We start from the raw sequence: 144,179 nt of genomic DNA on the forward strand, positions 1-144,179 counted from the left end.
GCTCCCCCTTCTGGCCTGGAGTGCGAACGTGTTGTGTGTATGTGATTACCTGGTGAAAGATATCCTTCATCGCTTCCAAGCGTGACATCACTCTCCCCGTGAGGAAAGCAAGGCCACTGTGACCACCAGGACCCTGGGGAGTCACAAGGACCTGTCATGTCATGCACTAGATTAACAGCCTATTAATAACAACAAAACGTTATAGTTCTTCAGTTTTCCTGTGGTGGCACTGTAGGAAATTTGAACACTGGCTGCCAGGTTCCACCACCGATCAGAGCTGATCATAGGGGCACACAAATTGCTTTTAGATATCGTATATGTATTTCCTGACTGACTGGCTCCTATGAGGATATCACAAAGCTCAAGGCGCACGTAGCACCTTAGTGTAACTAGAACTGGTCTGTGCTACAAAACCAAAATGGCTTCTTTTAAGGTTTCCTTTAGTATAAAGTGAATCCGCAGCTTTATTGCATCCTGTTGTTCATGTTCTACTTGTCCTTATTCTTCTCGGCTCATTCTTGTATACAGTAAGTGACCCCATTGTCTTCTGCGGCTTGGGCAATAAACCTAAGCATATAATGGTGCTTGCTGTTTTGCTTGACTTCACGTTATTGTTTTTTTGGATGTTTCCGAATGAGTGCTATCCTAAGAAAATAAAGTGACATTCCAGAGATTTATGGTCCATGGAAACCTTACTACTATAAAGAGAAATTGAATGGGAAGGAGGAAATGTTAACAAGGCTTGGTTGATGGCCAACGAAGTGTCAAAATAGGCTGCGACCAATGTCTACTGGACCTTATATCATATGTATGATTCTCAGGATGGATGTAGGACCGCACATGACGACATTTATATATTATAGGGGTCAAAGGTCAGAGCTAAATGTTTCTAAAGCTCCAAATTTACCGCCTCATATCTCTCCTTCTACAGTATCTATCTTATCTCTCTTCTTCCTTCCTTCTGTCATTCCTTCCATCTTTCCTCCCTTCCTCACCCCATCCTTCCTTCCTCCCTTCCTTCCTTCATTCTTTCCCTCCTTCCTTCCTCCCTTGCTCCTTTCTTCCCTCCCTTCCTCCCTCCTTTCCTCTCTTCTTTCCTTCCTTCCTTCCTTCCTTCCTCATTCCCTTCCTTCACTTTCTCCCTCCCTTCCTCCCTTCCTTCCTTCCTTCATTCCTCCCTTCCTCCCTCCTTCCCTTCCTCCTTCACTTTCTCCCTCCCTTCCTTCTTTCCCCATACAAAAATAATAATAATAATAATAATTTTTATTTATATAGCGCCAACATATTCCGCAGCGCTTTACAAATTATAGAGGGGACTTGTACAGACAATAGACATTACAGCATAACAGAAATACAGTTCAAAACAGATACCAGGAGGAATGAGGGTCCTGCTCGCAAGCTTACAAACTATGAGGAAAAGGGGAGACACGAAAGGTGGATAGGTGCAATGACCTCAAGGTTATCACCAAAGCCTCTTGTATACAAATCCACGAAAATATGATATGGTTTGTTACATGTGAAAAATTACCTATATAAACTACAATGAACAAACCAAGGCCTTATTCAGACAACCAATGTTCTCGTACGAGTGCAGCCTATGTTTTTCACGGGTATCACTCATGCCTATAATAGTGAATGGAGTCATTCACATGCCTATGAATTTTCGTGGACCGAGTGAGCTGCACAAAATTGTAGAGACATGTCCGATTTTAATTTGTGTGTTAGGCTTGCATTGCCGATTATAATCTATTGGACTGTGAAAAAAATCGGACTGCGCTCGGATGCCATCTGAGTGTGGTGTGATTTTCACGGACAGTTAGATAGGAGAAGGGGAAAAATTTTCAGCTTCGGTGCCAGTGAGGTGGCAGCAGGAAAGGCGAAACATTGCATGGACTGATTCATTCCATCCATCCATCCATCCATTTTCAGCACATACTTATGAGGATTCTTTCCTGAGTAATATCAGGCTGCGGCTCGTCCTCCTCTCTCAGGAGGTCAGGGTGTCTCACCAGTTGGGTGTCAGTCTTTAGTGATGCAGTAAACTTAGTAAAACATTGACCTAGTGGGACATCCTGCGTGACATTGTCTCAGGCCATCGGTCACACTCCGGCGCTCGCTGCATTTCTGGCTCTTTGCCCATACGGGATTCTGATGATTTCATCTCACGTGGAGTTAATGGGAAGGATTATAATGAGATTCTAAAGTTTACAGACGACCGCAGATCTGCCATTACTGCTGTTTGTTGATGTTGGGACATTCCCCCTAGATGAGTTACATGTATAATGTATAGTCTGGGGGATAACTTACTAATCATTGGGGGGCCGACCACTGGGAACCCCGACAATCTCAAGAATGGGGCTCTACAGGGCTTGTCTTAAGTGGCGAAACCTCTGCTCCATTCATTGTCTGCAGGACTGTTAGCGAAACCCCAGTACAGTGAGCACCTATTCCCGGTTGTGAGGGTCTTATAGGTTGGACCCTCGGAAAAATGAAATGTTGGCATATCCTAACAATGGCAGTACCTCTTTAAGTTGCTATAAAGATGATTTTTTACAGCACGCAGTTCTCAAGAAGTCAGTGTTAAAAAGGAAGCCAAACAAGAGAAGCCCGGGGTGCCCTGATTTGTACCAAGAAAGGTGTCGGAACTGTTAATTTTTCATCAATCTTATTTGTTCTATGAGAAGTGGGGTTTTCGCATTGAACAGCTCTTTTTTTTTCGTTAGAAGTGTTCATTAGTAAAATCCTGCACGCAGAGTGTCCTGCCGCCAGGAGCATATCAGTAATATAGGAAGACCACTTAGCAGAGTGTTCAATTCCCCTACAGCGCTCCCAGAGGACACATTGGGTATCACAAAGTGGTTATTAAAATTAATTCATTGTCCATATTTTGCATGGACATACTGAGACCTCCCGAGAAAGACACTTGTTATTCTCCGGCCTGGTGAGGATCCTGGATGAGGTGGTAAACCTTTAGTAGAATTTACTTTTAGTATCATGGGAACCCCATAGGCCCAGTTTAGACACATGGTAATGTCACCTACCAGCCAGTGTGTAATGGAAGTGTGCTAAACTATTCCAAAGGATGTGAACTGAAATCCTGTAATGAGGTGTCACTTTGGTGCAGGGTGTCGGTGGAGGGGTGTGTAGGATGGGGTGTGGGATTTCGGCATGTGGCAGCTGCTGGTAATGAAGAAGACACTTGACTAAACAAGTGTGTCAGGCTCCTTATGTCTCCCCTCATACTCACACCCTGGTGTCAATGTCCCTCCACTCAATAAGTCTCACCTTGATGCCCTGGTGTGAGGGTCTCCTGCAGGGGGTCCTCACATGAAGTGTGCCTCCCCAGCCCCAGAGCAGAAACCAGGCACCAGGTGCTAATTTCCCATATTCTCACCATGAGGAGACCACTTTAGACTTCAGGCGTTGTCCACCTTTGTTGACAATTTTGATTTTCTCACTTATATGCTTGGTGATTTTGGGGGACTAAAAATAATTTAAAAAAAAATAATAATAAAATAAAAATAATTTTTGTAATTAAGTTTCATTAAACATTTTCCACCATTTTCCTTCTACAGCCTCTGCGTTTCGCTGTCTATTGCTGGCTGGAGAATGGGTTTGCTGAGAACCTGTCAGTGAGCTCATTCTGAAGATCCAATGGGAGAGTAACTAACTCTTTAATCTTACCTCTCATCTTAATGAAACCAAATTGCAAGTATCATTTTTAACCAGAAATACATACAAGTAAGGGAAAAAGATGTTCTCAGATTTGGACAACCCATCACAGAAGGAGCTAAAGGGCACAAAGATGCCAGTCCTGTTAAATAGTCTCTATCGCCCCCCCCCCAGTTTCTGGTGCCTGGATCAGATTCAAGACCACCAATCCCAATGTTGCTGCCATCACATTTGCATTGCGGACTGGTGCCCTAGGGATCTCGTTATAAGTACAGGATTTAAGGCGCTGGTATTATGTGAGCACTGTATGACGGCATTATGTGGCACTGCTGCTTATGCACTGCACAATATTTTAGTGCAGTGTGAGAAGGGATCCAAAATTAGTTACTCCATGGGGTGCCATTCACCATCAGACCAGCCCTGATTACACAGCACCCTTACAAATATCACCTTCACTATAGGAAGCCGTGCGTGCATTAATAAACCGCTATCTAATAAAATAGTCGTCAGCTGTATAGTGAGATTTCACTTTCATTGCATATTATTCAAATGAGAAATTCACTCCGGTTTCCTCCGACATTCCAAAGACATACTGATAGGGAACCTAGATTGTGCGCCCCAATGGGGACAGCGACGATAATGTGTGCAACCTGTAAAGCGCTGCGGAATATGTTAGCGCTATATAAAAATAAAGATTATTATTATTATTATTAAAATTCACCCATTATAACAAGGTTACAAGTTTGGTTTACAAATAGTTCTAAGTAAAAAAACAAAAAACAAATTTAGAACAATTTATATTAAGTCACAACCTCTGCCATTCAGCTTATTCCCGTATTATAAAGCAGTAACTATGTCTAGATGGCGCACAGGAAACGGCATCAGCAAGTAAGGAAAAGCCGAGCCACGATTAAAAAAGCACCCTACCATGTTTCGCTGTATACTGGCATATTCAGGGGATGATGGCCCCTTGAAAAAGCCTGTACATGGCGAAACTGTAGAAAAAGACATAGACTACACATTCCAATATTCATACTTTGATCTAATATCGCTAGGCACAAAATTACAAACTGAACAGGAGGCTCTCAGTTTATCATTCTGATCAGACTGTATGAAGTCCACTACCACGTCACGGTGAACATCTTACTGGATCCCTAGCCTGAAAGATGCAGCTCCATGCGCAAACCACCATCACAGTGACAATGTCTATATGGTGCGCTTGCAACCGCACTAGCAAGTAAGGAAAAGTGGAGCCACTATTAAAAAGCACCCTACCATGTTTCGCCATACTGCCATATTCTAGGGTCAATGGCTCTCTGAAAATGCCTGTTTATGGTGAAACTTGTCAGGGGCTTTAGATCTTAATTTTAAAAAGTGGTTCTGCTGTTGGTGAATAGCAGATTATTCTCATATTATAAAGCAGTAGTTATGTCTAGATTGCATGCTCGCAATGACATTAGAAAATCAGGAAACGTTGAGCCACCGTTAAAAAGCACCCTAGCATGTTTCACTGTATATGTCCTTATTCAGGGAATAATGGCCCTTTAAAATACCTTTATGTTGGAAAACTTGTCAAGGGCGATATATATTAATTTTAAAAAGTGGTTCTGCTGTAGCTGAATAGCAGATTATTCTCATATTAAAAAGCAGTATGTATGTCTGGATGGTGTGCTCACAATGGCTGAGCCACTGTTAAAAAAAAGCACCCTACCATGTTTCGCTGTATACTGGCATATTCAGGGGATAATGGCCCTTTGAAAATGCCTGTATTCGGCGAAACTTGACAAGGGCTTTAAATCTTAATTTTTTTTTTCAAATTGTTCTGCTGTTCTTGAATAGCTAGTGCTGGTGGGCACTGCGGGCACATCACCTAAACATACCTACTACCATATAATATGGGACAAAGTAAATGAGCTGATTAGCAGCCTTAGTGACTTAATATTAATGGTCATGAATTTGTTTTTTTTGCTATAGTGGGGTGTATTAATAATAATAAAAATATAATAAGAGTGAAGCTTTATCTGTAAATTTTGTGGATGGTGAAACTTTGGCAATTGCGTTCCTCTGGACTGGGAGCCACTCTTGTTCTATGGATGCCGTGTCATCATCTTTAGGTCCATTCTTTGTTTCTTTTTGTATAGTGAGAGCTCCACATAGCCTGATGGCGCCATTGGGCAATCATGGCTCCTGCATGAGGCCTGTATAACAAGCTCTGTTCATCTACTGTATGTAGCGTCAATGCTTTCTCCCCACCTTTTATTATTACTCCACTGGGTAGATTTAAAGCGACATGGCTAAATTATTTCATATATAGTTTATTAAACATCTCTTTTTCTAAAAATCTGTAACTTAATAACTTAGAAAAAACGCACATCAGAGTCAATATGCATTTCCTTGGGACATGCTGTTACTTAAGGCACCAGTAGGTGGCAGTGTTCAACATATTAAATACAACTGATCAGAAGAGCTGTTTCCTATAGACAGTTGTAAACTAGCACCCCCTAGAGGACAATATTAATTGGCACAGCAATTTAAAAAAAAATACAAAAACTCTCATGTCGATAGTGTTGTCGCCAATCAACAACGAAATGGTGAGGACTCTCAAGCACCTCACTTTCCATCAATATGTAATTTTATTTTTCTTACCTGGCGTAAATGCCGCTGTTCTCCTGAATCCGGCAATGTTTTTCTTTTGTCTCTGTGCCTCTCCGTTCCTGAGATATGGCCCCGTCTTCCCTGTCTATAAAGCCAGTCTTTTTTTGGCAATTGGGTGTGGTCACCAAAAAGAATTGTTTGGGTCCACGCCCACTTGGCTAACAAAGAACATAGTAACATAGTAACATAGTAACATAGTTAGTAAGGCCGAAAAAAGACATTTGTCCATCCAGTTCAGCCTATATTCCATCATAATAAATCCCCAGATCTACGTCCTTCTACAGAACCTAATTGTATGATACAATATTGTTCTGCTCCAGGAAGACATCCAGGCCTCTCTTGAACCCCTCGACTGAGTTCGCCATCACCACCTCCTCAGGCAAGCAATTCCAGATTCTCACTGCCCTAACAGTAAAGAATCCTCTTCTATGTTGGTGGAAAAACCTTCTCTCCTCCAGACGCAAAGAATGCCCCCTTGTGCCCGTCACCTTCCTTGGTATAAACAGATCCTCAGCGAGATATTTGTATTGTCCCCTTATATACTTATACATGGTTATTAGATCGCCCCTCAGTCGTCTTTTTTCTAGACTAAATAATCCTAATATCGCTAATCTATCTGGGTATTGTAGTTCTCCCATCCCCTTTATTAATTTTGTTGCCCTCCTTTGTACTCTCTCTAGTTCCATTATATCCTTCCTGAGCACCGGTGCCCAAAACTGGACACAGTACTCCATGTGCGGTCTAACTAGGGATTTGTACAGAGGCAGTATAATGCTCTCATCATGTGTATCCAGACCTCTTTTAATGCACCCCATGATCCTGTTTGCCTTGGCAGCTGCTGCCTGGCACTGGCTGCTCCAGGTAAGTTTATCATTAACTAGGATCCCCAAGTCCTTCTCCCTGTCAGATTTACCCAGTGGTTTCCCATTCAGTGTGTAATGGTGACATTGATTCCTTCTTCCCATGTGTATAACCTTACATTTATCATTGTTAAACCTCATCTGCCACCTTTCATTGGTGACCCTTAATATAGGGTTTTCATTGTTTCTTGGGATTTCACCTAGCATTTCATTTTCCGCCGTGAATACCGTGGAGAAGAAGGTGTTTAATATGTTAGCTTTTTCCTCGTCATCTACAACCATTCTTTCCTCACTATTTTTTAAGGGGCCTACATTTTCAGTTTTTATTCTTTTACTATTGATATAGTTGAGGAACAGTTTGGGAGAAGAAGGGGCTGTATCTCAGGAACGGAGAGGCGCAGAGACAAAAGGAAAACATCACCAGATTCAGGAGAACAGCGGCATTTACACCGGGTAGGAATAATTACATATTTATTTATAGTGTGTTCTATAATCCTAATAGGGGACATGGATTTGGGGCAGTGTCTCAGCCTGGGTGGGATCTAGAGTCAACCAATCAAATTTATTCAGGGGTATTAAGGGTAAAGATTTATTGTTCCTCGGTCCACATGGGCCTTATGGAGAGGTGAGGAGAGAGGGGACTCTCGGGTGCGAGACCCCTTTAAACCTTAACCCCCTATTGTCAGCCAGTGAAAAATGTAACCTAATTCTCAGCGAGCAGAAACCTGAACATTTCAGGATCCGGATGAAATTTGCTCCAATCTACTTAACCCTTTCCTCCCTGGATTACGAGGTCGGCCACACTAACATGTGCCTGTAGAACGTGTCGTAACAACGTAGAGGAAAGATCATCTCATGTCACAGATGAACATGTCAGCAAATTTCCCATGCAGAACGGTAAAAAAGTAAAAATAAATAAATAGCTACACTTCCTGAGACATCTGTGAAGCGGTGGCTTACTTTGGCTGTGTTCTCATGTACTATTTATTGCTACCACACACATAAAGTCATTCTGACCTTTACAGACATTATATATTAAAGAGGTACTGTATCTTTAAGCCTTAAAGGGATATATAACAAAAAAAAATGCCTTTGTTGTTCTATAAGTTCCAAGGAGCTTTGAGTGGCGGGCTTAGGAGAAGTGAATTTTTTTTATTGTATCTCATCATCCCGTTTGCGTGTCCGGCATTTTAAGATACTTTTTTTGAGACTTTCGCAAGGATTTGGGGCTAAGAAATGTTTTTGCAATTGGGTTTCATTGAAAAACTTTCACCATTTGGCTTTTACGGCCCCTTTGTTTCCTCGCACGTAGAACTTTGTTACAGTCTATGGTCCTAAATGTCTCCTTACATACTGATGGCTACAGAATTTTCCAAAATCGTGAAGAAAAAATATTGTGGTTCTTCTAAAGCAAGCGCAAAAAAAGCAACGCTGAGGCAATGTATGAACGCAGTCAAACTCTTATCTGTCCTTTTCTGATCTCTCAGCTAATTTATGACCACGGACCACATCAAAGTTGATTTACAGGAAACAAAAAAACTGAAACAATTTTAAAGAAACTCAATTAAAAAGAAAAAGGTAGACAACTCGTGTTGCAAGACTAGTTAAAAGGTTGGACATTGAATTCCACAAGGTAGAGACAGTTTTCTTTCATTCTGGGAGAGAGCTAATTTGCATGGTTTACCCATGAACCATTGCTAATAAGACTTTATACTAATCTGGTCAGCTTAAAGGGGTTGTCCAAGTTTGGCGCTCAAGTCTGCAGTCACTCTATGTGACTGTAGACTTGTGAATCCTCACAGCGCTGTTACGATTCTCCAGTGCTGAGAGAAGGTGAATGACTACAAGTATGAGATTTGTATGCTTCCAGCCACACTCTGACTAGACGTGTCTCTTACTTATATCGAGTGAGGCTATGCACATCTAGTCGGCATATGCGTCCAGACACATTCTAACTAGACGTGTCACTTATATCGAGTGAGGCTGTGCACGTCTAGTTAGCATATGCTTCCAGCCATACTCCGACTAGACATGTCACTTACTTATATCGAGTGAGGCTGTGCACATCTAGTCGGCATATGCTTCCAGACACATTCTGGCTAGACGTGTCACTTGTATTGAGTGAGGCTGTGCACGTCTAGTCGGTATATGCTTCCGGCCACATTCTAACTAGATGTGTCACTTGTATTGAGTGAGGCTGTGCACGTCTAGTCGGTATATGCTTCCGGCCACATTCTAACTAGATGTGTCACTTGTATTGAGTGAGGCTGTGCACGTCCAGTCAGGATATGCTTCCAGCCACATTCCGACTAGACGTGTCACTTCTATTGAGTGAGCCTGTGCACGTCTAGTCAGGATATCCTTCCAGCCACATTCCGACTAGATGTGTCACTTGTATTGAGTGAGGCTGTGCGCGTCTAGTCGGTATATGCTTCCGGCCACATTCTAACTAGATGTGTCACTTGTATTGAGTGAGGCTGTGCACATCTAGTCGGCATATGCTTCCAGCCACATTCTGATTAGACGTGTCATTTGTATTGAGTGAGGCTGTGCGCGTCTAGTCAGCATATGCTTCCAGCCACATTCCGACTAGACGTGTCACTTGTATTGAGTGAGGCTGTGCACGTCTAGTAGGATATGCTTCCAGCCACATTCCGACTAGACGTGTCACTTGTATTGAGTGAGGCTGTGCACGTCTAGTCGGTATATGCTTCCGGCCACATTCTAACTAGATGTGTCACTTGTATTGAGAGAGGCTGTGCACGTCTAGTCGGCATATGCTTCCAGCCACACTGACTAGACGTGTCACTTGTATTGAGTGAGGCTGTGCACGTCCAGTCAGGATATGCTTCCAGCCACATTCCGACTAGACGTGTCACTTCTATTGAGTGAGCCTGTGCACGTCTAGTCAGGATATCCTTCCAGCCACATTCCGACTAGATGTGTCACTTGTATTGAGTGAGGCTGTGCGCGTCTAGTCGGTATATGCTTCCGGCCACATTCTAACTAGATGTGTCACTTGTATTGAGTGAGGCTGTGCACATCTAGTCGGCATATGCTTCCAGCCACATTCTGATTAGACGTGTCATTTGTATTGAGTGAGGCTGTGCGCGTCTAGTCAGCATATGCTTCCAGCCACATTCCGACTAGACGTGTCACTTGTATTGAGTGAGGCTGTGCACGTCTAGTAGGATATGCTTCCAGCCACATTCCGACTAGACGTGTCACTTGTATTGAGTGAGGCTGTGCACGTCTAGTCGGTATATGCTTCCAGACACATTCCGACTAGATGTGTCACTTGTATTGAGTGAGGCTGTGCGCGTCTAGTCGGTATATGCTTCCAGCCACACTCCAACTAGATGTGTCACTTGTATTGAGTGAGGTTTTGCACGTCTAGTCGGTATGTGCTTCTGGCCATGTTCCGACTAGACGTGTCACTTGTATTGAGTGAGGCTGTGCTTGTCTAGTTGGCATGTGACCGCATATATACAAATATGCTCCAGGCACTGGAAAAATCCTGACAGCACAGACACTGTAAGGATTCACAAGTCTGCAGTCACAGAACCCCAAGCCTGGACAACCCCTTTAAGAAGAGAAGGTCTTTCTCCCTAGAAGCCCGCTTTAATAACACTACATTTACCTTTTCGATACGTCTGTCCCTGACTTTTCTGCAGTGTTCTATCCATGGGGTCATAGGCCACTGTCAGGAGCTCTGATAGAGGGATGACGAATCCCACCAACTGCCACGAGGAGCAGGGAATCCGGGCCCCACCATCGCCCTGCGGCTGGCACAGCTCTGACTTGCAGGCGGCTTAATCTCTACTAATGGAAATACATTTTTGGTATTCCGCTTTTTTCCCTCCATTCCTGATTTTAATAGAAGGAGAGTCGGCGTGCCAGGACAGACTGATAATTACGCCCTGTTCATACTTGTCTTACATTACCATACAATGGGAGCGCGGACCCACGACTCACACCCTCTAAAATTAGCAGTAACGGATGGAAAGTCTACGTCTAGTACATCCTTAATAGACGGCAACATGGCGCCAAAATGTAATGATTTTTATGCAGACTGATTTTTTTTTTTCCTGAAGAGAGCGCCACGCGTTCAGGTGTTGGAATGTGGAATTACATCCTGATTTACTGTCACCCCCTTTCCGTCTTTCCTCTCCATCTACCCATGGACCACAACTTTATTTTTTATTTTATAGCCATATAAAGGTTTGGATTTTTTTCCCTTGTATTCATCACATTATACGGTAAATTGAATGATGTTGTTCAAAACTACAAGTCACGCAAAAAAAAAGAAAAAGTTTTGGGTCTTGGGGAAAAGACGAAAAATAAAAAAAGTTGCTCAGCGCTTTAGGGGTTGAGTGGGTAAACGGCAGCAATCAGGGCTGGCTCCGGTCACTGCTGTTACCTGTACCTGCCTCTAGGGGGCATTGCTCCTCAGCCGCTCTGTACACCAGCAGACAAAATGTATGTTGCTTGTTAGAAAGAGGTTAATGGAGCTCAGCTGCCATATTGAACGTCAAGTGACCCAAGGCGGCTGTTTTTGGAAGAGATTGGCCATGTTTTTCGAATCCTGGTTAACCCTTTAAAACACGTAAACTGCTTCAATCGTGAAGAATGCATTTATATTTTTGGATGATATGATATTTTTCAGAGTATAAATGAAAGGAACAGACTAAAGTGTTTCTTAAGCCAGTCTCACACGTCCAGATAATTCCGGTACCGGAAAAATCGGTACCAGAATTATCCGTGTCCGTGTGCTCACGTGGCACATCAGTGTGGCACACGTGCGGCATCCGTGTGCCGCCCGTGTCCCGACTGGGTACCACATGCACCATGCAGGAGACAGCACTACAGTTAAGCGCTGTCCCCTGCATCTGGTGCTGAAGCCGCCATTCATTTCTTCTCTCCAGCAGCGTTCGCTGGAGAGAAGGTATGAAAAATCTTTTTTTTTTTTTGGTGTTTAAAAAAAAAAGATCCCTGTCCCCAACTCCCTCCCACCCCCTGTGCGCCCCCCAGCTGTTAATAAAATACTTACCCGGCCCCCTCGCTGCTTCTTCTCCTCGCCGCAGCTTCTCCTGTATGAGCGGTCATGTGGTGCCGCCCATTACAGTGATGAATATGCGGCTCCACCCCTATGGGAGGTGGGTATTTTATTAACAGCGGGGGGGCGCACAGGGGGTGGGAGGGGGTTGGGGACAGGGATCTTTTTTTTAAACACAAAAAAAAAAAAGATTTTTCATATCTTCTCTCCAGCGAATGCTGCTGGAGAGAAGAAATGAATGGCGGCTTCAGCACCACGCTGGGGGGACAGCGCTTACTGTAGCGCTGTCTCCTGCACGGCACACGGACAACATCCGTGTGCGGTACGTGTTTTACACGGACCCATTGACTTTAATGGGTCTGTGTAATCCGTGCGCTCCCACGAACACTGACATGTCTCCGTGTTTTCCAAACGGACACACGGTCCATGAAAACATGCTGACATGTGCAGAGACACATTGATTTTAATGTGTCTACGTGAGTCAGTGTCTCCGGTACATGAGGAAACTGTCACCTCACGTACCGGAGCCACTGACGTGTGAAAGCGGCCTTACCCTGGATCCTGTGTCCGCCCCTGCTGCTTATAATGCATTTTATTTTATTTTTTATCTTGCAAACATTTTATTTTAGTTACTTTTCGAGCCTTTTATACCCACTGCTGAACACCCATTATGGAGACTTTAATGGACCCCTGTCATGATTCCAATGGCAGGGAATCACAAAAAGGACAAGCACCAACGAGCTCTAGGGTGATGGAACCTGAGCTGACCGCGACCCTAAACCTGAACACACAAATAACAATAGCCGGGGAACGTGCCTACGTTGATCCTAGACGTCTCGCACCAGCCGAAGATCTAACTTCCCCTATTAGAAGAAACACAGACCTCTCTTGCCTCCAGAGAAATCCCCCACAGAAATAGCAGCCCCCCACATATAATGACGGTGAAATGAGAGGAAGGCACATACACAGTATGAAATCAGATTCAGCAAAATGAGGCCCGCTAAAACTAGATAGCAGAGGATACAAAAGTAAACTGCGCGGTCAGCAAAAAACCCTTCAAAAAACCATCCTGTAATTACTTGAACTCATGTTCCAACTCATGGAACATGAGGAGCAATTACAGCCCGCTAGAGCAACCAGCAGCAAAGAAACAATTATATGCAAGCTGGACAAGACAAAAATAAATCAAAACGTGGAACAAGAAAATCAAAAACTTAGCTTGTCCTGAAGATTACTGAAGCAGAAGCAGAGGTAACAAAACACTCTGATAACCTTGATAGCCAGCGGGGAAATGACAAGAAAGCCCGGTTAAATAGGAAACTCCCAAATCCTAATAGAACAGGTGGACACCAGAGACAGCAGAACACAAATCACCCAGTACCATCAGTAACCACCAGAGGGAGCCCAAAAACAGAACTCACAACAGTACCCCCCCCTTGAGGAGGGGTCACCGAACCCTCACAAGAACCACCAGGGCGACCAGGATGAGCCCTATGAAAAGCGCGGACCAAATCATCAGCATGAACATCAGAGGCAACCACCCAAGAATTATCCTCCTGACCATAACCCTTCCACTTGACCAAATATTGGAGTTTCCGTCTGGAAACACGAGAATCCAAGATCTTCTCCACAACATACTCCAATTCTCCCTCCACCAGCACCGGAGCAGGAGGCTCAGGCGAAGGAACAACAGGTACCTCATACCTCCGCAACAATGACCGATGGAACACATTATGAATAGCAAACGATGCCGGGAGATCCAAACGAAACGACACAGGGTTAAGAATTTCCAAGATCCTATAAGGACCGATGAACCGAGGCTTGAACTTAGGAGAAGAGACCTTCATAGGAACAAAACGAGAAGACAACCACACCAAGTCCCCAACACGAAGTCGAGGACCCACGCGGCGACGGCGATTAGCAAACTGCTGAGCCTTCTCCTGGGACAACTTCAAATTGTCCACCACATGACTCCAAATCTGATGCAACCTATCCACCACCATGTCCACTCCAGGACAATCAGAAGGCTCCACCTGACCAGAGGAAAAACGAGGATGAAACCCCGAATTACAAAAGAAAGGAGAAACCAAGGTAGCAGAACTAGCCCGATTATTAAGGGCAAACTCGGCCAGCGGCAAAAAGGTAACCCAGTCATCCTGATCAGCAGAAACAAAACACCTCAAATAAGTTTCCAAGGTCTGATTAGTTCGCTCCGTCTGGCCATTCGTCTGAGGGTGGAATGCAGACGAAAAGGACAAATCAATGCCAATCTTAGCACAGAACGTCCGCCAAAATCTAGACACAAACTGGGATCCCCTGTCAGAAACGATGTTCTCCGGAATCCCATGCAAACGAACCACGTTCTGGAAAAACAGAGGGACCAACTCAGAGGAGGAAGGCAACTTAGGCAAGGGTACAAGATGAACCATTTTAGAAAAGCGGTCACACACAACCCAGATGACGGACATTTTTTGAGAGACAGGGAGATCCGAAATAAAGTCCATGGAAATGTGCGTCCAAGGCCTCTTCGGGATAGGCAAAGGTGACAACAATCCACTGGCTCGAGAACAGCAAGGCTTAGCCCGAGCACAAACCTCACAAGACTGCACAAAAGAACGCACATCCCTAGACAAGGAAGGCCACCAAAAAGACCTGGCCACCAAGTCTCTAGTACCAAATATTCCAGGATGACCTGCCAACGCAGAAGAATGGACCTCAGAGATGACTCTACTGGTCCAGCTATCCGGAACAAACAGTCTCTCAGGCGGACAACGATCAGGTTTACCCGCCTGAAACTCCTGCAAAGCACGTCGCAAGTCTGGGAAGACGGCCGACAAAATCACCCCATCCCTAAGGATACCAGTGGGCTCAGAATTTCCAGGGGAGTCAGGCACAAAACTCCTAGAAAGAGCATCCGCCTTCACATTCTTTGAACCTGGCAGGTATGAAACCACAAAATTGAAACGAGAGAAAAACAGTGACCAACGAGCCTGTCTATCAGGATTTTTGTGATCAGTCAAGACCACCACACGATGACTAGCACCCTCAAGCCAATGACGCCACTCCTCAAATGCCCACTTCATGGCCAAAAGTTCCCGATTACCCACATCATAATTCCGCTCAGCGGGTGAAAATTTTCTAGAAAAGAACGCACATGGCTTCATCACCGAGCAATCGGAGCTTCTCTGTGACAAAACCGCCCCCGCTCCAATCTCGGAAGCATCAACCTCAACTTGGAAAGGAAGCGAAACATCAGGCTGACGCAACACAGGAGCAGAAGAAAACCGGCGTTTAAGTTCCTGAAAGGCCTCCACAGCCGCAGGAGACCAATCAGCAACATCAGCACCCTTCTTAGTCAAATCCGTCAAAGGCTTAACAACACTAGAAAAATTAGTTATAAAACGACGATAGAAATTAGCAAAGCCCAAGAACTTCTGCAAACTCTTAAGAGATGCAGGCTGCGTCCAGTCACAAATAGCCCGAACCTTGACGGGATCCATCTCAATAGTAGAAGGGGAAAAAATATACCCCAAGAAAGAAATCTTCTGGACTCCAAAGAGACACTTTGAGCCCTTTACAAACAAGGAATTAGCCCGCAGGACCTGAAACACCTTCCTGACCTGCTGAACATGCGACTCCCAGTCATCAGAAAAAACCAAAATATCTTCCAAATACACAATCATAAATTTATCCAGATATTCACGGAAAATATCGTGCATAAAGGACTGGAAGACTGAAGGAGCATTAGAAAGTCCGAAAGGCATTACCAAATACTCAAAATGGCCCTCAGGCGTATTAAATGCGGTTTTCCACTCATCACCTTGCTTTATTCGTATAAGATTATACGCACCCCGGAGATCAATCTTAGTGAACCATTTAGCCCCCTTAATGCGAGCAAACAAATCAGTCAACAAAGGCAAAGGATACTGATATTTTACGGTAATCTTATTCAAAAGACGATAATCTATACAAGGCCTCAAGGACCCATCTTTCTTGGCCACGAAAAAAAAAACCTGCTCCCAAAGGGGACGAAGATGGACGGATATGTCCCTTTTCCAAGGACTCCTTAACATAATCTCGCATAGCAGTATGCTCTGGCGCTGACAGATTGAACAAACGACCTTTAGGAAATTTACTACCAGGAATTAAATATATAGCACAATCGCAATCCCTGTGAGGAGGAAGCGAACTGAGCTTAGGCTCCTCAAAAACATCCCGATAATCCGACAAAAATACAGGAACCTCAGAAGGAGTAGATGAAGCGATAGAAATCGGAGGTGCATCATCATGAACCCCCTGACATCCCCAGCTTAACACAGACATTGTTTTCCAGTCAAGGACTGGATTATGAGTTTGTAACCATGGCAGACCAAGTACTAGAACATCATGTAAATTATACAACACCAGGAAGCGAATCACCTCCTGATGAACGGGAGTCATACGCATGGTCACTTGTGTCCAGTACTGAGGTTTATTCATAGCTAAAGGTGTAGAGTCAATTCCCTTCAAAGGAATAGGGACTTCCAGAGGCTCAAGACTAAACCCACATCGCTTGGCAAATGACCAATCCATAAGACTCAGGGTAGCGCCTGAATCTACATAGGCATCGATGGAAATGGATGATAATGAGCAAATCAGAGTCACAGACAGAATGAACTTAGACTGTAACGTACTAATGGCAACAGACTTATCAACCATTTTTGTGCGTTTAGAGCATGCTGATATAACATGAGCTGAATCACCACAATAAAAGCACAACCCATTTTTCCGCCTATTGTTTTGCCGTTCACTTCTAGACTGAACTCTATCACATTGCATTGTCTCAAGTGCCTGTTCAGAAGACACCGCCAAATGGTGCACAGGTTTGCGCTCCCGTAAACGCCGATCAATCTGAATAGCCATATTCATAGACTCATTCAGACCCGTAGGCGCAGGGAACCCCACCATAATATCTTTAATGGCCTCAGAAAGGCCATCTCTGAACTTTGCAGCCAGGGCGCACTCATTCCACTGAGTAAGCACTGACCATTTCCGAAATTTTTGACAATATATTTCTGCTTCATCTTGCCCCTGAGAGAGAGCTAATAAAGCTTTTTCAGCCTGAATCTCTTGGTTAGGTTCCTCATAGAGCAAACCCAATGCCAGAAAAAACGCATCCACATTAAGCAACGCAGGATCCCCTGGTGCCAATGCAAATGCCCAATTTTGAGGGTCACCCTGCAGGAAAGATATAATAATCTAAACCTGCTGAGCAGGGTCTCCAGAAGAGCGAGATTTCAAAGAAAGGAACAGCTTGCAATTGTTCCTAAAATTCAGAAAACTAGATCTATCTCCAGCAAAGAACTCTGGAATAGGAATTCTAGGTTCAGACATAGGAGCATGTACAACAAAATCTTGTATATTTTGAACCTTAGCAGCAAGATTATTCAAGCTGGAAGGTAAACTCTGGACGTCCATGATAAACAGCTAAGGTCAGAGCCATTCAAGGATTAAGAGGAGGAAAAAAAAAAATCAGCCAGGCTGCAATTAGGGCTAGGCAGCAACCTCAGAGGAGAAAAAAAAAAAAACTTCCTCAGACTACTTTTCCTCCTACTTCAGCCCAAACATTTTGGGCCGGCTATACTGTCATGATTCCAATGGCAGGGAATCACAAAAGGACAAGCACCAACGAGCTCTAGGGTGATGGAACCTGAGCTGACCGTGACCCTAAACCTGAACACACAAATAACAGTAGCTGGGGAACGTGCCTACGTTGATCCTAGACGTCTCGCACCAGCCGAAGATCTAACTTCCCCTATTAGAAGAAACACAGACCTCTCTTGCCTCCAGAAAAATCCCCCACAGAAATAGCAGCCCCCCACATATAATGACGGTGAAATGAGAGGAAGGCACATACACAGTATGAAATCAGATTCAGCAAAATGAGGCCCGCTAAAACTAGATAGCAGAGGATACAAAAGTAAACTGCGCGGTCAGCAAAAATCCCTTCAAAAAACCATCCTGTAATTACTTGAACTCATGTTCCAACTCATGGAACATGAGGAGCAATTACAGCCCGCTAGAGCAACCAGCAGCAAAGAAACAATTATATGCAAGCTGGACAAGACAAAAATAAATCAAAACGTGGAACAAGAAAATCAAAAACTTAGCTTGTCCTGAAGATTACTGAAGCCAGAAGCTGAGGTAACAAAACACTCTGATAACCTTGATAGCCGGCGGGGAAATGACAAGAAAGCCCGGTTAAATAGGAAACTCCAAAATCCTAATAGAACAGGTGGACACCAGAGACAGCAGAACACAAATCACCCAGTACCATCAGTAACCACCAGAGGGAGCCCAAAAACAGAACTCACAACAGACCCCAATGCAAGTGCACTCATATTTGGGCCCATAAGGGCTATTGTTCCAAAGGCTTTTCTTATCTAAATACCTGACAGGTTGGTTCTTCACCATCAATTGCTCCTATCAGCTAAGGGAATTAACTTTTTGTTTGTTGTTATTGCCATAATAACACTAAAAAGCGAAACCTAATTTTTAAAATTTTTTTACATATGAATTGGTTTGCTTTAATGAAAAAATCTACGACAATATGGCTTGACCAAACAAAGAATAAAAAAAAAACTTGAATCAGAAACATTCTTTGCTAAAGTGATATTCTGCCCAACTGTCATCACTGACTTAGGGTATTGAATTTTTCTATTCCTGTGCTGCCATCTGGTGGCTAGGTAATAGAACAGCATGCACTTTATTTGGACTTTTCCTTTTGAGTTACTGTTTTCTTAGAGTTTTGAGGTCCTTATAGGAGGTCAGCATTACTCAACTGACTGTATATATTTGCAGTCATAGAAGGGATGGATTTTAGGGCTATCTGGTTGTGCTCCACACCCTGATCATGAGGACCTGTGACCGGGACAATCACAAATCTCCACTATTTTATTACAACTGTATACTGTATTAGAAATGTTGTTGCAAATTGAAAATATTAAAATTATTTCTGAATATTTGGATGCAATTGTGATTCCCAATCTGTCATTAAAGCTTATGGTGACAAGTTTTGTGTTCATATATCGCCATCTGCAGGCCACATGAAGAATACCACGCAGGTCGCTTTAGAATAGATGTTTTGTATGCCTGTCATAATGAAGGGATCCCTGGAGTAAGATGCGCTAAATTCAGTAAGAGGCGCGCGCCACATTGCATTATATTTTTGCCAAAGTCACAATAAAACGTCAACATATCTGAAAAAACTGCAGCAAAATATTTTAGCAACCTGTTAGCGCAGCGTCTAAAGCTTCACGACATAGTATAGGGCATCACTACGTTTGTTTTTCTCATCAACAGGCTGAAGGCAGCAAGACTGTGAAAGAACACATGGAGAAAAAAACCAGCAGAGAAACATGTCTGTGTGCATGTATGTATATATATATATATATATATATATATATATATATATATACACACACAGTACAGACTAAAAGTTTGGACACACCTTCTCATTTAAAGATTTTTCTGTATTTTCATGACTATGAACATTGTAAATTCACACTGGAGGCATCAAAACTACCTCTTGAAGCTCATCAAGAGAATGCCAAGAGTGTGCAAAGCAGTCATCAAAGCAAAAGGTGGCTACTTTGAAGTACCTTGAATATAAGACATAATTTCAGTTGTTTCACACTTTTTTGTTAAGTATATAATTCCACATCTGTTAATTCATAGATTTGATGCCTTCATTGTGAATTTACAATTTTCAGTCATGAAAATACAGAAAAATCTTTAAATGTGAATGTGTGTCCTATATATATATATATATATATATATATATATATATATATATATACACACACACACAGTATATACACACACTGCTCAAAAAAATAAAGTTAACACTTAAACAACAGAATATAACTCCAAGTAAATCAAGCTTCTGTGAAATCAAACTGTCCACTTAGGAAGCAACACTGATTGACAATCAATTTCACATGCTGTTCTGCAAATGGAATAGACAACAGATGGAAATTATTGGCAATTATCAAGACACCATCAATAAAGGAGCGGTTCTGCAGGTGGGGACCACAGACCACATCTCAGTACCCAAAAAAAAAGTTTTCCTTTTTATTCACTATTTAGTAGTGGTGTGCGAATATATAGAGTGGTGCTTTTTCTTTATTTTTTGTTGTGCTTTATACCATCTCTTTCGCACCCCTTACACTATTTATATTATTGGTAGTGCGCTGGCACCCTTTTGTAATACTATTGGTTCATTAGGCCTCTGTTTTTGTGGCCGTTCTGGCCAGCAGCACACAGCTTACCAGAGCTTACATTGTTCTATTCTGCCTATATTATTATATACTAGCTGAAGAGCCCGGCGTTGCCTGGGCATAGTAAATATCTGTGGTTAGTTATAGCACGTCACTTCTCTTATTTTCCCATCACGCCTCTCATTTTCCCCCTCACATCTCTCATTTTCTCCCTCACTCCTCTCATTCCCCCCTAACACTTGTCATTTCGACCTCACATCTGTCATTTTCCGATCACTCCACTATTTTCCCTCACTCCTCTCATTTTGCACCCACACCTCTCATTTTCACCTCAGTATATACATGTTTGTCATCTCCCTTATATATAGTATACACCTGTGTGTCATCTCCTGTATATAGTATATACCTGTATGTCATCTCCTCCTATATATAGTATATACCTGTATGTCATCTCCTTTTATATATAGTATATACCTGTATGTCATCTCCTCCTGTATATAGTATATACCTGTGTGTCATCTCCCCTGTATATAGTATATATCTGTGTGTCATCTCCTCCTGTATATAGTATATACCTGTATGTCATCTTCTATATATAGCATATACCTGTATGTCATCTCCTCCTGTATATAGTATATACCTGTAGGTAATCTGCTCCTGTATATAGTATATACCTGTGTGTCATCTCCTCCTCTATTTAGTATATACCTGTATGTCATCTCCTCCTGTATATATATGTACCTGTATGTCATCTCCTCCTCTATATAGTATATACCTGTGTGTTATCTCTTCTGTATATAGTATATATCTGTGTCATATCCCCTGTATATAGTATATACCTGTGTGTCATCTCCTCCTGTATTAGACCTCGTTAACACGTTATTTGCTCAGTATTTTTACCTCAGTATTTGTAAGATAAATTGGCAGCCTGATAAATCCCCAGCCAACAGGAAGCCCTCCCCCTGGCAGTATATATTAGTTCACACATACACATAATAGACAGGTCATGTGACTGACAGCTGCTGTATTTCCTATATGGTACATTTGTTGCTCTTGTAGTTTGTCTGCTTATTAATCAGATTTTTATTTTTGAAGGCTAATACCAGACTTGTGTGTGTTTTAGGGCGAGTTTCGTTTGTCAAGTTGTGTGTGTTGAGTTGTGTGTGGCGACATGCATGTAGCGACTTTTGTGAGATGAGTTTTGTGTGGCAACATGCGTGTAGCAACTTTTTGTGTGTCGAGTTGCATGTGACAGGTTAGTGAAGCAAGTTGTGTGCAGCAAGTTTTGTGCATGGTGAGTTTTGCGCGTGGTGAGTTTTATGTGTGGTGCGTTTTGAGTATGTGCAAGTTTTGTGTGAGGCAACTTTTGCATGTGTTGCAAATTTTGTGCATGTGGCAATTTTTCCGCGTGTGCAAGTTTTGCGTGTGGCGAGTTTTCCATGAGGTGAGTTTTGCACTTGTGGCGAGTTTTGCGTGAGCCTAGTTTTTGCATGTGGCGAGTTTTGCGCGTGGTGAGTTTTGAGCGGCGACTTTTGTGTTTCGACTTTTATGTGGCGAGGTTGGTGTATGTGTGGTGAAATATGTGCTGAGGGTAATATGTGTTCAAGCACGTGGTAGTGTGTGGCGCATTTTGTGTGTGTGTTCATATCCCCGTGTGTGGTGAGTATCCCATGTCGGGGTCCCACCTTAGCAACTGTACAGTATATACTCTTTGGCGCCATCACTCTCATTCTTTAAGTCCCCCTTGTTCACATCTGGCAGCTGTCAATTTGCCTCCAACACTTTTCCTTTCACTTTTCCCCATTATGTAGATAAGGTAAAAATAGTTTGGTGAATTGAAAAGCGCGGGGTTAAAATTTCACCTCACAACATAGCCTATGACGCTCTCAGGGTCCAGACGTGTGGCTGTGCAAAATTTTGTTTCTGTAGCTGCGACGCCTCCAACACTTTTTTCCCCATTATGTAGATAGGGGCAAAATTGTTTGGTGAATTGGAAAGCGCGGGGTTAAAATTTCGCCTCACAACGTAGCCTATAACGCTCTCGGGGTCCAGACGTGTGACTGTACAAAATTTTGTGGCTGTAGCTGCGACGGTGCAGATGCCAATCCCGGACATACATACACACATACACATTCAGCTTTATATAGTAGATTATTTTCTGGTTCAGGTGTTTGTTTGGGTCTCGTCGGGATCCATGGACTGGGAGACGCGGGAGGCGGCATGGAGGGCCACTTCATCTAGCGCCTTCCTGGAGTCCAATCATGTCTCAGGGGATGCAGACTTTTCGAGCCTTACCACTCAGTTGATTGCCTCACAGAAACATGGCATTAGGCTACTCTGGAATATCAGGTGCTTGGAGGAGTACCTTAAGCTCAATATTATCCCTAGGGGATTAAGGGTTTCCATCTTCCCAGCATGGGAACCCTCTCCCACTTTTCGTACGTTGTGGGAACAAGGCCTGATACACTGTTCTAATATTCTGATTAATCTGTTGATCACACATGATAGAGAGCTTTTGACCACTGTTAAAGCTGAGATAAAGGGTCTCCTCCCCACGCTGTGCCCTGCCTCTGGCGCTCAGTCCCCTCTGCTGGGCTTCTCTTATACAGTGCCTGTGGGTCATCTATTTGGCCTGGGACCTGGTTGCGTTCTTTTCTCACGTGGTAACTATTGTACCATATTGGGGCAATTTTGTGGATTTGCATTTATTACCACATCTTATATTTCCACTCCACGTTTGCAGCCGGCCCTGGTGCTTAGCACACCTTTTCTTCTATGTTTTACATAGATTATTTGTGCATGTGGACAAACTGTCTCCACATCAGGCGTTGTTTATTTCTTTCTCTACCCCGGGGGACTTTTGTGCACTATTTGCGCCGTTCTATTTGATGATTACATATGTGTGGCACATTTTTGCATAATATGATTGACCTGGCTATATAGTTAATTTTTACTGTGCATTTCTCTATATATGTGCCTGTATCAATCTGTGTTATTTTTGGCAGGTCAGTGTGGGGACTATGGTATCATGCCATTTTAATAATTGTTTTTATTAGTGTATCAATAAAAGTTTTCCTTTTTATTCACTATTTAGTAGTGGTGTGCAAATATATAGAGTGGTGCTTTTTCTTTATTTTTTGTTGTGCTTTATACCATCTCTTTCGCACCCCTTACACTATATTATTGGTAGTGCGCTGGCACCCTTTTGTAATACTATAAGAAACACAAGGATTGGACATTAGGTCAGTGATGAGGCAAAATCAATATTATACAAAAGGCCCCCCCAAACACACACACCTTCACAGCTCCCCCTCCGTGCCTCATGGTGGGCAGCACACATGTACAAACTGTTCTTATTCTGCCTTTGTCAAAGACATGACGGTTGGTGCAAACATGTTGGCTCATGAGACCACAATATAGATTGCCACTGATTTAATGTCCAATCCTTATGTTGGTTGGACCTGTCTCTTCTTGCTTATGGTTCTCAGAGGTGGTTTCTTTGCAGCAACTTGTCCATAATGGCCAAGTTCTCGCAGTCGCCTCTGGACAGAGGATACTGAGATGTACCTGCTACTTAAAGGGACTCTCTCACCAGAAAAAAAAAAACACTATTAACCTGCAGATATGGGGATACAGGCCGGCAGTCCGTGCTGGGGGTACAGTTGTAGCCGCCGCTCTATATATATATTCATAGCGGTGACTGAAATGGGAACGCTGCCAAGGAAGATGAGGTTCATTTTTTTCCCAGCAGTGTTCTAAGTGCAGGTGCTGCCCAGCATTATAACACTATTAACCTGCAGATTAACCCCATATCTGCAGATAATAGCGTTTTTTTCTGGTGACAGATTCCCTTTAATGAATGTGGATCTTTTATGAGGGCTATGATTTTACGCTAGTAACTGTGATGAACTTATCCTCCGCAGCAATTCTTGGTCTTCCTTTTACTGGAGCATAAGAGCCAATTTCATTATATTGATTGCTGGTTTTCATGACTTCACTTGAGGATACCCTTATGATTCTGGTAATATTCAGGATGGACCTTCATGTCTTGCAAATAATGATGGATTGTCATTTCGCTGTACTTAGTTGAGCGTTCCTTGCCATATTGCAGCCTTTAGTCTGAATCTACAATGTGCACACTCCAATAATAATAAGGAAAACCATTGCATTCATAGTTGATAAGTGGAGGTGGCGGGTGTCACCCCCCCCACCGATCAGAGATTGATGACCTATCCTAAGGATAGGCCATCAATGTTAAAGTCACAGGCAACTCCTTTAAGAATAACTTTCAGTATAAGAATAAATATAAAATAAAAAAAAACAATCCTATTGCATGCTGTGTCAAAATATAAAACTGGACAGTCCCTTTACATAATTTAAAAGGTCACTTTGAGTAAACCATGGCCCTTCCATGTCTTTACAATCTTACACAACGAATAACTGATATAAAGGAAGTGTAATAAATAAGGTAAAATAAGATAAAAAAGTTCAGAAATAAGATTGAAAGCTTTTAACTGTTGAACATTCATGTAAAATGCTTGAAGCAAAAATTCTCCAACATTTGGCTCCTGAGGGGTTGGACCAGAAAACAGACCAATGGAAATCCCAGAAAAAGACCCAAGTGGCATAATGCACCACTAAATCACATAAATGAAGTTCTTTCCAAGATTTCACCTCCCAGTCATTTAAAAAGGATTCATTTTATTAAACATTACAATAAAATTCATACAGAAAATGGAAGTTAATCATGTGATATCTATTTGGACAATAATAATAGTAATAAAAAAAAAATAATATAAATATAAAATTGTTTTCCTCCAATTAAACCGGCTCTAGACCTTACTTCCAGTTAACATACAATCAAAAATGTTATTTAAATTTTTTGGCTAATAGAAACTTATGTATGAGGTGGGCGATTCCAAGAATTGTTTTAAACATCTTACAACAGTAAAAAAAAATAATAATAAAAGTAACAACACTCAACCTCCTAATCTCCTGCCGCACCCTCACTCCCCCGCCAAGTCTCTTTTTCACCTGACCCCATTGATGTGTCGACGTGACACCATTGTTGCCGCCAATCACTGGCCACAGTGGTGACATTGACAAGTGACCACTCTGGCTGTCGTTGGCTGCACCACTCCCATATTATGTGGAGTAAATCGAGTGTGGTATTGCTGGCATGAGGTTACTTCTTTCGTCATTTTTTTTTTTTATTGTAAGTGGTGGATTTAAAAAAATTATGTCACGCGATTCAAATTTAAAGGTGGACACTTTTGCACAGATTTTTTTTTTTATTATTATTCATGTTTCCTAAATACAAAAATTAAGCAACATTAAAAATGTACTACCGTTTTGCTGCTGCAGCTCTGCTCTCCCTTTACCTCTGTTACAGATAGCAGCAAAAAAATGGACTTTGTATACATCACATCAGAGGGTGGAGAGGGGTGAAAGCATCCAAGGATGGCAGCTCACTCAGGCTGTGGATAGGGAGGAAAGCATGTGATCCTTCATGAATTGCAGGAGAAATCAATCAAGGCATGAATGTGTGTGCATACATGTGGTTTTTGTAATTCGCTCCTCAATAAAACTAACAACATTCAACCCACACCTCACCTCTTTTGCTCGCTCTCCCCATACAGTGCTCGGCGCTTCTTCTTACCACCGTAGCACGCTGAATTCCCAGGCATCTTCACGCTAGGCTGGGAATTTCTACCATGACATCCCAGGTCTAGGTAAAGCCATAAATCCTCCACCATAAGACACGGACTCTAGGCCATAATGTCTCCATACATTTGACGGACACGTTTGTGACATTGTCACAACACAGACTCCAGGATGGGACTAAGCCAGAGACATCCTGGGGTCAAGTCACAGCTGAAAGTGTTGGCCCAGCATGAAGATAGAAGTTTCAGTACACGACAGCAGCAAGAAAATGGGCTGAAGACTTTATGGGGGACATTAAGCATCGAATCTGAGCAGGGAGGAGAATATTCAGTTTTTTATTTTTATTATTCCCAGGGGTCTCTAGAGACCCCAGGTCATAATAAGGGACAGTCAATCCACAGAGAATAAGATCAATGCAAATAGAAATTTTCGACTAAAATCTGTGCAATTTGGGAAATTCCAATCCGCTCATCTCTCATTTAGACATATGTACAAGTTTTCACTTTCCGACAACCAACAGGTTGAAATAGATTTATTTCGCAATAGCCAACTTTTTTTTTTTTGCAGGCCGATGATGAATTTTGGGTTGACCATTTACTGTACAAGTTTTTCCTTCTTGAGTATCTTACATGAATCAAAATAGTCTAGGAAAGACTAGACTTAAAGCCCAGATTTCTGAAGACTGGCAAGCAAGTTGAACCTATGAATATCACAAAGAGGACACAAACACAACAGTAATCATCTCAAGATTTGGCGTCGTCTTGAGTCGGCTTCCTTTACAATAACAAGGCAACTCTTTTACAGGGGTGACACAGAGTCAAACATGCTATTTACATTTCACATTTTCAAGATGTTCATTCTACAACAGCCTGATCGGTTTCATCGCGGCTGCAATAGTCAAGAATAGGAATAAAAAAACAAAAATAAAACAAAAAACAAAAACAAATGATGGTTCGAAAACCCAGGCGCCAACAACAGCATTGTGCTTCATAAATGACGTTGACAAAAGTGGGAGAGACTACAAAGTCAATCTCGTCATGGTCTTTTTTGGACCAGCTTGGCTCAGTTTTATATCCTATGGCTCGAGAGATGATTCAAAAATCGTTTAAGACTTGTTAATATTGTATTTATATCCTGAAAAGGAGTCCACTGTGTTTTCTCCAAAATGGCACAAGTTCATGGTAAAAGGTGAGGTGCGCTACATAGAAGACATCCCTTTACAAGGGCTAGGAGATATCTATACCCCCTCCCAGAAAAAAAAATCCCATTAATATTCCACAAAGCTTTCTGGCAGCTGACAGACAGTGGATGATCAAGCTCAACAGCTTTAGCACCAGTGATTGAAGTTGGAATTCTCCAGTTGGTAGACGTCTTGAATGTAGGCATGAGGGTTTTTACGTAGAGATCCAGCCATTACAAGATGTTCTCCTGAATTAAATCTCATGTCCATCCCGGCCACAAGATAAAGAAAGCAAATAAATAATACAATTGTATTTGTAAAAGGAGGACCAAAGATCAAAAAACAAACAAACAAAAAAATTATAAGCAATCAGTCCAAGACTCACATGGCATTCAGAAGGGCATCAGACACTAGCAAGTGGGGGAGAGGAGGCGAGAGCGAAAACGTAGCAAGTGGGGGAGAGGAGGCGAGAGCGAAAACGTAGCAAGTGGGGGAGAGGAGGCGAGAGCGAAAACGTAGCAAGTGGGGGAGAGGAGGCGAGAGCGAAAACGTAGCAAGTGGGGGAGAGGAGGCGAGAGCGAAAACGTAGCAAGTGGGGGAGAGGAGGCGAGAGAGAAAACGTAGCAAGTGGGGGAGAGGAGGCGAGAGAGAAAACGTAGCAAGTGGGGGAGAGGAGGCGAGAGAGAAAAAGTACCAAGTGAGGGAGAGGGGGAAAAAGAGAACGTAGCAAGTGGGGGAGAAGGGGCTAGAGAAAACGTAGCAAGTGGGGTAGAGGGAGCGAGAAAAAACGTAGCAAATGGGAGAGGGGGACAGAAAACGTAGCAAGTGGGGGAAAGGGGGCGAGAGAGAAAACGTATTAAGTGGGGAAGAGGAGGCGAGAGAGAAAACGAAGCAAGTGGGGAAGAGGAGGCGAGAGAGAAAACGTAGCAAGTGGGGGAAAGGGGGGGAGAGAAAACGTAGCAAGTGGGGGAGAGGGGGCGAGAGAAAACGTAGCAAGTGGGGAAGAGGAGGCGAGAGAGAAAACGAAGCAAGTGGGGAAGAGGAGGCGAGAGAGAAAATGTAGCAAGTGGGGGAAAGGGGGGGAGAGAAAACGTAGCAAGTGGGGGAGAGGGGGCGAGAGAAAACGTAGCAAGTGGGGAAGAGGAGGCGAGAGAGAAAACGAAGCAAGTGGGGAAGAGGAGGCGAGAGAGAAAACGTAGCAAGTGGGGGAAAGGGGGGGAGAGAAAACGTAGCAAGTGGGGGAGAGGAGGCGAGAGAAAACATAGCAAGTGGGGAAGAGGAGGCGAGAGAAAACGAAGCAAGTGGGGAAGAGGAGGCGAGAGAGAAAACGTAGCAAGTGGGGGAAAGAAAACGAAGCAAGTGGGGAAGAGGAGGCGAGAGAGAAAATGTAGCAAGTGGTGAAGGAGGCCGCGAGAGAGAAAACGTAGCAAGTGGGGGAGAGGGGGCGAGAGAAAACGTAGCAAATGGGGGCGAAAGAGAAAAAGTAGCAAGTGAGGAGCGAGAGAGAAAATGAAGCAAGTGGGGAAGAGGAGGCGAGAAAACGTAGCAAGTGGGGAAGGAGGCGGGGAGAGAAAACGTAGCAAGCGGGGGAGAGGGGGCGAGAGAAAAAGTAGCAAGTGGGGAAGAGGGGCGAGATAAAATGTAGCAAGTGGGGGAGAGGGGACGAGAGAAAACGTTGCAAGTGGGGGAGAGGGGACGAGAGAAAACGTAGCAAGTGGGGGTGAGGGGGCGAGAGAGAAAACGTAGCAAGTGGGGGAAAGGGGCGAGAGAGAAAACGTAGCAAGTGGGGGAGGGGAAACGAGAGAGAAAATGTAGCAAGTGGGGGAGAGGGGGCGAGAGAAAACGTAGCAAGTGGGGGAAAGGGGCGAGAGAGAAAACGTAGCAAGTGGGGGAGGGGAAACGAGAGAGAAAATGTAGCAAGTGGGGGAGAGGGGGCGAGAGAGAAAACGTAGCAAGTGGGGGAAAGGGGCGAGAGAGAAAACGTAGCAAGTGGGGGAGGGGAAACGAGAGAGAAAATGTAGCAAGTGGGGGAGAGGGAAAACGTAGCAAGTGGGGGAGAGGGGAGAGTGAAAACGTAGCAAGTGGGGGAGAGGGGCGAGAGAGAAAACGTAGCAAGTGAGGAAGAGGGGCGAGAGAAAGTGGCAAGTGGGGGGAAAGGGACGAGAGAAAATATAGCAAGTGGGGAGAGGGGCGAGAGAAAACGTAGCAAGTGGGGGAGAGGGGCGAGAGAGAAAACGTAGTAAGTGGGGGAGAGAGAAAACGGAGCAAGTGGGGGAGAGAGGCGAGAAAAAAAAGCAGCATTTTATACAATGAAACTATAAAGGGGTAAAATTCATTGTCATATGTATGCGTGTGTAGTTGCCCCCCATTTTCCATCAGATCCCACTGCTAAATCACTGTCCAACACAAAATCAAAGATGGTCATGAATCTCACCTCTATCCATTAGTAGCAAAATCACCTGTTAGCAATGCACGAGGGGCTGTTTCCCTTCAGAAACGTAGTGGTTTTTGGTTCGCAAAAAAGTCAAAAGGAAAGACTGTCAATATTGTAGTGGTGTGATTATATATCTAATGGACGTAAATGACAGCAATGACCTGAAAGGTCTTAAAACTCATCATTACTTATTCTACAAGAAGTTTGCAGACCTCGGTATGTAACAAAAATGTCATATTTGTTCCCAAATTTTGTGCAAGTTTTATCCTTCTGAACCTGTCTAAAATTTGTCATCTGTCATTGAGAGTCATGCAATAAGTCTGTGCGGCATGGAGAGGGAGTCTCTTGTATGGCATATGGAACTTAATGTTAAGGTGTGTAGGCAGTGACTGCAGACGAGATGGGGTTTAAGCTAGTAGCAGTTTGTACAAGACCATAAAATCGATGTCCCACCCATAGATCAGATTAGTGGGGGGTTTGAGAGCAGCTTTTGCAGACGCTGGGAATTCAGTATATGGCGAGGCCATAATACACAATAGCGCCGTAAACTGTATGTAGTGGTTGTTTTCTGGTACTGCAGCTCAGCTCTTATTGCAGTGAATGTGAGAGGATGTGCAGTACTCCAAAACAGCCACTACATAGTGTATGGCGCTGTTCTGTCCAGTCTTCGTACACTGTGTACTTTTGGCAGCTGTGGTGGGGGGGTGCAGAGTGTCGGACCCCCACTGATCCATATCGATGACTCATTCTATGGGTTAAATAAGTCTTGAACAACCCCTTTAAAACCAAAATCAGAATAAATTATCACACAGCATGGATCCACAGGCATCGTACAGAGCGACGTGTGATGAGACCAACACGACATGCAATTTACAATTGGGAATGTGCACAGAAAGTCTGGTCATTGCTCAGAAATCCGCTGCCGACCCTGCTAAATAGTTTTAGTGCATTTTTACCCAAAAAAAAATTTAATTTCAATATTTAAAACAAATTAAGTGGTTTCCAAAGTTACAAATAATACTGAAAAGAGAACATTGGCTTTGTATGCATGGAGGAAAAAAAAAAGAAAAAAGTAACATTAAAAACACAGTAAATATTAATGTTGTAAAAAGCATACAAAATAAAGTTACATACGATTTAAATAATGAATTGCACGGAAGCTCAAGAAATTAAAAAAAAAAAAAAAAAAAAAAAATTCCTTGCGAAAAATGCAACAATGAAAAGAAACATGATGAGGACCCCAGAGGGACCGGTAATAGATTCCAGGACTGAAGAGAAGGAGATGAGCTCGTCATGGCGGCCAGCGAGGACCGAGGAACATCTTTTGACTTCACGTTTCCATGCAATGGTTTCCTTTGTTCTTCTCGCAGACAGGAGGCGAGGAGCACAGGTTAAGGAGGTGTCTAGGAACGCCAAACTTTCCCGCGGACAGGAGGCGAGGAACACAGGTTAAGGAGGTGTCTAGGAACGCCAAACTTTCCCGTGGACAGGAGGCGAGGAACACAGGTTAAGGAGGTGTCTAGGAACGCCAACATTTCCCACGGACAGGAGGCGAGGAGCACAGGTTAGGGAGGTGTCTAGGAACGCCAACATTTCCCGCGGACAGGAGGCGAGGAGCACAGGTTAGGGAGGTGTCTAGGAACGCCAACATTTTGTAGACACATTGAACCACACGGCAGGAGGAGGAAGAGGAGGCTATCGCGGGCGGACATCTGCCTGAAGACGTCTAGGACCACCCGCGTGTTAGCGAGCTTCTGACTCTGGCCGGTTAGTAGCCAGATACTTTGCTCTCATGCTTGACGTGTACTAAAGGGGGAAAGGAAAAAAAACAAACAAAAATAGACAAAAAACAAAAATTAGCACAATGTTGTCCCAGAATTGGAATATAAATTTACAAGAACTCACTGGATTCTCATCAGGATCGTCAGCAATGTCGGATGAGCGATTCTACACAACGGTTATTGGGTGATGAGATGAAACTCTGACCGATTAGGCTAAAAACACGACCACTGGGATGAATGGCGGATACATAGAAGTAGCGTTATGTACAACAGAAGACTCAAATGGAGGTCGTACTGTACAGATACAAGACACGTGCTCTATTACCGACCACCAAGGCCCACGGAGGAGACCCTCACTCGCGCCTCAATTTCAAAACGTGGAAAGAAGTCAATCGAGAGAGCTGCGCATGCGAGCCAATGTCTCCCTCCCGGGGGTGTGAGATGGGTACTGATCTCAGAGGTAGCGGGGTCAATGATCCAACCTGCACGGGCCAAGAATGTTTCCGTCCCAGAAATTTCTTTAAAGTCAAGCTCCCACTTTAGTAAGAGCGGGTCCCCCATGCAGACTCTCCTCTCTAGCCCGGGGCAGACTCAACATGTATCCTCGTCAGATACGGCAAGACCCCAGCTGATCAATCCGGAGCAGGCTGTAAACGCCGTGCCAGAAAAAGCCACAAAAAGGCCAGAAATCCCTTCCGGATATATTCAGAAGGCAAAGTGGCTCCTATTTGGAAATCTACGCAACGGGTTAAGATGTCACAAACAGTAATGAGGGGGAAGGAAAAAGTCCATTACTAGTTCTGGCAGCTGCATCTTTCCGCAATTTTCCAATTTTTCTATGCTATAAAAAGCGTAAGACAAAAAATAAAATAATATTAAAAAAAAAGAAGAAAAAAAAAGAAAAAAGTTTTACATCGATGCAAGATTCATATTGGAATGCTTGCACCCTCCCAAAAAAACAAAAAGATGTCAGCGAACCTCCCCACACTACCATCTATAAACACAATCTACGCCAATCACACCACGAAAGGGGATCATCAGGACAAATCACTGCCCCCTCAATACTTATTCTGCCCCCCTCTAGGACTCGACTGATCGGCATTACACCCGGCATGGTCTGAAGAGATAATGATCACGCACACAGACGTCCATGTCCGTGATCATTGACACACGCAGGCAGAATCACACCGTGCCCCGAGAGCGCCACCACATCACGATGGGGATACCGGAGTGTGGGATGTAACAAGAGGTGCCGCACTCCCTGTCTGGATGGGATTAGCAACATTTTTGACTCCCTAGTAAATAATATCCCTTTTATTGGGTGAACCTGTCAAATTGGGCCAATATCTAAGGTGTATGAAAGTGGCGTTGCTACAGTGTATGGGACCGTTCAGACCACCTATTAAACCGCAGCCTATTTGAGTGAATGGGGCAAGGATATTACTGGATCTCACAGGAATACATAAAAGATTTGATATAAACATCTTTGGGGAATGTATTTTTTTCCCTTAAGTTAATGTACCGTATATTTGGCTAAAAGGCTTTTTTCGTAATGGAGTTTTAGTAAGGTTTTGCACTGTTTGGTAAAATATTCTGCTGTGTACAGTCACACATAGATGCTGTAGAATACAGTGAGTCATCCAGGAGCTGGTAACAGTTATCTCTTTTCTGCTGAACGATTCCAAAATGATTCAGGACTACAGCAAAGCCCAACATTCAGTTGGTCATAGATTACATTAGCAAATCGTTCAGGAGACCAGAGATAATGGTTACAAGCTCACTTATGGATCTCAACATTCTGCACTGTCTATGTATCACTGTACATGGCAGAATAAGTTGCCAATCAGAAAGCTTGTAACTATTATCTCTCTTCTCCTGAAACGAGCAAAATGCAGAATAAGTTACCAATCAGGAAACTTGTAACCATTATCTCTCTTCTGAATGATGACTGACAATGTTGGACTTTGTTGTCACAAATGAGCTTGGAATCGTTCAGAAGAAGAGAGATAAGGTTTAATTTGCCTTTACATGGGATGATGATCAGACATTATTCCTGGTCATTGTCCGATGTAAACATGCTCCTGCGTTCATTGTCTGATCAGATCCTTTATGCCGGCATAAAAATCAGTTGTCGGCAGCACATTATGCCATGTAAACATGGGGTGTGCTTCTGATAAGAGTGGGGATCCTATTTACAATTGTTCAACCCTCCATACTTTTTTTCTTTGTTGGCCTATATGAAGGGGCCAGTAAATGAGCGGCGATCATCTTTCAGATAGATGATCTGTGCTTGTCCAGATGTCTAAAAGGACCATAACGATCCTGCTAACGACTGGTTCACTGGTAGCTCATTCTGCGGTTTTCCATGTACTATGATACACACAGGTTGTAGAAGGTAAACAATCCAAAATCTGTTAGAAAAAAAAAAGAAGAAACCCTATTCCAAAATTTAAATTTTAGCCCAAAATGCTGGCATTTAATAAAAGAAAAAAGGCAAGCAAAGGTGTCTAAAGAGACTACTAATTCTCTCTATATACGGTAGTTGTCCGAATTCTACCTGTGACATTAAAGGAATATTCCCATCTCCAAGATCCTATCCCAATATGTAGTAGGTGCAATAATAATAATATTAGCAAATACCTCCAATTAGAAATGTAGAATAGTTCTTCTGATAAGCCCATGTGCAGGGCATTGCAGTAGCTTAGGTATCTATGGTTACGACCGCTCATATAGTAACAGTTATTTGCTACTGGTCACAACCACGGATACCCAAGCTACTGTAATGTTCTGCACATGGGATAAGTGACATAGAGAATCAGAAGAACTAAACTACATTTCTAATTGCAGGTATTTGCTAATATTCTTATTACACCAACTACATATTGTGATAGGACCTTGAAGATGGAATACCCTTTTAATTTACGACGCAAGTTTCCAGTGCAATAACGGCTTCCTGAGTGACTACATTTCCATTTCACCTGAACGCAAGTCTAACACAGTAATAGCCATGAAAACAATGGAGGGAGATGGCAGGAAATCCACGGAATGGCCATTGTTTTCTGCAGGAATGGAGGTCAATGTGTTAACACCTGTGAAGGGGAAGGAAACGAGAGAGAACAAAACACCAACAATTTACAGCCCCAACGTTACTGCAATGACAAACACGGGAGAGCGGTGAGAGGAGGGGGAAGAGGATTGCAAGCTCAGCTAACCCGCGTGCATGCAGCGAGCAAGTATGCAGAGCCACAGCGCTCCCTCCGCCAAGGCGGCACTGCAGGCGATCAGACACAGTGTAAGCACACGCAGCGTCAGGCCACTGGGGGGGATCAGGCAAGGATGAAAAGGACGTGTTCAGAGGAGTGTGGTTCAGAAGGGTCAGGGCGGCTGAAATGTGATCATGGACGGACAGCTACAAAAGCCTGGCTCAGTGGTCATACTGACAAGATGGCGCCTGTGAGCGTCGCGGATCCTTACTACACTCCAATATTACACCAGGTCTACACTCGGGGTACGGCCACACGTAGCCTGTGCAGAACAGCCGACACAAAGCCCAACAATGTGACTACAAGGACTTCTATAGATCAGTAATGGCCAGGCGCTATTATACCGGCCCAGCTGTGTGCCCAGGAAGGAAAACACCCTGAGAGGGGCGGTCCATACGCCACATAAGACAGGTGATGTATCTATAGGGGGTGTATGTACCCCTTAGTGCCAGGTGTGATCACAGCTCCAGTCACTTCTATGGGCAAGGAGCATGTGTGACCATCAATCTATTCACTTCTATGGAATCGGTAAGGATCAAGTGTGAATCCTGCTTCATTCGCCTCTATGGGCATGGTAAATGGCCACCACTTTATTCACTGCTATGGAAATGGTAATGAGCATGTGCGACGTTTGCTAAATTCACTTCTATGAAAATGGTGATGAGCAAGTGTGACTACTGCTCCATGCATTACTGTGGGAATGGTAATCACCATGTGCAACTACTGCTCCATTTACTTCTATGGGAAATGGTAATGAGCATGTGCAACTGCACCTCCATTTATTTATATGGGAATTGTACTGAGCATGTGCAACCACTACTCTATTTACTTCTATGAGAATAGTAATGAGCATGTGTGACTATTTCTCCATTTACTTCTAGGGTAATGGTAATGAGCATGTGCGACTACTCCTCCATTTACATACATCTATGGGAGTAGTAATGAACATGTGCAACTACTGCTCCATTTACTTCCATGGGAAATGGTGATGAGCATGTGCAACTATGCCTCCATTTACTTCTATGGGAATGGTAATGAGCATGTACAACTACTCCTCCATTTACTTCTATGGGAATGGCAATGAGCACATGCGACTATTCCTGCATTTACTTCTATGGGATTGGTAATGAGCATGTACAACTACTCCTCCATTTACTTCTATGGGAATGGTAATGAGCATGTACAACTACTCCTCCATTTACTTCTATGGGAATGGTAATGAGCATGTACAACTACGCCTCCATTTACTTCTATGGGAATGGTAATGAGCATGTACAACTACTCTTCCATTTACTTCTATGGGAATGGTAATGAGCATGTGCAACCACTACTCCATTTACTTCTATGAGAATAGTAATGAGCATGTACAACTACTCCTCCATTTACTTCTATGGGAATGGTAATGAGCATGTGCAACCACTACTCCATTTACTTCTATGAGAATAGTAATGAGCATGTACAACTACGCCTCCATTTACTTCTATGGGAATGGTAATGAGCATGTGCAACCACTACTCTATTTACTTCTATGAGAATAGTAATGAGCATGTGTGACTATTTCTCCATTTACTTCTAGGGTAATGGTAATGAGCATGTGCGACTACTCCTCCATTTACATACATCTATGGGAGTAGTAATGAACATGTGCAACTACTGCTCCATTTACTTCCATGGGAAATGGTGATGAGCATGTGCAACTATGCCTCCATTTACTTCTATGGGAATGGTAATGAGCATGTACAACTACTCCTCCATTTACTTCTATGGGAATGGCAATGAGCACATGCGACTATTCCTGCATTTACTTCTATGGGATTGGTAATGAGCATGTACAACTACTCCTCCATTTACTTCTATGGGAATGGTAATGAGCATGTACAACTACTCTTCCATTTACTTCTATGGGATTGGTAATGAGCATGTACAACTACTCTTCCATTTACTTCTATGGGAATGGTAATGAGCATGTACAACTACTCTTCCATTTACTTCTATGGGAATGGTAATGAGCATGTACAACTACGCCTCCATTTACTTCTATGGGAATGGTAATGAGCATGTGCAACCACTACTCCATTTACTTCTATGAGAATAGTAATGAGCATGTACAACTACTCCTCCATTTACTTCTATGGGAATGGTAATGAGCATGTGCAACCACTACTCCATTTACTTCTATGAGAATAGTAATGAGCATGTACAACTACGCCTCCATTTACTTCTATGGGAATGATAATGAGGATGTGTGGTCATGCATAAGCACCACTTCTCCATTTACACAGGACCTCACATTTATTAACTATTTCCTAATAGGATTAAAAAAAGCTTCTCCACAAAACAACCAATCACATGGTGGCCGAGCAGCAGACATGTGTCTGTACCCTTAAAGGACCTGCAATCCATAAAATAAAGCTGGAGCTCCTTTCTTTAGCACTCTGGGGAAACTTGCTCTCCATATTCGTCTCCTTAGCACTCTGAAATATATGAACAAACTGACAACTGGCCATTAAAGGGGTATTCCCATCAAAATCGTAACCCACTATGTAGTAGGTGTAGCAAAGACCTCCAATTAGAAATGTAGTATAGTTCTTCTGATTTGCCATGTTGCTTACCCCATGTGCAGGGCATTGCTATGACTAATAACTATCTAGCTGTTACTATATTAATGGTTATAACCATGGATACCCAAGCTACTGCAATGCCTGACGCATGGGGTATATGACATAGCTAATCAGAAGAACTAAACTACATATCTTATTGAAGGTATTTGCGAATATTATTACACCTACTCCATATTGGGATAGGATATTGGAGATGCGAGTACCTCTTGAATTGTTCTCTTGTTAATGACCCTGCACGGTCTGGCCATTTCAGACACACCCTAATGACAAAGGAAAGGGAACTCAAGCGATCGTGTCATTTGCTGTATTTCCAGGAGGAGGAACAGAGGCACAGCACTATGCAGAGCTCTAAGGCATTGTCATTTCCTACATCACATACTAGAGGGTGCAGGTAGAAGCGGACGCATCGCCCGGAGGCAAAGAATAGCCTATTACACACTGACGAGTGATGGGACGACAACAGGGGCTCTGCCTATTCTCCAATGAACAGCGCCTCTCTTCCCACAGGCTGCAGATGGTATTGCACCTCAGCCTACTCCTCTTACAGCGCCTTCACTTTGTGCAGGTAACAGGCTCTGGGGAGAAAGCGGTGCTGTCCATAAAGAGGAGCCGCTCGCTCGCTTTTTCCTCCTCATTCTTTGTATAGGGGATTGGGAACGGGCAGTTTTTGGAATCTCACAAGGAATCGCCATCGGGTGGATATAAGACCTTATGATAAAGCCTAATGGTGGGCAGGGTGGCGGCACAGCAACGGAGACTAGACGGCCACGCGGCTCCGGATGAACAGAAGTTTGGGCAGGTGATCATGCGTGAAACGACCACCGCTGCGGAGGAAGAACAGTGGGCGACACGGGGGAAGTACGGGGCAGCGGGATTATACTTTATAGCTTTCTTATATGAGTTTTATGTACTTAGTAGGTTTTTTAAAAAATATTTATTTTTTTTACATTTTTGGTGGAAACAACTTTGAGCCACGTGTTGTATATGAGGACACAAAAAAAATATTGTAATTTCTAAACGCACGACGCCATTTATGGTATATTGCCTCTCGGTCCTGATCATCTACTTTTTAGGGCCGTCTTAAAATACTGGAATGTCTAGGCTTGGGGTAAAATCACCTGTCTGCCCGCAGTGACTGTACATGGCAATGACTGGCCTATTGTTAATGGCGGTACGTTTGTGCTTTCTCTACCTTTTTACTGAAGTGCATGTATTTTTGGCTCAAAATAATTTTCGTAATTGGGTTTCTTGGAAATGTTGCACCGATTGCCTTTTACAGCCGTCGAGTTGCTGCAGAATGAGTCAGCTGAGAATCCATCAGTGAGCTCTTTCCGACAGCCCAATTTTGAACTAACTGCCTTTTTTTTAAGCTCCTCTCAGCTGTTTTATGACAAATGGAAAACAAAACACCTGTAAGAGACACGAGGTGCAACGTTTTTAATTAAACCACATTTCTAAAATCATCTTTAGCTATAATTACATGCACTTAAGAGGAAAACAAAAGAAACAAAAAATTATCATAGCAAACACTGTGGGTATTTCCACCTCCAAGATCTGTATGTGTAATAATATTAGCAAATTCCTCCAATTAGAAATGTATAGTTCTTCTGATTCGCTATGCAGCTTACCCTATGTGTCTGGCACTGCATTAGCTTAGGCATCCATGGTTACAACAATTCATATAGTGACAGTTAGTTGTTAGTGGTCATAACCATGGATACCTAAGCTACAACAATGCCCTGCACATGGGGAATGCAATATAGCTAATCAGAAGAACTATACTACATTTCTAATTGGAGGTATTTGCTATTATTACACCTACTACTACATATTGGGATGCACACCTGCTTCGGTTGAGCCAGCTTTTTCAATTTAGCAACTTATCCTGTAGGAGAAGGATCAAAAGTTGAAATACAACCAGCCAATCCTTCAGTCCTGCAGAATATTGATCTGATGACTGATCCGTCCCGCTGCCCTGCCAGAATAGGTGGGTTTGGCTGACTTGTCAACCAGAAAGCGATCGAACATCTTCGCACCATGCCATCACTCCATAGGATGGGACTATCCCCCTTAACATGGGGAAAGATACACGTGAGCCATAAAAATATCATATTATATATAAAGTACAGAGCAAAAGTTTGCACACACCTACTCATTTAAAGATTTTTCTGTATCTTCATGACTATGAAAATTGTACATTCACACTGAAGGCATCAAAACTATGAATTAACACATGTAGAATTATAGACTTAACAAAAAAGTGTGAAACAACTGAAATTATGTCTTATATTCTAGGTTCTTCAAAGTAGTCACCTTTTGCTTTGATGACTGCTTTGCACACTCTTGGCATTCTCTTGATGAGCTTCAAGAGGTAGTCACCAGGAATGGTTTTCTCTTCACAGGTGTGCCCTGTCAGGTTTAATAAGTGGGATTTCTTGCCTTATAAATGGGGTTGGGACCATCAGTTGTGTTGAGCAGAAGTCTGGTGGATACACAGCTGATAGACCTACTGAATAGACTGTTAGAATTTGTATTATGGCAAGAAAAAAGCAGTTAAGTAAAGAAAAACGAATGACCATCGTTACTTTAAGAAATGAAGGTCAGTCAGTATGAAAAATTGGGAAAACTTTGAAAGTGTCCCCAAGTGCAGTGGAAAAAACCATCAAGCACTACAAAGAAACTGGCTCACATGAGGACAGCCCGAGGAAAGGAAGACCAAGAGTCACCTCTGCTTCTGAGGATAAGTTTATCCGAGTCACCAGCCTCAGAAATCGCAGGTTAACAGCAGCTCAGATTAGAGACCAGGTCAATGCCACACACAGTCCTAGCAGCAGACACATCTCTACAACAACTGTTAAGAGGAGACTTTGTGCAGCCTTCATGGTAAAATAGCTTTGCGTTTAGTTGGACCATCATTTATTTTTCAACAGGACAATGACCCCAAACACACCTCCAGGCTGTGTAAGGGCTATTTGACCAAGAAGGAGAGTGATGGGGTGCTACGCCAGATGACCTGGCCTCCACAGTCACCAGACCTGAACCCAATCGAGATGGTTTGGGGTGAGCTGGACCGCAGAGTGAAGGCAAAAGGGCCAACAAGTGCTAAGCATCTCTGGGAACTCCTTCAAGATTGTTGGAAGACCATTCCCGGTGACTACATCTTGAAGCTCATCAAGAGAATGCCAAGAGTGTGCAAAGCAGTCATCAAAGCAAAAGGTGGCTACTTTGAAGAACCTAGAATATAAGACATAAATTCAGTTGTTTCACACTTTTTTGTTAAGTATATAATTCCACATGTGGTAATTCATAATTTTGATGCCTCAGCGTGAATGTACAATTTTCATAGTCATGAAAATACAGAAAAATCTTTAAATGAGGCGTGTCCAAACTTTTGGTCTCTACTGTACATACACATATATACATACATACATACATACATTATATATACACATACATATATATGTATAGAGATGAGGTCAGGATGAGAAATCACTGACTGATCACTGCCTGCACATGTGACACACAGCATGCTGGGACTTGTAGTCAGTACAGATCTCACTTTTTTTTTTTTTTTTTTCACTTACAAGGCTATTCCCATCTCGCAAGATTCAATCCCAATATGTAGTGGATGTAATAATAAACTAGGACTGTAGTATCGTTCTCCTGATTCACTATGCCGCTTACCCCATAGATATCCATGGTTACGACCACTAACCACCAACTGTCACTGTATGAATGGTTGTAACTATGGATACCTAACCTCCTGGAATGCCCTGCACATGAGGTAAGTGACAGAGCTAATCAGAAAAACTATACTACATTTCTAATTGGACGGATTTGACAATACTATTACGCTTACTACATATTGGGATAGTATTTTGGAGATGGGAATACCAATAAAAAGCAGGATGCGAAGATCTTGAAGTTTCCTACAATCTTGTCACGCAGATGACTATGAAGGTGACCGAGGCGCTTCAGGCTTTGGCTGCAGTGTTGTGGGAGTTGGTGGAGACGTGTAAAGTAAAAGGCATTGGTCTGGGGAAGGAGGAAGAGAAGGAGGAGAAGAGTGCAGGGTAAAGGGGAGGAGAGGGGTGAGTGGGGAGGAGGACCTGGGTTCAGTACCTGTTCCGATAGAGAGCGCTGTTACCAGTACGTCCGTGCACTGTCCGAGGGTTTAAACTGCCAGCTCAAATGGCTGCTACTGTCCATGGCAGCCAAATACAACTGTGAGGTTGCAGGAAAGAAAGAGAAAAAGAAAGTGGAGCCTGAACGTGCATGAAACATGACATAGTGCAGCCGACACACCATGGCCGCTCGTCCATCCATGTGTGCGCAGGAGGGGGCGCTATCACTCTACAGGAATGGCCCTGGATCAAAAAAATGGGAGCACACGGGGAAAGGGAAGAGCGGGAGAAGAGATACCAACAAACACTGGAGTGGGCGAGACGTCTCTATGGAGAGGGGACCCTGACAGTGACCATATGTGTCCATAGTGGGAGAGAGAAGGACCCCCAAATTGTGCTGGAGGTCCCAACACTTGTGACGGGCGCCCCCTGAGCAAAATACCAGCCATTTGCGAGGATGGAGACCCCCAGACCCTCTATACTCTGCTTATCCCACCAACCCCTTCCCATATCGTCCGTCACCTTGCAGAGATCTGCATTTTGCCCGCAAAAATAAATGTATGAGTGGGCGGCTTGTCTCCCTCGAGAACAAAAGAGATGAGGCCTGTTGAAAACCAACATGTCCGACTTGACATCTGCCAGAAGGGGAATAAATGGGAGACCCTCATCGTAAAGGGGTCATGTCATAACAACATATCCGCTATCCACAGGCCTGGAGAAAGCAGTCTTATGACCCTTACTCCATTCACTTCCATGGAGGCCACAAGAGCACATCAGACCCCTGTTCTCTGGGTCGCGGGACCCCCACCATTCATACCCCACATTGGTGGTATGACCCCTTTTATTACACATCAGATAAATGTTGCTGGGTCGTCCACTTAATGTGTATGGGGGTCTCCTAACTCTCTCTCGATGAGGTCAATCATGGGATGGACATGTTGGATTTCAACAACTCCGATCCTTTTGTTCTCGCCACCACACGTGTCTTATTCAGAACACAAGCCCGCTCGGAGGAATAGAGCATGCATGGCATTTGGTCAACAGCTATCTACGGTGTATAGACAGTTTTATTTGGTCTTGTATCCGCCAAGATCCTGAATGTAATGCAGGTAAATATCCCCAGCTACGTCACCCACGGTGTCGACAGATCTCCTGACTGCTTAGATCTAGTATGGAGGAAGAGAGAGCTCTGAACACAATAATTAAATCTTTGCCGTCGCCTTCCCCATTACCGTAGTGCTGCAATGAACCAACACAGTCGGGGATGTCACAGTAATGGGTTTTAATTAGTCAAGCCATGCATGACCATTCAATTTCTCTGTTAATTTTCCCTTTAATGAGCAGCCCCGGGGAGAAGGCAGACGGCGCTGATTACAGAGGCCGCTATGGAGGATCATCTGTCAGCAAACCACTCAAGAAGGTCCTTATGCACTGTACAGCCTTTGATATGTTGTAAATTTTACTATTTCCAATCAGTTAATCCAGAGAAAACGGTTTTCCTTATAAAGAGAGCACCAATCCCTGAATATCTGCAGCCACCACTAGAGGGAGCTACTGCAGACCTTTAACCCAATAATAAAGGAGTACGCTCCCCCTAGTGGTGGCTGCAGGCAGACAGAATTTTACCCAAGTAATGCAGCAGTAGAATAAAAGAAAAAAAGGAACCGCGTCAGCCAGAACTTATAATTAAGAGACACAGAATATTACACCTTGTACGTATGATGGCAGTGGAAATAATTTTTACTGGTACAGAAATTACACCACGAATCTTGAGATCACTGTGATAAATTGGCCATTAAGACCACAGGGACAACCAAACAAAGCAATAAAGCATAAGTGTCAGTGTAATGTATATGTCGGCCCAGCAGTGATGGCTACACAGAGAAGCATTGCTAGATCTGGGGGTCAGCTCGGGTGCCAGGAGGCTATGAAATCCTGCATGCCCCGTGGAGGGAGCTTAACCTCTCGGACGCCACTGATCCTTCAAATTTTCCCTGCAAAGAGGCCCCGGTAAGTGAGCTGCGCAGGGAGTTGCAGTCGGCCCATATCCTCAGCTGGGGCCTCGCTGTTGCTCCCTGTGCAGGACTGGAATAATGGTGGATGGGACAGCACGACCATACTGCCCCCCGAATCTCGAGAACGGCCTGGTGTGTAAGAACATGACTGTCCCCCAAACATAGTTAGTGTACGAAGCCGGCCCGACCATACTGCCCCCCGAATCTCGGGAACGGCCTGGTGTGTAAGAACATGACTGTCCCCCAAACATAGTTAGTGTACGAAGGCGGCCCGACCATACTGCCCCCCGAATCTCGGGAACAGCCTGGTGTGTAAGAACATGACTGTCCCCCAAACATAGTTAGTGTACGAAGGCGGCCCGACCATACTGTCCCCCGAATCTCGGGAACGGCCTGGTGTGTAAGAACATGACTGTCCCCCAAACATAGTTAGTGTACGAAGCTGGCCCGACCATACTGCCCCCCCAAGCCTCGGGAACGGCCTGGTGTGTAAGAACACAACTGTCCCCCAAACATAGTTAGTGTACGAAGCTGGCCCGACCATACTGCCCCCCCAAGCCTCGGGAACGGCCTGGTGTGTAAGAACACAACTGTCCCCCAAACATAGTCAGTGTACGAAGCCGGCGCGACCATACTGCCCCCCGAATCTCGGGAACGGCCTGGTGTGTACGAACATGACTGTCCCACATATCGTCAGTGTATGAAGCCGGCCTGACCATACTGCCCCTCGAGTCTCAGGAACGGCCTGGTGTGTAAGAACATGACTGTCCCACATATCGTCAGTGTATGAAGCCGGCCTGACCATACTGCCCCTCGAGTCTCAGGAACGGCCTGGTGTGTACGAACATGACTGTCCCACATATCGTCAGTGTATGAAGCCGGCCCGACCATACTGTCCCCCGAATCTCGGGAACGGCCTGGTGTGTACGAACATGACTGTCCCACATATCGTCAGTGTATGAAGCCGGCCCGACCATACTGTCCCCCGAATCTCGGGAACGGCCTGGTGTGTACGAACATGACTGTCCCACATATCGTCAGTGTATGAAGCCGGCCTGACCATACTGCCCCCCGAGCCTCAGGAATGGCCTTCTAGTTCTAGGGTCTCTACAGTCAACTTCTAAAATCAAGAAGAAAGTACATCTGAGAAGAGACAGGGGGCGCTATACCAACAAGAGCAAAATCGACTCCATGGAAGTGACTATGGCAGTGGGATGAGATGGGATGGATGGGGAGTTCGGTGGCCACACACTTCCAGCCATGCAGTGTGGAGATATCTCATGCTGCTTCCTATAAAGAGCTGGTGACGTCCTCTCCTCCATCTCCTGCCTTTCCCTTGGCAGGGGAGCACGCTGGAGCTTGGAGGGGTCTGCTCTTAACGTCAGCACATTTGGACGTGAATAGGTAGACGAGGAAACGACTCTCATCCGCCCGCGCCACCCACATTTCACTAAAAGAAGGAACCCATTTGTGCACTAACTTCAAGCACCACAAAGTCCGAGGGACGGCGAGGACACGTTGTGACCAGCGAGCGACGGCTGTAATACACAGCCAAAATCCTGCAGCAACAGCCGGGGTTGGAGAGAACTCAGATCTTGGCCTTTAACTCATTGGTACACATGATAGTGACCAAAAGATTTAAGGAGAAACTGTCAGAGGTTTTTTTTTTTTGCAATCTTAAAGGCAAAAGTATATAGAGGCCGAGAGCCTGATTCCAGCGATGTGTCACTTACTCTGTTGTGTGATGTTTCAATAAAAATCAGTGTTTTATCAGCAGATTATCACTAGAGGACTAGATGTCTTGTGCCTCCTGGTCCTCCTGCTCTGTGTAATCCCGCCCCCACCACCTATTGGCTGTGTACACTGTGCATAGGCAGAAAGATGCCAATCAAAGCTGTGGGTGGAGTTATTTAGAGCATAGAACAGCTAGATCTGCAGCAGATAAAACAGGGATTGTATCAAAATGACAGCAGGCAGCCCACAGTAAGTGACATCATCGCTGGAATCAGGGTCTCTGATCCTACACCGTGATGTTGTCAGATGATATAGCACAATGAAGGTGACAGATTCTACTTAAAGAAGCAAGAGGTAGCTGTCAAGAAACATGGTGCGGTTGGTTGCCAAAGCAGACAGGGGCCTAACATACCCATGATTGCATGTGATGTCCCAAAGTGAGGATAAAAAAAAAAATAATAATAATTGAATACATTTAAAAAAAAAAAAAAATCTTCAAAACTGTTAGGCTACGTTCACATTTGCGTTCTGCCGGGCTGCGTCGGGCGCAGCCGCGGCGACGCATGCGCCCCTATATTTAACATGGGGGCGCATGGACATGCGTTTGCATGCGTTTTGCGATGCATGCGTTTTTTTGCCGCAAGCGTTAGGGCGCAGAGGACGAAGCAAGATGCATTTTTTTTGCGTCCAAAATTCGGCAAAAAAGGACGCATGCGTCGCAAAACTATGCGTTTTAGCATGCGTTTTTGTTTACGCAAATGTGAACGTAGCCTTAGAAAACCAAAACTGCCCCAATTGTAAGTAGCAGAATAATGATATTTAAGCTACAAGGTGTAAATAAAAGTGGAAAAGCATGGCCGATTTACTTTTATAGCCCCCAAAATCATGAACTTAAATTACTTTATAAGTATTGAAATCTCTTAAAAATATGAGTTTTCCCGTAAGAAAAACAAACAAACAAAAAAAACCCAAAACCTCACACGACTATGGCAACAGAAAATTATATTATATATATATATATATACACAGCGCCATCCTAAGGGGTATGTCTGGTCAGGTAATGCAGCTTATCAGGAAGGAGCTGTGATACCAGACAGTCCGTGCACAGTACTGGGGTGGTATTAAGGGGGTTGTCCAGAATTAAAAAAACATGGCTGCTTTCCTTCAGAAACAGCGCCACCCCAGACCATAGGTTCTATCAAGTATTGCAACTTAGTCCCTTTGAATAAGACATGGTCAGGGGTGGTGCTTTTTCCAAAGAAGAAGAGAGAGAGAAAAAAAAAAAAAGGGAAAACAATAGCAGCCCCTCTTTTCTTATCCTGGACAGACCCTTTAAGTATAAATATGCAATATCTCAGCATTTGTGGAAAAGTCTACAGCCTAAACCGCCTCTAATTTAATACCTACTATGTAAAGGGGTATTCCCATCATGTCACCAGGCTGAATGTTCAATGGCGGGGGGAGGGTCGCTGAGGTTGGACCCCCAGGGACTGAGAAGGAGGTGCAGATCGCAGAGCTCCCTTCACAGCCGCGCTCCTGGCCATCTGGCTGTGCAGGGAACTGTGGCGCTTCGCGTTCACATGTAGGGAGCGGCGCTGCAGCAGGTGGCTGGGAACGGCCCTTTGCAGAGGGAAAAGACGTGACATGATCTGTGGGGGTCTCAGAGGTGGGACCCCCAGCGATCATTAAGTGATGGCACATCCTAGCCAGGTGCCATGACCTACGGAGATGGGAATACCGCCTTACGCCACTAGCGCGCAGTTCTTCTAGGACTAGGTGTCGGAAGCGAGCCCCGATGTAGTCAGCTCTGCCTTGATGATGAATGGGGGTGAAGTGGTGACAAAACTTACTGAAGGAGGAGGTGACTCACGGCCAATCAGAGGAGTGTTTTCACAGCGGGGATTTTGGAAGTTTGCATTCTGACTCCTGCAAAAATGGAAATACCGTGATCAAAAAAACGCGACTTCAGAATCCAGGTGCCGAGATAAGAGACTAAACAGATGCTGCTCAAAGAACTTATCAGTCTACAGCCACCTATGGTAAACAATGGGTTAATAAGCGATGCCAACCAGACCTTGCCAACCCTGGCCAGTGTGGAGGACCACCAGGGCTCACCGTTCAGATGATCGGGGGGCTGTACAGTGACACCATTGATCATACAGGATATTTCTGTGACCTAGCTCATCAAGATTGGGGAGGGTCCGACTCTCCCTGTTGTAACCCCCCACCGATCAACTGTTGGACAGTGGCCTTTTCAGATAGGAAAAGGGTGGGGATTCTAGTGCCATTTTCTGGAGTTAACGATTGTAGAAGTCAAGATCTACCCCTTGCCTTATGACTTTGAAGAAGATGCCATACCAAAACCTCCTTTTACTGACATGTTTCAGGGTTTTTGTCTCTCATCAGTGCAATCAGGAGAACAGTTTTTGCTGGGTGGAAGGCATTTGTCAGGGTGTCCAAATGGGGTAGGGTTTCGCCTTTTGGAGAATGACTAGTGGGTGTAAACAAGTTTATGAGCTAAGTAAAGTTTTTCTAGGGAATTAAATATGCAAATAGCCTCTTCACAGAGGAAGAAGAATGCTAGTACCACCTATTTCAAGAAACAATCCAAAAAGTCAGTATCGACCCTTTAAAGAGCCTTATAGCGCTCTCTACAAGCAGAAACTTTACCCCTTAGTCGTCCTGTTGAAGGCCTCTCACCCACCCAAATCAGTTCTCCAGCTTTGCACTAATGAGGAGCAAAAACCACGAAACACGTTTCTGTAAATGGGAGTTTCTGGTTTGGCTGAAGCGCTCCCTATACGCAGCTCTCCTGTGTTCATTTTGAGGCGGCTTATCTTGTGGAGAATAAAAAGGATCGACTGTTGGAAATCCGACACGCCGGCTCCCTCTCTCTCCGACGAGATTTGTCGTGCGAGCTGGGAGGCCTCTGTACACATTATTTTATCAGTCAAGTTTGCTAATAGATCCGTTTACAGCCCCTTTAAGGACTGACCTCCTGTCGGGGGACCCCGATATCTTCTCCATATATTGGTCAGATAAATAAATATATATGTATGGATAACGGAGAGGATAACCTACGTGTGATGTATTTATGGAGCAGCGGTCCGGGGCTGCTATTTAAAGAAATCCAAAAAGTGCACAAGTTGTAGTAATACTCCATCTAATATTACCAGAAGCTGAACAAGCAGCTGACACATCGACGTACACAGGCAAATATCATCGCCATGTGATACGCAATCACACATCAGGACTACTTCTGTTATTGGTGACATCAGGCGCAGTTTTTTTTTTTCTTAAAAATAATTTTTGCAATTGGATTTCATCAAAAATGTTGCGCCGTTTGCCTTCTATAGTCACCAAGTCTGCAGCCAACAATAAAAAGTGCAACAGAGTTAACTGAGAGCCTATCAGTGAGCTCGTTCTGGACAGGGACGTTCGTCTCCTTCATCTGTCCTTTTCTGAACTCCTCTCAGCGGATTTATAACCACATCAAAGTTCAGCTCTCCAGGATAGAACGAGCTCACTGGTGGATCCTCCGGAATCTCATTCCGCAGCCAGCAGTTTATAAAAGCGGCAACATTTGTAATGAAACCCAGTAGCAAAAATTATTTTTGCTTACTTGTATATTGGAATAAAAATATTCATAAAATCGCCCCAGATTGTGCTCAAGTAAAAAAAAAAAAATTATAGTAAATAACATAAAATGCTATATCAATGCTTGTCCAATCCCCCTCTGCGTTGGTGGTCTTCACCCCATACTGATCCTACAGTGATGACGTCAGAAATCCATGTGACAGCTGCAGTCAGTCACTTGTTTCAGTGGTCTTGTGCCATACATGCGAGTGTCGGCGATGACGCTAGTGATTGGCTGCAGCGGTTACATGTGTGTACGGCACATTTTCTCTATCGAACCAGTATACAGATGTTGTCAGGCACCACCAAATGCAATGAGGGGGTTAAAGGAGTATAACAACTATAGTGATTTCCTTTTTTTTTTAAATAACATTTATTCCCTGCACTTATCCAAATTTTCCCCATCCCAGACAACCCCTTTAAAGGGAATCTGCCATTGAAAGCAGCATGATGTAGGGCCCCGATTCCGGTAATGTGTCATTTATTGGGCTGCACAGTTTTGTATAACCCCGCCCACACCACTGATTGGCAGATTTCTGCATATGCACAGGGTACCCAAAAAGCAGCCAATCAGCTTTGGGGGCGGGGTTATAAAGAGCTCATGAATATGAAGGACTACAGGTAGTGATAATCTCCTGATGATAAAACTGATGTTATATGTGAACAGTGATGATAAATGAAGCAGTAGTGCACATGTGCGACCACCATTCCTATCAGCAGAGGGTAGCAGAGGTCGCACATGCTCACTACCACTTTATTCACAGAGGGGACTGCGGGACCCAAATTCTCCTGATCAATGTGTGTCCCTGTGATTATTCACTTATCACCTGTCCCGCAGACAGGCGACATAGAATGTCTTTTGGATCAATGTAACGAGTAGCGAGTGAGCAGAGACCGGACTGAAGGCCTGTTATTATTTCTGCTATTGGGAGGAGGGCTCTGAAGCATGACCTGCTGGCCTATGAGGAGGAAGACCCCCAAGGAGGTGCTGTATGGACACGCTGAGGGCGCTGGGAAGTTTTCGTTTTGCGCTGGAGTTTTGCATTCATATCGTTAGATCTCAGACACGATGATACAGGTATGGGTTAATGATTATGATGAAATGCTAATGTAGCAGCTCATTCAAGTCTGTCCAGGGAAATCTGTTCTGCATCTAAGTCATTGGATGGAATGGAACGTTCCTTATTATCTTCTGGGGTCTGGAGTAATAAAAAAAAAATGTAAAAAAAAAAAAAAACCTCTCCACGCCGCTCACCTCTCCCGCCGCCGCCGCAGCGCCCTCCTCTCTTCTACAGCACAGTGTGCGCAGCGTTCTCTCTGGCTCTTTTAGGCCTCTGATGTCACAAAATTGCCCACGGCCCTGACTAGCCCTCGGGTGACAAGTCGTGACTCCACGGTGTGCGCCCGGATGTCAGAGGCCCGTCGCAGAGTGTACACCGTGCCGAAAGAACAAGCTGAAAGGAGCTGCATGGAGGATGGGAGCAAGATACATAAGTGGCGGCATTATTTTCCCACTCCTTTCACGACCATCTATAAAAACGCGGGCCAGTCCGCCATCATTTTTTTCTTAAGGAAGCATACCCCCCACCCAAATAAATTTGGATTCAGGAGTAATGCAGAATGAGCCCTGTGTCGGATTCGCTTGCCATCCCAATGGCTGAGACTCGTCATTTTAAGGCCAGGTAACCCTTTAACTGCTGCAGGTAAGAGCCAATGGGACAGGATCAAAGGAGTCGCCCCCTTCAGAACTGAAAAGTGGGGGAACCTAAAAAGCACCCTCGGGTACCTATATACTGTGGCCCCAATTCATCAAGCAGCTTCCGCCAGGTTTCTGGCATGCAATGGCTTAGAATGACGCAATTGTTTTGTGCAACTTGTAGTTGCGCACAAACTTAGCCCTTTTTCCACCACTCCCTGCCAACTTTGACAACTTTTTGAAAAGCAGGCAAAGCTTTGTTGGTGAAGAGGGGGGAAGGAGGGAAGGGGCATGGACCAAATTCATAATTTACGCCCCCAAAAAGTAGTAGGGTCAAATATGACAGAAACAGGATTGGAATACAATTATTCCGGTGGTACCCCCCAAAAAAAAGTAATGGGGTATATTACAAAAATTGATAATTTTGCAAAGAGCTGACAATAAAAAGAATTATTTACTCATAAAAGATTCCACTCATTTTGATGGCTTATTGGATGCAAATGTTGATGTAAGATTCAAAAAATAAATAAAATGAGAGAAATGACTGTGAAGTCCACAAAATAGGATGTGAAATTCTGAAGAGGAATGTGCACAGTCACCCAAAGGGCCATGTGCACAGTCACCCAAAGGGCCACAATCTTCTTGCGCTGTGCTATATATTCTACCTTTCTATTTGGGGAGTCGGACTTACATGTACTCTGTGACAGGTGCGTTGCTCACGGTATGGGCAGCCGCTGGGATGCTCGTCTCGCTGCCGTAGCTGCTCCCACAGCTGTACAAACTGGGCATGTGCACCCTGTAGAGGTTGTCATGAGTCTGTCGAGTCCCTGGTGTGGTGGCCTCCTCGTCGCCATCTTCATAAGTACCCCTATCAGAAATAAAAGCGAAAACCGATGCACCGATTACCAATGTGACTTCATAAAAAAAAAATAGCAACCTCAGATATTAAAGCTGTAATAGGTGAAATAGCGGATGTAGAAACGGAAAAGTGGAAATTCAACTTCTATTATTTCCCATAAAGGAAAATAAAGGATCAAATTCCAAATACACGGCCAGAAAGTGTATTAGAGACAAACATGCTATCTGCTGTACAGCCACTAGGGGGCAGAAGAGACATAGGAATCCATAGATATAATGTATAGATCAAGAAAAAAAAGGTTACTTATAGGACCAAGAGGTCAAAAAGAGTGGCAAGAAAACTGCAAAATTGTGGAAAAATCCCAAAATGTCTCTTTTTAGAGCTCATGTTATAAGATAGTATTGGTAGACCACACATTTTGAGCTTAGACAAGCCGTTCCCCAGGTTGACCCTAAACACAGTCTCCAAATAAAGGTTTTATTTACCAAGGCCTAAATTAAAGGCAATCTACAGCCCTATTTGCCTTAAAAAATACATTTTCCGTCATTTTTACTTCCATGTGTGCCTCTTACTGCTAATCTCCTATGTTAGAGATACAATCAGTCTCCATCCCCTTCTGGCAGCTGACAGGAGTCTTCTAAGCTATACGGCCTTGACAATGTAGAAACTGTACTCCTGTCCTGACAAAAAGGTTAGAAAGCCATTTCTATTGGCTGACCTGTAGCAGAAAAAGGGGTCACTGAGCAGAAATCTGGCCAGAGTGACTGATCATGTGCGTCCACCAGTACTCCGAGCCTTCGGTAGACATCCACACTGCTATACGCTTCACACACCAGGTGGCGCCATACTGTACAATTATTGTCCAATTTTGCCCTTTGGTAAAGGAATTTTGGGTAAAACCTCTTATGATAACCAATCCGGTCGCTGACTCACCTCCTCTGCTGCCAGGTATGGGGCACACTGCAAACTATGGAGCTGAACATCAGGGCAGTGACGAAGGAGAACAGTACCAGGTAGATGAGCCCCTCCACGCCATCATAGCAGAAACCAGTGAGAGACTGGACGTAATCCTTACGGGGGGCAACAAATGAGACGTCTTTAACCTTTGCAGATAACCAGCATAAAAGTGGCAGGCACGGCGAGCATGGGCCTTACCAGATGTAACCCGCGGCAGTCCACCAGAGCCGTGAGATGCTGCAGGTTAATCTCCGTAGAGTTGAGGACTCCCTGGATGTTCACCAGTTTATCCTGTGTGCAATGAAAGGTTAACCTGTTACGGCGCCATTGACAAGTCAGACCCAACAGGCGAGACCACCCACGAACTCTGCGCCAAGGACTGATGGAAGGCTGAAGGTGCCGGGTGGGGAGAGACGGCTTACCATGGACTTGGGGTAATCTTTAACGGCGGACCTCAACAGATCCAGGACATCATCCTGCATCTCCACCAGGGCTTTGTGGCCGCTCGACAACATCTAGAAGAGACCCACAAGCACGTTACGGGGCATTTCTACATCAAGGTCCGAGCTTTCCCCAAAATTGTTCTTATTAAGACCCCCATTCTCCAAAAAGCTGGGGTCCAGAGTGCAGGAACTACAACCACAGGTTTGCTAGAGGGCTCTCCAAGCTTCCAGATGCTTACACAGGATAATGACATATTAAAGGGGTATTCCACAGGATTTGCCAGAAATATCTGAAAATTCATGGCAAAAATGGACGTACCCCAGTCTCAACACATCTGGGGGAGGACTGTATAGAGTGCTAGCCTCACTTATCAGCGGAGAGGTCTGCTGTGTGAATCCCATAAAAGTGAATGGAAGAAACAAAACAAACATGAGTGTGCAATCACTCAGCGAACCCGGGCGCTCTACATGGTCACATCCGGTGCGCTGCAGGTATGGGGCAGGCTCAGGAGAGGGGTCATTCATCAGGCGCCTGAGTCTGACCGCTGCAATCAGAGGTAGCTCGGAATACAGCTGTTTGACCTCTTAGATACCGCTGTGCTTCGTGCAAGTGATCGCTGGGTTCAGGTCCCCTATGGGGACCAATAAAAAAGGTGAAAAAAAAATAGGTGAAAAAAACTAAGTGAAAAAATAGGTGAAAAATATAGGTAAATAAAAAAAAAAAAAAAGGTAAAAAAATAATATATAATAAAAATATTTAGTTCATATACTTCAGAGGTTATATCAACCACATTGTGTTGGAAAGTAAATTACATCTAAGGGAAAAAAAATAAAAAAAATAAAAATTTGGTACTGTAGAGTGTTAAAACTAATAAAATAATATAAAAGCAAAAAAAAAAAAAAAAAGAAACAAATGGTGTTTTTTTTTTTTTAAACTTTCTGTGCCATCCGGAAAAACAAACAAACGTTTTTTGGACCACAAAACAGTAATGATAAAAAAATAAGTTATAGATCTTGGAAGGCGAAGAGGAAAAAACAAACAAACAAAAAAAACTCAAAAAAGTAAAGAAGAGCAACAGGGACTTTCTCCCAAGGACTCGTAGAAGCTTTGAGCCGACCCTGGTCACACCTCTTGGGCCTGAATCTAGCAGACAATAATGCGGCGTCCCTCGGGGGGGGGGGGGGGGGGGGGGGGGGGGGAAGGGGAATCATGAGAAATGGAGGGGAGGAAATCATGCGGGATGGAGGGGGAATCATGCAGGATGGGGGGGCGCGGAATCATGCGGGATGAGGGGACGCGGAATCATGCGGGATGAGGGCGCGGAAATCATGCGGGATGAGGGGGGAAATCATGCGGGATGAGGGGGGAAATCATGCGGGATGAGGGGGGAAATCATGCGGGATGAGGGGGGGGGGGGCGGAATCATGCAGGATGAGGGGGGCGGAATCATGCGGGGGGGGGGTGGAATCATGCGGGATAGGGGGGCGGAATCATGCGGAATGGGGGGGAATCATGCGGAATGGGGGGGAATCATGCGGAATGGGGGGGAATCATGCGGAATGGGGGGGAATCATGCGGAATGGGGGGGGGATCATGCGGAATGGGGGGGAATCATGCGGAATGGGGGGGAATCATGCGGAATGGGGGGGAATCATGCGGAATGGGGGGGAATCATGCGGAATGGGGGGGAATCATGCGGAATGGGGGGAATCATGCGGAATGGGGGAGCGGAATCATGCGGGATGGGGGGGCGGAATCGTGCGGCGGGGGACAGGAATCGTGCGGCGGGGGTCGGGAATCGTGCGGCGGGCGCCGGGAATCGTGCGGCGGGGGTCGGGTATCGTGCGGCGGGCGCCGGGAATCGTGCGGCGGGGGTCGGGAATCGTGCGGCGGGGGTCGGGAATCGTGCGGCGGGGGACGGGAATCGTGCGGCGGGGGACGGGAATCGTGCGGCGGGGGTCGGGAATCGTGCGGCGGGGGACGGGAATCGTGCGGCGGGGGTCGGGAATCTTGCAGCGGGGGTCGGGAATCATGCAGCGGGGGTCGGGAATCATGCAGCGGGGGTCGGGAATCATGCAGCCGGGGTCGGGAATCATGCAGCGGGCGCCGGGAATCATGCAGCGGGCGCCGGGAATCATGCAGCGGGCGCCGGGAATCATGCGGCTTCAGCTGCAGACGTACGAGGTAACAGAAGCGGCACGAGGTCAGACCTACCTGCTGGAAAGGATTAGCAGATCCGGGGTTGCAGAACAGATAGTAGTTTAAAATTTCTAAAAAAAAAAAAAAAAGTGATATAAATAAATGTATGTAATCTCTCCGCAGCCGGAGCCGTGACACCGCCGCAGGATTTGGGTCTTATCAGCAGAACGCAGGCGGCAGAGCATTTAGCATAGAGCTGAAGGTCTGCGGGGAATCGCTGGGGATGGAAACCTTTCCCATTAGATATACGCGGCACGCTTCCATCTCTCACTTCTACAAGGGCGATTAGACTCGGCGGGAGCCGTAAATGGCCGCCCGTTCCATCAGCTTCATTTACAGGAACGGTTCGCATTTATGCAATAATAATTAGCCTTCCAATTCAATGATGGCCGGAGCCGGTGTAAAGTGGCCAGATTTACAATATGGCAAAACGAGTGATCAGCCAAGAAAACGTGTCTGCCTGGATGTAGATCTGAGCGAGAGCAGTGGTTGTGCGGCGCCAGTGATGGCAGACTGTGCCAGACTGGCCTCTTGTCACATCTCAGGCTGCTCCCAGTCAGATCTTGGCAAATGCATCCAATTAGAAATATATTATAGTTCTTCTGATTAGCCCATGTGCAGGGCATTGCAGTAGCTCCGATATCCATCATTGTGATCACAAAACAACTAACTGTCACTATATGACCGAACGTAACCATGGATACCTGAGCTCCTGCAATGTCATGCACATGGGTTAATCAGAAGAACTATACTACATTTCTAATTGGAGATATTTGCTAATATATTGAGATAGGATCTCGGAAATGTGAACATCCCTTTAATGCTAAGAAAGTCAACATTTCATTCAGTGTTCAACATACCCCCTGCACCCGAACGCATACACATACATGGCTGGTGGCTGTGACACATAGATTCCTTGTGCTTCTCCCCTATTTACTCTGCGATGGTCATTTTGCAGCATTTTGGAGTATGGCGCTCCCAGGCGCTGGATTACTGGAAGCATTGGTAACTATTTAAGATTTGTTTGGAGCCTACAGTAAAATTCCTCAAAGGCCTCGCTCCGCGTCTCCACAGCTAGAAATGCAAGTCTCCGCTTTGCAGAGTCGGTAGACGGCACAGAGGGGAAGGCCGGAGACATCATGGGATACAGCGGAGCCTGGAAGCATGGCCGCCCCCCACCCCACCGCCGTCTCATTATTGCCTTCTCAATGTTAAGGAGCCGCACTCGTCGGACTCCGCCGCCTCATTTCACACCTTGGATCTGCTAGATGTAAAATATTTCAAAGAAAAAGGAAAAAAAAAAGTATGACCCTGAAAAAAAGGTAACCGTAGGAAGCGAGGGATAAAAATAGAGAGAAGAAGGTAGTGGGAATGGAGGAAAGGGCTTGTCCTGGCTTATGAAAGCGATGAGCTAGTCTTGTTCTAGGTCATCAATATAAGATTGGTGGGGGGTCCAACACCAGGCACCCGCCCCCCCCCCAACTAGTTTCAGCTCTGGCTGGATGTACAAACGTGCAGAGCCGAAACCGCGCAGCTCCGTACACTGCGTAGTGGCCGCTCCCGGTACTGCAGCTCAGGGCCGACTGAAGTGAATGAGAGCAGAGCTGCAGTACCAGGAACAACCACTACATGGTGTACAGAGCTGTGCTGCTCCAGCACCATTAACCCAAGCTGACGAGACCTGATCGGTGCGGGGGTTGGGGGCAATGCACCCCACTATTCTGATATGGATCACACCACTAGTAAGGGAGGGAGGAAAAACAGAGCGGAGAATACGGGGGGGACAGAGGGGAGAGGGGAAAAACAGAGGGGAGGTGGGGAAACAGAGGGGAGGGTAGAAAAACAGAGGGGAGAATACAGGGGGGGGGGACAGAGGGGAGAGGGGAAAAACAGAGGGGAGGTGGGGAAACAGAGGGGAGGGGAGAAAAACAGAGGGGAGAATACAGGGGGGGGACAGAGGGGAGGGGAGAAAAACAGAGGGAGGGAGGAAAACAGAGGGGAGGGGGGAAAAACAGAGGGGAGGGAAGAAAAACAGAGGGGAGGGGGGGAAACAGAGGGGAGGGGAGAAAAACAGAGGGGAGGGGAGAAAAACAGAGGGGAGGGAAGAAAAACAGAGGGGAGGGGGGAAAACAGAGGGGAGGGGGGAAAAACAGAGGGGAGGGGGGGAAACAGAGGGGAGGGGAGAAAAACAGAGGGGAGGGGGAAAAACAGAGGGGAGGGGGGGAAACAGAGGGGAGGGGAGAAAAACAGAGGGGAGGGGGAAAAACAGGGGGGAGGGGAGAAAAACAGGGGAGAGGGGGGAAACAGAGGGGAGGGGAGAAAAACAGAGGGGAGGGGAGAAAAACAGAGGGGAGGGGAGAACAACAGAGGGGAGGGGAGAAAAACAGAGGGGAGGGGAGAAAAACAGAGGGGAGGGGAGAAAAACAGAGGGGAGGGGAGAAAAACAGAGGGGAGGGGAGAACAACAGAGGGGAGGGGAGAAAAACAGAGGGGAGGGGAGAAAAACAGAGGGGAGGGGGGGAAACAGAGGGGAGGGGAGAACAACAGAGGGGAGGGGAGAAAAACAGAGGGGAGGGGGAAAAACATTGGGGAGGGGAGAAAAACAGAGGGGAGGGGAGAACAACAGAGGGGAGGGGAGAAAAACAGAGGGGAGGGGAGAAAAACAGAGGGGAGGGGGGAAAAACAGAGGGGAGGGAAGAAAAACAGAGGGGAGGGGGGGAAACAGAGGGGAGGGGAGAAAAACAGAGAGGAGGGGGAAAACAGAGGGGAGGGGGGAAAACAGAGGGGAGGGGAGAAAAACAGAGAGGAGGGGGAAAACAGAGGGGAGGGGGGAAAACAGAGGGGAGGGGAAAAGGGGGGAGCGGGGAAAAGGGGGGGGGGGGAGGGGGAAAAACAGAGGGGAGGGGAGAAAAACAGAGGGGAGGGGGGAAAACAGAGGGGGGAAATAGAGGGTAAAAAGAAAAGGAATACGGAGATGGGGAAATAAAAAGGGAATAATGAATGTAATCACTGCAGAGGTTCAGAATAAGTATAAACCAATACTGATGCAAATCTCTATGTAATTATGGCATCCATCCTGTGCCGGCCTCTAACATGGAGCCGATATCTGATCACAATCAGCCATTACATCATGTTGACAGTTTGGGCGCAATCATGACATTGGAGACAATACATCAAGTCCATCGCCAGGTAGTGAATGTTCCATCAGACGCCGCCCGCCCGCCTGACATCCAGAGAAATGTCCGTCCTCTCGTTGCTGGTGTGTGAATGAGGAGCATGCTGAATATTTCATGCCTCCTCCCGGGAGACGCGGTGCGTGCGGCCGGTGGACAGATGTGCTGGATAATTCATGGCTCCACTTTGCGGCTGCTTCCACCAGCTGTTCTACTCTTTGCTGTGCGACTCGCCGGCTCGGTCATTACACTGTAATTAGCCGAGGGCAGCACAATTCCAGCTTCCTAACCTGCATTAGATCATGGTTAGCAAACGGTCAAGTGCATTTTTTTTTGCAATAACACATAGTATAACGATGTTAGGAACAGCATCAGATAGGAAAGTGGCTCATGTTGTAGGATCTATACAGCGCTAATGCGCTTCGTGAAATTAGAATCATATGGCTGCTGCCTTCCAGAAAATGCACCACCATTCTTATAAGGTGGGTCATGGTATTGCTGTTCCACTGAATAACTGCAATACCAGATGCTGGTACCTTAGGGCAGTGGTGGCATTCTCTCTGGTCTGTAAAAGTTGTGATTGAAACTGCAGTATGCTGGCGGTCTATGCAGCCGATCACGGACCTCAGGAGTGATGGTAGCATTATATGACCAATGACCAAGTGCTGTGTATATACCATTGTATAGAGGAGGGAGGTGGGGAATGTGGGGGGAAAGCGAGCGACGAGGGAGGAGCAGAACCGAGGGCAAGCGACGAAGGAGGCGCAGAATCGAGGGCGAGCGATGAGGGAGGTGCGGAATCAAGGGCGAACAACGAGGGAGGTGCGGAATCAAGGGCGAACAACGAGGGAGGTGCGGAATCGAGGGCCAACAATGAGTGAGGTGCGGAATCGAGGGCGAACAACGAGGGAGGCGCAGAACGGAGGGTGATAGATGAGGGAGGTGCAGAATCAAGGGCAAGCGACGAGGGAGGGGCGGAATCGAGGGCGAGCGACGTTGGGAGGTGCGGAATCGAGGGCGAGTGACGAGGGAGGTGCGGAATAGAGGGCGAACAATGAGGGAGGTGCGGAATCGAGGGCGAACAATGAGGGAAGTGCGGAATTGAGGGCGAACAATGAGGGAGGCGCAGAATTGAGGGCGGCGCAGAATCAAGGGCAAGCGAGGAGGGAGGTGCAGAATCGAGGGCGAGTGTTGTGGGAGGAGCGTAATCTAGGGCGAGCGACGAGGGAGGTGCGGAATAGAGGGCGAGCGACGAGGGAGGTGCGGAATCGAGGGCGAACAACGAAGGAGGTGCGGAATCGAGGGCGAGCGACGAGGGAGGTGCGGAATTGAGGGCGAACGAGGGAGGTGCGGAATCAAGGGCGAACAACGAGGGAGGTGCGGAATCGAGGGCGAGCGACGAGGGAGGTGCGGAATCGAGGGCGAACAACGAGGGAGGTGCGGAATCGAGGGCGAGTGACGAGGGAGGTGCGGAATCGAGGGTGAGCGACGAGGGAGGTGCGGAATCGAGGGCGAGCAATGAGGTAGGTGCGGAGGGATTTTTGGCCAGCAAGAAGGGAAGGGGGGCGGGGATCTTCGACTAACGAGGAGAGAAAGGGGGACAAAGAGTGAGATGAAGCATCAGAAAGTGGGGAGTGTGTTTGTATGTGGAGGGGGGGGGGGGGAATCTAGCATAAAAGGGGCTTGACTAGAGCAACAAGGAAAGGAGGAGGTAGGATGCCAAGCAGCACATACATATTTGTGATTTGGGGAGATAAATGCTTCAGCTATACATAGAATACCTATGTGTTCTGGAGAAGGAAAGCAGGAGCGAGTTCTGATGCATTATCCGCCACAGTAATTACTGCACTTGAAGGAACGGATCAATCTCACATTAGAGCGCGCTTAGCTCCAATGTCTCGGTGAGCGGCGGCCGCCTGCCCTCCGTCGCCTCCTCCACTGATGTTTTAAATAGGGTTTCATACAAACGCAGAGTGAGAGGCTGCTAAATTAGACATGAGTGAGAGCAGCGGATGAAAGCTTTATCTCCAAAGTGCAAAATCTTGTTACCGGGATGTACCAGAATGTAGATTTCTTGTCCGGTATGGCTTCGTCCCGTATTACTGGAGCTGTATAGAGTCCGTGCACCACGTAAATACGAGAACATTACATTTATCTGCAATAGTGCGGAGTAGCTGGAGATGTATAGAAGATATGGATGTTATAAGAGGCAGACAGCATACAGCTATTTGATGGCGCCTTTTACTCTGTCTCATAGCTATCTCGTCCATGTCCAATTCAATTAACCCATTCTTCGATTTTGTCTGCATGTGCCCAGCTTGTTGGACTTGCTGTCGAATGTGGTGGTGCTATTGTTCTCTTTTGTTTGTCTGCATTTGCTACTAAACAGGCCAGTGTTGTTTTACCCTTTGCTTTCAAGGCAGCCTGCTGGCATTGAGTGCTCCTGAGCAGCTTGCTGGTACACGGTTTGCACTGTGCAGGCGAGTCCCCAAGAATCAGTGGGATCCCAGCAGCTGATCCCTGCGGACCATGGGAGCAATAAGCCATAATGTCACAATGTGACATTTCATAGTAAAATGTATAAAACTGATCAAATGGGGGCCATATATCCAAAATTTGCGTTGTCGCAGCCTGGCGGCATAATCCTAATGAAAAGCTCTCGCTAATAAGCCATTATGCCGATCACCTGCTATAAAGGGTTAAAAAGACGAAAGATCATGACACACAGAAAGAGTATGATCGGCTTAATGCACTAATGGAAGAAGCTGAGCATTAGGGGGGCGAGTGGGGGGGTCTAATCTTTGTTAATGGAGGCTGGGGAGCAGATGTAGTGTGCCAGGGTGAGGCTTAAAAGGTGAGAGGAGAGGAAACAAATAACCAGCAATAAAATGTGACATCTCGGCCCAGGTCATTGGAAAATATGCCAATCCTTTATTTCACTTTTGCCTTTTAGGCATCTATCCCTTTAATCTTTAAACGTCATCTTTATCCTTCGTGCAGAGGGACCACCCCCATCATAAAGGGCATGTGCAGACCTCCATATCACTCGGATGAGTGCTATGAGTAGTTTTGACGGATAGCACTTGTGCCCATGTTATCCTATGGGGCTGTGCACATTTCTGATTTTTTTTTCTTCTCCTAGGACTGACTCGGCCCAAAGAAAAAAAAAATGCAGCATGCATGATTAGCCTCCGAGAATTGGATGGCACCCGGCCATTCATCTCTACGGGTCAATGGAAAAACAAAATCAAACAGCATCAGGATTATATCAGAGTGTGGTCCAATGTTCACGGACTGATATTGTAAAGAAGGTGGAGACTCCGACCACACTCCGACCACACTCCGACCACCATAATTGGACAGATTTTTTCAGATGTGGAAATAGCGGTCGTCTGCACCTGCCCTTATTATAGGATATCCTGCACATACATTGTAGACTTTCACTCCTTATATTTGCTTATGCAACAGCTGCTTGACATTGAGTGATCAGCTGTTAACCTGTAAATTGCCAAGGCTTCATCGATCCACTTACCTGCATTCAGGATAGATTTTTCTTCTACCACTTGGGCGACAAATTTGTCAGGGTCCACGCAAAAGTCACTGGAGCCCTTGATGATAAAGGAGACAAAGGTTAAACCAAGCATTCTATACTACATATCATTGAAGGGGGCCGGTCACCACTCCTGACATGTCAGAGTTAGTAAAGGGTCTAAAGGGGTAAAAGTTGAGCTAAGCTCAAGTTAAACTGCCATAGATACATTTACAGGCCATGTGTACAAATAGCCGCTACATATGCAGAAGAGGGCAGGAACTCTACTGCCTCCTATTGGAGGTTACAATCCTACAAGTCAATATTGGCCCTTTAAAAAGCCTTGTCACGTAGCTTGGGATATAAAAGACAAGCCAAAATCTACTCCGAAGGGGAAAAAAAACTTCAGACAGCTGTTTTGAGATTCTTGCCTCTCATCAGTGCAAAGTAAGAGACCAATTGGCTGGATTTATCCACGAGACCCTCTTTTGAACGCCACTCATCCACATATTTAGCCAGACTCAAATTTTGCACCAAAAAGGAGCAGGAAACCCAAAACAGGAGGCTGTAAATGGAGTCCTTTCCCTTTTGGAGTAGATTATTTTTTGGCTTCATAACCCCCCACCATTGGAAATTGTTCACTCATTTCTAAGAGGAACAACAGGGAAGCAGTGCTACATGGAGCAATAAAAGAGACATGACCCAGATTGTATACTATCGGAAAAAAATAATTTACATGTCAGTGCCCGGTCCTGAAAAGAATAAAGTCTAATCACTATGTAACTACAGACTGCCCAATTGTGACAGACCCTTTCATTTTGAGGTGCGTACCACGGCCACAGCAAGCTCCAGACCCATCGATGCCCAACTAATGATCAGCGCCAGGACGCCAAGGAAGCAGACCCTGGAAATAAAAAAAGACTGCATCAATAAAGGACAGATGAGACTTAAAGGGGTTTAGAAAAACATGGCTGCTTTCTTTCAGAAACAGCGCCCCCTCCCCACCATAGGTTGTGTGTAGTGTTACACCTCGCAGCTGATTGTTGGGGCTCAGTAAGTAAAAGGACTGATCACATTTGACAACATCTTTAGCAACTTTGGAGACAGAAACTACAACTCAGGCCATATGGTGAAACGTAATGGCAGCACATCACCGGGGGCTGGAGGCGAACGAGGGTCGGAGGAGCGAGAGGGTCTTGCGACAACCTCACTGACCCCATCCAGCTGTTCTGCAGCCAGGAGAGTGCAGCTGCGTTTGCTGACTGCTGCAGTTTTCAGGTCCTAAAGTTTCCGTAACAGCTGTATATTTCCACTAATAGATCCAAACTTTACCCACAAAAGTACTAGGGGAGCGAGGTGTCAGGACAGTGATTTTTTCACACTTTCTGGCAGCTTTCAGAAAGAATGGTCCTCTCACAGCAGCATTTTTATTTATGCAGGGTCTCTCTCTAAGTTTCGGTTGTCTCTGAGCTAGTGAGTGGAGACTAGTATAATGTCAGCACACATACACGAGTGACTCCTGCCTCTAAGCCAGGCATGATGATAGTTTGTATGGCAGTGTATTACACCTCCAGGAAAGGCCTAAAGGTGGACCTAGCCGGCCTGCAATAGGCCCCTGGCTGCCTTGGCATCCTGCTGCAAAACTGTGATTGTATCACTAGGACCCCCCAACACATTTACACAGGAGCCCACTGCATATGTAAATCCACTACGGTGCAGCATCTAAAAGGTTAAACAGCAAGGTTCCTTTACCCTTGGTCATTAGAACAGCCAGGCTACAATTCATGTTGCCCGGGGTTCTGGCAGCATGAATCAAGTTACAGATTTTCTTTAATGAGTTTAATTACTTGTTTCCAGTGACATGTCCCTTTAAGGGGTGTATCCACTACACTTTCAAGGGCTTTGAGCTCAAGAAAACATAATGGCTTACAGGGTACAATAATCTGCAAGGAGTTTTAAAAAGGTGTCCACATTACAAAAATATACATTACCCAGCTTTTTATCTTGCAAAGGCATTATATTGCGCATGTTAAAACAACCATGAGTTACACCCAGCGTCGGACTGGAGCACCTTGGGCCCACCAGAGAAAATCATTCTTGGGGCCCACTATGTAGCTACATAGAAATAGATACAAGACCACCAATTGTGCGGTAAAAAGCGCTAATATCAGAGTATAATATAAGGTAGTTCACGTCTTAATTATGTAGCAAGGGTTGGGGTAGCCCCCTCACAGAATATAATTTAGCTCCCTCATAAAATATAATGCAGTCCCCTCTCATAGAATATAATGTAGCACCCCACAAAATATAATGCAACCCACTCAGGTATAACACAGTCCCCACCATAGAATATAATGTAGCACCATCATAGGGTATAATGCAGCCACCACAGAATATAATGTAGTCAACTGAGAGAATGCAGCCCCACCACAGAATATAATGCAGCCCCCCATAGAGTATACTGTAGCCCCCTTACATAGTATGATGTATTGCCTCATAATATAATGTAGTTCCCTGAGAATAATGCAGTCCCCCCACAGAATATAATGTAGCCCCCTCAAAGTATAATGCAGCCCCTCTCCACCCCCATCATTGTCCTCATCACCACCTCCATCATTGCCTTCTCCCCCACCACCTGCATCATTGCCTCCTCCCCCACCATCATTGTCCATTTCATCACCTCCATCATTGCCTTCCCCACCACCATCATTGCCCATCACCTCCATCATTGCCCATTTCATCACCTCCATCATTGCCTCTCATCACCACCATTGCCCATCACATCCATCATTGCCTCCCCCACCACCATCATTGTCCATCACCTCCATCATTGCCTCCCCCACCACCATCATTGCCCATCACCTCCATCATTGCCTCCCCCACCACCATCATTGCCCATCACCTCCATCATTGCCATTTCATCACCTCCATCATTGCCTCTCACCACCACCATTGCCCATCACATCCATCATTGCCTCCCCCACCACCATCATTGCCCATCACCTCCATCATTGCCTCCCACCACCATCATTGCCCATCACCTCCATCATTGCCTACCCCAACATCACTGCCCATCACTTCCATCATTCCCTCCCCTCACCCTCATTGCCCATCACCTCCATCATTCCCTTCCTCACCATGATTGCCCATCACCTCCATCATTGTCTCCCCCACCATCATTGCCCATCACTTCCATCATTGCCTCCCCACCACCACCGATCACCTCCACCATTGTCTTCCCCCCACCATCATTGCTTATCACCTCCATCATTGTCTCCCCCCACCAATATCATTGTCCATCACCACACACAGCTCACCGCAGCAGCAGCTCATCACACAGACACACACACAGCTCACCTCCCGGCAGCAGCAGCTCATCCCAGCAGCCTCTTCCTCACTGGAAGCTTTCTGTCTGAGACAGCACGCTGGATGATGACGTCATCCAGCTGGGCTGTCTCAGACAGGAAGCAGGACACAGGGAGGTGAGCTACTCTGTGAGTCTGTGTGCCTGCGTGTGTGTAAGTGTGCGGTGCTGTGTGCGTGTGTGGCTTTACATGTGGGCAGTGTTAGCTGCTCCCTGCTGCTAACGCTGCCCGCTATTAAAGAAAAATGGTATTCACGCCTCTCCTCGCCCCTCCCCCCCGATGTAACCTGAAAGATAAGGAAAAAAAAAGTTAGATTATACTCACCCAGGGGTGGTCTCAGTGCGTTCTGGTCCGATGGGCGTCGTGGTCCGGGTTCGGTGCCTCCCATCTTCATACGATGACGTTCTGTTCTTTGCTTCCTGTCACGGCTCTGGCGCAGGCGTACTGATTTGCCCTGTTGAGGGCAGTGTAAAGTACTGCAGTGTGCAGGTGCCGGGCCTCTCTAACCTTTCCCGGCGCCTGCACACTGCAGTACTTTGCCCTCAACAGGTCAAATCAGTACGCCTGCACAGGAGCCGCCACAGGAAGCAAAGAAGAGGATGTAATCGCATGAAGATGGGAGGCGCCAGACCCAGACTGCAATGTCCATCGGACCGGACCGCCCCTGGGTGAGTATAATCTAACTTGCTATTCTTATCTTATCCCTGATGCCGGTGGCCGCAGCTTATAGGGCCAAAATTAGGAGACCGATTCCCTTTAATTGACAATTTTTTCCTTTAATTTACATTGATTAAATGAAGAGGACTTTTAGGATTTATATTAAATAAATCCTAAAAGTACTTTTCATTCATTGTTTTGGACTGTAAAACTGTCGATTCAACAAAAGTCTTAGCTGAAGGAGTCAAGAGCCAAATTCCAGGTAATCATTTTCTCTTAACGTCGTTAGAAAACAGAGAAAGTTTCTCGCCATCTGACACCTCTTTGCCTTATGTAACCTGAGCGCAGCGGAGACTTGTATGCAGGCGAAAAAGACGCTACATAAGAGGGTAGACACTTCAAAGTACAGCTACGTAGTCAATGAATTAGTAATGAGGATTAGACATTTTCAAGGGCTTTGAGCTCAAAGTCAAGCATAAAAAAAAAAAAAACTTCCCAAAAGCTGCAAGGCAAAGGTAACGCGGGGCTACAGGGAAATCCTGTGCTACGGAGTCACGCTGTGAACTCTAGATTTAAAGGTACATCCGTAGAGTGAGAAAACTACACAATGAGCCTTGCCACATGACTGAACATGTTTGCAAAAGCCAAAAAACATCGAACAAAAAAAAAAGAAAGAAAAAAGACGCCTGTTTTGGGGTAGGTGCCCCTCATTAGTGCAAAGCAGATTTGGTGGTTGTGCTGTATCTCCTTACAAAGAGCAGTCTCATCTTAAACGGGTAAAAGTGCTTGAAAAAATATGAAACTGTGGAATTTACTTTTAATTAAAAAATACTAGCTGTTCTTAAGAATGTTGCTGCGCATCACAGTCATGCAGGTTTCCTAGGCTAGCAGTGCAGCACTTACAAACTCTTTGCTATAGAGCGTGCAAGCGCTGCCATGAAGCTGGGCAGATTGCTGGACTCAACCAGCTCCTTGTCCCTACGCTTATCCGATGTTGCAGAGGCAAGACTGCCTTTAAAGGAACAGTCAGATCGCCATATGAAATCGGATCACAATGCACGGACTGGCCGGCGGCCCTCCTGACAGCTGCATATATTTCTATGGAATGGTCATGCTTGGTTCGGGAGAGCCGCAGGCAGTCCGAGCATTGCGGTCTGCTTTATATGGCCGTCTGGCTGCGCCCTTACAGAGAGCGCACAGTGCGAACCACCATGGCAGCCATGCCTGTCATTGGTCCAAAATGTCCATCTCCACCTCGATAAGCAGCAAGGTGGAAAGTAAAGGAGCAGTGTGCTACTGAAGACGTGACTATGACTTCAAGGAGTCCTACTGTGTCTGGAATCTTAGCAATAAAGAGGAAACAGTGGAGTTACAGTCCAAAAACAAGTTTTATTCAACAATAGTTGGCAACCATAGCCAGAACAGTATACAAAAAAATCCTAATTTAATTGAACACAACATATAACTGAAAAGGAGAGTGGATGGTAGCAATAGATGGAATTAGACACCACGTAGGTATTCCTGGTACCAATTGAGTATCAATAAAGTGCATAGTGCCATATAGTAATTTGGGAAAAAGGATCAAATGGTATACTGGTACCCCTATAAATCTATACTTCACGGCCAAGTATACATATGATTAGCCCTGCGCACAGGCTGTGTGACCACTATATCAGGTCATTCATCATAGGCCAAAAGGAAGTAAACAAGGAAGACACCATAAAGAGTTATTACTGAACCTTACCCAAAGTCTGGTGGCCAGGATCACCCACGTGGTGGCCCCCACTCCACCACTGTTTCCTCTTTATTGCTATTGATAGGAGTGTCCATTTATACTAGTGGTATCAAACCTCCCCCTGGGTAGCTCCCCCACTTGGGATGTGAGCATGGTGGAGGTTTTGGGTACGGTATCTTCATTTTTGGTCTTTTGTTGCTGTGTCTGGAATCTTAGGCTATGTGCACACGTTGCGGCTTTTACTGCGGATCCGCAGCAGTTTTCCATGTGGTGTACAGTACCATGTTAACCTATGGAAAACAAAAACCGCTGTGCACATGCTGTGGAAAAAAAAATGCGCGGAAACGCAGCGGTTAATTTTCCGCAGCATGTCAATTCTTTATGCGGAATCCGCAGCGGTTTTCCATCTGCTCCAATAGAAAACTGCAGATGGAAAACCGCAGCAGAATCCACATTAAAAACCGCTGTAAATCCGCTGCGTAAAACTCCGCAATGGTATCCTCAACGTGTGCACATAACCTTAGGGTCTGGCACATGTTGCGTTTTTGGAGACTTTTTTTCTAGGCCACTTTGTCACATAACCTGAAGGATTTTCTAGTACAAGCAAAGTGAATGAGATTCTTAGTCTTGTGCACACGTTGCTTATTTTTTACGTGCAAATTTAACCTATTCTAATGAGTCGGGGAAAAAAACAAAAATGTGGCAAAAAAAAAAAAAAAAAAAAGTAATTTATACTGCATTTTTCTTGCCAAGAGATGGTGCAGAAATTTCTGCAGTAAATACTTAAAGTGTGCACAGACCCTTATTCACAATGTTCTATGGAGAAAAAGCAGTGAATCCGATCTCGCCCAGAATGTGGGAAGCTGCCCGATAAGTCAGTGGGGCAGATTTAATATTGTGGCAGAGCGTGGACAGTGAAAATACACCAGATTTAGGTGCAACTTTATGCATCAAGGTTGAGGGGTGCGACTTGAGATGCATCAACATTTGGGTGCTAAAAAAAGTTCGGCCAACGGAAACATGTGCCAGATTCATCGCCCGGCGTGAGCCGCTGTGATAAATCTGGAGCATTTTCAGACGTCTACTCTGCACTGGCTAAATAGGTCTGACCTTTTAACATGTCTTTCAACACAACTAAGAATATCAGTCTCATTAGGAAACCACCCTCTTCCCTCACACTTCTGGCAGACAGCTAATTTGCATAATTGTATCCCAGGAAGATTTGCTTTCACTCCATTCACAGCTCCATTATGATAGTTATTCCACGCTAAAGCTGAAAAAATATAGGATAAATGTCAGACTTCTTGTAGTCGTCTATAAAAAGCTGCGGCTGCTGCATGCACTTGATGGCATCATTGTAATCAGGGGTTTTAGACTTTAAAGTAGATAAAATATATGAATCATAGCATTTAATAAGAGCACATTCATTGGTGAAGTCCGCCTTCCCTCCCAGGGACAAATGCGCCATTTATTAATTTATTCTTTTTTCCTTTTCAAATAAAAGATTAGACAAATATGTGGCACAGTGCCAAACACCAGCCGCTGTGCGTAACCATGGAAATCACTTCGAAATCGTAGCGCCTGTAGAGCTGAGGCAGTTTTGTACAGTTTAATTTTAATATAAAAACTACACAGCAGGCCTAAAATCTGTCAGGAGGTAATACAGGCCTCGTTGTCCATAGCAACCAATCACAGCACAGCTTTCATTTTACCAGAGCAATGCGAGAGATTAAAGCTGAGCTCTGATTGGCTGTTGGGGTTATGTGATAAACTGGCAACAAATACTCGCTTCTTAAAGGGACATTTGAGACTATACAAGTTAGTCACCTATATACTTATGATAGATGTGGGTCCTGTGCTGGGACCCCCACGTATTGTCACAACAAGGGACTTGTGTCCTCTATCCGCAGGCAGGAGGAGTCGACTAGAGGGCCAGGTCGCACATGCATTCTGCTACTTCACTCAGAGAACATGCCCATCCGGCCTCCGGGCTGTAGTCATGGAAACAATGGGGGAAACAAGCACATGACGATCGAAGGGGGCCCAGTAGTCTGATTCTTAAACCACACAGGACTTTAACGTTATTCCCACACGGCCACGTTTAAAGGGGTATTCCAACCTCAGACACTCATGGCCAAAGCATACGGCATTTCTAGATATCCAATTCACGTCTATGGAAGTTACAGAACCGCAGATGACAGAGCGAGGGACTGATTTCATAATCCTCTCCATTTCAGGTTTCCACCAATTTACAATTATTGGTGCCCAGTGTACAATTTTAGGGGTACTCATAATTCATTGGTCGGCCATTATACTTTTTTAGTAGTGGAGAGGACGTAAAATTGTGCAAAACAGAAACGCATTCCTCTTGGTATCTATTTTGAACTGTGATTTTTGTTCAGCTGTAATGTCTATTGTCTGTACAAATCCCCTTTATAATTTGTAAAGCGCTGAAAAATATGTCGGCGCTATATAAATAACATTATTATTATTGTCATTTTTTTTCAAAAAGGAATCACAATATACAAAAACATTTACAGAATAGTGACTATCAATTTGGTATAGAAATGCGAGTGCAGGAACAACTTTTTGCCCCTGTGCACTAATGAATTGAATACACTGGGAGCATTCATTATTCTTGGAGGCTGAGCTGTGAACTATTTTTTTCCCTATTTTTGACCAGTTTAACAATGTGCATATATTTTTTTTTTATTACATTTTAGCACTATTTGGGGATTCTTAATGGATAAATCATATATTCTGAATGAGATATTATACATTTTATTTTTTATTTTCTTCTGATCGCTCACATAATTGTATTTCTGTGTATTATTGTCCACCACCGTTTGACAATCTAAAGCTATTCGTGAAATACGGTACACAAGGCTGACAAGAGCCTGTGTCAGGCCCCCTGGTGCAATGACAACTTATCAATAGCCAGCAAGAGAGTCATGGGAGAGACAGATCTCTTACCACTTGATTGTCTCGGCCACTATTGATCACAACGTCATCTCCAATCCCAGGCACTGGAGTGGGCTTCAGATTTGGGTTACTGCACACAGCCAACGCCGGTGCCACAGGCTAAACTGTCAAGTCCACTTTATGTTAACCTTCAGATGAAAATGCTATATATACATATACGCACCAGGGTTGGAAGGTGTAATACCGCTACGCTGATAAAATACCCAGAGTGACACATTTGGACCAGGACTACTCACCCTGCCAGAATCGCCTTCGAGTTTCGTATCAGGCCGAACAGCACCAAGAGGCATATGAAGACATGAAAAAGGAGCAGGCCCAGGTACCCCAACCACCTGGAAAAAGAAGACACGCATTCAGCCAATGCCCCTGTATAACATATAAGAAGACGAATGGCGGCTGGGGTTGAAAACGAGGGCTACCCCCCGGTCACCAGATGGTGGCCCACCAGATATAAAGGCCGGCCCCAGCTAGTTTGTATAGTCAGGGTTGGGACAATGGGCAAAATAAAATACTCCCAAAAACCAATAAGGAAAATAAAAGTAAAGTATAAAATCTCGTGTTTTATAAAGCGGCCATAATAAGCAGTGCCGGAGCTTGTTAAAATCCACAGAGCACAGATAAAGTGCTCGGCTGTGACTGAAGCGCTTCCAGGGGGCCACGTGTTATCACACACTGCGGAGGATTTACCTAGAGCGACCAAACCTGCTCAGTCCTCGATGGGGATTTGATGGATTAAGAACTAGTCCAAATGTGACTGATAGACCACAGCTTAGTCAGGAGCGAAACGGCTCACTATGCCATGAATGAACAGCAGTGCAAAGTTACATCGAATGTATTCTGCAACTCATCCAAACCTAACCAAGAAAAAGGATCCTGGTATTACTAGCGGAGGAGTTCTCCTAAAAGTGGTGATGGAGGCACAGCCCTGGCTGGAAGGTGGGAAGATAGGAATACGAGAGCGAGCAAAAGAGAGCGAGATCGAGCGAGCAAAAGAGAGTGAGCGAGCAAAAGAGCGAGCGCGAGCGAGCAAAAGAGAGCGAGCGAGCAAAAGAGAGAGAGCGAGCAAAAGAGAGAGAGCGAGCAAAAGAGAGAGAGCGAGCAAAAGAGAGCGAGGGACCAAACCAGGAAAGAATGCAGAAAAAAACAGCATAAAATATATGAGTTTTCTGCGTGCAGTTTTTTTTTTTTTTTTGCGTTTTTTCCTCTTTGAATGAATAAAAAGCATTGCAAAAATGCTGCAGATCCGAAAAATAACGCTTTGACAGTTCAAACGTGCAGAAAACAAGCAGAATGTGTATTTGATTCTAGAATTCCCACTCTCTTTGCTGGTACTGTGAAATGCTTTGTTTTTTCTCTGCAGCAAAAACAAGTGGAAAAAAGCCTGCAGCAAAAATGCAACATCTGAACAAGCCCTAAGGGTATGTGCACACGTTGCAGATTTCCTGCAGATATGCAGCTTTTTTTTCTGCGCAGAAACGCTGCAGGTCTGCAAGTGATTTACAGTACAATGTTAATCAATGGCAAAAAAAAATGCTGTGCTAATGGTGCAGAAAAACCTGCACGGAAAACACAGCAGATTAAAAAAAGGACCATGTCAATTCTTTGTGCAGATCTGCTCGTTTCTGCAACCCATTCCATAATAAAAATCTGCAGGGGTAAAAAAAAAGGAAGAAATCTGCACAAAAATCTGCAACGTGTGCACATACCAAAAAAAGACGCAGATTCTGACCAGCGTTTTCTGCCAAGAAATGCAAAATCTGCACAGAAAATTCCACAGGCAAATCTGCAACGTGTGCATATAGCCTTAAGCTCAGCCATCAGTGGTTTGTTCTGGAGTGTACACTGCTATCACTGTATTTTCACAGCGGTAACCGGGAAGGAAACACGCATACGGCTCTGGAGAGTAAAGGTACCTTCACACTGAGCGACGCTGCAGCGATACCGACAACGATGTCGATCGCTGCAGCGTCGCTGTTTGGTCGCTGGAGAGCTGTCACAGACAGCTCTCCAGCGACCAATGATGCCGGTAACCAGGGTAAACATCAGGTTACTAAGGGCAGGGCCGCGCTTAGTAACCCGATGTTTACCCTGGTTACCAGCATAAAAGTAAAAAAAAACAAACACTACATACTTACCTTCCGCTGTCTGTCCCCCGGCGTTCTGCTTCTCTGCGCTGTGTAAGCACAGCGGCCGGAAAGCACAGCGGTGACGTCACCGCTGTGCTTTCCAGCTGGCCGGCGCTCACAGCCAGTGCAGGAAAGCACAGTGCCGGGGACAGACAGCGGAAGGTGTAGTGTTTGTTTTTTTAACTTTTACGCTGGTAACGGCCCTGCACTTAGTAACCCGATGTTTACCCTGGTTACCAGTGAAGACATCGCTGAATCGGCGTCACACACGCCGATTCAGCGATGTCTGCAGGGAGTCCAGCGACAAAACAAAGTTCTGGACTTGCTGCAGCGACCAACGACATCACAGCAGGATCCTGATCGCTGCTGCCTGTCAAACTGAACGATATCGCTAGCCAGGACGCTGCAACGTCATGGATCGCTAGCGATATCGTTCAGTGTGAAGGTACCTTAAGAGCTGAGTTTAGGAAACCTACTCTAACAGCTAAGGGAATGGTGATTTTGCAAGCTTTATAACAGCAGCTTGTCAGGAGCTGAGTGGTAGGAGGTAAACAGATAACTGATGTATAAGAAATCAATGGGCTGCAGAGAGGTGGCTGGGAGGCTCGGATTAACTCGTCTTCTGGAATGTAACTGCTGTGCACACTCAGTTAAGTGGTTAAGTGCAACGGAAACCAGCTGTACACAGTGAAAGATAAAAGCTCCCATTGCAGGAGAATGACAGCAGATAGAATAAGCAAGTACATCACAGACTTGCTTATTTTCATGGTGTCTAACTAATTAAAGCAATTAAATAACTTAAGAATACCGTCTTTAAGGAACGTTTCATCACATCCTTGTGCGGAGGTGTAATGGGGCTGGCACTGCCTTACCTGTACCAGTCAAACAGATCCACTTGTGCGGCTAAGTCGTCCATTGAGACATCCGTATTCTTCCAGAACGGGATATCGGAGGTTTGTTGCACCAACGTGTACAGGAGACCCTGAAGTTTCTGCACAACGTGAAGGTAATCCGTCTGCTTTGTAAACATGGCTTCCAGTTCTTGGAGGTTTGGTTCCACGGTTTGGTTAAGAGCTATGGTGGTTTCCGAGACCTAGAATAAATGACGACAGAAGTATGTTGGAGGGAACGTACGTCTTTAGTCGCCATTTTGGGCTTTTAATGTTGATGGGTCCTAAATTCCGTCCTAATTAAGGTCCTAAAGTTTCTGCATAGAGATCAGAGTTTAATTTTCTTGACACAGAACACAAAACCACCTGCACACATACAGAATTAACCCCTTCCAGCTCCATTACTACACTATTACATGGTGTAAGTAAATGGAGCAGCAGGTGCCGGCTGTGCTCTACAGCCAGCAGCTACCACTAACAGCAGCAACCAGGGCTAGCTAGCCATCAATGACTGAGGCATTTGAGTGCCCTGATCCTGATTGGGTGTCAGTTTAAGACAAAACTGCAGGTATTCAGTTTCCAAACCTCTACCCCCTCTCCCTCCCCCCCCCTCCAAAAAAAAAAGAAGAAAAAGAATACAAAGCAAAATCTAAATTTAGTGTGTACTTCAAAATGATGGCAATAATAACTACAGCTTCACACATAATGAAAAACCCCTCATACAGCTCTATTACTGGAGAAGTAAAAATATATATAATATATATATATATATATATATATATATATATATAATATATATATATATATATATATATATATATATATATATATATATATATATATATATGACGGGTCTTGGAAAATGTAAAATAAATAAATAAAATACAAATTTGTCGCCCAAGTTAACTTTAATCTTTCTGTGCAGGTGCAGACCCCCAGGTGTTTTTTTCAGGTTTCACCAATTTCAGACGTCACCAGGAAATCCAAAGCGTTTACCTTTAGGGGTCTGAGGGTCTAGTTGTCAGAATCACTTTTACCATAATGTAGAATATAAACTCAGAACTTAGGGTTGTGCTTTATTTAAAAAAACAAAAAAAAAAACAAACAAAACTAAACTAAACTTAAAAACATGCATTTTGGGCAAAAAAACAAACAAACAAAAGACATGCAATTGGCTTTTATTGAAAATGCTTCAGTTTGCCTTTTACAGGTTCTTTGTTTCCGGCTGCAGAATGAGTTCTACTGAGAATCCATCAATACGCTTTCAGCATTCGTGAGCTCTTTACTTGCATTTTTAGAGCTTTTTTTTGCGTCCATTTATGACCACAGCAAAGTTCAGTTCAACTTATATGTAGTCTGTGGTCATAACTCCAATGAGAGCAGCTTAAAAAAAAGTCTTACAAACTCTGGCTTCAGAATGAGTTAACTAAGAACCTGTCAGTGAGCTCAAACAAAGGATTTACTGAAATTTGTAATGACACCCAATTATACATTAAGTAAAAACACCCCCCACAAAAAAAACAAACAAACAAACAAAAAAAATTCTTAAATGGATACATAATCCTAATTTAATTTTAAAGGATTGTTATAGCGGGGTCCTCTTTTAGCGGGCATCCATGTATTACATGGCGGCCAAGTACTATTATATTAGGAGCCAGACCAGAGGGTCTCTGCCCACCCCAATAAAGGGCTACAATGAGACAACCCTATTAAAAGCTGTCCTCCGCTGTGGATCATGAAATATGCCGAACTCGCAAAGTGTCTAACTGCTGCAAATTGCTGGGAATCCTGGCTGCTGCGTTTCCCTACAGCACACCCGCAGGAGAGATGAAGTATTACACCGCGACCATTTCAATTAATGGACTGTGTGTGTGACAGGTCCTAAGCGAGAGACGCTTGTCACTGTCCATAGAAGACACCATAGCGCAAGTAAAAAGTATGGAGAAGGGTTTCCGTATATTGGGTACGGGAGGTGTCGCACGGGTATACAAGAATTTCATGCTCTTCCTGATACGATGAACGACCCTGAATAACAGGAAAGCAATGCATCCCGTCCATTGTGAGGTGCTGCAGTCCGGCTGTCGGGGGCAGATGGTGTATATACGGTATTATATATCCATCGGACATGATCACGTGCATTGTACAACCAGACGACTCGGCAATCATCGCTTATTCCAGAAACACAAATGTCAGAATTGGGGAAGTTGCTTAATATTGGACACACGAGTCTGCTGAAGGGGGAATATTCTGTTCCCTTTTTATTAAAACTGTATCGTCTTGGGTAAGAGGCTGTATTTTGGGAATTATTGCACGCGACAGGTGGGCCGCCGACCTCCCCACGCGACAGGCGGACCGCCGACCTCCCCACGCGACAGGCGGACCGCCGACCTCCCCACGCGACAGGCGGACCGCCGACCTCCCCACGCGACAGGCGGACCGCCGACCTCCCCACGCGACAGGCGGACCGCCGACCTCCCCACGCGACAGGCGGGCCGCCGACCTCCCCACGCGACAGGTAGGCCGCCGACCTCCCCACGCGTGTCGCCGACCTTCCAGCACCAATTGCGGGCAGTAAAATCGGCTGCAGATTGTTGATCCACAGCATAAATCGAATTGCAGATTTCATCATTTTCAGTGTGCAGTGGTGAAATGTGCAGCAGCTCTACAACCCTGACCCCATCTTATAGTCCACAGAAGTGCCGCGCACACGTAACATGGTGGACGCTGTCGATTTGTGGTGCACACAGACATATAGGGCACATTACACACAAAGCTGAGCAGAAGCAAAAAAAAAAGTGACTTATTGCTACTAACCCGATCCTGGATTCCTGCCACGGTGCGGTTGACATGTCTCAGCGAATATGTCACTCGGTGGATGCCATCGCTGGTCTCCCCGTTACCATAGAAACCAACAGCGATGCCAGCGCTGCAAGGGAGAAACGGAGCAGAAATTACTTATTATGTAAAACACATAGAGGAGAAAAAGCTCGGGCGGCCGACAGAAACAAATCCCACCAAGGAAATGGCTGGGGAAAGAAAAAAAAAAAAACAAAAACGTTCTAAAACACTGGGAAATGCAACAAAATGTCTCCGCACAATACAGGATATGATGGGCAACAGCTGCAAGACCATGTCCAATCCAGTGATACATATACTGTACATACATATATATTTATTTTATATACACGCACATGTCTCTTGCACTCTACAGTCATTTTTGTTACAGCAAATCTACTTTTCCTTTTCGTATACAGCTCCCATGCAGACCGATGCATCTCCGTGGTTACCTAGTCTGATCCCGCAGTCGTACGTTGCTTTCATCTAGCAGACCTTTTTTCTTGCTAATCTGGAGAAGTAGAACACATGACTGCGGGATCAGACTACGGAAGGTTTGTTTGTAGTCTGTAACCGTGGAGACACATAGGTCGGCATAGCAGCTGTAAACACAAAACGGTAAAAGTTTTTCTAATCTTTTTTTTCTTCAAACACCCCATTGGCAAAGTTTCTTTGTTTCTTTGGGACGCACTAGAGCAATGTCATCTCATTTTATTCGGCTCACTAAACGTTCTGCGCGACAAGCAAAGGGGAATCACTAGGACGGGTCATCGCTTTATGATCAATGAGGTCCGATCTGTGGATCCTCAACTAATCCTGGGAAGGGGAACAACGGTGGTGGGGCACTATTCTCCCCCGCACATCAGCACCCTGGCCACCCCTTCATGTGAATAGGGCCCCTCCGCAGCTCCCTGCACAGCGGGTGGTCCAGGCATCAGGCTACGGGGGACGCACAAGGGGATGCAGTGTTACACCGGCGCTCGGACCATTCATTATGAGGATCGGTGGGGTCCCAGAAGTCGGACGTCACAGATCGGAAAGTGATTGCATATCCCGCTTGAAGATTTAGGAATCAAAACACCCCATTCATTCCCCAGCAGCTGTGTAACCCTGGTGGCATCCATCCGTTATACATGAGAGGCCGCCCAGGATGCGATAATACTCAGACCACCGCTGACCTAGATGAGGAGCAGCCAGGACGGCCATGATATATGTGCAGAGAAAAGCCAGAGGACAGAAAGCCTCGCTGGCAGCCAGGACGGCCATGATATACCTGCAAGGGACGCACTCAATGTCCTGACTGCAGCCGCAGCCCATAGAAGAGCATCAGACTAAGCATCCGGAAGAATACCGCATGCATCACTGAATACGGGGGAGAAAGTGGGGGAACCGCATGCATCACTGAATACGGGGGAGAAAGTGGGGGAACCGCATGCATCACTGAATACGGGGGAGAAAGTGGGGGAACCGCATGCATCACTGAATACGGGGGAGAAAGTGGGGGAACCACATGCATCACTGAATACGGGGGAGAAAGTGGGGGAACCGCATGCATCACTGAATACGGGGGAGAAAGTGGGGGAACCGCATGCATCACTGAATACGGGGGAGAAAGTGGGGGAACCGCATGCATCACTGAATACGGGGGAGAAAGTGGGGGAACCGCATGCATCACTGAATACGGGGGAGAAAGTGGGGGAACCGCATGCATCACTGAATACGGGGGAGAAAGTGGGGAAACCGCATGCATCACTGAATACGGGGGAGAAAGCGGGGGAACCACATGCATCACTGAATACGGGGGAGAAAGTGGGGAAAATGCATGCATCACTGAATACGGGGGAGAAAGTGGGGAAACCGCATGCATCAGTGAATACGGGGGAGAAAGTGGGGGAACCGCATGCATCACTGAATACGGGAGAGAAAGTGGGGGAACCGCATGCATCACTGAATACGGGGGAGAAAGTGGGGGAACCGCATGCATCACTGAATATGGGGGAGAAAGTGGGGGAACCGCATGCATCACTGAATACGGGGGAGAAAGCGGGGGAACCACATGCATCACTGAATACGGGGGAGAAAGCGGGGGAACCACATGCATCACTGAATACGGGGGAGAAAGTGGGGAAAATGCATGCATCACTGAATACGGGGGAGAAAGTGGGGGAACCGCATGCATCACTGAATACGGGGGAGAAAGTGGGGGAACCGCATGCATCACTGAATACGGGGGAGAAAGTGGGGGAACCGCATGCATCACTGAATACGGGGGAGAAAGTGGGGAAACCGCATGCATCAGTGAATACGGGGGAGAAAGTGGGGGAACCGCATGCATCACTGAATACGGGCACTGAATACGGGGGAGAAAGTGGGGGAACCGCATGCATCAGTGAAGACGGGGGAGAAAGTGGGGGAACCACATGCATCACTGAATACGGGGGAGAAAGTGGGGAAACAGCATGCATCACTGAATACGGGGGAGAAAGTGGGGGAACCGCATGCATCACTGAATACGGGGGAGAAAGTGGGGGAACCGCATGCATCACTGAATACGGGGGAGAAAGCGGGGGAACCGCATGAATCACTGAATACGGGGGAGAAAGCGGGGGAACCGCATGCATCACTGAATACGGGGGAGAAAGCGGGGGAACCGCATGAATCACTGAATACGGGGGAGAAAGCGGGGGAACCGCATGCATCACTGAATACGGGGGAGAAAGTGGGGGAACCGCATGCATCACTGAATACGGGGGAGAAAGTGGGGGAACCGCATGCATCACTTAATACGGGGGAGAAAGTGGGGGAACCGCATGCATCACTGAATACGAGGGAGAAAGTGGGGGAACCGCATGCATCACTGAATACAGGGGAGAAAGTGGGGGAACCGCATGCATCACTGAATACAGAGGAGAAAGTGGGGGAACCGCATGCATCACTGAATACAGAGGAGAAAGTGGGGAAACGGGAGATTCTATCACCAATGGCACAATGCCACCACCATATTAATAAGTCACAGGTACTTATGTGCAAGAGCCAAGGGCCCCCACAGTGCCACAGGAGGGGGTATGCGGCTGTAGGTGAGGCAGGGACAGCATTGTGCAAGGCTAGAAGCGGATATCCCTATAAGGGGTCATCTAAGGTCATAGATCCAACTGCCTCCATCCAGTAACAGCACCACTCCTGTCCTCTGGTCGGGTCTGGTATTACAGCTGTACTGGACAGATTTTATAGCACAATGCGAGTGATAATACATAATCTGACAATCCTCGTTACAGACGGTTACTAGTATGTAATTGATAATCTAAGATGGCCAATATAAGGGATAACGTGCTGACTGCAAAGTGTCCCACTGACCCTGAGACCGAGGCACTGAAACGCCCGATTAGAAAGGAGCAGTGCACGTGCCACAGTTTTATTCATTATCTATGGGACTGTCAGATAAAGAGCATACTTGGCCACCAATTCCTTCATTATCTATAGGACTGTCAGATACAGAGCATACTCGGCCATCAATTCCTTCATTATCTATAGGACTGTCAGATACAGAGCATACTCGGCCACCGATTCCTTCATTATCTATAGGACTGTCAGATAAAGAGCATACTTGGCCACCAATTCCTTCATTATCTATAGGACTGTCAGATACAGAGCATACTCGGCCATCGATTCCTTCATTATCTATAGGACTGTCAGATACAGAGCATACTCGGCCACCGATTCCTTCATTATCTATAGGACTGTCAGATAAAGAGCATACTTGGCCACCAATTCCTTCATTATCTATAGGACTGTCAGATACAGAGCCTGCTCGGCCCTCGATTCTTTCATTATCTATATGACTGTCAGATACAGAGCATGCTCGGCCACTGATTCCCTAATTGTCTATAGGACTGCCAATAACAGGGCATACGCGGCCACCGCTCTATTTCAGGGTCTTGCTCTTGGAATCAGCGGAGGTCCCAGTGATCACCAAGTCATCTATCCTTTAGATGCTTATAAAGTTGGAATTAAGTCTTTAATCTTGGTACTCAACTGTTGCGCGAGATCTCTGCTTGCTGTCATTTCCAGACGCTGCAGATCTTGCTGCGGATTACAGGACAACACACGAGTGTGAGCATCTCCATATAATGGGGAAAAAATCCACAGAGAAATCAGGACATCTTACAGATTAAGCATCGGGGCTTATAGAAAACTGCCCAGACTGGATACAATTGTAACAAAAACTCAGCTCTGAGAAATATTGTCCTGATCACGCGCAAGCAAGAAGACAAGCAATGCTTGAGGAGGAAATGAAAGAAAATGATGAGGAACTAAAACGTAAAAACTTACACGACTGCAAAACGACATTCCTGCTCACGCGGGCGGCCGCGGGCTGATGTGGGGGCCCCGAATAGTAGGTTTCATCAGAAATGATCACCCCAAGGACACATGGACAGAGCATGGGGGAGGGGGCAGGTATACATTGTTGCCTTCAGACTACACCAAGAAAGAAAAGAAACACTTGGCCAAAAGTATGTGAACCCCCAATCTCACGCAAAGCTTCTGCCCCTCCCATAGATCTCTATAGAGAGTCGTACCCATCACTGCCACTCCAGGTTACAGCGCAGGTCAGCTCCCCTGTAATCCCAAATATTTAAGAGGGTTTTCCCGGACTGAGATACTAAGACTAGGAAATGCCATCAATATGAGATCAATACGACTCGGACTTCCATCATCCCCACCGATCAGCTGACTGGGGGGCAAGCTGCTCCCCGGGGCATCACGTTTTCGTCATTGTCTACCAGGCACAGTACGCTTTGTAGTGGCTGCTCCCGGTACTGCAGCTCAATTGTCCCCAAAGTCATTATTGCAATACCGCACACCGCCACTTCAAAATGTACGGCGCTATGCTTGGCAAATAATAATAAAGCGGGTGCAGGGATCATCTGATCGCCCCTCTCAAGGATGTGCCAGCAAATCAACCCTGCACCCCCCACTTGTGGACCGCTAAATGAAAATGTCACGGCAGAGTCCTATGTGGCTTGTCCAACTAGACCGCTAAGGACTCCGCAATGACATTTTAGTTCACAGTTGGGAACGGAGAGGATTTTTAATAAGAAGTGAATTGCAAAGTTACTGGTTTTAACAAACCTTTTGCAATTTGGCCCCTGTAGTAAGTGTAGAAAACCCCTTTAAGTATGTACATTTAAAAGTTGATTTCTATGGCCATTTATTGGGTAAATGAATAATGCCTGCCAATCCGGGTAAACAGGTGGTCTCAGAGATCGCCCCCACTAGGCAGCCATCTATAAAAGTGATCATGCAGAGCGTCTCGCCGCGCACCCCCCCGCACACCCCGCTGCAGTAATCAGATTATTCTGACTTCAGGACTAGATTATATTCCCATCTATGTGGGAATCCTAGAAGAATCGATTGGCTGCAAGTGAGCATTCAATCTGTAACATGGCCAATAACCTGGATGTTGTGGAGCGGTGGGAACCTCCGGTCCTAGACGACCTCTCAGATTACACGATCTTCTGAACGTGATGGGGAGAGCAGAGGACTCGGGTCCAGTGTCCTCCATAGAATTCATAACACCCTGAATCTGAGAGCATCATGATGCAGGGACAGAGACCTCGATTCCAGCAGGGTCCCTTACGGTCAATTTGATAAAATCAGTTTTCTCTGCTGCAGATCTAGCAGAGCTCTGAATGCTGAGCCCTGTATAACCCCACCCACACCCGATTGGCAGCGTTCTATGTATACTGTGCATAGGCAGAAAGCTGACAATCATTGGGGAACGAGATTATACAACGTAGGAGAACTACAAGTCAGGAGTTTAATAGTACAATCTATAGCTGAAAAAAAAAATGTTTTTATTGAAACCATAATAAGAGACACATCGCTAGAATCGGGGTCTCTGCCCCTACATTATGCTGATCTTAGATTTGGTGGCAAAAATCTGGTGACAGATTCCCTAATTCTGGCTGCCACCAGCCACCACTAGAGGGAGCTAATTGCATACAGCTCTATAGTGTTAGTATCCAGCTCATTGTCAGCTGCACAGCGCCTCCTAGTGGTAGGTGGTCTCTAGGACAGCACTAGGAGCAGATCGGTGCCGCATCCTATCCTACAGCCGGCTTCATTTTATCAGATGCATCATAGCATTATGGGAGAATGCAGAGGGTCTTCCCCATCACCCCAGGCCTTCTCCTCCATAGGGGGCCATACACATTAGATTAACTGCTGGATTCAATGATTTCAGAGCAGCTGGCATAATATAGAACACTTATGGGGGGCTCGTATTCTCCCCCAACTGCAGGGAAAATATAGGTTGATCATGTCCGAGCCTGTAGGTTTTCTGCCACCAGATGTCTGGCAATGGCCTGCTCCAGTCACCGACTAATGAGAACATATGCACACTCAGCAGAACTGAGCATGCATTATATATGGGGGTATCAGGAGGGGCAGCTGTCAGCAAAAATGAGCACGTGTGTATATAGGGGGATATAGTGTAGAGAGGAGTAGATGTTGGCCATAATAAGTGTGTGTATTGGGGGTGGGTTAGGAGGAATGGTGGGGGGCAGGAGACGCTGTACTGGCTGAATGAGCATGCATTAGTAAGGGGGCGAGAGGTGGTCTTCAAATCACATATGTCTCCTTTGACCACTACAGCAGAAGCAGAGCCGCAGACAGCGTCGGCCATTGCTATAATGTAGGAACAATCTCTGTTAGGCTTTCTGTTCTCAGGAGTGTTAATTACTTAGTCTCTAATTATTAGGTGCACACTTCAGTATCTGAGGACATTTTCTATTCTGGGTGGAGAGGGCCGCCTATTGTGAGCTGCACCCCCCATCCTGAACGCCCCATGGAAAGTTGTAGCGCCGCTCGTCCCCCCGCACATCCAAACTATAGACAGATGTGAGCAGATATTAGTGGTGATCAGACTGCACTCGCTTCATTACGGGGGAGAAGGGAACCCAAGAGGCAGCCCCCCAGAGACTTTCCACAATCTGTATACCGCACTGCTTAGACTACCCCCCCAGATCAACTAAACAGGGGCTGATCACAGTAATACATTGTATAAGTTTAGTTACTCTTTAGGGTCCGTTCAATCTTATGGGGGTCCAACTTCCAGATAGGAAAAGAATAAAAACCTATAATGAAAAGACGACGTCATCTCTCACCTGCACACGAGGGTGGCGATGATCACGCACCACGCGGTGCAGCAGCAGTCCGCATTCGTGTTCTCCTCGGTCTTACGGTGACGGCAACAGAACCAGAAGGAATAGAAGAGCAGGAACAGGAGGTCGAGAGCGAGACAGGCGAGAGCCACACAGCTCAGGAGCATCAGAGACTGCAGGAGAAGAGACAATGGTTACACAGGGCGGGTTACAGGAGCGTCAGACCCCCCACAATAGAGCGTTACAGACTCACTCCACTCCCACAATAGAGCGTCACAGACCCCCCACAATAGAGCGTCACAGACCCCCCACAATAAATAGAGCGTCACAGACCTCCCACAATAGAGCATCATAGACCCCCCACAATAAATAGAGCGTCACAGACCTCCCACAATAGAGCATCATAGACCCCCCACAATAAATATAGCGTCACAGACCTCCCCCCACAATAGAGCGTCACAGACCCCCCCACAATAGAGCGTCACAGACCTCACAATAGAGCCTCCCAGACCCCCCACAATAGAGCGTCACAGACTCCCCCCACAATAGAGCGTCACAGACCCCCCCACAATAGAGCGTCACAGACTCCCCCCACAATAAAGCGTCACAGACTCTCCCACAATAGAGCGTCACAGACCCCACAATAGAGCATCACAGACCCCCCACAATAGAGCGTCACAGACCCCCCACAATAGAGCATTACAGACCCCCCACAATAGAGCGTTACAGACTCACTCCACTCCCACAATAGAGTGTTACAGACCCCCCACAATATATAGAGCGTCACAGACCCCCCACAATAAAGCATCACAGACCCCACAATAGAACGTTACAGAACCCCACAATAGAGCATCACAGACCCAACAATAGAGAGCTACAGACCCCCCATAATAGAGCGTCACAGACACCCCCCACACACAAGCGTTACAGAACCCCCCCTCACAGAAGCGACACAGACCCCCCACAATAGAGCGTCACAGACTCAGCAGTCTATAGATACACAAACCACCAAACACACGGTTCACACACCCCCCACAACAGAGGATCACAGACCCCCAACACAAGTGTCACAGACCACCCCCCACTCACAGGAGCACCACAGACCCCCCCACTCACAGGAGCGCCACAGACCCCCCCCACTCACAGGAGCGCCACAGACCCTCCCCCACTCACAGGAGCATCACAAACCCCCCCACTCACAGGAGCGCCACAGACGCCCTCACTCACAGGAGCGGCACAGACCACCCCCCCACTCACAGGAGCGGCACAGACCACCCCCCCCCACTCACAGGAGCACCACAAACCCCCCCACTCACAGGAGCGCCACAGACACCCCCTCACTCACAGGAGCGGCACAGACCCCCCCCCCCCACTCACAGGAGCGGCACAGACCACCCCCCCACTCACAGGAACACCACAGACACCCCCTCACTCACAGGAGCGGCACAGACCACCCCACCACTCACAGGAGCATCACAAACCCCCCCCACTCACAGGAGCGGCACAGACCACCCCCTCACTCACAGGAGCACCACAGACACCCCCTCACTCACAGAAGCGGCACAGACCACCCCCCCCCCCCCACTCACAGGAGCATCACAAACCCCCCCACTCACAGGAGCGGCACAGACCACCCCCACTCACAGGAGCGCCACAGACACCCCCTCACTCACAGGAGCGGCACAGACCACCCCCCCACTCACAGGAGCGGCACAGACCACCACCCCCCACTCACAGGAGCACCACAGACACCCCCCCACTCACAGGAGCACCACAGACACCCCCTCACTCACAGGAGCGGCACAGACCACCCCCCCCCCACTCACAGGAGCATCACAAACCCCCCCACTCACAGGAGCGGCACAGACCACCCCCACTCACAGGAGCGCCACAGACACCCCCTCACTCACAGGAGCGGCACAGACCACCCCCCCCACTCACAGGAGCATCACAAACCCCCCCCCCACTCACAGGAGCGGCACAGACCACCCCCACTCACAGGAGCGCCACAGACACCCCCTCACTCACAGGAGCGGCACAGACCACCCCCCCACTCACAGGAGCAGCACAGACCACCCCCCCACTCACAGGAGCGGCACAGACACCCCCTCACTCACAGGAGCGGCACAGACCACCCCCCCACTCACAGGAGCGGCACAGACACCCCCCCACTCACAGGAGCGGCACAGACACCCCTTCCCCCCACTCACAGGAGCGCCACAGACCCCCCCACTCACAGGAGCGCCACAGACCACCTCCCCACTCACAGGAGTGCCACAGACACCCCCTCAGTCACAGGAGCGGTACAGCCCCTCCCCCACTCACAGATCACCCCCCCCCCACTCACAGGAGCGGTACAGACCCCCCCCCCAGGAGCGGCACAGACCCCCCCACTCACAGGAGCGGCACAGACCACCCCCCCCCCCACTCACAGGAGCGGCACAGACACCCCCTCACTCACAGGAGCGGCACAGACCACCCCCCCACTCACAGGAGCGGCACAGACACCCCTTCCCCCCACTCACAGGAGCGCCACAGACCCCCCCCCACTCACAGGAGCGCCACAGGACCCCCCCCCCACTCACAGGAGCGCCACAGACCACCCCCCCACTCACAGGAGCGCCACAGACACCCCCCCACTCACAGGAGCGGTACAGACCCCCCCCACTCACAGGAGCATCACAGACCCCCCCCCCACCCCACTCACAGGAGCATGACAGACCCTCCCTCCACTAGAGCTTCTCTTCCAGGGTGACAACCAACAGGGCCGCCGGTACAGATGATAGGTTACCCAAGCGTTCCTCATTCCAAGGGACCCCCAACCTGTGACACAGCCCCCCCGAGGTCACTGTGCAGGGTAAGGGCAGCACAGCTCCGTCCATGTAATTAGGGGCACCCGTTTCCATCAGAGGCAGCAGGCGGGGAGGATCTGGGCAGCAAAAGAAATAATGGGGCACAGCACTGAACAGGGAATCAGCCCCTATAATCTCAGAGGACGAGCCCCACAATGGTCGATCCTCGTCATGCTACCATGCAGGACAGCAGGCAGCACGGAGAGCTGGGTGACACCTGATGTGGCCCCTCCTGTGCCATGATCCCTGTGCTGAGGCGGCACAGTGTGGGCACAGAGGGGTGGGTGGAATTTATTATCCAGCTCTATTCATCCATTTACAGGGAAGCGAGCGCGAGCACACCTATACGGGCGCGTGGGTCGCGGGGACTCCCACGTACTGATCTACTGTAACACGAAGAGATTAGGACTTGCCAAAAGCACTGAGTCACCGGCCCATTACCGAGCCCTCCTGTCACTCACACCGGAGAGCTATTAATGGGCGCCGCTCCCACGTGGAGCTGCCAACTGTAGACGTACAGAACCACACGAGGGCCATGTGCAAGGAACCCATATAACCGGATTATTAACCCCTATGGGCTCCATATGAGCCGCTATATGTCCCCACATACATGTCTGACATGGGGCTGCTGTCACACAGCTCTGGGCCACCAGGGAAAAAGTAGACACATGTACCATCAAACACCCCTCTATAGATGATGTACCGTCACATACCCCTCTACAGATGATGCACCGCCATATACCCATCTACAGATGATGTACCGTCATATACCCCTCTACAGATGATGCACCGCCATATACCCCTCTACAGATGATGCACCGCCATATACCCCTCTACAGATGATGCACCGCCATATACCCATCTACAGATGATGTACCGTCATATACCCATCTACAGATGATGTACCGTCATATACCCCTCTACAGATGATGCACCGCCATATACCCCTCTACAGATGATGCACCGCCATATACCCCTCTACAGATGATGCACCGCCATATACCCATCTACAGATGATGCACCGCCATATACCCCTCTACAGATGATGCACCGCCATATACCCATCTACAGATGATGTACCGTCATATACCCCTCTACAGATGATGCACCGCTCTAAAGATGTAAAACCTTCTCTGAATCAGAACACGAGTAGGACATGGACACGGGGTTCTTCCCGTACAGCACATCTGGTTAATGGAAAGAGGAAAATGAATTACACAAATATTTAGTTGCTGCGAGGCCTCGTATAAACCAGAGCCGGTAATAAAGCTGTAATGAATTGGATTGTGTTTATACGGAGGAGGGCGAGTAATGGAGAAGAGACCAGAACCAGAGAGAACGGCAAAATCATTCCCAGCTGGATGGAAAAGAAAAAGCTGGTGCAAATGGCTCGCCACCCCACAGAAACAAATGCAATGTGTCGCCAGATCACGGGGGTGTTGTGGTGCGAGTATGAACTGGGACGCACGGACCGGCCGGGGGTCTCCTGTACCAAACTTATACACATCTATGACGCTGCCGAGTTTGGGTCAGGGGTCCAGCGGACAGACCGCGTCACACGCCTGTATGAATGCCGCCATAGGTGAGGTACCTGCTGTCTCGCCCCTTCTAGAATTTGGTATTCTGCCATGCAGTGTGCAAAATATACATACCAAACAGTGCTGAAGCGCCATACTGTGTGGTGTCCAGCCGAGTTATTGCACTGCTACCACCATATACTGAAAATTTACAGAACAGCGTCATGCAATGAGATGACCGCCATACAGTGCAAATATAAACACACATAGCGGCTTAGATAAGTACACTATACCGCAAACTAGTGGACAGTACAATAAGGAGAAGCGTGGTGCAATGTGATTACCGCCATACGCTGCATAAATTATAACAGCTGGCTAAAGAAATGTATTTTCCAGCGCCGTCGCTGCCATATACTACAAAACCAGTGCCCAACTATGGACTCACGTCACACAAAGATAATACGGCCATAAGGAGCACAAATAATGACATACAACTGACTAATTAACAATGCAGCCACCAGCACATACTGCAAAATGAATGGGCCGTACAAAGCGCAAGAAAGCAGTGAGTTTCCAAGAAAATGCCGCCATAGTGTGCTCAAATAATACAGATATACAATGGGTATGTAACTGCTCCAAATGAAGGGCCCCTTTAAAGAAGAGGACCTGTCAGTTGCCATAAATCCGTAATCTATACCCGGTGTAACTGTCGCTGTTCCTCTGAGTCGGCGCAGTTTTTTATTTTATTCCTACGCCTCTCTGTTCTCGAGATATGGCCTCCTTTTCTCCGTATGGAATTCCAGCCTTGTTGGCAAACTGGCCATCTACTATCCTCTGGGAGTCTGCACGAGGGCAACGCCCACTTGGCAAGAAGACTAGATTTACGAGTATACACAACGAAGAAAAGGGTGGTATCTCCGGAATTGAGAGGCGTAGGAACAAAAGGAAAACAACGCCGGTATCAGAAGAACAGCGGCATTTACACTATGGGGGAAAAGTTATTTTTACAGCAAGTGTCAAGTTTTCTTTAAGGCTTAAACTTTAAGCGGTACCGAAAGGCGATCATCTGATCACCCAAGAGGGAGCATCCTGCAAGAGGTTAACGCGAAGCAGAAAACCCCTTTAAAAGGGTTGCACAAGACAATTGTAACTGCCTCCGGTCAGCAACTACCGCAGTAGAGCGGGTTCACTCAAATCAGTGTGACGTCGCCGTACGGAAAGTCGTTTCAGGTCACTGCAGTAAAGCTTTCCCCCACAGACGCCCTGGAGACCACAGCTCTTTCCCTAATTTCATCTTTCCTTGCTGTCACCCGATAACATCGACCATCCTGCGGAGCGCCGGACATTTCTCTTTTCCATTAAATAAAGGCAAACCGCGCCAAGTGGTCTCTTCCATAAAAAATTATCAAAAAGGTACTGCCAGGCTCTCTGGAAACAAAGTCAGGGAGGAGTGTGGGGGGCGACCAACGTGAGGGTCTTGGCTGTTCGGAATGCTCCTTACATCATCCAGAGGACTAATGGGGGAGAAATGCGGAGTGAGAATCCAAACTCAAGTCTCTTTGGTGTCCTACTCAAAGACGGAAGCTGGACAACTTCCAGATCCTTCCTCAAAACTTTTTGGAAACCGTTGCTTTTCAAGACGCCTCCATATGGGATAAACCCCCCCCATTAAGAGAAGTTGGCATCTTATCAAAGTGTCTTAGGAAGGCTCTGCGAGGGGCTTCATGCTCTGCGAGAGGCTTCATGCTCTGCGAGGGGCTTCATGCTCTGGGAGGGGCTTCATGCTCTGCGAGAGGCTTCATGCTCTGTGTTTAAGGGCAAGCTGGCACTAAGGCTGCAGACAATGGCAGACAGAATAAAGGAGAAAGAACAGAGAAGCATTTGGATAGTTATGGCCACTCGTCAGTGCAGACAGGTATCTACATACTTTGGGCAGTAACTCTATAAGTGATACCCAAAGATATAGGAAGCAGTTATACACTGGCTCTCGGGCCTGCGGGAGAACGAAGCCCCTCTGCCTCATTAGCTGTCCCATTTTTTTTTTTTTTTTTGCACTGGGCACCTTTTACCCATCTTTGGATTCCGGCTACTGATATTTTAAATATTTATCCACAGACTGGGTTATAGATGTCTGATTACTGGGGGGGCCGCACCTATCATGCAAATAAGGGTCCTAAGGGTTCCCTCCTTTTAAGTACACAACTGCAATAAGGAGAAGTCTAAGTGATGGTCGATCATGTTCGACGACGCTACTTGCAAACGCCCTCCTGCTGTGGTTGTGCAATGTGTCGAGCACTCAAGACCCCCCAATCAATGGATCATAGGGGTCCTAGGGTTCAGATAGGACCCAAAACATGATTTTCCAATACACATATATTACAAAATTCACATCCGGCCATATAACGGCCGGATTTCTGGAAGGTTAAAAAATGAAAATCTGCCAAGTGCAGACAATGGTGGGAATTACGAGTGGATCGTCATTAGTATCGTGTAAGGCCGCGTGCGCCATCGGCTCCAGTAAATTAGACACTATTCACAATCCTACCGCGGATCGGAGGGGGTGCCTATTTCTGTACGCGGCTCGGCGCTTCCAATGCAAGAGAGGGGAAATTACAAAATAAACCCCACATTGTCCTCACCCCGCTGCTGATGAGAACTTCAAGAACGTTCTTAAATTTAGCCACAAAAGGCACTTGCAAAGCAGAAGAGGGGCCAGCGAGGCACGTACATGATGGGGCGGCCATTAAAAACAATCTCTCGATCCTTCTCTTCCCTGACGCCATCAATTGGAGGAAAGTAGGCTGCTCCTTGAGACTTTACCATCATGCCCTACACCAAACTCTGGGAACCCTTCTCAGGATCGATGGGGGTCCTGGAGGTTGACTGTTCATTGATCATACACAAGATGGGAAGACCCCTTTAGCAGTGACACCACTCATTAGGGGAAGGGAGATGCACCAAGAGGGACAACCAACACCATAAATCTCTGAGGTGGGCACTAGAGCGCCTCTCACTTCCATCATAGAACCTACCAAGATGGCATCTGTCAGCCACTTGCCAGGTCTTTGTGCCACACTGTGGCCCCTATCGGAAGAAGTTGGCTCTGGTGGAATATGAAGGCTGCAGTGGTCCTTATTCCTTGATGGATGTTGAAGCAGCCAAGGCACCGTGGGGACCAAGTATGGAGAAGTTTCTTTGTCTCATCCTTCTATGATTGCCCTGGGCATACTGAGGTCAACTTTTATAGTAGTGGACAACCCCTTTAATTAGAATAGGAAGCACATACGATATATGCAGTTACCTGGAAATCAGCCGATGGCCAGCATGTCGGTAATGCCTCACCGCTGGAGCGGCACACAGCTTCTCATAGCTGGACACCCAGTGATCTGTTGAGGAATCCTTTGGCAGCGCCTCCACAGGGCAAAGGAAGAATGACACCATTCCCATTCAAATCAGTAATGCACATAGGTGGCTGCTCCTCCAGGGATTTGGTCACATTTTGGGTGGAGGGGCCTCTGTAAGAGGACAAGACCAGTCTGGTTGCCGGCTAATTATCACCAGCTCGTCGTTAGTAGTCCGTCCGCCTGTATAACTGGCCACACAGTATCTACAATCCCTCGCCTTAGAACAAGCCTTTCTCTATGTCGCGGTCTCAGACGATCTCATTACTGATCCTCTAATTATCCGATTACCTCACCAGCCTACGGACGAGGCCTGAGCCCTTTTTTATTTTCCATTTTTCTCCATCTAGAAAGGACACAAAGCAGCCGAGTTAATGGCGTAAATGACTTGAATTCTGAGGAAGTGATTCTAAGAAGGAACGTTTCCAGACAATGTGAGAAACCAGAGCCTGTGAATCAAGAAGCCCTGACTTTCCCACTGAGCTGTGAACAGGAAACGGACGGATTAGGAAATTAAAAAAGCGCAGCCAAGATTGACCACCGACCGCTGCCTCATGTCGCCTCTCCGGGAAAACTCCTAGGACGGCTGCGTTCACACACACCGGAATCGCTGTGGATGCTGGAGCTGGATGGATCCATCTTTACAGCAGATACTCGCCATTCAGAAATGGACCTTCAAATCAAATTTTTCATTGGGCGACAGAGCGTCGGTAATAGTTTTTATTTTTATAATGCTGCCACCTTGGCCTCCATTATGGAAAAGTCATAAAATAAGGAGCTAGCAAGGATGCAGCACACGATCACTGGCTCCTGCTTGCAACAATGCAGGAAATTCAGTGTTGATCTGCAAGTAAAATGACAGGTCATATGGTATTCACCAGTCTGGTGGAAGGCCAGGGAAATTCGTGAATGTTTGCTAAGCGAGTCGCTATCTCTCTTTGTCCTTGTGGCGCGCTTCCCACACCGGTCAGCAAACACATTTTATCAAGAGATCAGTGACACTAGAGATACAGAGAAGCGGCGGAGCGGATTAGTAGCAGAAGGTTTTTTTTTTTAACACCAGATTTCTGCCCATAACAAGTGCTGATCGACTTTCTAAGAAGTCCACTAATTGAAAAAAGCCCTTTAACGCTGCCCGATGCAACCAGTATGCGGAGAATGAACAATCAGAGTGGTCTTGTAGCCAGGGCAGTGGAGTCGGAGCCCATTTTGGTGGAATCGGAGTCATGGAAATTAAGTTGTCGGAGCCCTGCTTGTCGCCCTAAGATTAGGTTCAGGAACCCTCACAGGTGTAGCCTCTATTCTTACCACGTAACATAGTAACATAGTTAGTAAGGCCGAAAAAAGACATTTGTCCATCCAGTTCAGCCTATATTCCATCATAATAAATCCCCAGATTTACGTCCTTCTACAGAACCGAATAATTGTATGATACAATATTGTTCTGCTCCATGAAGACATCCAGGCCTCTCTTGAACCCCTCGACTGAGTTCGCCATCACCACCTCCTCAGGCAAGCAATTCCAGATTCTCACTGCCCTAACAGTGAAGAATCCTCTTCTATGTTGGTGGAAAAACCTTTTCTCCTCCAGACGCAAAGAATGCCCCCTTGTGCCCGTCACCTTCCTTGGTATAAACAAATCCTCAGGGAGATATTTGTATTGTCCCCTTATATACTTTATACATGGTTATTAGATCGCCCCTCAGTCGTCTTTTTTCTAGACTAAATACGGTAATCCTAATTTCGCTAATCTATCTAGGTATTGTAGTTCTCCCATCCCCTTTATTAATTTTGTTGCCCTCCTTTGTTCTCTCTCTAGTTCCATTATATCCTTCCTGAGCACCGGTGCCCAAAACTGGACACAGTACTCCATGTGCGGTCTAACTAGGGATTTGTACAGAGGCAGTATAATGCTCTCATCATGTGTACGTAGCCAAGAACCACACAGCATAAGAAAAGTTGTCCTTTACTCACCCTCCCCAGGTCCAGTGCAGAGTCTCTGCCGCTGCTCCAAGTTTCGGTTATTGTGTTGAAGTGACATCAAAAGCAACGGAGGAGACTCGGCACCGGACCCGGGAAGGGTGAGTAAAGGACAATGTGTTTTTATAAAACACAAGCTCGACTTAAGCGCGGGAAATTTCTAAAAGTGCACCAGTAACATGGTGTGAACAGGAAGCACCGTTTGCACGTGCGACCATAAAAACGTAAAAAAAAAACATCCACGAATTATGATTAACTGTAATTTGGAAAGAAAAGGTCACGTCCATAAGGAAGAGCCCGAATAGGAGTAAAATGTCAAACATGCTTTCAATTACTCCGGGAGGGAACGTGAAGAATACATGTGGCGAGCTTCATTTACCAAGTCGTAAAAAATGACAAATTTATATGAAATTTATTTCACTGGAAGTAGAAAAGACGAAGCAAATGACACGCACGAAAACCCGAGCGCAGCCGCCTAATGAATGGTGGATGTCATCATTACCGCCCGGCAGGAAGACGTGTGACGCCGTGGGGCAAGGAGGCAAGAATCGAGCACAGCTCCAGAATCAGAGGTGGCATCTTAAGGCTAGGTTCACATTTGGGTTGTGCAGTCCGTCTAGCGCATACGCTAACGGACTGCGTTAACGCAATGTCTAAAAAGGGATCGCGTTTAGCGATCGCGCTAGTGCAGATGCCCGATCTGCGCTAGCGATAACGGACCCAAAAACGCTGCAGACAGCGTTCGAGGTCCGTCAGAAAATAACGGAACATCGCTAACGAATGCCAAAAATGGCATGCGTTAGGGATGCGTTACATACATTGCGGTCAAAGGGTGCGCTAACGGATCCGTTACATTGCGTTAGTAGCGCTATGTAACGGATTCCGTCAGCGGACACCCACTAACGCAATGTGAAACTAGCCTTAGAGCTCACACGTGCGACACTCAGGGCAATGTCATCCCACAGGGCCCAAGGGAGATCTGGACAGGATGCGCCTCTTACCAGGACGCCAGGGTCGACAATCCAATTTATTTTATTCTTTTTATGCAAAAGCAATTTGTGGACCAGTAGGGGTCCAACTGCTGGGGCCACCATCGATTTTGAGCACATGGCTCTAACAATTGGAATTGAAAGGTTGTCGCGAATGCGCACTATTGCTCCATTAATTCTGTACGGGATTGCAGGTGATAGCCACAGCTCCCTTCTGGCCATCCTGTGGGGGCCCACCTAGCCAGAGCTCCCTTCTGGCCATCCTGTGGGGGCCCACCTAGCCAGAGCTCCTTTCTGGCCATCCTGTGGGGGCCCACCTAGCCAGAGCTCCATTCTGGCCATCCTCCTGGGGGCCCACCTAGCCAGAGCGCCCTTCTGGCCATCCTGTGGGGGTTCCCTTAGCCAGAGCGCCCTTCTGGCCATCCTGTGGGGGCCCACCTAGCCAGAGCTCCCTTCTGGCCATCCTGTGGGGGCCCACCTAGCCAGAGCTCCCTTCTGGCCATCCTGTGGGGGCCCACCTAGCCAGAGCACCCTTCTGGCCATCCTGTGGGGGCCCACCTAGCCAGAGCGCCCTTCTGGCCATCCTGTGGGGTCCCACCTAGCCAGAGCGCCCTTCTGGCCATCCTGTGGGGTCCCACCTAGCCAGAGCGCCCGTCTGGCCATCCTGTGGGGTCCCACCTAGCCAGAGCTCCCTTCTGGCCATCCTGTGGGGTCCCACCTAGCCAGAGCTCCCTTCTGGCCATCCTGTGGGGTCCCACCTAGCCAGAGCTCTCTTCTGGCCATCCTGTGGGGGCCCACCTAGCCAGAGCTCTCTTCTGACCATCCTGTGGGGGCCCACCGAGCCAGAGCTCCCTTCTGGCCATCCTGTGGGGGCCCACCTAGCCAGAGCTCCCTTATGGCAATCCTGTGGGGGTTCCCAAGCCAGAGCTTCCTTCTGGCCATCCTGTGGGGGTTCCCCTAGCCAGAGCTCCCTTCTGGCCATCCTGAGGGGGCCCACCTAGCCAGAGCTCCCTTATGGCAATCCTGTGGGGGTTCCCAAGCCAGAGCTTCCTTCTGGCCATCCTGTGGGGGTCCCCCAGCCAGAGCTCCCTTCTGGTCTTCCTGTTGGGGTCCCCAAGCCACTGCTCCATTCTGGCCATCATGTAGGGGTCCCTCAGTTATAAGACCCCCTCTGTTCTGGCCATCCTGTGGGGGTCCCCAGCCATCCGACCCCTCCGATATCAGGAATAACCCTATAAGCATTTCCTCAGTTAGCTTTGGCAGGTCCATGGAAGGTGAGCCAACATGTCACACAAACAACTAAAAACACCATGAAAACCCTAAAGATCCAAAAAGGAACATGAATAGCGCACAAAGCAGCTTACTGCGTAATCCGCGCTAATCGTGGAAATTACAAAATGGATATTTCTCCTTTCTTCTGAAGTTTCATCATGCCAGGATTTCTACTGAGATCTGAGTGTCTTTTCCCAGAAAATGAATGGAGCGTAAGTGCACACACTCAACCGCCCTTCTAGTCAGACATGGCTCTTCAGGGCCCCATTTTTACAGTTGGTCGTAGTCCTATTGCTATGTCCCCCCGTTTTTCCCAACCCATAGGATACAGAATAACTTACTATGTTGGAAAAAACCCTTTGAAAGTGAGAATTATATGAAGAATGTTTGTCCCAAGTCATCAACCATGTCCATCTCGGCCGCCGATACTGTGATGAATCTGTAACACAACTAACTGCAGCAGGAGCCTCTCCCCACTGGCAATCTGCAGTAGGAGAAAATGACAAAGTTCACCTTTGATTACACAGCGCCCTCCCACAGCCCCCCCCAAAAAGGGGTCGAGTGTGCGATAATCTCACACCCCCAGCAATCATACATTTATCACCTGTCCCGCAGATGATGAATGCGTTTTGTAGGACAACCCCTTAATACTTCTCTATACTCTAGTGAACCCTTGATTTTCATACCGTTCTGCTTCTTATTTATCGCCGTCTCCAGCCGTCCTATTAGCTCGGTATCCAATAGAAAATCCTGTAAAGAGGTGAATGCTAATCAATCATATTCATTACTCCACCGGTAAATGTTTATCTGCTGAATGAGAACCCATAAACACAAGTCAATGATGGGATCGATACCCTCTCCGGGCTTGTCTAGCACAGTTTCTTCAGATAGCAGGACGTGTTTCCTAAAGATTTATCATCTTCATTAAATAATTAACTCTCCTAAAGACTTTCGGATTTGCGGGAGAACATGATCACGGATGAGGGATGGCTGTATGGTTAGGAGGCCAAGGTGATGACCGGCTACGAGATCTCATCCACTCGCGTGGACTTCTTAGCGTGGGCAGCGGAGATGGGATTAGACATCCTATGAACGATGTAAAGTGAGCATGGTATGACGTACAGTCAACCACCTGCCAACGATACTCTGGCAATTAAAGCTGTCTGACTGGTTACTTGATAGTTGGCCATACGCCCTACAAAGCCGAGGGCCAAATGCTCGCTCGGTCGACAGCTTCCTCCCAAACTAACTTGGATGCTCAATTTGAGAAGAGAATGGGAAAATAAAAGTCTATGCCAGACATTTCCGGCACCGGCTTTTCTCCCGTGAGAACAAAAGGAGTGGACATGATGAGATACAACATGCCCAATCCTTATGCAGTAGAAGGAAGAGTATTGGCAACCCATATATATATATATATATGTATATATATATATATATATATATATATATATATATATATATATATATATATATATATATATATATATATATATATATATATATATATATATATATATATACACATATACACAAGTGAATAGTCGGTCCCAGTGAAATTAGTAGGTTCAGAGGATATTAGTCCACCACATATCGGCACCTTTAGGTAACAGTCGACAGATCCCGATATGGTTTCCTGGAATACTAATGTGTATGGACAGATAGTCATGGTGGTTTATCCGTGAATCTTCCACACAGATAGACATAGACAAGTATATCGTCAAAAGGTACATGGACGAACCAGCTATAAAAATCTAAATCCCATCAATACTTGGTGACCACCCTTTGCCTTCAAAATATCATCAATTCTTCAAGCTCCACTTGAACAAAGTCAGGTGAACGAGAAACCAATTATACCAAAACCGGTGAGATGATGATCATTTTCATAAGTAGGATGAAACTCAATCATCAATTGAAACAAACAGTTGTGGCGGAAGCTTGAAACTGGGTGAGGAACAAAAACAGCCACAAAAGGCGAGTTTGTGGAAGATATGTCACAGGCCATGCACCAGCACAAGACTGAGCTCAGCAACAAGACAAGATACAAGGTAGTTATACTGCATCAGCAAGGTCTCTCCCAGGCAAAGATTTCAATGCAGACTAGGGTATCAAGATGAGCTGTTCAGGTTCTTTTGAAGAGCTAAAATGGGCTTAGAAAGACTGTAGACACAGTGGTCAGCCAAGGAAAGTTCATGCAGCAGATGAAAGACACATCTTGCTAACTTCGCTTCTAAATCAGAAGATGTCGGGAGGTGCCATCAGCTCAGAACTGGCAGTAGCCGGAGGGACATAGCTACAGCCATCTACTGTTCTGAGAAGTCTGGCCAGAAGTGATCTTCATGGTAAAATTATGGCCACAAAGCCATACCGTCAGCCTGGAAATATTTGGGTGTAAGAGAAGGCAGTTTCTTCTGTAAAGGTCTGGAAAGTGGTACAATAATGAGGGTCTGCAGGCAGCAGTGAAGCATGGTGGAGGGTCCTTGCAAGTTTGTAGCTACATTTCAACAAATGGAGATGGGGATTTGGTCAAGATTACTGGTGTCCTCGATTCCTGAAAATATAGACCGATACTTAGCCATCCTATCATACCATCGGGGAGGCGTCTGGCTCCAAACTCATTCTGCAGCAGAACAGCGTCCCCAAACATCCCACCAAGGAGTCCTGGGTGTGACGATCTCGACCTTACAAAGCCCTGACCTCACATTATCCAATCTGTCTGGGATTACATGCACAAGCCTCATACACAGACAACCTGTGGTTATTTCTCCTAGATGTTTGGGACAACCTACCTGCCTAGATCCTTAAACTCTGTGCAAGTAACATGTACCTAGAAAAATTGATGAAGGTGTGGGGCGCTCACCAAATACTGATGAAATTTAAATTTCTCTTTTGATAACTTTGTATATTATTGATACAAAATAAACAATCATCACTTCTATTTCTGAAATAAACAATTATCACTTGTATTTCTGAAAGGCGTCACACTCGGGCGCCCGCCCAGATGGAGCGATGGGCATGATATCATTAAACTTGAGAGATGGGGTCACGCTGCCTCCATGATCCTCCACTGACCCGGCCTTAAATCACTCAGACTTTTAATACCTGTTCAGGCTTTATTGATTTCTGTGAAAAATATTCCATTTTCCAAAGAATGGGGGGAGGGGTATTATAGAGCCTGGCCATAAATACAGACACTGACCTTAAAGGGCTTGACCAGGTTATTTTTCACCTCTGTCACACTTGGCTTTCTATTATGCCATTTTTTTTTTAAAGAAGAAGGGTCCTTAGGTAAAGAGCTGAGCAAATACCGTCCGGAATCTGGGACCCCCAGGCTATCAGTTACAGTCCACATGGGGACCAGGCAAGTGGTCATTTCCCCAGCAGCGCCACTACAGAAGGACCGAGGCATCGCATGGTGAGCGAGGCGCTCTCCATGTGCTAGAAGGATCCGGCACAGACTGTGTAGTTGGAGCGTTGCAGCAGAAGACGACCAGCCGGCCCCGCAACATATTGTTTCCAGATTCTCCTGTGAATTCTCAATTTTTCTGCCATGTTAAATACAAACAGATTTTCTCTCCTGGATTCCACTGTGAACAAATGAGCCAAAATACCATCATATGCGTCAGATTACAAAACAGCCAAGAGCCGCACACGACTGGGGGTAGTGGGGCGCGGTTCACGTCTTCCAGGTCACCGTGGTATGGAGCCCCGTGTAAATATTAGATCAACAACGATGGCCAATGGGAAGCCCAGTGTGCCGCCCCCCACCCTTACCCAATGGACTATGTTCGGCCCGGCGTGCCCTCCCAACGGACTATGTTCGGCCCGGCGTGCCCTCCCAACGGACTATGTTCAGCCCGGCGTGCCCTCCCAACGGACTATGTTCGGCCCGGCGTGCCCTCCCAATGGACTATGTTCGGCCCGGTATGCCACCCCCTTACACAATGGACTGTTTAGGCCAGTGTGCTTCCCCACCCAATGGACGATAGGCAGTCCAGTATGGCATCCCCCCCAGATGGACAGCCCAGTATGCCCCGCCACACACTTGACTGGTGATGGGCAGCCTATTATGGCCACCTCTCCTGGATGACCAATGGGAGGCCCAGTATGCCCCGACCCCTGGCCGGTGAGCAGCACAGTAAGGCCCCCTACCCCTTGATGACCGATGGGCGGCCCAGTATAGCCCTCCTTCTCTTGTCCGGATCTATCCAGTGCACTTTTCGCGATGAAAAGAAATCCAGGACTACTCCCGACATGTGGATAAAACAAGATGAAGTGCCCCCGGCTCTATTCACTGATTCACTTTCCCACAGAATACCCCCCATAGTAATGACCTGACACAATGTGTGTGTGTGTGTGTGTGTGTGTGTGTGTGTGTGTGTGTGTGTGTGTGTGTGTGTGTGTGTGGGGGGGGGGGGGGGGGGGAGAAATCACATACCGTAGCACAGCGAGGAATGCCAGCAAGGCCACAGCCATGAGTCACCGACTCCACGGCCCCGGGGTGCTAAACTCTGCGCTCACATGGTATATAACGAGGCCAGAGCTCCCCGCTATCAGGATGGCCGCCATCAGGGCGCCGGCACAACTTCTCTCCTGACGGGCAAATTTGCCAATGATTTTTCTAAGCTTTCTGTGGTAAAATGTGCAAATCTCCCCTGATCGTGTGATCACTGCACGTTCATGAGCGATGAATCTTGACATTTGTGTGAAGGGCCCGTCTGATGTAATCGCTGGGGATGTAATTTTAACACTATACAGGGAGCTGCTGATCCTATGTGCACAGACTGGCGGGAGCACGAGAGAGGATGGAAGACGGGTGACATCAGCGCTGCAAAAGAGCAAATCTCCACATCACAAAGGGAGAAAGAAAAAGGCACTGAATGCAGAAAGCGGCTCCCCGAAGAGATATAGAAGCAGTTCCCAAGGTAACGAAGAAAAGCACAACTGGGCAGCACATTGAGTGCAAGGTGCACGGTCTGGTGCCCCACAAAACGGCACAACGCTGCCACTCATTGAACTGGCATCAATACCTGACGAAATCAAAGCCTTGAGAGAAATATCATTAGGATACAGGTACTGCCTACATAAGCTGTGGCCAGAGGCGCCGCCGAGGCCTGCCCCCCGTCCCAAAGGCTATATTACCAAGACCTCGGCCCTCCCATGCCCCAAAGGCGCCACTGCCGAGGTCCGCCCCCCCTGCCCCAAAGGCACCACTGCCGGGGCCCGCCCTCCCCTTGCCCCAAAGGCTCCACCACCGAGGCCCGCCCCACTTGCCCCAAAGACGCCACCGCCGAGGCCAGCCCCCGTGCCCCCAAAGCCGCCACCGCCGAGCCCCACCTCCTCCTATGCCCCAAAGGCACCACTGCATCAAAATGCCCCACCGCTGAGACCAACCCCCCTTGCCCCAACGGAGCCACCACCGAGGCCCCCATGCCCCAAAGGCGCCACCACCGAGGCCCACCTGCCCCAAAGCCGAGGCCCATCCCCCCATGTTCTAACACCAAGGCCCGCTCCAAAGGCCCAAAATGCCCCAACACCAAGGCCTGCCCCCCTTGCCCCAAAGGCGCCACCGTCAGGCCCCGCTCCAAAAGATCCCACTGCTGAGCCCCGGGCCCAGACCCAAAAGGTGCCACTGCCGAGGCCCGGCTTCTGCCCGCCCCAAAAACGCTACAGCCGAGCCCCGGCCCCAGTCGCAAAAGGTGCCACTGCCAAGGCCCGGCTTCCACCACCCCAAAAGGCACCACCACCGAGCCCTGGCCCCAGCCCCAAACAGCACCACTGCCAAAGCTCGGCTTCCACCACCACCCCCAAAGGCACCACCACTGAGCCCCGGCCCCAAAAGGTGCCATCGCTGAGCTCAGGCCCCAAAAAGGCACCACCGCTGAGCCCCGACCCCAGCCCTAAAAGGCGCCACCACCAAGGCCCAGCTTCCACCCGTCTCAAAGGCGCCACCGCTGAGGCTCGCAAGAAAAAATGCATTACCATCAAGCCAGAATCCCCGGCCAATTCCTTGGATACAATCTTAGAAAGACCAAAGCAGGACTAACAACAGAGTTCTGAAAAGCGTTTTCCCTAAATACTTTATGGTCCTGTGCACAGGCGATAAACCGGGCACATGAGATGGTAGGGATTCCGCTCAAATGTTGCTCCATTCTCACAGTGTCTGGGGACCCCATCCTAATGTCGGGAGGGGGTCCCAGCGATCAGACATGCATTACCTATCCTGGGGCAGAATACATAATGGGTGCATACTAAAACCCTATGTGGCAAATTTACCTATGCCTATGGTAGATATTTTAGTCGTATTCATTTCTGCCTATTTTAGATTTTTTTTTACCGTTTTATTTTCTTAATTTAGTTTTCCTTTCCACTTCACTCCATTTGAAGCAGAGTAACCAATTTATTTACATATGTATTTATTTGACATAAAGTTGCAATACATGAATGTAGGGGTCAAATTTTTTGGAAACGGAAAAACGGTTTTGAGCTCCGTTTTTTTTATTGGAATTAGTTCATATTAGTAGAACAACGTTATCTTCCAAGTTTCATTAGGATCTTTTTAGGGATTCAGTCGTTATGCACCATTTTCTGCCATACCTATGCCTAGTGTGTTATCACGGTTGGAAACGGAAAAACGGTTTTGAGCTCCGTTTTTTTTATTGGAATTAGTTCATATTAGTACAACAACATTATCTTCCAAGTTTCATTAAGATCTTTTTAGGGATTCAGTCGTTAGGCGCCATTTTCTGCCATACCTATGCCTACAGTGTTATCATGGTTGGAAACGGAAAAACGGTTTTGAGCTCCGTTTTTTTTATTGGAATATGTTCATATTAGTACAACAACGTTATCTTCCAAGTTTCATTAAGATCTTTTTAGGGATTCAGTCGTTATGCGCCATTTTCTGCCATACCTATGCCTAGTGTGTTATCATGGTTGGAAACGGAAAAACGGTTTTGAGCTCCGTTTTTTTTTATTGGAATTAGTTCATATTAGTAGAACAACGTTATCTTCCAAGTTTCATTAAGATCTTTTTAGGGATTCAGTCTTTATGCGCCATTTTCTGCCATACCTATGCCAAGTGTGTTATCACGGTTGGAAACGGAAAAAACGGTTTTGAGCTCCGTTTTTTTTATTGGAATTAGTTCATATTAGTACAACAACGTTATCTTCCAAGTTTCATTAAGATCTTTTTAGGGATTCAGTCATTATGCGCCATTTTCTGCCATACCTATGCCTACAGTGTTATGGTTGGAAACGGAAAAAAACAGTTTTGAGCTCCGTTTTTTTTATTGGAATTAGTTCATATTAGTACAACAACGTTATCTTCCAAGTTTCATTAAGATCTTTTTAGGGATTCAGTCGTTATGCACCATTTTCTGCCATACCTATGCCTACAGTGTTATCATGGTTGGAAACGGAAAAACGGTTTTGAGCTCCGTTTTTTTTATTCGAATATGTTCATATTTGTAGAACAACGTTATTTTCCAAGTTTCATTAGGATCTTTTTAGGGATTCAGTCTTTATGCGCCATTTTCTGCCATACCTATGCCTAGTGTGTTATCACGGTTGGAAGCGGAAAAACGGTTTTGAGCTCCGTTTTTTATATTGGAATTAGTTCATATTAGTACAACGACGTTATCTTCCAAGTTTCATTAGGATCTTTTTAGGGATTCCGTCTTTATGCGCCATATTCTGCCATACCTATTCCTATGGTAGTTTTTTTTCTAAAGTTGAATTTTTTGAATCTATTTTTTCTTTCCACTTCACTATTTAAAAATAAATTAGCGGAGGTTAAACTTTAATTGCGTTTTCAACAAGGCAAACCCATACATTTCTATATAGTAACTTTACATTTGAAATAAACACTGAATCCCTAAGAAGATCTTGATGAAACTTTGAAAATAAGTTTGTCATTAATATGAACTTTTTCCAGCAAGAAAAACAAAGCTTACAAATGTAATTCTGCTTTCAACAATGTTAATTCATACATTCCTATATAATAACTTTACATTTCAAATAAACAGTGAATCCCTAAGTATATCTTTATCGAAAATGTTTGCCTTAAGGTACCTTCACACACAACGATATCGTTAAGGATATCGTTGCAACGTCACGCTTTTTGTGACGTAACAACGATCCCGCTAACGATCTCGTTATGTGTGACAGCGACCAACGATCAGGCCCCTGCTGGGAGATCGTTGGTCGTGGGGAATGATCAGGACCTTTTTTTTGGTCGCTGATCACCCGCTGTCATCGCTGGATCGGCATGTGTGACGCCGATCTAGCGATGTGTTCACCTGTAACCAGGGTAAATATCGGGTTACTAAGTGCAGGGCCGCTATGGGGGCCAGAAAAATACGGATTACACACAGACCAGCAGTGTGACTTGCGAGAAATACGCAGCGGTGTTCTATAGAAAAGCCGGCAATTCAGTGCGGTGTACAGTAAAATCACACTGACAGGTTAGAATAGAATAGCTAAGATAAATGTCTACACATAGTATGTGTGTGTATATGTATATATATATATATATATATATATATATATATATATATATATATATATATATATATATATATATATATATATATATATACATACAGTGGGGCAAAAAAGTATTTAGTCAGTCAGCAATAGTGCAAGTTCCACCACTTAAAAAGATGAGAGGCGTCTGTAATTTACATCATAGGTAGACCTCAACTATGGGAGACAAACTGAGAAAAAAAAATCCAGAAAATCACATTGTCTGTTTTTTTATCAATTTTTTTGCATATTATGGTGGAAAATAAGTATTTGGTCAGAAACAAACAATCAAGATTTCTGGCTCTCACAGACCTGTAACTTCTTCTTTAAGAGTCTCCTCTTTCCTCCACTCATTACCTGTAGTAATGGCACCTGTTTAAACTTGTTATCAGTATAAAAAGACACCTGTGCACAAACTCAAACAGTCTGACCCCAAACTCCACTATGGTGAAGACCAAAGAGCTGTCAAAGGACACCAGAAACAAAATTGTAGCCCTGCACCAGGCTGGGAAGACTGAATCTGCAATAGCCAACCAGCTTGGAGTGAAGAAATCAACAGTGGGAGCAATAATTAGAAAATGGAAGACATAGAAGACCACTGATAATCTCCCTCGATCTGGGGCTCCACGCAAAATCCCACCCCGTGGGGTCAGAATGATCACAAGAACGGTGAGCAAAAATCCCAGAACCACGCGGGGGGACCTAGTGAATGAACTGCAGAGAGCTGGGACCAATGTAACAAGGCCTACCATAAGTAACACACTACGCCACCATGGACTCAGATCCTGCAGTGCCAGACGTGTCCCACTGCTTAAGCCAGTACATGTCCGGGCCCGTCTGAAGTTTGCTAGAGAGCATTTGGATGATCCAGAGGAGTTTGGGGAGAATGTCCTATGGTCTGATGAAACCAAACTGGAACTGTTTGGTAGAAACACAACTTGTCGTGTTTGGAGGAAAAAGAATACTGAGTTGCATCCATCAAACACCATACCTACTGTAAAGCATGGTGGTGGAAACATCATGCTTTGGGGCTGTTTCTCTGCAAAGGGGCCAGGACGACTGATCCGGGTACATGAAAGAATGAATGGGGCCATGTATCGTGAGATTTTGAGTGCAAACCTCCTTCCATCAGCAAGGGCATTGAAGATGAAACGTGGCTGGGTCTTTCAACATGACAATGATCCAAAGCACACCGCCAGGGCAACGAAGGAGTGGCTTCGTAAGAAGCATTTCAAGGTCCTGGAGTGGCCTAGCCAGTCTCCAGATCTCAACCCTATAGAAAACCTTTGGAGGGAGTTGAAAGTCCGTGTTGCCAAGCGAAAAGCCAAAAACATCACTGCTCTAGAGGAGATCTGCATGGGGGAATGGGCCAACATACCAACAACAGTGTGTGGCAACCTTGTGAAGACTTACAGAAAACGTTTGACCTCTGTCATTGCCAACAAAGGATATATTACAAAGTATTGAGATGAAATTTTGTTTCTGACCAAATACTTATTTTCCACCATAATATGCAAATAAAATGTTAAAAAAACAGACAATGTGATTTTCTGGATTTTTTTTTCTCAGTTTGTCTCCCATAGTTGAGGTCTACCTATGATGTAAATTACAGACGCCTCTCATCTTTTTAAGTGGTGGAACTTGCACTATTGCTGACTGACTAAATACTTTTTTGCCCCACTGTATATATACACACACACACACACACACACTAGATGGTGGCCCGATTCTAACACATCGGGTATTCTAGAATATGCATGTCCACGTAGTATATTGCCCAGCCACGTACTATATTGCCCAGCCATGTAGTACATTTCCCAGCCACGTAGTATATTGCCCAGCCACGTAGTATATTGCCCAGTCACGTAGTATATTGCCCAGCCATGTAGTACATTTCCCAGCCACGTAGTATATTGCCCAGTCACGTAGTATATTGCCCAGTCACGTAGTATATTGCCCAGCCATGTAGTACATTTCCCAGCCACGTAGTACATTGCCCAGCCACGTACTATATTGCCCAGCCCACGTAGTATATTGCCCAGTCACGTAGTATATTGCCCAGTCACGTAGTATATTGCCTAGCCACGTAGTATATTGCCCAGCCAGGTTTGTCACATTTAAAAAAATAAAAATATACTCACCTTTCTGAGGGCCCCTTGTAGTCCACGGCAGCTTCCGGTCCCAGGGTTGGTATGAGCGCAGGACCTGTGATGACGTTGTGGTCACAGGCAATATACTACGTGGGCTGGGCAATATAGTACGTGGCTGGACAATATAGTACGTGGGCTGGCCAATATACTACGTGGGCTGGCCAATATACTACGTGGGCGGGCAATATACTACGTGGGCTGGGCAATATACTACGTGGGCTGGGCAATATACTACGTGGGCTGGCCAATATACTACGTGGGCTGGCCAATATACTACGTGACTGGGCAATATACTACGTGGCTGGGCAAAATACTACGTGGCTGGGCAGAATACTACGTGGGCTGGCCAATATACTACGTGACTGGGCAATATACTATGTGGCTGGCCAATATACTATGTGGGCTGGCCAATATACTACGTGACTGGGCAATATACTACGTGGCTGGGCAAAATACTACGTGGCTGGGCAATATACTACGTGGCTGGGCAATATACTACGTGACTGGGCAATATACTACATCGCTGGGCAAAATACTACGTGGCTGGGCAATATACTACGTGGGCTGGGCAATATACTACGTGGGCTGGGCAATATACTACGTGGCTGGGCAATATACTACGTGGACATGCATATTCTAGAATACCCGATGCGTTAGAATTGGGCCACCATCTAGTATATCTACATACATATATATATATATATATATATATATATATATATATGCCTATTCTATGTGTACACATTTATTCCACCTATTCTACTGTAAGCTGTCAGTGTGATTTTACTGTACACCGCACTGAATTTCCGGCTTTTCTCTCTAACACCGCTGCAAATTTCTCGCAAGTCACACTGTTGGTCCGTGTGTAATCCGTATTTTTCTGGCCCCCATAGACTTTCATTAGTGGATTTTTTGCGCAATACGGTGACAAACGCAGCATACTGCAATTTTCTATGGCCGTAGAAGACCGTATAATACGGATCAGTAAAACACGGCTGATAGGAGCTGGGCCATAGAGAAGCATTGTACCGTATGCAATCCGTATTTTATGAACCGCTCATACGTCCGTAAAACTCGCAGGTGTGAGGTCGGCCTAAGGCAAAAATTTTCGATAAAGATATACTTAGGGATTCAGTGTTTATTTCAAATGTAAAGTTACTCTATAGCAATGTATGGGTTTGCCTTGTTGAAAACGCAATTAAAGTTTAACCTCCGCTAATTTATTTTTAAATAGTGAAGTGGAAAGAAAAAATAGATTAAAAACATTCAACTTTAGAAAAAAAACTACCATAGGCATAGGTATGGCAGAATATGGCGCATAAAGACTGAATCCCTAAAAAGATCCTAATGAAACTTGGAAGATAACGTCATTGTACTAATATGAACTAATTCCAATAAAAAAAATGGAGCTCAAAACCGTTTTTCCGTTTCCAACCGTGATAACACTGTAGGCATAGGTATGGCAGAAAATGGCGCATAACGACTGAATCCCTAAAAAGATCTTAATGAAACTTGGAACATAACGTTGTTGTACTAATATGAACTAATTCCAATAAAAAAAACGGACCTCAAAACCGTTTTTCCGTTTCCAACCGTGATAACACTGTAGGCATAGGTATGGCAGAATATGGCGCATAACGACTGAATCCCTAAAAAGATCTTAATGGAACTTGGAAGATAACGTCATTGTACTAATATGAACATATTCCAATAAAAAAACGGAGCTCAAAACCGTTTTTCCGTTTCCAACCGTGATAACACACTAGGCATAGGTATGGCAGAATATGGCGCATAAAGACTGAATCCCTAAAAAGATCTTAATGAAACTTGGAAGATAACGTTGTTGTACTAATATGAACATATTCCAATAAAAAAAACGGAGCTCAAAACCGTTTTTCCGTTTCCAACCGTGATAACACTGTAGGCATAGGTATGGCAGAATATGGCGCATAACGACTGAATCCCTAAAAAGATCCTAATGAAACTTGGAAGATAACGTTGTTGTAGTAATATGAACTAATTCCAATAAAAAAAACGGAGCTCAAAACCGTTTTTCCATTTCCAACAGTGATAACACTGTAGGCATAGGTATGGCAGAAAATGGCGCATAAAGACTGAATCCCTAAAAAGATCTTAATGAAACTTGGAAGATAACGTTGTTGTACTAATATGAACTAATTCCAATAAAAAAAACGGAGCTTAAAACCGTTATTCGTAATTCTTACCAAAGTGATGATGGGAGAGCCTGGTGTTGATGCTTGACTTCAGTAAGGTACAGTCACACATAGCGACGCTGCAGCGATATAGACAAGGAGCCGATCACTGGAGCGTCGCTGTTTATGTCGCTGTAGAGACGTCAAACAGAACGATGCAGGAGCGATCCAGTGACGTAACGGCGACTCGCTTATTGTTCTCGCTCCATGTAAAACATTGCTGGCGTAGTTGTTTTTGCTGTCAAACATGACGATACGCGCCAATCTAGCGACCAAATGAAGTTCTGGTCTTCTAGCTCCGACCAGCGATGGCACAGCGGGATCCAGATCACTGCTGCGTGTCAAACACAACGAGATCGCTATCCAGGACGCTGCAACGTCACAGATCGCTGTCGTTCTCGTTGCAAAGTTGCTGAGTGTGACGGTACCTTAAGATATGCCCCAGCTAGCATGTCCACTTACTCTGCATTCTGTGGTTGCTGGGTACTGGCTGTGTGAGAGGAGGGTTTATAAACTATCTCAAGGTAAACAATATTAGGCTAGGTTCTCATTGCGTCAGGGCAATCCGTTTAGCGCTAAGCGCTAGTGGATTGCGCTAACGCAATGTCTTTTTAGGGGTCGCGTTAAATGTCCCCGCTAGCGCTAGCTGCAAGCAGCGTCCGAGGCGCGCCACAAAAGAACGGCACATCGCTAGCGCGTGCCGAAAATGGCACGCACTAGCAAAGCGCTTTAACATTGCTGGCAATGGGAGCGTTAACGGACACGTTACACGGCGTTAATTTCGCCGTGCAACGCTGTCTGTTAGCGCTCACCCGAAAACGAAATGAGAACCTAGCCTTAATATTATCTCACTCAAAACATCCCCCTCCCTCTCTCAGTTCAGGTACACAGAGAAGGGAGTTGTAAGGCTATGTGCACACGTTCCGTATTTTTCGCGGTTTTTTTCTATAAAAATGCGATAAAAACGTGAAAAAAAACGCTTACATATGGTTCCCAATCATTTAAATGTAATCCGCAAAACTTGTGCAAATGTTGCGATTTTTTTCCGCGAAAAAAAACAAATCGCGGAAAAAAAAGCAACATGTTCATTAATTCTGCGGAATCGCTGATTTCCCGCACACTGTAAAAAATCTACCATAGGTATAGACAAATATGAGTAAAAAAATCTACCATAGGCAAAATCTACCATAGGTATAGACAAATATGAGTAAAAAAATCTACCATAGGCAAAATCTACCATAGGCAAAATCTACCATAGGCATAGGTATAGACAAATGACACATAGGGTTTTAGTATTTTCCTTCATAATGACCATGCACATGGGATTAGAAGTGATCTGACCCCCGACACCTTCACCGCTCCACGTACCGAAGTCCTGACTGGCATAATAGGCTGATGCCAGGCTGCGTGCCCACCTGTGCTGTCAGAACGCACTCACTGCCAGGGGCACGCGACCTGCAAGGATTGCCAGTGTATCCCAAGCAACCAATCTGCTCTAATTATTTCTATTGCATAAATGGAGGTAACACATTCGGCAGCGCCATGCAGATGTCACCCCCGGTTTACAATACACCCCAACACGTCAGCGGGTGGCGCTCACCCTGTTCCGCAGCTTGTAAGCGGAAGCTCCGGCTAGTCTCCGGCTTCCTGCAGCCACCACATTAGGTCAACATGATCATTTTCTGGTTTGCAAACAAAACCGTAAATGCCCACTCACAGCTTAACCCTGGCAGCGCCCGAAGCACAGGAGGCGCGAGAGCAAATCGGCACCAGCAGCACCGATCTGCGAAGAGGGACCACGGCTGATCAGACGATCACTCCCGGGCTCCCCTATTAATAGTGTTCACTTTCCCTACAGCGCCACCACAGGGGAAATGAGGCATTACATCATTCTTCTAGAAACAGATTGGTATCTTTTGGACAGACAACACTATAAAGTCTTCTTCTTTATTATCTGAGGACACGTAGGGATCAGCCAGACAAATTATATCAGACCCAGTCATTCACGATCACCAAGCTCTGCTCAGACGAATGGCAAGAACACCCAAAACACCTACCAATAGGGCATCTATTGACTTATAGGGTGGCTACCTACAGGTGGCACTAAAGAGACAGTGCCCTTCCTCCTCGTTGAGAGCTAATTTGCATAGAGTCTTCCAAAGAAGGAGGGCCCAGCCCGTGGGAGAAGGAGGGCGCAGCCCGTGGGAGAAGGAGGGCCCAGCCCGTGGGAGAAGGAGGGCCCAGCCCGTGGGAGAAGGAGGGCGCAGCCCCTGGGAGAAGGAGGGCGCAGCCCCTGGGAGAAGGAGGGCGCAGCCCCTGGGAGAAGGAGGGCGCAGCCCCTGGGAGAAGGAGGGCCCAGCCCCTGGGAGAAGCAGGGCGCAGCCCCTGGGAGAAGCAGGGCCCAGCCCGTGGGAGAAGGAGGGCGCAGCCCCTGGGAGAAGGAGGGCGCAGCCCCTGGGAGAAGGAGGGCCCAGCCCCTGGGAGAAGCAGGGCCCAGCCCCTGGGAGAAGGAGGGCGCAGCCCCTGGGAGAAGGAGGGCGCAGCCCCTGGGAGAAGGAGGGCGCAGCCCCTGGGAGAAGGAGGGCGCAGCCCCTGGGAGAAGCAGGGCGCAGCCCCTGGGAGAAGGAGGGCCCAGCCCGTGGGAGAAGGAGGGCCCAGCCCGTGGGAGAAGGAGGGCCCAGCCCCTGGGAGAAGGAGGGCCCAGCCCCTGGGAGAAGGAGGGCCCAGCCCCTGGGAGAAGGAGGGCCCAGCCCCTGGGAGAAGCAGGGCCCAGCCCCTGGGAGAAGCAGGGCCCAGCCCCTGGGAGAAGCAGGGCCCAGCCCCTGGGAGAAGCAGGGCGCAGCCCCTGGGAGAAGCAGGGCGCAGCCCCTGGGAGAAGCAGGGCGCAGCCCCTGGGAGAAGCAGGGCGCAGCCCCTGGGAGAAGGAGGGCGCAGCCCCTGGGAGAAGGAGGGCCCAGCCCCTGGGAGAAGCAGGGCACAGCCCCTGGGAGAAGCAGGGCACAGCCCCTGGGAGAAGGAGGGCCCAGCCCCTGGGAGAAGGAGGGCCCAGCCCCTGGGAGAAGCAGGGCCCAGCCCCTGGGAGAAGGAGGGCGCAGCCCCTGGGAGAAGGAGGGCGCAGCCCCTGGGAGAAGGAGGGCGCAGCCCCTGGGAGAAACAGCCATCAACATCTGAATAATATTAATAATAATAATAATAATAATAAAATAGAAATCTTTATTTATATAGCGCCAACATATTCTGCAGCGCTTTACAGTTTAACAGTTTCAAACACAACAGTCAAAAGTAACAACTTTAACAATACAATAATTAAAGCGAAATAAAACGACCCTGCTCATGAGAGCTTACAATCTACAATGAGGTGGGGAGATACAAAGTACAGGTGTGTATTTACAATGATGTATTTACAAATAGCTCGCTGAGGATCTGTTTATACCAAGGAAGGTGACGGGCACAAGGGGGCATTCTTTGCGTCTGGAGGAGAGAAGGTTTTTCCACCAACATAGAAGAGGATTCTTTACTGTTAGGGCAGTGAGAATCTGGAATTGCTTGCCTGAGGAGGTGGTGATGGCGAACTCAGTCGAGGGGTTCAAGAGAGGCCTGGATGTCTTCCTGGAGCAGAACAATATTGTATCATACAATTATTAGGTTCTGTAGAAGGACGTAGATCTGGGGATTTATTATGATGGAATATAGGCTGAACTGGATGGACAAATGTCTTTTTTCGGCCTTACTAACTATGTTACTATGTTACAATGATGGTCCAGCCATCTTCAGGGGGTGGGGGATAGATGGAGATAGTGAATGGGCTACACACACACAAACATAAAATGACTTTGATTAGTGAACGTGATAGGCCGCTCTGAACTAATGTGTTTTGAGCGAGCGCCTAAAACTATGCAAATTGTGGATGGTCCTAATATCTAGGGGTAGAGCATTCCAGAGGATTGGTGCAGCACGGGAGAAGTCTTGGAGTCGGAGCTACGGATTAGTGCAGAGGTTAGTCGAAAGTCATTTGCAGAGCGCAGCGGTCGGTTAGGCCGATAAACAGAAATGAGGGAGGAGATATATGGGGGTGCCGCACTGTGGAGAGCTTTGTGGGTGAGAGCAAGTACTTTGAATTGTATCCTGTAATGAATGGGCAGCCAGTGTAATGACTGGCGAAGAGCGGACGCGTACGAGTAACGATTAGCCAGATGGACGACCCTGGCTTCTGCATTAAGGATGGACTGGAGAGGAGAAAGTCGCGTGAGGGGGAGGCCAATTAATAGAGCATTGCATTGATCAAGAAATACAATATACTGTGAGCCTAACTTGGCCATTGCCAGCGACCACACAAGCCATGGCTGAAAAAGGACTCCATAATGGTCCATAAATAAATGGTGCCAGTTAGCGGATAGCATAAAATGAACAGTTCTTTTCATTATGAGCTTTGCCTGGACCTGACAAGGGTGAGAGCTACAGCCTCCTGTGACCACTGCCCTGAGCCGTAATTGGACCAATAACAGAAGACGCGCAAAAGCCAAGATAAGCGGTGCCACATGGTTTCTTGGGAAACTCTGAAGATTACAACAGCTTGTCTACCACTCCCGCGGGTCTATTAACCTCCACCCAGCCCAAGCCTTGTGCCACAGCCTCATACTCCAGTGCCAATCACCAGCCTCATACCCTGCACCCTATGAGCTTCCAGCCACAGCCTCAAGCAATGGACCACAGCCTCATACCTCGCATCCTCAAGCAATGGACCACAGCCTCATATCCCGCATCCTCAAGCAATGGGCCACAGCCTCATATACCGCATCCTCAAGCCTCAAGCAATGGGCCACAGCCTCATACCCCGCATCCTCAAGCCTCAAGCAATGGACCACAGCCTCATACCCCGCATCCTCAAGCAATGGACCACAGCCTCATACCCCGCATCCTCAAGCCTCAAGCAATGGACCACAGCCTCATACCCTGCATCCTCAAGATTCAAGCAATGGACCACAGCCTCATACCCCACATCCTCAAGCAATGGACCACAGCCTCATACCCCACATCCTCAAGACTCAAGCAATGGACCACAGCCTCATACCCTGCACCCTCAAGCCTCAAGCAATGGACCACAGCCTCATACCCCGCATCCTCAAGCAATGGACCACAGCCTCATAACATGCATCCTCAAGCCTCAAGCAATGGACCACAGCCTCATACCCCGCATCCTCAAGCCTCAAGCAATGGACCACAGCCTCATACCCCGCATCATCAAGCCTCAAGCAATTGACAACAGCCTCATACCCCGCATCCTCAAGACTCAAGCAATGGACCAAGCAATGGACCACAGCCTCATATCCCGCATCCTCAAGCAATGGACCACAGCCTCATACCCTGCATCCTCAAGCCTCAAGCAATGGACCACAGCCTCATACTCCGCATCCTCAAGCAATGGACCACAGCCTCATACCCACGTCCTCAAGCAATGGACTAGACCCTCATCCATCGGTCACCCAGCACCTCACACCCAGTCTCCTAAGCCTCCAGCCTTGTCACATAGCCCCATTTTGCCAACCTCATCCACCTAGTCCATAGCTCCATGATACAGCCACAGTTTCATAACGCCAGCCTCATCCACCCACCAGCTGGTTCTCCAGTCTCATCTTCCTTCCCCCAGAATCATCCCCCCACTGATTCCCCAGTCTCATCCACTGGTTCTCCAACCTAATCCCCCTGCCCTTAGCCTCACCCACCCAGCGGTTCCCCAGCATCGTCTCTCTGCCCTATAAACCCACCGGTAGCCCAGATTCATCCCCTTGCCCGCAAACTCATCCACCCACCGTTCCACAGCCTTGTCCCCCTGCCCTATGCAACTACCGGTTGCCCAGCCTTGTCCCCTGTCTCCAGCCTCATCCATCCACTGGTTTCCAAGCCTCGCTCCGCCTGCCCCCAGCCTCATCCATCCACTGATTGCCCAGCCTTGCCCATCCTGCACCATCTGGTGCACCATCCGGTTCCCCATCCTTGTCCCCCTGCCCCTAGTTTCATCCACCTGCCCACAAGCCTCATGCTCCTGCCCCCACATAATCCATCCACCGATTCCCCAGCCTTGTACCCCGGCCCATAAGCCTCATCCACCCACCAATTCCCCAGCCTTGTCCCCGTACCCTTAGCCTCATCCCAATGCCCCCAGCCTCGTCCCCTTGCCCCCAGCCTTGTCCCCCTACCCTTAGCCTCATCCACCCACCGGCTGCTCAGCCTCATCCCAATTCCCCCAACCTTATCCACCTATCGGTTCCCCAGCATTGTACCCCTGCCTCCAGCCTCATCCACCTACTGGTTCCCTAGCCTTGTCCACCCACTGGTTTCACAGTCTCGTCCCCCTGCCCCCAGCCTCATCCACCTGTCCCCTTCCTACAGTCACCAAATTCTTTCCTCAATTTCTATGAAAAGGAACCAGGAAAACTGATGTTCTCACAGGATGGAGATTAACCCCTTAGACATCACTTCCTAGAGGAGCCGTGCAGTAGAAATGTGCTCTGTCTTCAGAAAATAAATGGGATCCATTACAAACTGTACAAGGGAGGGACTACTGGTGGGGGCCCGGCTGTGCCCTGGTCAGGAGGTCACGTCTGGTAGCGGTCTGGCACATATGATATTACCAGGAGCCGCCATGTCGGACACTAGCTCAGAACGCCACACAGACAGAAGGAGCAAAGTAACTCAGGATCGTGGCCTAGGGACCCCCGAAAGGCAGAGCGCCCCCCACTGGGGGAGGCAACGGGTGGTTACAGGCCCAATCTACGGGAAAGTTCAGTAATATCCAAGCGGATGTCATCTCCTCATGTGAGAGAATCACAGATATTACGTAATGTCCGTATACAGTACAGCACCGCCGGAATCAGCGATGTGCGGCACATGTGTGATCTGTGTATGATAGATATACACTGAATGTATGATGTACAGCACATGTATGATAGCGGCATGCTCCAATCCGGACATTGTAGGAGAGAGAGTTCTGGTGTGCGAATAATGTCCATGTATGACACTGTACAGTGCAGGGGAGGTGTGGAGGATGGTGGTTACGGCGAGGAGGAGGCGGAAAACGGCGGTGGTTACGGCGAGGAGGCGGAAAACGGCGGGGGTTACGACGAGAAGGCGGAAAACGGCGGTGGTTACGGCGAGGAGGCGGAAAACGGCGGTGGTTACGGCGAGGAGGCGGAAAACGGGGGTGGCTACGGCGAGGAGGCGGAAAACGGGGGTGGCTACGGCGAGGAGGCGGAAAACGGGGGTGGCTACGGCGAGGAGGCGGAAAACGGCGGTCGTTACGGCGAGGAGGCGGAAAACGGCGGTCGTTACGGCGAGGAGGCGGAAAACGGCGGTGGTTACGGCGAGGAGGCGGAAAACGGCGGTGGTTACAGCGAGGAGGTGGCGGAAAACGGCGGTGGCTACGGTGAGGGGGCGGCGGAAAACGGCGGTGGCAGAAAACGGCGGTGGTTATGGCGAGGAGGATTTGAAGATAATGGTGGCCATAGTGAGGAATAGGGTGGGGGTGGTGGCGGCTACGGGGGACGACGACGACGGCGGCGGCTACGGGGGACGACGACGACGGCGGCGGCTACGGGGGACGACGACGACGGCGGCGGCTACGGGGGACGACGACGACGACGGCTACGGGGTACGACGACGGCTACGGGGGACGACGACGGCTACGGGGGACGACGACGGCTACGGGGGACGACGATGACGACGGCGGCGGCTACGGGGACGACAGCCGGCTACGGTTAGGGTGATGCTGGTGGTTACCGGGATGATGGAGGTTCTTGCCGCCGGGGCCCTCCACCCTCCCTCCCGCGCAGAAGATGGCGGCCCCGGTCTCACCTGCTGATACTCTCCGTCCTCCGGTTTGAAGTCTCCGCTGATGAACTCCCACTTGAGGCTGAGGTGCGGCAGGCGGTGCAGGAGGGTCACCCACCACGGTGGGCTGTAGCTGATCGCGGCCGCCATGTCTGAGCTCACAGCCGCGGCCTGCCGCTCATCAGGTGCCGGCGGGCTGTACCGGCCGGGGTGTACGGGCTCCGCTCACAGCTCGGGCTGCCGCCTCCCGGCCATCCTCCCCGCCTATATCCCGCAGTGTCCCCGGAGGCCGCTGCCCCGCAGCTCTCCCCCGACCATCGTCACCACAGGGCGGCTATCAGCGGCTCCGGGCGCCCCCGGTATCCGGTCCCCCCGGTATCCAGTCCCGAGCTCTGCGCCCCAGATCCGGCTCTTTGTTCCCGGAGTCTCGTCGTGCTCCAGGCTCCTCCCTCCTCCCCGGTGTATCCCCGCCCCTCTCCGTCAGTCCGGCCCACACCCCGCCCATCCGCTCCGGTGACTGACTGCGACCACCGCACCGCTGCCGTGCGACTTCACTGCGATATGTGGCCGCACGATGTGAGCTGGGTCCTGCCGGCGCTCGGCCCACTGACCCATCGGCGCTTGTTTCTTGCAGTCTGATCTGCAGTTTTCTTTCTTCCATTCTTTGTCCTTATCACCTTCTCATCTTTTTATTCCATTTTTGTAAGCGTTGAAATGACCAAAAATCAGCGATTCGACCCTTTCATTTTTTGGGGGAGGAGTTTTTGGTGTTTTATCTCCTAGAGAACAAAGTAATGGGCATTCCTGCAGCGGTGCCGCATTTATCACTGGTGTGCGCGACCGACATTAGTTATGGTGGGCACAGTTAGGTGACCCGAAAAATGCCCACACGGAAAATTGCCAATTACAGCATCACAAAGTTTCAGATCTATTTGAGGTGCAAGGTGAAAAATGCCCACAGACTGAATAATAGGTTAAATGCTCTGCAGGACAGGGGGATAGTACGCAGGTATACTGAGATGCTCTGCAGGACAGGGGGATAGTATGCAGGTATACGTGAGATGCTCTGCAGGACAGGGGGATAGTACGCAGGTATACATGAGATGTTCTGCAGGACAGGGGGATAGTATGCAGGTATACGTGAGATGCTCTGCAGGACAGGGGGATAGTATGCAGGTATACTGAGATGCTCTGCAGGACAGGGGGATAGTATGCAGGTATACTGAGATGCTCTGCAGGACAGGGGGATAGTATGCAGGTATACTGAGATGCTCTGCAGGACAGGGGGATAGTATGCAGGTATACTGAGATGCTCTGCAGGACAGGGGGATAGTATGCAGGTATACTGAGATGCTCTGCAGGACAGGGGGATAGTATGCAGGTATACTGAGATGCTCTGCAGGACAGGGGGATAGTATGCAGGTATACTGAGATGCTCTGCAGGACAGGGGGATAGTATGCAGGTATACTGAGATGCTCTGCAGGACAGGGGGATAGTATGCAGGTATACTGAGATGCTCTGCAGGACAGGGGGATAGTATGCAGGTATACTGAGATGCTCTGCAGGACAGGGGGATAGTATGCAGGTATACGTGAGATGCTCTGCAGGGCAGACTAAAAATATGTACAGTACAGACCAAAAGTTTGGACACACCTCATTATTAAAGATTTTTCTGTATTTTCATGACTATGAAAACTGTAAATTCACACTGAAGGCATCAAAACTATGAATTAACACATGTGGAATTATATACTTAACAAAAAAGTGTGAAATAACTGAAAATATGTCTTATATTCTAGGTCCTTCAAAGTAGCCACCTTTTGCTTTGATGACTGCTTTGCACACTCTTGGCATTCTCTTGATGAGCTTCAAGAGGTAGTCACCGGGAATGGTCTTCCAACAATCTTGAAGGAGTTCCCAGAGATGCTTAGCACTTGTTGGCCCTTTTGCCTTCACTGTGCTGTCCGGCTCACCCCAAACCATCTCGATTGGGTTCAGGTCTGGTGATTGTAGAGGCAGTGGCGTATCCAGGGGGGTGCAGCCGGGGTATGTGCCCCGGGCGCAGCTGACAGGGGGGGCGCCAGCGGGCCGCCTGATGCTGCCCCCACAGTCTGAGATAATCCCGTTCTCTGAGCCGGCTGTCAAATTGACAGCCGGCTCAGAGAAAGTGCTGGGCGCCGTAGTCAAATCCCAAGGTGTACAGCGACGCCGCAGCTGTGCCGCCACGGTCGCTAGTACCCTTCCTTGGCTTGCCTGGCTGTTGTGAACGGTGATCCCTTCTGACGAACGCTGAGGTGCCGCTGACCGCTGCTGGCACTTCCGCATCAGTGAAGCGCCAGCAGCGATGACGTCACTCTCTCTTCACACACAGACACAGCAGGGCAGGCAAAGCACAGGCTGCTGCTTTGCGGTGTTGTTGGACGGTGGTAAGTGTGCTCCAGCTCCAGACCGCGGGGACCGGCTGGGTAATGGAGCTGAAGACACCCACCGAACTTAGATTAGAATCTGATAACGTTTGATATTTAAGGGGGCTGGTTGGGTTGGGGAGGTTGGTTGTCTATATGGAGCCTGCAGCCAGGATAGGGAGGGAGCAGGGGCCAGGGGCAATGGTCGGTAGTAAATTGTGTGTGTATATATAGAGGTGAGAGGTGCTGTGTGTGTGTTGTGCGTGTGTGTATATAGGTGAGAGGTGCTGTGTGTGTGTGTCTGTTGTATGTGTATATAAGTGAGAGGTGCTGTGTGTGTGTTGTGCGTGTGTGTATATAGGTGAGAGGTGCTGTGTGTGTGTTTTGTGTGTGCATGCATGCGTAGCGCTGCGGGTGAATGTGCAGAGATGTAAATGGTTTTGTGTGTGCGTACGGGGAGGAGAGGTGAGGGCAATGATGGGGAGAGGGCAATAATTGGGATGGGGGGAGGAGGAGATGATGGATGTGGTGGAATGGGCAATGATGGAGGTGGCAATGATGGAGGTGGAATGGGCAATGATGGGGTTGGGGGGCGGAAATGATGGAGGTGGTGGAATGGACAACGATGGGGAGAGGCAATGATGGAGGGGGAAATTGGAATGGGCAAATATGGTGGTGGGGGAGGAGGAAATCATGGAGGTGGTGGAAAGGGCAATAATGAGGGGGGGGGGAGAAATGATGGAGGTGGTAGAATGGACAAGGATGGTGGTGGTGGAAAGCACACTGATGATATTGGAGGAGAAAATGATGGAGGTGGTCGAATGGGCAAGTATGGTGATGTGGTGATGGCGGCAGAAAGGACAATGATGATGGTGGTGGAAAGGGCCAAGATGGGGATGGTGGGGGAAGAGAAAATGATGGGTATGGTGGAAAAGGCAAAGTAGGAAATGATGGAGGTTGTGGAATGAGAAGGGAGGGGAATAGTGTGATGAGACAGTATGGGGGGAGAAAAATAAGTGGGCACATAATAGAAACTGAGCAGTGGGGGCATAGCATGGGGGGACAGTGTAAGGGCACTGCCAGGAGGGGACAGTATACCAAGGAGGGGGAGTGTGATGAGAGAGTACAGTATACATACTGGGCCCTATAGGGGGACACAGTATGAGAGGACAGTGTGAAGAGGGGGCCGGTATGGAAAGGAGAGGGCAGTGTGAAGAGCGTGTACCATAAGCGGGACAGTGTGGGGGTCATATTTTGTGCAGACAATATAGTGAGGGGCAATTTTTCATTCAGGATCATTATAATGACTCTTGTATCTTTAAGGGCATCATGTGGAGATTTTCTGCAAAAGAGCGGAGAAGATGGAAGTCTGCAGAGACGGCTGTGGATGAGAAAACTCATCAAGGGGATCTGGACAAGATGAAAGGAAGGAGAACGGCTCCAGAGATGACATCATCTATAAGGTACCTGGATGTAAATGTTATTTGTGATACTAACTAACTCATGTTTTTATTTATGTTCGGAGCATTAAAGGGGATGTCCAGGTTTGTGATGAGTCTGCAGTCATTCTATGTGACTACAGACTTCTGAGTTCCCATAGTGCGCACTGCACGCTGTCAGGATTCTCTCGTGCTGGCGATTTACATACATGCGGTCACGTGCTGACTAGACATGTGTGGCCTCAGCCAATGAAAATGAACTGAGCGAGGCCGGGCACGTCTAGTCAGAATGTGGTCAGAAGTATACAAATCACATGCTTGTGCTGACATGACTGTCCACCGGCAAGGGAGAATCCTAAAAGTGTGCAGTGCATGCGTTGTGAGAATTCAGAAGCTGCGATGTCAGGATTCAGCTCTGCAGGTTCCAGTAGTCGTCACATGGACACTTCACTCATATGTGACTTTCACACTTATGGTCTGGTGACAACGAGCTTCTCTTCTGCTTCTCTGTTTTTCGCTGAACATTGAGAGCATTAGGGAGAGAGGCTCGTCGGTACATGACTAAGTGTGAAAATCGCATATGTCCTGGGGCGGGGGGGAAAGGGGGTTGGGGGTGGTGCCAAAATGAATTCTTGCCCCGGGTGCCAGAAACCCTAGATACATCTCTGTGTGGAGGCCAGGTCATCTGGCGTAGCACCCCGTCACTCTCCTTGGTGAAATAGCCCTTTTACAACCTGGAGGTGTTTGGGGTCATTGTCCTGTTGTTGCTGGTTCAGTATCCCTTCAATTTTGAATAAATCCCCAACAGTGTCACCAGCAAAGCACCCCCACACCATCACACCTCCTCCTCCATGCTTCACGATGGGAATCAGGCATGTAGAGTCCATCCGTTCACCTTTTCTGCGTTGCACAAAGACTCTGTGGTTGGAACCAAAGATCTCAAATTTGGACTCATCAGACCAAAGCACAGATTTCCACTGGTCTAATGTCCATTCCTTGTGTTCTTTAGCCCAAACAAGTCTCTTCTGCTTGTTGCCTGTCCTTAGCAGTGGTTTCCTAGCAGCTATTTTACCATGAAGGCCTGCTGCACAAAGTCTCCTCTTAACAGTTGTTGTAGAGATGTGTCTGCTGCTAGAACTCTGTGTGGCATTGACCTGGTCTCTAATCTGAGCTGCTGTTAACTTGTGATTTCTGAGGCTGGTGACTCGGATAAACTTATCCTCAGAAGCAGAGGTGACTCTTGGTCTTCCTTTCCTGGGGCGGTCCTCATGTGAGCCAGTTTCTTTGTTTCGCTTGATGGTTTTTGCCACTGCACTTGGGGACACTTTCAAAGTTTTCCCAATTGTGCGGACTGACTGACCTTAATTTCTTAAAGTAATGATGGCCACTCATTATCTTTACTTAGAATTTGTATTATGGCAGGAAAAAAGCAGCTAACAGTCTATTCAGTAGGACTATCAGCTGTGTATCCACCAGACTTCTGCTCAACACAACTGATGGACCTAACACCATTAGACCGGCCTCACACTCAGCGTAGGGAAATACGGTCCGTATTTTACATGCGTAATACGCAGAAATGTTTCCAAAATAGTGATCCGTATGTCATCCGTAGGCAGGGTTTGGCAGCGTATTTTACGCATGTCATCCTCCATATGTAATCCATATGGCATCCGTACTTCGAGATTTTCTCGCCGACTTGCAAAGCGGACATACAATGGATCCATTGGCTCAAATATTCATGAAAACATATACTGTATACAGTCTATATATATATATAGAGAGAGACATATATGTATATATATAGAGAGAGAGAGAGAGAGAGAGAGAGAGACTATATATATATATATATATATATATACACACATATATATACACATATATATATATATATATATATATATATATATATATATATATATATATATATATATATATATATATATACATATATACATATATACATACATACATACAACTAGATGGTAGCCCGATTCTAACATCTCGGGTGTTCTAGAATATGTACGTTTATTTATGAAGATTTTATAATCTTTAGGTATGGGATATTGTTGATATTTTATTTTAACTTTGTTTCAGGTGACAAGGGTCTTCAATTGGATTGAGAGTATAATAAACTATAACAACACCCTGTGTCTTTATTTCAATAAAATACTTTTTTCCTAATGTGTGTGTTTTATTAACCCTTTCTTACTATTGGATTAATAATGGATAGGTGTCTTATTGACTCCTCGCCATTATTAATCTGGCTTAATGTCACCTTACAATAGCAAGGTGACATTAACCCTTTATTACCCCATATCCCACCACTACAGGGGAGTGGGAAGAGAGAGGCTAAGTGCCAGAATAGGCGCATCTTACAAATGTGCATTTTCTGGGGCGGCTGGGGGCAGATGTTTTTAGCCGGGGGGGGCAATAACCATGGACCCTCTCTAGGCTATTAATATCTGCCCTCAGTCACAGGTTTTCCCACTCTGGCGGAGAAAATTGCGCGGGAGCCCACGCCAGTTTTTTCCATGATTTAACCCTTCATTTTAACAGCTAAAGCCCCCAAATTTTGCACACAGACACTTGGAACTTTATTATTGAGGAATATGTTAAAAAATAAGGGATATGAAATAGTTTACTGTATGTAAACATGTCTCATATCCTGTCGGGTTTGGGAAGGAGATAGCAAAAGCCGGCAATTGAATTACCGGCTTTTCTGCTATCTAGCGCTGTATGGGAATATATATATATATATATATATATATATATATATATATATATATATATATATATATACATACATATATATATATTAGCTATTGAACCCGTTCTACGCCCGGGTGGCGAGCATTTATATTGGTATATGGTCTCCATCCTGTCATGTGCTGCTCCATCCTGCGTCCCCATCCTGTCATGTGCTGCTCCACCCTGCGTCCCCATCCTGTCATGTGCTGCTCCATTCTGCGTCCCCATCCTGTCATGTGCTGCTCCATCCTGCGTCCCCATCCTGTCATGAGCTGCTCCATCCTGCGCCCCCATCCTGTCATGTGCTGCACCCATCCTGCGCCCCCATTCTGTCATGTGCTGCTCCCATCCTGCGCCCCCATCCTGTCATGTGCTGCTCCATCCTGCGCCCCCATTCTGTCATGTGCTGCTCCATCCTGCACCCCCATTGTCATGTGCTGCTCCCATCCTGCGCGTCCGTTCTGACATGTGCTGCACCCATCCTGTGCCTCCATTCTGACATGTGCTGCACCCATCCTGCACCCCCATCCTGTCATGTGCTGCTCCCATCCTGCACCCCCATCCTGTCATGTGCTGCTCCCATCCTGCACCCCCATCCTGTCATGTGCTGCTCCCATCCTGCGCCCCCATTCTGTCATGTGCTGCTGCCATCCTGCACCCCCGTTCTGTCATGTGCTGCCCTATTCTGTCATGTGCTGCTCCCATCCTGCGCCACCGTTCTGTAATTTGCTGCTCCCATCCATATGCCCCATACACTGCTCCATAAAGGTTTATGGCCCCCATAAGATGCTCCATAGTATATGCCCCGTACACTGCTCCATAAAGGTTTATGGCCCCCATAAGATGCTCCATAGTACAATATATGCCCCGTACACTGCTCCATAAAGGTTTATGGCCCCCATAAGATGCTCCATAGTATATGCCCCGTACACTGCTCCATAAAGGTTTATGGCCCCCATAAGATGCTACATAATATTATATGCCCCGTACACTGCTCCATAAATGTTGATGGCCCCCATAACATGCTACATAGTATTATATGCCCCCGTACACTGCTCCATAAAGGTTTATGGCTCCCATAAGATGCTCCATAGTATATGCCCCCATACACTGCTCCATAAATGATGATGGCCCCCATAACATGCTCCATTGTATTATATGCCCCATATGCTGCTGCGATATATATAAAAAAAAATACCATACTCACATATCGTCGCTGGGCGCCGAGTGCTGGGGGCCTGAGCAGGCGGGGACACCGGAGCGCTGTGGGGGTCAGGTGCTGGTATCGCCACTAGCTCAGGCCCCCGACACTTGCTATACTCACCTGTCTGTCCCGTTCCAGCGCTGCATGCCGCTTCTTCCGGGTCCTCTGGCTGTGACTGTTCAGTCAGAGGGCGGCGCGCATTAAGCGCGTCATCGCGCCCTCTGAACTGTGAACGTCACAGGCAGAGGACCCGGGAGACGGAGCCGCGCGCAGCGCTGGAACGGGGGACAGGTGACTATAGCTTATACTTACCCTCCTGGCGCGTCCCTGTCTCTCCGATGGAGATGGCGGTGTGCGTTCAGTGCTTACGCATACTGCGATCTCCTGGGAGCGTCACTCTGTGGGGGCCAGACTGCGCCGGCGCTTGCGCAGTCTATAAAGGCTTCGGACAGAGTGACACTCCCAGCGTTATACTATAGATAGAGATTATATATATATATATATATATATATATATATACACACACACACACACACACACACACACACACACACACACACACACACAGAGTACAGACCAAAAGTTTGGACACACCTTCTCATTTAAAGATTTTTCTGTATTTTCATGACTATGGAAATTGTACATTCCCACTGAAGGCATCGAAACTGTGAATTAACACATGTGGAATTATATACTTAACAAAAAAGTGTGAAACAACTGAAAATATGTCTTATATTCTAGGTTCTTCAAAGTAGCCACCTTTTGCTTTGATGACTGCTTTGCACACTCTTGGCATTCTCTTGATGAGCTTCTAGAGGTAGTCACCGGGAATGGTTTTCACTTCACAGGTGTGCCCTGTCAGGTTTAATAAGCGGGATTTCTTGCCTTATAAAATGGGGTTGGGACCATCAGTTGTGTTGTGCAGAAGTCTGGTGGATACACAGCTGATAGTCCAACTGAATAGACTGTTAGAATTTGTATTATGGCAAGAAAAAAAAACAGATAAGTAAAGAAAAACGAGAGGCCATCATTACTTTAAGAAATGAAGGTCAGTCAGTCCGAAAAATTAGGAAAACTTTGAAAGTGTCCCCAATTGCAGTGGCAAAAACAATCAAGCGCTACAAAGAAACTGGCTCACACGAGGACCACCCCAGGAAAGGAAGACCAAGAGTCACCTCTGCTTCTGAGGATAAGTTTATCCGAGTCACCAGCCTCAGAAATCACAAGTTAACAGCAGCTCAGATTAGAGACCAGGTCAATGCCACACAGAGTTCTAGCAGCAGACCCATCTCTACAACAACTGTTAAGAGGAGACTTTGTGCAGCAGGCCTTCATGGTAAAATAGCTGCTAGGAAACCACTGCTAAGGACAGGCAACAAGCAGAAGAGACTTGCTTGGGCTAACGAACACAAGGAATGGACATAAGACCAGTGGAAATCTGTGCTTTGGTCTGATGAGTCCAAATTTGAGATCTTTGGTTCCAACCACAGAGTCTTTGTGCAACGCAGAAAAGGTGAACGGATGGACTCTACATGCCTGATTCCCATCGTGAAGCATGGAGGAGGAGGTGTGATGGTGTGGGGGTGCTTTGCTGGTGACACTGTTGGGGATTTATTCAAAATTGAAGGGATACTGAACCAGCATGGCTACCACAGCATCTTGCAGCGGCATGCTATTCCATCCGGTTTGCGTTTAGTTGGACCATCATTTATTTTTCAACAGGACAATGACCCCAAACACACTGTGTAAGGGCTACTTGACCAAGAAGCAGAGTGATGGGGTGCTACGCCAGATGACCTGGCCTCCACAGTCACCAGACCTGAGCCCAATGGAGATGATTTGGGGTGTGTTGAGCCGCAGAGTGAAGGCAAAAGGGCCAACAAGTGCTAAGCATCTCTGGGAACTCCTTCAAGATTGTTGGAAGACCATTCCCGGTGACTACCTCTTGAAGCTCATCAAGAGAATGCCAAGAGTGTGCAAAGCAGTCATCAAAGCAAAAGGTGGCTACTTTGAAGAACCTAGAATATAAGACATATTTTCAGTTGTTTCACACTTTTTTGTTAAGTATATAATTCCACATGTGTTAATTCATAATTTTGATGCCTTCAGTGTGAATGTACAATTTTCATAGTCATGAAAATACAGAAAAATCTTTAAATGAGAAGGTGTGTCCAAACTTTAGGTCTGTACTATATATATATATATATATATATATATATATATATATATATATATATATACATACATGCATATATATATATACATACATGTATATATATATATATATACATGTATATATATATATATATATATATATATATATATATATATATATATATATATATATATATATATATATATATATATATATATATATATATATATATATATATATATATAGAAAAATGAAGAGAAGCAGCACAAAAAAATAAAGAAAAATGTGGACTTTATTGCCAAGATGGCGTGGCGACGTTTCGGATACAAAATCCTTTCTCAAGCAGTGAACACATGGGTGAAAAGGTCATTTATACAAAGCCTATAACAATCTCATTAAAAACTCATTATGTGCATTTCCATAAATATAAGAGAATTATAATAAATAACAATTCATAAACAAGTGACTCCATATATAAAGGGATACTTTCATAGAATCCATGCTCAGTGTACATCAAAAACTACTGTGACACGTGATATATCATAAAATATCCTAATTACTAATCAGATAAAATCAAATTAACCCAGGTGTTTCCACTCCATAAGCTCCGATTCTATAAATAATATATATTTATTACCTAAGGTCTGCGATCTGCACGCCATGGCTCTCAGCGTCCACCCGCGCATACTGCGCATGTCCGTGACGTCAGAGCTAAAGGAAGCCCATAATGCCACGGTTCGCAGTTGCGCAGAGATAAAAAGCCTTATGAAGGAAGATGAATGGAGTAGTTGGAAGGAAAATTTGAAAATTAAGTTTGATAAATTGCGGTTGGAGCTGGAGGATGTTAAACGAAGGAAATGGAACCGTGATATGGACGATTACAAGGAAGGAAACATTTATAACTGGCAAAAGGACAATACAGGAAATTGGAGAAAAAAAGGTTTTTTTCCGTATAGAGACTCGCCATATAAATGTAATGATTATGATTTGTCTTGTAACTATGAGTTTTCCAGGTCTAGAGCCTACAAAAGAGAAGCCCAAAATGGCAGAAAGAGAGGAGGAAAAAAGCACCGGAGACAACAAAAAAGAGAAAAAAGGGAAAAACAAGTCACCAGCGGAAAAGCAGATGGCGACGAGGAGCAGGGATCAGGCTTGATTGTTAATATCTCGAACAAAATACTTTCTGAAGATCAGGTATCGGTTCTGAACAGGGGTTTATCTTTTTGTCTCAGTTCACATGTTAACTGGTTCCAATTGAACTTAGATTTACAACACTTCTTTAGGCGGATTAAATTAAAAGAGTGGTTTACTTTTAACTCGAGTTGTGAAAAAATTTCCTCAAGTGAACTGAGTGCAAAACAACTAGCCCTTAAGAAAAAGAGTAATTTTATCCCACCTGAGAACTCTTCAGCTGTTGATGCGTTTGTATCTGCTGTAAATAAGGATATTGAAATACTACAGAACGAATGTCCAAGGGAATTCAAACATCCTAATATGACAGGGGGTGAAATTAGGGCCCTACATAATTTGATGAAGGATGATGAAATTATAATTAAAAAAGCGGATAAAGGAGGAGCGGTCGTTATACTGAATAAAAATGAGTATGTTGATGAAATAATAAGACAGTTGGGGGACCCGGGGGTGTACGAGAGATTAGCAAGTGATCCAAAGTTTGTTATTGCTAGAGAAATAAAAATGATTCTGGATCAGGCTTTGGAAGGTAAAATTATTGATCAAGATTTACATGATTTTTTGACTATTAAATTTCCAGTGACTCCTGTGTTATATACATTGCCCAAGATCCATAAATCTCTCGTGCACCCACCGGGGAGGCCAATTGTGTCGGGTTGCAATTCTATTCTATCAAATATTGGAATTCTTTTGGACAAAGTTCTTAATCCGATTGCCAGTTGCGCAGAATCCTTTGTTAGGGATACGGCTGATTTTTTGGAGAAGGTGGGTGGTATAGAGATAGTTGGTGAAGTGCTGTTGGCATCTTTTGATGTCACAGCACTCTACACCTCTATCGATCATGATCGAGGGATAGATGCAGTTCGTAAAAAGTTGTTACTTACACAATACTCTATAGAAACAAGAGAATTCATACTCCAGCTATTGAGATTAGTGTTGACTAAAAATTATTTTTTATTTGGGGATTGTTTTTATTTGCAATTACGCGGGACCGCCATGGGCGCAAACATGGCGCCCGCGTATGCAAATATTGTTATGAGTGTCCTTGAGGAGGACCTCGTCTATGTGTCCCACCACTTCGGCTATGTAGCCGCGTGGTGGCGATACATAGACGATGTCTTCCTCATTTGGACTGGCACTAGAGATGCACTATTGGAATTTCATGAATACTTGAATACGATCGATGATACTATCAAGTTTACCCTGGTATACTCGGAAACCAATATACAATTTCTGGACGTTAATTGTCATGATCCCAATGGCAGGGGATCACAAAAAGGACAAGCACAGATACAAACAAGCTCTAGGGCGATGGAACCTGAGCTGACCGCGACCCTGAACCTAACACACAAATAAAAGTAGCCGGGGAACGTGCCTACGATGATCCTAGACGTCTCGCTCCAGCCGAAGATCTAACTTCCCCTATCAGAAGAAACACAGACCTCTCTTGCCTCGAGAGAAATACCCCACAGCAAATAGCAGCCCCCCACATATAATGACGGTGAAATGAGAGGAAAGCACATACGTAGTATGAAAACAGTTTCAGCAAAATGAGGCCCGCTAAAGCTAGATAGCAGAGGATACAAAAGTGAACTGCGCGGTCAGCGAAAAACCCTTAAAAAAAACCATCCTGAAATTACTTGAACTCATGTGCCAACTCATGGTACATGAAAAGCAATTTCAGCCCACTAGAGCAACCAGCAGCAGAGAATCACATATCTGCAGGCTGGACTAAAAACCAAATTAAGCAAAACACAAAACAGGAAAATCCAAACTTAGCTTGTCCAGAAGGTTCTAGGAGCAGGGAGCAGAGGTAACAAGACACACTGGATACATTGATAACCGGCGAGGAAATGCCAGCAAAGCCAGGTTAAATAGGAAACTCCCATATGCTGATGGAACAGGTGGAACCCAGAAACCAAGGAAAGACAAGTCACCCAGTACCATCAGTAACCACCAGAGGGAGCCCAAAAACAGAACTCACAACAGTACCCCCCCCTTGAGGAGGGGTCACCGAACCCTCACGAGAACCACCAGGGCGACCAGGATGAGCCCTATGAAAAGCGCGAACCAAATCATCAGCATGAACATCCGAGGCAACCACCCAAGAATTATCCTCCTGACCATAACCCTTCCACTTGACCAAATACTGGAGTTTCCGTCTGGAAACACGAGAATCCAAGATCTTCTCCACAACATACTCCAATTCTCCCTCCACCAGCACTGGAGCAGGAGGCTCAAGAGAAGGAACAACAGGTACCTCATACTTCCGCAACAACGACCGATGAAACACATTATGAATAGCAAATGATGCCGGGAGATCCAAACGAAACGACACAGGGTTAAGAATTTCCAAGATCCTATAGGGACCGATGAACCGAGGCTTGAACTTAGGAGAAGAGACCTTCATAGGAACAAAACGAGAAGACAACCACACCAAGTCACCAACAAGAAGTCGAGGACCCACGCGGCGACGGCGATTAGCAAACTGCTGAGCCTTCTCCTGGGACAACTTCAAATTGTCCACCACATGACTCCAAATCCGATGCAACCTATCCACCACCATGTCCACTCCAGGACAATCAGAAGGTTCCACCTGACCAGAGGAAAAACGAGGATGAAACCCCGAATTACAAAAGAAAGGAGAAACCAAGGTAGCAGAACTAGCCCGATTATTAAGCGCAAACTCGGCCAGCGGCAAAAAGGTAACCCAGTCATCCTGATCAGCAGAAACAAAACACCTTAAATAAGTTTCCAAGGTCTGATTAGTTCGTTCAGTCTGGCCATTCGTCTGAGGATTGAATGCAGACGAAAAGGACAAATCAATGCCCATCTTAGCACAGAACGTCCGCCAAAATCTAGACACAAACTGGGATCCCCTGTCAGAAACGATGTTCTCAGGAATCCCATGCAAACGAACCACATTCTGAAAAAACAGAGGGACCAACTCAGAGGAGGAAGGCAACTTAGGCAAGGGTACCAGATGAACCATTTTAGAAAAGCGATCACACACAACCCAGATGACGGACATTTTTTGAGAGACAGGGAGATCCGAAATAAAGTCCATGGAAATGTGCGTCCAAGGCCTCTTCGGGATAGGCAAAGGTGACAACAAACCACTGGCCCGAGAACAGCAAGGCTTAGCCCGAGCACAAACCTCACAAGACTGCACAAAAGAACGCACATCCCTCGACAAGGAAGGCCACCAAAAAGACCTGGCCACCAAGTCTCTAGTACCAAATATTCCAGGATGACCTGCCAACGCAGAAGAATGGACCTCGGAGATGACTCTACTGGTCCAATTATCCGGAACAAACAGTCTCTCAGGCGGACAACGATCAGGTTTAGCCACCTGAAACTCCTGCAAAGCACGTCGCAAGTCTGGGGAGACAGCAGACAAAATCACCCCATCCCTAAGGATACCAGAGGGCTCAGAATTTCCAAGGGAGTCAGGCACAAAACTCCTAGAAAGAGCATCCGCCTTCACATTCTTTGAACCTGGCAGGTATGAAACCACAAAATTGAAACGAGAGAAAAACAGTGACCAACGAGCCTGTCTAGGATTCAGACGCCTGGCAGACTCAAGGTAAATCAAATTTTTGTGATCAGTCAAGACCACCACACGATGTCTAGCACCCTCTAGCCAATGACGCCACTCCTCAAATGCCCACTTCATGGCCAAAAGTTCCCGATTACCAACATCATAATTCCGCTCAGCCGGCGAAAACTTTCTAGAAAAAAACGCGCATGGCTTCATCACTGAGCCATCGGAGCTTCTCTGTGACAAAACCGCCCCCGCTCCAATCTCGGAAGCATCAACCTCAACCTGAAAAGGGAGCGAAACATCTGGCTGACGCAACACAGGAGCAGAAGAAAACCGGCGCTTAAGTTCCTGAAAGGCCTCCACAGCCGCAGGAGACCAATTAGCAACATCAGCACCCTTCTTAGTCAAATCCGTCAAAGGCTTAACAACACTAGAAAAATTAGTTATAAAACGACGATAGAAATTAGCAAAGCCCAAGAACTTCTGTAGACTCTTAAGAGATGTAGGCTGCGTCCAGTCACAAATAGCCTGAACCTTGACGGGATCCATCTCAATAGTAGAAGGGGAAAAAATATACCCCAAGAAAGAAATCTTCTGGACTCCAAAGAGACACTTTGAGCCTTTTACAAACAAGGAATTGGCCCGCAGGACCTGAAACACCTTCCTGACCTGCTGAACATGAGACTCCCAGTCATCAGAAAAAACCAAAATATCATCCAAATACACAATCATAAATTTATCCAGATATTCACTGAAAATATCGTGCATAAAGGACTGGAAGACTGAAGGAGCATTAGAAAGTCCAAAAGGCATTACCAAATACTCAAAATGGCCCTCAGGCGTATTAAATGCGGTTTTCCACTCATCACCTTGCTTTATTCGTATAAGATTATACGCACCCCGAAGATCAATCTTAGTGAACCATTTAGCCCCCTTAATGCGAGCAAACAAATCAGTCAACAATGGCAAAGGATACTGATATTTTACGGTAATCTTATTCAAAAGACGATAATCTATACAAGGCCTCAAGGAACCATCTTTCTTGGCCACGAAAAAAAAACCTGCTCCCAAAGGGGACAAAGATGGACGGATATGTCCCTTTTTCAAGGACTCCTTAACATAATCCCGCATAGCAGTATGCTCTGGCACTGACAGATTGAACAAACGACCTTTAGGAAATTTACTGCCCGGAATTAAATTTATAGCACAATCGCAATCCCTGTGAGGAGGAAGCGAACTGAGCTTAGGCTCCTCAAAAACATCCCGATAGTCAGACAAAAACACAGGAACCTCAGAAGGAGTAGATGAAGCGATAGAAATCGGAGGTGCATCATCATGAACCCCCTGACAACCCCAGCTTAACACAGACATCGATTTCCAGTCAAGGACTGGATTATGAGTTTGTAACCATGGCAGACCAAGTACTAGAACATCATGCAAATTATACAGTACCAGGAAGCGAATCACCTCCTGATGAACGGGAGTCATACGCATGGTCACTTGTGTCCAGTACTGAGGTTTATTCATAGCCAAAGGTGTAGAGTCAATTCCCTTCAAAGGAATAGGGACTTCCAGAGGCTCCAGACTAAACCCACAGCGATTGGCAAATGACCAATCCATAAGACTCAGGGCAGCGCCTGAATCCACATAGGCATCGACGGAAATGGATGATAATGAACAAATCAGAGTCACAGACAGAATGAACTTAGACTGTAAAGTACTAATGGCAACAGACCTATCAACCTTTTTGTGCGTTTAGAGCATGCTGATATAACATGAGCTGAATCACCACAATAAAAGCACAACCCTTTTTTCCGCCTATACTTTTGCCGTTCACTTCTGGACTGAATTCTATCACATTGCATTATCTCAGGTGACGGTTCAGACGACACCGCCAAATGATGCACAGGTTTGCGCTCCCGTAAACGCCGATCAATCTGAACAGCCATAGTCATAGACTCATTCAGACCAGCAGGCGCAGGGAACCCCACCATAACATCTTTAATGGCCTCAGAAAGGCCATCTCTAAACTTTGCAGCCAGAGCGCACTCATTCCACTGAGTAAGTACCGACCACTTCCGAAATTTTTGACAATAAATTTCTGCTTCATCTTGCCCCTGAGAGAGGGCCAACAAAGCTTTTTCAGCCTGAATCTCTTGGTTAGGTTCCTCATAGAGCAAACCCAATGCCAGAAAAAACGCATCTGCATTAAGCAACGCAGGGTCCCCTGGTGCCAATGCAAATGCCCAATCCTGAGGGTCACCCCGCAGGAAAGATATAATTATCTTGACTTGCTGAGCAGGGTCTCCAGAGGAGCGAGATTTCAAAGAAAGAAACAACTTGCAATTGTTCCTAAAATTCAGAAAACGAGATCTATCTCCAGAAAAAAACTCTGGGACAGGAATTCTAGGTTCAGACATAGGAGCATGTACAACAAAATCCTGTATATTTTGAACCTTAGTGGCAAGATTATTCAGGCTGGAAGCCAAACTCTGGACGTCCATGATAAACAGCTGAGATCAGAGCCATTCAAAGATTAAGAGGAGGAGGAAGTAGCCAGGCTGCAATAAGGCTAGGCAGCAAACTCTGAGGGGAAAAAAAAAAAAAAACTTCCTCAGACTACTTATCCTCCTACTTCAGCCAATACAATTAACACTTTGTGGGCCGGTTATACTGTCATGATCCCAATGGCAGGGGATCACAAAAAGGACAAGCACAGATACAAACAAGCTCTAGGGCGATGGAACCTGAGCTGACCGCGACCCTGAACCTAACACACAAATAAAAGTAGCCGGGGAACGTGCCTACGATGATCCTAGACGTCTCGCTCCAGCCGAAGATCTAACTTCCCCTATCAGAAGAAACACAGACCTCTCTTGCCTCCAGAGAAATACCCCACAGCAAATAGCAGCCCCCCACATATAATGACGGTGAAATGAGAGGAAAGCACATACGTAGTATGAAAACAGTTTCAGCAAAATGAGGCCCGCTAAAGCTAGATAGCAGAGGATACAAAAGTGAACTGCGCGGTCAGCGAAAAACCCTTAAAAAAAACCATCCTGAAATTACTTGAACTCATGTGCCAACTCATGGTACATGAAAAGCAATTTCAGCCCACTAGAGCAACCAGCAGCAGAGAATCACATATCTGCAGGCTGGACTAAAAACCAAATTAAGCAAAACACAAAACAGGAAAATCCAAACTTAGCTTGTCCAGAAGGTTCTAGGAGCAGGGAGCAGAGGTAACAAGACACACTGGATACATTGATAACCGGCGAGGAAATGCCAGCAAAGCCAGGTTAAATAGGAAACTCCCATATGCTGATGGAACAGGTGGAACCCAGAAACCCAGGAAAGACAAGTCACCCAGTACCATCAGTAACCACCAGAGGGAGCCCAAAAACAGAACTCACAACAGTTAATGTCCTGATAAAAAATGGTAGGCTGATCACTCAATTATACACAAAGGCTACAGACAGGAACGATTTGTTGCTGTTTAGTAGCCAACATCTGAAAAAATCAAAAGAGTCCATCCCGTATAGTCAAATGATACGAGTTAAAAGAATTGAAAGTGAGGAACATTCTTTAAAAAAATCCATGGAGGAAACACTTAAGAAATTTTCGGTAAGGCTAGGTTCACATTGCGTCAAGTACATGGCGTCAAACGGATGCGTTAAACGCATGTACAGAAACGGAGCAAAAATATGTGAAATTCGTCGTCACGGTAACGCTAGCGTTAACGCATGTGATCGCGTTTTTTCATTTTGATGTCCGTTTACGAAGTATCCGTTTGTCTGCGTTTGTCACTGTCAATAAAGTTGTTCTTTTTTTTTTTTTTTTTCCCTTTTGTCATTGTCGGGTGTGGGCACAGACTCATTCTCCATTTTGAAAGCATTGAGTGAACTTCTGCTAGCAAGATGTTTGTGTCTGAGCTCGTCAGATTTCGCTTGATGCGGTTGCGACTTCGGCAGAGAAAGCGTAGTTCGCAAAGGAGATATTGGATCCACGAAGTGAATTTCTTGCGGAGTACATATGGTGCCTTTCACACCCTGTATGTGCAGCTTCGGGATCATCCCTTCAAATTCCAACGCTATCTACGGATGTCCATTGAGACCTTTGATGTTCTGCTCTCACATGTGAAGGATGAGATACATCATCATCGCAGCACTTTTCGTGAAAGCATCAGTGCGGAGCAACGTTTAGTAGTGACTGTGAGGTAATTATACATTTTTTTTATCATTCTATTAACAAAGACTAGATCTCGGTATCGTGTGGCCTAATGTTCATTTTGCAATTGTATATTATATTGTCAACTAGCCTTTAGATGATCATTAAAATCCTAATTTTTTTTTTTTGTTTTTGAATGTCAACAGATATCTGGCTACCGGAGAAACTTTTGCGTCACTGCATTACCAGTTTCGACTTGGGAAGTCAACAATTTGTCAACTGGTTCGGGAAACTTGTGATGCCATTTGGAACAACTTGCAACCACTTGTGCTACCAACACCAACATCAGAAATGTGGCTAGCAATTTCCCAACAGTTCGAGGATGTGGCTAATTTCCCCAATTGTATTGGTGCCGTGGACGGAAAGCACATTCGGATTCAGAAACCTGCACATAGTGGTTCCCTCTACTATAACTATAAGAAATACTTTTCTATAGTATTGATGGCGATTGCGGATGACAGGTACCGTTTTGTTGCTGTGGATATTGGAGCTTATGGCCGGACTAACGATTCCAGAGTATTCAGAGACTCCAACATGGGCCAATGTTTGTACAACCAAAGTTTAAACATACCGTCATCACGACCTCTTCCGGGGACCGAAGGCCCAAGTTTGCCCTATGTTTTAGTTGGTGATGAGGCCTTCCAACTAGGACAAAATCTCCTCAAGCCGTACTCAAGCCGTAGTCTAGACTCCAGCAGGCGCATTTTTAATTATCGCTTGAGCCGGGCTAGACGTTATGTGGAGTGTGCCTTTGGGATTTTGACATTAAAATGGCGGATTTTACTAACCTGCATGCAACTGCAACCAGACAATGTGGACCGTGTTGTGAAGGCATGCATCTGTCTGCACAATTTTGTGGCGAGACATGAACCCCAGTTGGTAGACCCCAATGATTGTGAGTCGAACCTCAGTAGCATTGAATCGACTACAGTTCGTTCTGCATCACAAATAATGAGGATTCGTGATCAATTTGCACACTACTTCACACATGAAGGCCAGGTTCCATGGCAAGACAGACACGTGTGAAAATAATTTAAAGTCTTCCTGATGTCGTGTAAAAAGTTACGTAGTGTAAAAAGTTATGTTGTTTAACCTGATGTCGTGTAAAAAGTTACGTAGTGTAAAAAGTTATGTTGTTTAACCTGATGTCGTGTAAAAAGTTACCTTATGTCGTGTAAAAAGTTAAAGTTAAAGTCATACAAGAATCTGAAATTTGAAACAGTTTACTAAATGTTTTTGTATTTTCCCAACAAACTGTTGGTACACAGGTGTAACATATGATATCCCATAGGGATGAAAAAAAAAAGGAAAATAGAAATTAACAACAAACCCCCCCCCCCAAAAAAAAATTCCAACGCGGTAATTGCACCTGGCTGTGGACAGTGAACTGTACTAAAGACTTTGGTACTGCACGGGAGTATTGTCTGCCCAACTATATGATGGACTACTACATTGTCTTTGAGGTTCCACGCTCGTTTCACCCCGGCCTCTATATTGAGGGTTGTAGGGCGGCATGTCCAGTCTTCTTCTTCCCGATGGAGCGGGTTCCTCGGTGCCCACAAATTCCTCTACAAGCTCGTTAAGTCTTTGTCGAAACATAAGGTTTCTATGTGCCGGGATATTTTGTACTACAGGCACATAGGATAATAAAAGTAGCTTCCACTCATTAGCAGAGTAGACAGACTCGCGTGCTTGCAGCTCGGTAATTTCTCGTCTCAGGTCTTTGAGCTCACTGCGACACATGTCCTCTACCCGTTGGAGTCCATCCACGATAATTGCATCTGCTTCATCTTTTTGAGATGCTCGCTTGCGTCCACGCTGTGATTGCAACCGGGCACTCACACCTGCAGCAACAGTGCTTCTATCCGCAGATCGTGGCTCGCTGATGCCAGACACATCTTCAGGTTGCGTTGGTTCCACTGAAGAAGGCTCAAGTTCCTCTGCTGGTCTAGGAGCAGCGGTACTGCATATCGTGCTGTAACCCAAAAACAAAAATTACTTATTTTCCTTTAAACAATTTAGTCTCGCACACAGACCTTCTTGTACTTACGAGCGCTGAGACACTGTTTTCTGAAGAAAGAGCAGTTGGTCATAATGCACATACGGTGTCACCCGTTTGCCACTTGATCCGCTTGGTGCATTCTGACTGTTCCGGTAGTCACGGACAAAGCGATCGCGGATGGACTTCCAACGGGTATGGACAGCATCGGCTTTAAATTAAAAAAAAAAAAATATATATATAAAAATAGTAGATTGTGTTAAGATATAGGAAAAATTGTTCATAGTTTGCTACGATAGTTGATATATAAATAGTAGATAGATAGTTGTTAGATAAGAAATAGTGTAGAAATAGTGTATAGATAGATAGATATATAGTGTACAGATAGTTGATAATTGAGAGATAGATAGCAGACAACAAGTGGATAGGTTGATAGGATAGAAAAATTTTTTTTTTTTAAACATTTTCCGATGTTACGTCACCAATATTTACCAATTTTTTTCTTTGAGGTTGTCGACTTCTCCATGTATCGGGGATCAAAGTGACAGATTATTTGATCCCACAACTTCCGGTTCTTCACGATGTCATGGTGGGAGCTGTCGCTCTGGTCCCATATGGAGGGGTTGGCTTCCACAAGGTTAATAAGTGTCTCATTGTGGATAGTCAATGGCTCTTCGTCAACGACAATCCTTTTTTTTTTTGTCGCTGACTTGGACTATGTAAACACAAAACGTTATGTTGATAGTGTCAATTTCACTGGATGGCCATATTCATATATACAGAGATAGATAGATACATAGATATAGCAATATATAGATATATAGATAGATAGATAGATGTAGATAGATAGATATACATTGATAGATAGATAGATAGATACATAGATATTGATAGATAGATATATAGATAGATAGATAGATACATAGATATTGATAGATAGATATATAGATAGATAGATACATAGATAGATAGATAGATATAGATTGATAGATAGATATTGATAGATAGATATATAGATAGATAGATACATAGATATAGATAGATAGATAGATAGATACAAAGATATTGATAGATAGATATATAGATAGATACATAGATATAGATAGATAGATATAGATAGATAGATACATAGATATTGATAGATAGATACATAGATATAGATAGACAAATAGATGGAGCGATAGATAGTTGATAGATAGTTTATAGGTATAGTAGATAGAAAGTGAATAGATAGATTGTTGGTAAATATTGGATAGAATATTTCTATTTTATATTTACCACTGGCAGTTGTGGCGACGACAGACGTCTAGGGACCTTTTTTCTTTTTTGTCCTCCTTGTGCCACAACCTATTGTGTATGTAAAATGTAAAAAAAAATATTTTAACATTAAATAATGTTAACATTCATTGGATCAATAAATTTATGCCTGAAAAATTCAACATGTGTGCTATGTACCTTTGTTGTTTTTGCGTGTTTTTTTGGGGGAGGTCTAACAGCCTCGGGCTCAGAACACTCCTATTCACAATAAAACAATAAACAGGATTGTTATGCCTAGCTCAATACAATGGAGTTTCACACAACATGGTTTTTTAAAGTGCAAGCCTACCGACTCAGAAGAAAAAATCGCAGACACGCTGCTGCTGCTGACATCTGTATCCGACATCTGTGTGCAACAAAACAATACATTTTTAGTACACACACATCCGACGGACATTACAGACTCCCATGATGTATACAGAGATATATAATATATAGAAATGTACTTACAATTTATAAGAGCTACGGCAAAACACTCTGTCACGTGCAGGAGACTTTGTGTGAGTGGGATATTTTAATGGCCGAAGTCACATTTCCTGTCACATGACCACATGTGACCACCCTCAAACGCTATTAAAACGTGTGGTTCTATTTGGAAATTTTTCATGATTTGCGTCTGACTGCGTTTGCCATAGCCTTCTATGGCAGAATGAACGCTTCCGTTAGTAGTGCGTTAGCTTGGCCGGACCCGAAAACGCTGCAAGCCGCGTTGAAGGTCCGTCAGAAAAAAAACATTATGTGACAAACGCATACCAATTTAGGGATGCGTCACGATGCGTCAGACAATGCAAGTCTATGGGCGCGTTAGTATGTGCGTTACATTGCATTTTTACTACTTAAAAACGAGTCCGTTAGACGGACACACCTAGCGCAATGTGAACCCAGCCTTAGAGGTTACTCAAAAAACTTGTTAGAAAGACAAAAAAATAAAGTTGATACATTACATAGGGAGAGTTTACTCCAGGTTAAACCACGTCCTGATGAAATCAGCCGTATTCCTTTTGTAACAACCTACTGTGAGGAGAGCAACATGGTTGCAGATATTATACGGAAACATTGGGGAATGTTGCATAAATGTATCCCTCAGGTGAGGGAATTTTCTAAACCCCCAATATTTTCATATAAACGGAACCGTACTGTTGGCTCCACCGTGACTAGATCTGATATAGGTACTTTCAAGAAGCAAGGCCAAGCTACATTGACGGGTATTGGTAGGAGAGGGTGTTATCCATGTTTATCATGCGTTAATTGTTGTTTAATGCTGAAGGGTGAAAATTTTTTCCATCCTAGAACTAATGAGGAGTTTAAAATTCGGCATTTTTTGACATGTGATTCAGACTACGTAATCTATTTACTGCAATGTCCATGTTCATTATGGTATGTCGGTGAGACAACGTGTGAATTCAAAACGAGAATAAACCAACACCGACATACCATAAGAAAGAAACGCATGGACTTACCTGTGTCCAAACATTTCACGGAAAATTCACATACGGAAAAGGAGCTTCGGTTTTGCATTATTGATACGATACCGGTTCAAAGGAGGGGGGGTGATCGGATTCAAATGTTGAAGAAAAGGGAAATGGAGTGGATAATGAGATTAAGGACATTGAAGCCGTTTGGTCTTAATGTAGACTTTAAATATAGTCAAATTATGTAAAAATTATGGAATATGATGTTGGTTTATCTTTCTCTCTACCTACAATTTGGGTTTTTAATATTTAATCCTAAGTAACGGAGTAATAACATTTATTCTTTTCCTTATTTCTCTTTTTATCTCAGGTGCTCCACTCTATGCTGCGATCGTGTGGAAATATAGAAAAATTGGGGATAATTTTCAACCATGGGGACATCGGCATTAAATATATAAAGAACTTCGAAAATTCTATTTTTCACTTTAACCCCTCTGTGACCTTAGACGTACTATCCCGTCGAGGTGCCCTGGGCTTATCTGACCCTGGACGGGATAGTACGTCATAGCCGATCGGCCGCGCTCACGGGGGGAGCGCGGCCGATCGCGGCCGGGTGTCAGCTGCTAATCGCAGCTGACATCCGGCACTATGTGCCAGGAGCGGTCACGGACCGCCCCCGGCACATTAACCCCTGGCACACCGCGATCAAAGATGATCGCGATGTGCCGGCGGTGCAGGGAAGCACCGCGCAGGGAGGGGGCTCCCTGCGGGCTTCCCTGAGCCCCCCGCAGCAACGCGATGTGACTGCGTTGCTGCGAGGGTCTCCTCACCTCCCTCCCTGCTCGAGCCCCGGATCCAAGATGGCCGCTCAGAGCAGGCACTGTGAAGCAGCCTGCACTCCTATCAGATCAGTGATCTGACAGAGTGCTGTGCAAACTGTCAGATCACTGATCTGTGATGTCCCCCCCTGGGACAAAGTAAAAAAGTAAAAAAAAAATTTTCCAAATGTGTAAAAAAAAAAAAAAAAAAAAAAAAAAAAATTCCAAAATAATGAAAAAAAAAAAAAAATATATTATTCCCATAAATACATTTCTTCATCTAAATAAAAAAAAAAAACAATAAAAGTACACATATTTAGTATCGCCGCGTCCGTAACGACCCGACCTATAAAACTGTCCCACTAGTTAACCCCTTCAGTAAACACCGTAAGAAAAAAAAAAAAAAAACGAGGCAAAAAACAACGCTTTATTATCATACCGCCGAACAAAAAGTGGAATAACACGCGATCAAAAGGACAGATATAAATAACCATGGTACCGCTGAAAGCGTCATATTGTCCCGCAAAAAAAGAGCCGCCATACAGCATCATCAGCAAAAAAATAAAAAAGTTATAGTCCTGAGAATAAAGCGATGCAAAAATAATTATTTTTTCTGTAAAATAGTTTTTATCGTATAAAAGCACCAAACCATAAAAAAATGATATAAATGAGGTATCGCTGTAATCGTACTGACCCGAAGAATAAAACTGCTTTATCAATTTTACCAAACGCGGAACGGTATAAACGCCTCCCCCAATAGAAATTCATGAATAGCTGGCTTTTGGTCATTCTTCCTCACAAAAATCGGAATAAAAAGCGATAAAAAAATGTCACGTGCCCAAAAATGTTTTCAATAAAAACGTCAACTCGTCCCGCAAAAAACAAGACCTCACATGACTCTGTGGACCAAAATATGGAAAAATTATAGCTCTCAAAATGTGGTATTGCAAAAAATATTTTTTGCAATAAAAAGGGTCTTTCAGTGTGTGACGGCTGCCAATCATAAAAATCCGCTAAAAAACTCGCTATAAAAGTAAATCAAACCCCCCTTCATCACCCCCTTAGTTAGGGAAAAATAAAAAAAAATGTAATTATTTCCATTTTCCCATTAGGGCTAGGGTTAGGGCTAGGGTTAGGGCTAGGGTTAGGGTTAGGGCTAGGGTTAGGGCTAGGGCTAGGGTTAGGGCTAGGGCTAGGGCTAGGGTTAGGGCTAGGGTTAGGGCTAGGGTTAGGGTTAGGGCTAGGGTTAGGGCTAGGGTTAGGGTTAGGGTTGGGGCTACAGTTAGGGTTGGGGCTAAAGTTAGGGTTAGGGTTTAGATTACATTTACAGTTGGGAATAGGGTTGGGATTAGGGTTAGGGGTGTGTCAGGGTTAGAGGTGTGGTTAGGGTTACCGTTGGAATTAGGGTTAGGGGTGTGTTTAGATTAGGGTTTCAGTTATAATTGGGGGGTTTCCACTGTTTCGGCACATCAGGGGCTCTCCAAACACGACATGGCGTCCGATCTCAATTCCAGCCAATTCTGCGTTGAAAAAGTAAAACAGTGCTCCTTCCCTTCCGAGCTCTCCTGTGTGCCCAAACAGGGGTTTACCCCAACATATGGGGTATCAGCGTACTCAGGACAAATTGGACAACAACTTTTGTGGACCAATTTCTCCTGTTACCCTTGGGAAAATACAAAACCGGGGGCTAAAAAATATTTTTTGTGGGAAAACAAAAAGATTTTTTATTTTCACGGCTCTGCGTTATAAACTGTAGTGAAACACTTGGGGGTTCAAAGTTCTCACAACACATCTAGATAAGTTCATTGAGGGGTCTAGTTTCCAATATGGGGTCACTTGTGGGGGGTTTCTACTGTTTAGGTACATTAGGGGCTCTGCAAACGCAATGTGACGCCTGCAGACCAATCCATCTAAGTCTGCATTCCAAATGATGCTCCTTCCCTTCCGAGCCCTCCCATGCGCCCAAACGGTGGTTCCCCCCCACATATCGGGTATCAGCGTACTCAGGACAAATTGGACAACAACATTTAGGGTCCAATTTCTCCTGCTAACCTTGGAAAAATACAAAACTGGGGGCTAAAATATAATTTTTGTGGAAAAAAAATATTTTTTATTTGCATGGCTCTGCGTTATAAACTGTAGTGAAATACTTGGGGGTTCAAAGCTCTCACAACACATCAAGATGAGTTCCTTAGGGGGTCTACTTTCCAAAATGGTGTCACTTGTGGGGGGTTTCTACTGTTTAGGTACATTAGGGGCTCTGCAAACGCAATGTGACGCCTGCAGACCATTCCATCTAAGTCTGCATTCCAAATGGCGCTCCTTCCCTTCCGAACCCTCCCATGCGCCCAAACGGTGGTTCCCCCCCACATATGGGGTATCAGCGTACTCAGGACAAATTGGACAACAACTTTTGGGGTCCAATTTCTCCTGTTACCCTAGGGAAAATACAAAACTGGGGGCTAAAAAATAATTTTTGTGGGAAAAAAATTTTGTTTTATTTTTATGGCTCTGCATTATAAACTTCTGTGAAGCCCTTGGTGGGTCAAAGTGCTCACCACACATCCAGATAAGTTCCTTAGGGGGTCTACTTTCCAAAATGGTGTCACTTGTGGGGGGTTTCAATGTTTAGGCACATCAGTGGCTCTCCAAACGCAACATGGCGTCCCATCTCAATTCCTGTCAATTTTGCATTGAAAAGTCAAACGGCGCTCCTTCCCTTCCGAGCTCTCCCATGCGCCCAAACAGTGGTTTACTGCCACATATGGGGTATCAGCGTACTCGGGACAAATTGGACAACAACTTTTGAGGTCCAATTTCTTCTCTTACCCTTGGAAAAATAAAAAAAATATAGTTCTTACCGATAACGGTATTTCTCTGAGCCCATGACGGCACCACGGAGAGAGGGGATCCGCCCACCAAGGACAGGAAACCTACGGATAAAAAGGCGGTACCACTCTCCTGCATCAGTTGTTTACATAGATAATGATGGGAGACTACTAAGACATTTGTAAAAATTTTAACTGTTTAGCATAACAAGATACCGCGTGACTTTAAATTATAATAGACTATGGCACTATTCCATGTGTGCACCCATAAGTGAAGGGAGGGAATGTACGGGTGCCGTCATGGGCTCAGAGAAATACCGTTATCGGTAAGAACTATATTTTTCTCTGATCGCCCATGACGGCACCACGGAGAGAATTACATAGATAGTACATTCAGGGAGGGACCACTGCCTCCAGAACCCTTTTACCAAAAGTAAGGTCTGAAGAGGAGATTAGGTCCAATCTATAGTGCCTATAGAATGTGGATGGTGAGGACCAGGTAGCAGCTCTACATATCTGGTCTATGGAAGCTCCGGCCTTCTCCGCCCAGGAAGTTGCTACTGCCCTTGTTGAGTGAGCTTTAACCTCCCCGGGAACGGGCA

General features: G+C 46.2%; 2 protein-coding genes across 3 annotated transcripts in view; both read right to left on the bottom strand.

Moving 5' to 3' along the window:
• Nucleotides 1-31,174: 31,174 nt before the first annotated feature.
• TTYH3 (tweety family member 3) lies at nt 31,175-116,737 on the bottom strand. Of its 2 annotated transcripts, XM_069734337.1 has the most exons (14): nt 116,314-116,737; nt 83,566-83,735; nt 76,379-76,490; nt 73,547-73,767; nt 70,785-70,880; nt 62,641-62,713; nt 61,813-61,888; nt 55,124-55,179; nt 52,888-52,980; nt 52,664-52,756; nt 52,442-52,578; nt 51,341-51,517; nt 47,168-47,243; nt 31,175-31,585 (listed from the first exon to the last, which is right to left on the bottom strand). In XM_069734337.1, the coding sequence occupies exons 1-14, from the start codon at nt 116,437-116,439 to the stop codon at nt 31,523-31,525; spliced, it is 1,569 nt and encodes a 522-aa protein (XP_069590438.1). In that variant the 5' UTR covers nt 116,440-116,737; the 3' UTR covers nt 31,175-31,522. The 2 variants fall into 2 exon arrangements, with proteins under 2 accessions (XP_069590438.1, XP_069590439.1); XM_069734338.1 differs by lacking the exon at nt 47,168-47,243 and having other exon boundaries at nt 116,314-116,718.
• An 18,500-nt stretch (nt 116,738-135,237) lies between these two features.
• The window catches only part of LOC138646148 (uncharacterized), a 12,210-nt gene continuing 3,268 nt past the window's right edge, over nt 135,238-144,179 (bottom strand). The window contains exons 2-5 of the mRNA XM_069735610.1: nt 138,658-138,705; nt 138,481-138,549; nt 137,695-137,917; nt 135,238-137,413 (exon numbers count right to left, since the gene is read on the bottom strand). Coding sequence (XP_069591711.1) covers nt 137,250-137,413; nt 137,695-137,917; nt 138,481-138,549; nt 138,658-138,705 — 504 coding nt within the window. The 3' untranslated portion in view covers nt 135,238-137,249. The remainder of the gene's footprint in view (nt 137,414-137,694; nt 137,918-138,480; nt 138,550-138,657; nt 138,706-144,179) is intronic.

This window comes from Ranitomeya imitator, chromosome 7 (assembly GCF_032444005.1).
Source record: "Ranitomeya imitator isolate aRanImi1 chromosome 7, aRanImi1.pri, whole genome shotgun sequence".
In the NCBI taxonomy this organism is placed as follows: domain Eukaryota; kingdom Metazoa; phylum Chordata; class Amphibia; order Anura; family Dendrobatidae; genus Ranitomeya; species Ranitomeya imitator.

Bases quoted from the DNA above. Each gene is read 5' to 3' on its own strand.
- TTYH3 (XM_069734337.1), bottom strand. From the start codon at position 116,439: ATGGCGGCCGCGATCAGCTACAGCCCACCGTGGTGGGTGACCCTCCTG. The intron at 62,714-70,784 runs GTGAGTAGTCCT...TTTTATTTCCAG, and splicing joins TCGAAGGCGATTCTGGCAGG to GGTCTGCTTCCTTGGCGTCC. The intron at 47,244-51,340 runs GTAAGTCCGACT...CCATTTTTGCAG, and splicing joins GCACCTGTCACAGAGTACAT to GAGTCAGAATGCAAACTTCC.